The 144,179-nt window shown below is 36.2% G+C and overlaps 1 protein-coding gene and 1 pseudogene across 1 annotated transcript; one reads left to right on the forward strand and one right to left on the reverse strand.

Annotated features, from left to right (window-relative positions):
* Positions 1–28,248: 28,248 nt before the first annotated feature.
* On the forward strand, positions 28,249–95,834 carry LOC123839261 (SWI/SNF-related matrix-associated actin-dependent regulator of chromatin subfamily E member 1-like; annotated as a pseudogene).
* Positions 95,835–97,518: 1,684 nt separating this feature from the next.
* SLITRK5 (SLIT and NTRK like family member 5) lies at positions 97,519–103,819 on the reverse strand. Its single transcript, XM_045867747.2, has 2 exons — positions 103,753–103,819; positions 97,519–100,646 (listed from the first exon to the last, which is right to left on the reverse strand). Exon 2 carries the CDS (start codon positions 100,636–100,638, stop codon positions 97,750–97,752), a length of 2,889 nt encoding a protein of 962 aa, XP_045723703.2. The 5' UTR covers positions 100,639–100,646; positions 103,753–103,819; the 3' UTR covers positions 97,519–97,749.
* Positions 103,820–144,179: the final 40,360 nt, after the last annotated feature.

Genomic DNA, 144,179 nt, shown 5'->3' on the forward strand with positions numbered 1-144,179 from the left:
GAGAAAAAAGCCAGGTGATCTATAAAATCATAACTCAAAGGCTGACAAGTCCTTCTAGGAGAGATGGGACACACAGACATATTTTCCCTTTGGAAGACCGTGGGTGGCAGCTATAAAAGTGGGGAAGAAGAAAACTAAAACAAAACAAAATCCAAAAGATTAAAGGTCAAATATGGGCTAGTGGAAAGGTTTAGAATGCCCTTTAGCTACAGACTCACTAATGTCTTTGACCACCTGTCACCTCTTTTCCACTGGCTTCTGCCAGATGCACTTGAGAAAGTTTGAGTTCAGGGCAGAAGACCTGAGAGAGCTTTCTTCAGGGGTGCAGGTATATAAAAAGTGAATGACTTTGGCAGCACAGTTGCAAATTACTGGACTCTTCTGTATAAATAAAAGCCATCTGCCCCCAGGGGAATGGAAGAATTTTTTTTTTTTTTTTTTTTTTTTATCATCAAACCCCTCAACCTTCAGTCCCTAGAAAACCTCAGTGACCACTGTACCATTTGGGGGGCTCATTTAAAAATAAATGACTGAATAAATGCATACATATGGGAAAAGAGCTAAATTTCCCATGCTTAAGACATCTGTATTGGGGCGCCTGGGTGGCTCAGTTGGTTAAGCGACTGCCTTCGGCTCAGGTCATGATCCTGGAGTCCCGGGATCGAGTCCCGCATCGGGCTCCCTGCTCGGCAGGGAGTCTGCTTCTCCCTCTGACCCTCCTCCCTCTCATGCTCTCTGTATCTCATTCTCTCTGTCTCAAATAAATAAATAAAATCTTAAAAAAAAAAAAGACATCTGTATTAATTTTCTAGGGCTGCTGTAACAAAACACCATGAAGTAGGTGGCTTAAACAACACAAATGTATTCTCTCACAAAATTAAGTTGTTGGCAGTAGCATGGTCTCTCTCAAGACCCCAAGGGGAGGAGTTGTCCTTGTCTCTTCCTGCTTTCTGGTGCTTGCAGCGATCCTTGCTGTTCATTACCTATAAATGCATCCCTCCAATCTCTGACTTTGTCATCAGTTGTCCTTCTTCCCTCTGTGTTTCTCTGTCTCTGTGTCTCTTCTCTTCTTATAAAGACCTTAGTAATACTGGATTAAAGGCCAACTCTAATATGACCTCGTCTTAACTAATTATATTTGCAGTTGCCTTATTTCCAATAAGGCCACATTCTGATGTTCTGAGAAAGACATGTATTTGGAGGGTACACTATTAAACCCAGAACAAGTGCCAAATAACTTATGTAAATATTATGTAAATCCCTCCGGGAGGTGAAGGATAAATTTCCACTCCTTATATGTGGGCTGTACATAGTGACTCCCTTCCAAACAGGACAGTATGATGTGGGGGTGGGGTGGGGATTAACTTTACAATTGAGGAACTTGACAAATACCAGCTCAGCTAGGTAGTCTAGGTCAACATCAACAGTGGTAAGTTAAGTTGATAACATGCACTCTTGCATGTGATGAAATGTCAGTTAACCTCAGTGAATTTCCCCCCCCAAACTCATAACTCCAGCCTAATTGTGAAGAAAATCATCAGACAAATCTTAATTGAGGAAATCCTGTAAAATACCTAAGCACTACTTTTCAAAACTGTCAAGGTCATCAAAAACAAGGCAAATCTAAGAAACTATCACAGCCAAGAGCTAAGAAGACATGATGACTAAATATAATGTGATATCCTAGGAGGATCCCACCCTGGATAAAAAGGTCCTTACTTAAAAACTTAGGAAATGGAAATGAAGTATGAACTTTAGTTAACAACATGTATCAGTATTTGTTCATTTATTGTGATAAATGTACCATACTAACATAATATAATAGGGGAAGCTGAGCCTTTTAATATTTCTTCAAATGTAAAATGATTATAAAATAAAACATTTATTTTAAAAACTCAATGAAGGGGCGCCTGGGTGGCTCAGTTGGTTAAACGACTGCCTTCGGCTCAGGTCATGATCCTGGAGTCCCTGGATCGAGTCCCGCATCAGGCTCCCTGCTCGGCGGGGAGTCTGCTTCTCGCTCTGACCCTCCTCCCTCTCATGCTCTCTCTATCTCATTCTCTCTCTCAAATAAATAAATAAAATCTTAAAAAAAAAAGAAAATAAATAAATAAAAACTCAATGAAATATAAATAAAACAATAGAAGAAATTAATTGGATCAAAATTTATTATAATGAGGGATAACAAATTGACAAAGCTTGAGCCAGATTGATGAGGAACAAAATTGAGGACACAACCATTATCAGGAATGAAAGAGGGGGCATCACTATAGATTCCACACACTTAAAAAAGGTAATAGATGACTATTATAAACATCTTTATATCAATATATTCAACAATTTAGATAAAAATATAAAATGATAATCAAGAAGAACTAGAAAACCGGGTAAGCTCTGTATCTATTAGATAAGTTGAATTTTTGGTTAAAATTCTACAGAGAAAATACACTCAGATGATTTTAATGTTTCATGGTACTAAATTTTCAAGAATGAAATAATACCAATTGTGCACAAACTTTACCAAAAATAGAAAAGGGAACATGTCACAATCCATTCTATGAGGCCAGCATTACCCTGATTTCAAAACTAAAGACATTAGAAGAAGAAGGAAACTGCACAATAATATCCCTCATAAACAGAGATTCAATAATCTTTAACGGGGGCCCCTGGGTGGCTCAGTCTGCTAAGTGTCTGACTCTTGGTTTCCACTCAGGTCATGATCTCGGGTTGTGGGATGGAGCCCTGCATCCAGCTCTGTGCTCAGCGGGGAGTCTGCTTGTCCCTCTCCCTCTGCTCCTCCCCTTGTTCTCTCTCACTTTCTATCTCTAAAATAAATAAATAGGGGGCGCCTGGGTGGCTCAGTTGGTTAAGCGACTGCCTTCGGCTCAGGTCATGATCCTGGAGTCCCTGGATCGAGTCCCGCATCGGGCTCCCTGCTCAGCAGGGAGTCTGCTTCTCCCTCTGACCCTTCCCCCTCTCATGCTCTCTGTCTCATTCTCTCTCTCAAATAAATAAATAAAATCTTTAAAAAAAATAATAAAAAATAAAAATAAAATAAATAAATAAAATCTTAAAAAAAATAAAAGGATAATTGATTATAAACAAGTTGATCCCAAACATGCAAGGTTGGTTTAATATTTTAAAAAATAATCAATGTAATTAACCATATAAACCGACTAAAAGCAATAAATGAATAAATAAAAGATACTCTTAATAGATATAGAAAAATCATTTAACAAAAAGATATTCTTGCCTATTCACTGGAGTGGCTGAAATAAAAATGGCTAACAATACCATGTTCTGGCAAGTGTGTAGCACAAATTGATTTATCATACATTGCTGATGGTCAGGCAAAATGACACAGCCAGTTTGGAAAGCAGTTTGGCACTTTTTTGTAACATTAAACATACCATATGACAACTGTAGGACCCAGCAATTTCAAAAGAAGTGAAAACACAAGTCTACGCAAAGACCTATTTGCTAATATTCATAGCATCTGCAGATATAATTGTGAAAAGAACTCAAATATGCACATGCTTGTGAATAAATTAAGAAATTGTGGTCGTAGGGCGTCTGGGTGGCTCAGCTGGTTGAGCGTCTGACTCTTGGTTTCCACTCAGTTCATGATCTCAGGGCTGTGAGATCCATCCCCGAGGTGGGCTCTGCACTCAGCAGGGAGTTTGTTTGGGATTCTTTCCCTGTTCCTCTACCTCTATCCCTCCCCTAGCTCTCTCTCTCAAATAAAATAAATAAATACAATTAAAAAAAAAAGAAATTGTGGTCTACCCATAAAATGAAATATTACTCTGTAAACAAAAGGAATAAATAAATTACTGATACATTCAACAACATGGATAACTCTTAAGAGCATAATTTTGGTGAAAGATGGTTAGTATGCATATTCTGTGATTCTCTTTATATACTGTAATGGTAAAGACATAACTGTGGAGATAGAAGACAAATGATTGCTTGTCAGGTGTGTGGGGCTGGAAGAGGGATTGAGTGCAAAATGGTGGGCCTAGGAAACTATATATTGTTGATGTTGGTGGTTACAAATTCTTCCAACTGTACTCTTAAAGATAGTGGCTTTTATTTATTTATATAACAGCTCAGAAATCTGACTTTTAATAAAAAGTTGTCTATAAACCTACAAACTGCATCCGAAACACCCGGGATCTCGGGTTGTCAGTAATTTAGTCTTCTGGGCCCCAAACAAGTCTGCTGAATAAGAATCTGAGTATGGTTCCTGAGAAGCCACCCTTCTTAAAATTGCCCCTCCAAGCCCTTGCTCTCACACAAGTATCCCTTTCACTGTTTAAGGCTTGGTGTTGCCAGCTGAGCTTGTTAAAAATTATCAATTTACCATGTCTCCCTGGGACTAGACAATAGTTACCCTTTTACTAATAAGTACAGAACATTATTATATAATATGGCTATTGCATCGGCTTTTGGGGACAGATCCATTGATTTTGATGTAGCAAGGAATAACCACAGAATCTTCTGTGTCTCATTGGCATTAACAGTGGACTGGATTTGGACCTAACTACTTTTAGGGATGTAGAAAACTTTACTCTGTCTAAAGCTTCATAAACATCCACTTAGAGGCTCCATGGAGAAGTAAATATAGCAGTTTATTCTGTTTAGGGGTCTCAGATGAATTGAGCACATAACACCTGTGCTCAACATTCTGCGGGTGACTTATCTGTTTGCAGGTGCAAAGCAAAGTGATAGCTTTGATGTTAAGTTTATTTATGCTACATACAGACTATGTCTAAGCTTTATTCTCTATCTGGATAATTCCGTTTCCACAGTCTTTACATCTTTTTTTATACTAACAGTTCAGAACTGTGTTTCAGATTATAGTGGATAAGGAGTCAAGTTATTTTTGTGAATTTTAGTTTCGGCATTATAGTTAATGAGGCCAAGGCACTACAAATTAAAATATTTTGTCTAAAGACATTGACTAGCGTGGAACAAGGGAAAGAAAGATGAAAGGAGGCCCTGCTTTCATATGAGTTCACGTTCTAGTGGTAGAATGGAAAGTACAATTTATGGGCAACCATCGTTCCATTGTGTAACCTCAAAACCTTTTGTACAATACCAGATGCCAAAGTTATAAGGGGACCTTCTTTTCTCAATGACCATGATTTCATTAGAAAAATGGAATTGGCAGTCGTTTTCCTTCGATACAGATAAACATCACGACTTCCATAAGAACAACAACATTAAGTGCTTAGGATTTTGAATTACAGCGTGATCTCATTTATATGTGGAATCTAAAGAAATTGAATTCAATGAAGCAGAGGTAGAATGGTGGTTGCTAGAAGCTGAGGCATGAGGCAAGCAAGGGGAAGGTTGGTGAAAGGGTACAAAGTTTCAGTTGTGCAGAATAAATAAGTTCTGGGGACCTAGTGTACAGCAGGAAGACAATGGTTAACACTGTAGCACATGCTTGAAATTTACCAAGAAAGTGTTAGTGTTCTTTTTTTTTTTTTAAAGATTTTATTTATTTATTTGACAGAGAGAGACACAGCGAGAGAGGGAACACAAGCAGGGGGGATGGGAGAGGGAGAAGCAGTCTCCCAAGGAGCAGGGAGCCCGATGCGGGACTCGATCCCAGGACCCTGAGATCATGACCGGAGCCGAAGGCAGATGCTTAACGACTGAGCCACCCAGGCGCCCCAAAAGTGTTAGTGTTCTTAAATGTTCTCACTACAAAACCCAAAAATGACAACTACGTAAAACGATGATTGTGTTAAACAGCTAATTCCCTGTGATCATTTCAGATGCACACATACAACAAAACCTTACCTTGTGCACATTAATTATATACATTTTTTATTTGTCAGTTATATCTGAAAGCTGGAAAAAATAAAAATATAGTTATAAATGTTTACATACCATAGAATATCGTCTAATATAAATCGTAACTATCTTTTGAAATAGAATACAGCCAAACATGACTACAAAATTTTAGTAGTCATAATAATACCTGAACAGATTGAGGCATCTTTATACATGTTTTATTGTAACTTTAACCTGATTTATTTTTATATCCATAATTTATTTTGCAAGTCTTGTAAAAGGTAAATGGACAAAGAGCTGCAAGGCAACAAATATGTCAAGTGAATCTCAGGTAATTCTCCAGTGTAGAGCAATTGTGTTTTGACCAAAACAGATGGGCATCCTGTTACATTCTAGCAAATGTCAGCCTTACTTGACAAGGGCGACATTCCGCTTGATAAGAAGCCCACATTTCTTCTTGTTCCTAGTCTTCACTGTCTTTCACTTTTGTGCCTTGGGCTTCACAGAAGGTGTAGAATTTAAGCCCATGTGCCTAAGCTCCCTGTGCCACAACTCATGATGCTGACAGTTGTGTGAACACCTGACTTAAAATAGCATCTTCTTAATCACTTGCGGATAGATAAATAGCAGAGGCACAGACATGAATCTTCCAATACAATGTCATGCTTGAAGAAGTAGCATTTAGAGTTGCCCTTAGCAACCAAGCTAGTTTATTTTCCTCCTTTCAGGTACAAGCTATTTATCTGCTAAAGGAGAAGTTTCCTATTTTTCAGGTGGCCTCCCTCTTTTAGTTCACATACTTTTTCTTACACACCCTGTGGATCACTCACTCCTCCCTGAAGGTTTACCTAACTTCAGGCTCTGTCAAGAGAAAGACTATAATACATTACGATAAGCTTACTAATATTTCTCACTTTTTATTATTTTTGCCATTGTCATATTCTAACCAGAAATACTCTATGATATTTGTTGAGTGAATATATAAAAAGTGTTTACAAGGTTGGAGGGCTACTTAACAAATCTAATAATCAACAAAGAGAAACAAATCCTGAGACTTGCAAATAAACATAAAAATAAAGTTGTGTTTCTTTCAAAAGTAAATGAACTCTGTTAATTCCAGGTTAAGCATTTATTTGCTTTATTACACCAATCACTACATTAACTTTTGCCTTGCTATCTATCTTATAAAATATTTGTAACAGGGACCCCTAGGTGGCTCAGTTGGTTAAGCGTCTGCCTTCAGCTCAGGTCATGATGCTGGGGTCCTGGGATCCAGTCCCACATCAGGCTCCTTGCTCAGCGGGGAGCCTGCTTCTGCCTCTGCCTGCCACTTCCCCTGCTTGTGCTCTCCTTCTCTCTCTCTCTGACAAATAAATAAATAACATCTTTAAAAAAATAAAATATTTGTAATAATAATACATTATGCAAATAGATATGTACAGAGTAGCTTTACTATTGAAACTATGATAACCTATCATCAAACTGCATTTTGGTAAGGCACAAGACTTCTAAGAAGTGTTATGAGAGATAAACACCACCAAGAACAATGTGGTTAAGTAGTCATTTGCTTCTACATCTAACATAAGGACAGACTTTTTTTTTTTTTTTTTTTTTAGATTTTATTTATTTATTTGACAGAGAGAGACGCAGGGAGAGAGGGAACACAAGCAGGGGGAGTGGGAGAGGGAGAAGCAGGCTTCCTGCAGAGCAGGGAGTTCGATGCGGGACTCAGTCCCAGAACCCTAGGATCATGACCTGAGCTGAAGGCAGTCGCTTAACCAACTGAGCCACCCAGGCGCCCAAGGACAGACTTCTTATGTCACCTTCCTTGTATTTACATTTACAATGTCCCAACTTCATTACTGAAAGATACTGCACCTATTTTCCTCTTGGGGAAAGATAACTAAAAATAATTATATTTTATTGAAGTATTAAAAGTGCTAGTAATAAAAATGTCAATTATCTGTACTTTAATGTAGTCACACTAAATATTCTGTTAATTTGAATACTATTATGTTCATTGAACTTTCAGCTGGTGATCATTCATTCTTCTTACGTTTCCTTTTTTTTTTCGAGTTCCACAAATGAGTGCTAATAGCAAGGAAGAGAGTGGGCATTAAATAATAAATAGTAACTAGGATCCACATTGTCTCTGAATGTGTTACTTTTTTTTCTCTTTTTTTTATTCTTATGTTAATCCCCATATATTACATCATTAGTTTTAGATGAAGTGTTCCATGATTCATTGTTTGTGCATAACACCCAGTGCTCCATGCAGAATGCGCCCTCCTCAAAACCCACCATCCTCCCACCCCCCTCCCCTCTAGAACCCTCAGTTTGTTTTTCAGAGTCCATCGTCTCTCATGGTTTGTCTTGAATGTGTTACTTATTAACTAAACATTTAGACATCTAATCCGTATCACAGATATACTTAAAATAATGCTAACAAGGACACCTCTCTCAAATGTCTTTTTTCAAGGTCTATAATGTGAGATTGCCTTGTGAGTGAAATTATCCTGAAAGAGATTTCATTGCTTCTACTATCTCATGTAAAATATACCCACTCTCAAAGATTTAAATCATGTTGGAGGGTAAAATGATCTCCTGGGTCAAACTTTTCTCAATAGCTTATGCATATGCTGCTTGCTGCAAAAATTGTAACAATGTTGTGCATTTATAGGAAGGTGTGAAATATCCTAGGTCTTAATCACTGCACTCAATAGGTACAGTGCTGCGCTGGCCTACACAATAACTCAAGTAGAATGATTTAGTCAGTGGCAAGAGTGCACATCTTCTACCAATAAAGCCTCACATTTTCACCTAGAAGGTGGAAGCCTTATATATTCACAGTTGTTTTACATTCACTTGGGAACTGAGTATATACGACAATCCTGTAAGATTTCTTTTGAGGAGGAGGAAGGGGAGAGTTAGTAATTTTGTGGGATCAGGATTGAAAATAGGATATATAGTCAATGAAAATGAAAATTCAGTATACAAGTACAATCTTCATTTATATGTAACATACAATACATTAAGTACTTTCGAAGCTATGATTTTATTGTGAAAACATAATACAAACTTCTTCTGAGATTCTCGACTTATAAATAACAATATCATGTATCTGACAGATTAAATAATTTTTCCTGATTTACAGAACTAGAAAGTGGAATGACCAAGTTAGACCCCAGTTATTCTAATTTCAAAACCAAAGGATTATTTTTTATTTTATTTTTTTTTTAAAGTGATTTTGGTAATATGATTCTCTGAGTGGGAGAATTCTACGCAATTTTATTGAAATAAAGTTTACATTAAAAACCTCCCCAACCAGGGGCGCCTGGGTGGCTCAGTTGGTTAAGCAACTGCCTTCGGCTCAGGTCATGATCCTGGAGTCCCTGGATCAAGTCCCGCATCAGGCTCCCTACTCGGCAGGGAGTCTGCTTCTCCCGCTGACCCTCCCCCCTCTCATGTGCTCTCTCTCATTCTCTCTCAAATAAATAAATAAATAAATAAATAAATAAATAAATAAATAAATCAATCTTTAAAAATAAATAAATGAATAAATAAATAAAACCTCCCCAAAGAGTTGTTCTGCATTCATTCATTTGCACATTGAGCTTTCATGTACAATTTCATCTCAACAGAGGATTCAGCAGCTTAAAAAATTTGAAAAGCACATTATATGTATATAAAATATAACAATCTTGGGCGCCTGGGTGGCTCAGTTGGTTGGGCGACTGCCTTCGGCTCAGGTCATGATCCTGGAGTCCCTGGATCGAGTCCCGCAACAGGCTCCCTGCTCGGCGGGGAGCCTGCTTCTCCCTCTGATCCTCCCAACCCTACCCCCTCTCATGTGCTCTCTCTCTCAGTCTCTCTCTCTCAAATAAATAAATAAAATCTTTAGGGGCGCCTGGGTGGCTCAGTTGGTTAAGCGACTGCCTTCGGCTCAGGTCATGATCCTGGAGTCCCGGGATCGAGTCCCACATTGGGCTCCCTGCTCATCAGGGGGTCTGCTTCTCCCTCTGCCCTCTTCCCTCTCGTGCTCTCTGTCTCTCATTCTCTCTCTCTCAAATAAATAAATAAATAAATAAATAAATAAATAAAATCTTTAAAAAAGGTAACAATCTTTAGGTATAATGTATAAAAATATATTTTTATCTTCAGAAATTGTAAACAGATACTGGCAAAGGCTATCCTTTAAAATTTACTTTTTAGGGGCGCCTGGGTGGCTCAGTCGTTAGGCGTCTGCCTTTGGCTCAGGTCATGATCCCAGGGTCCTGGGATGGAGCCCCACAATGGGCTCCCTGCTCAGCAGGGGGCCTGCTTCTCCCTCCCCTTGCTTGTGTTCCCTCTCTCGCTGTCTCTCTCTCTGTCAAATAAATAAATAAAATATTTTTTTAAAAGAATAAAATAAAATTTACTTTTTAATATTCCTTTAGTAATATGAGCAAAGTTGGGCTTCACCTAGGGAATATCTACAATTAGCATAGTAATATAGTACTGTTCACTGATTACATTTCTCAGAGTAAAAACAATTCAAATCTATAGCCTTAGCCTTGCAGTTGTCAGTACACATTTGATTGCCCTTGTTGTCTTTAATTATTGTCTTTCTTACTACTTTGTCAAGAATGACAACAACGTCATGCCAACTAAAATAACTTACCTTGTGGTTGGTCCTAAAAACATGAAGAAATGTTTTGCAACCTTCTATTTGAAATGGAAATACCAGTATACATTTGTGATTAATTTCCCTTTTAAAACATTTTTTCTGTATCTTTCTAGGAAAAAAAATTAACCAGTACATGCATCCTCCTCATTCCCCATTACCCAAAATATGGTTTCTAAATCTCATTTCCAAAAAAGAAACTAGAGCTCTTGGTATAAGTGGTTAAATCCAGTTGGCTAAATCTGGGGCAGGAGATATATGAGATGATCCTGGGACACCTTTTTGTGCCACCAGACAAAAAAATTGTAAGACCTCAAGATTTGTGTCCATAAGTACACAGAAACCAAATGGAAGAAGCTCCCATTTTTCTAAAATGGTATAATTTAAACAAAAAAGAAAAATAATTACTAAACACTTCAAATATGTAAAAATGCAAGAGTACATAAAGATGGGCTTGAAAACAACTAACCCATTCATTAATATTCGAGATTGCTTGCAGTACAAACTAGTTACTCTAAAATTTTTTAAATACCAAAAAAAAGGGCTTTTGGCTGGGAGGAGGCGAAGATGCCACCATCTACAGTGGTCTGTAATCTGGGTTAATCGACACCAACCACCTCCACCGTGCTGCCTAAATTCGACTCCAACCAGATCAAAATCATATACCCGAGGTGCATCAGTGGGAAGTAGGTGCCACTTCTGCCCTGGCCAGGAAGATCAGCCCCCTTGGTCTGTCTTCAAAAAAGGTTGATGAGGACATTGCCAAGGTAACTGGTGATTGGAAGGGTCTGAGGATTAACCATTCAGAACAGACAGGCCCAGCCCAGGTCCTGCTCTGATTAGCAAAGCCCTCAGGGAACCGCCAAGAGACAGAAAGAAGCAGAAAAACATTAAGCACAGTGGAAATACCACTTTTGATGAGATTGTCAACATTGCTCAAAAAATGCAGCACCGATCTTTAGCCATAGAACTCTCTGGAACCATTAAAGAGATCCTGGGGACTGCCCAATCTGTGGGTTGATGGCTGCCATCCTCATGACATCGTAGATGACATCAATTGTGGTGAAGTGGAATGCCCAGATCATTAAGAGCCATGCAGGAAAATAACTCCAATAAAGGATCATTTGACAACCCCCCCCAAATAAATAAATACCATTTTTTTTTAATTAAAGGAAAAGATCAGATATTTATTGTGACATTCTTAAAATAACTATATTTGAAATAACCACATAAGTGATGATAATTCATGTAGAAATTCTGAATTAGAAATTAACCATTTTGCAATTCTTAATGAAATCATTGATTCATGTAAAAATAATCTATATCCTAAAATCATTAGTCAAAAGTCTGATGTAAACTTTTTTTTTTTTTAAAGATTTTATTTATTTATTTATTTGAGAGAGAGAGAATGAGAGAGAGAGCACATAAGAGTGGGGAGGGTCAGAAGGAGAAGCAGACTCCCTGCCGAGCAGGGAGCCCGATGCGGGACTCGATCCCGGGACTCCAGGATCATGACCTGAGCCGAAGGCAGTCGCTTAACCGACTGAGCCACCCAGGCGCCCTGATGTAAACTTTTTTAATAGAATGTTCAAAGTAACACCTGGACCCAGAAAACTCTACTAGAATTCTCAATGATTTAAAAAGAAACTTTAAGAACTAATGCTTTCTACTAAAATTTCATTGTGAAAATAGATTTTCTAAAGTTTACACATACAAATTGCAAGATTTAGGGGGAGTGGTGAATTCTACAAACTGAAAGCCATGGATTACAGACTTACCCCATCTAATGACTATTTAGTAAAATATATAATTTCTCCATCACCCTCATAAGAAGTTGTATCACTTTCGAAAAACTACTTTTTATACGGTATAATGACTTTTTCTACCCCCAAGTATGCCAAATACAAACTCTAAAACCAGTGCCTTTTGACACTATGGTTTCAAGCAGTTATATACCCAATTTACTCAACAAACAATATGACAAGAAAAATGACTAAGGAACATACATATTATAATGCAAAAGATAAAACCATTTCTTTTTGCACAACATATAATTATCTTTTTTAATTAAAAAGTCAGAAAATAGTTGTATTATATGTAATTTAAAAATATAAACGTCTAGAAATTACAAAGGTAGCTTGAAAAATAATGAAAAAGACAAGTAATCCAAAGCAAGAGTGAGTACAATATATAAACAACCACTTCTCCAAAGAAGAAATATAATTTGATGGTAAATACTCTTAAAATATTTAATTTAATTCATAAACTAGGGAATAGAATTTAAAACAAAATGGAGATATTAGAGATATAAGTGTTCATCCAATAGATCTTTAACAGTAAAAATGTGATCATATCTTATTTAATATTGTTGAGGGAGTTTAAAATGAGCATTTTTATGCACTTGAGTAGAATATAAATTAAGGAAATATATTTGAAAAGGCATTTTTACTATCTATTAAAATTTTGAAATGGTCAGATTTTTTGTCCTTGCGATTCTACCTATTGAAATATTATGTATATTTTTGCTCATGTTCATCATAATGTAGGTACAAAAATAATCAATATAGTACGTTTTGGCAGCAAAAAATGAGGAAACACCCTCATTGTGTAAAAGGGGCCATGTGAGCATGGAATAATCTAATCTAGGTTAGATTTGCATGTAAGATTGTTTAGGATCAAAGAATGCTTCTTTCCCAAAGAAATATTAAGTGTGTTTTTTTTTTTATTTTAAAGATAGATAAAAGGTAAATAGAAATGTAATGCCAATCTCTTTCCATCGAAGATATGATATGCAATAACTGATTCTAGCCACTCTCATACCTTGAGATTTCCCTCTACAGAGGCAAGGGTTTTTAATGGGAGTGTGTCAAGAACATCTGACTTTGGGTAGAATGTATGCTAAAAATAACTACTACTGATGAAGTGTTAAATTATATTTAATATTTGTAAAGGGTTGATACTGTGTTCTTAAAAATCTCTTGAGCCATAACCTTAATTTTATTTTTTCAATTATGACAGCTATTAAGTTTATAAAGTTTACAACTCAAATCCATTGTTTTTGCTGCATTGTTTGCCATAGTTTCCTTTTTCTTTTTCCAAAGATCATCTTGAGTAAGTGCTAAGGTATTCCCTGTTCAGCAGTTAAATTGACTTGTTAGATAAAAGTCGGAAAAATATATGATAAAACCAATCACATCTTCATAGCTACTTTCATTATTATTTTGGATATAACATATTTTCACTGCTTTTAAGCCTCTAATATGCTCAGTGGTATAGAAAATGTTTGTTCAAGCTTCTCATAGAAGTCTGCCACCTGTCTATTTGTTACAGACCTGATGCTCAGTATGTGGAGGCAAGCTAGTTTCACATTTTTGTACTCTGGAGAGACTACATTTTCTTTCATGAACATGGTGAAATGTTTTCCTTGGCTGCTAAGGCATTGCTCATGCTCTGGTCTTTGTTTCCATAAGGTTAACTTGAGGGCACGTGAGAACACAATTTTCCTTCATTTTCTTCTTTTGTGGAGTAAATGTGAGAGTTGGAAGGGCAAACTGAAACTCTTAGATTTGAGAGTCAGAAAATGAGTTAAAATTCAAGATGTGCTTGTTATAAATGTGTGCTCCTGGTCAACGTAGCCATTTTGTCTGAACCTCGGTTTTCCCATTTATAAATAGGGATAACATTCCCCGATTTATGTAGCAGGGCTGTTGCCAGTCTAAACTAAAACAATCTATTTAAGCTGTTAAGATTTAAACAATCTATTTAAGATTTAAAGATCACATATTCAAATGTTCCCAATTTGTGCTTCCTAGTGCAGATAGTGAAAAAATAAGTAGCTTAAGGCATTTTCAGATTAGTTTCTTAATCTTTAAAAAGTTGTGGGGCGCCTGGGTGGCTCAGTCATTAAGCGTCTGCCTTCAGCTCAGGTCATGATCCCAGGGTCATGGGATCGAGCCCGGCATTGGGCTCCCTGCTCAGCGGGAAGCCTGCTTCTCCCTCTCCCACTCCCCGTGCTGTGTTCCCTCTCTCGCTGTGTCTCTCTCTGTCAAATAAATAAATAAAATATTAAAAAAAAAATCTTTAAAAAGTTGTAATAGTACATACTGTGTAGGTCCCAAAGGATTAAATAAACTAATAAATGCAAATTAATAGTAATAGTACTTCTCCATAATATATGCTCAGTAATGTTAACACTTTTCTTATCAAACAAATATTTTTAGGATGCCTTATAAATGCAATGCAATGAACTAGGTTCTGTTGGGAATGGGGAGTTACTGACATAAGTTTTCCCTTTATATATTTTTAAAAGAAGTAAAATTATAAATAAGTAACATCAGCCACACTGCATAAAATTTAAATACATGTTCTCGGGCGCCTGGGTGGCTCAGTCGTTAAGCGTCTGCCTTCGGCTCAGGTCATGATCCTGGGGTCCTGGGATCGAGTCCCACATCGGGCTCCCTGCTGGCGGGAGGCCTGCTTTTCCCTCTCCCACTCCCCCTGCTTGTGTTCCTGCTCTCGCTCTCTCTGTCAAATAAATAAAAAATCTTTAAAGAAAATTTAAATACGTGTTCTCAATAATCAAACTGTGCAGGTTTGCATTGTTTAAAAACTCTGTGGATTGGTTTTCCAATCTTTAAAATTAGATTAACAATGATACCTATATGATAGGGTTGTTTTGAGAATTAAATTAGTGTTTGTAAAGGGCTTAAAATAGTGTTTAGCACATTGTAAATGTAAACTGGTTGATAAATTAAAAAATAAAACATATGTGGGAAATAATATATGTAATTTGGTTACAAAGATGTGGCTGGATGACCCAGAGAAGTCATGTAACATTTCGTAGAAGAGGTTGCATCTGACCTGGGCTTTAAGTGTTAGGGAACAGCTGAGCGAATGGAGTATTAAAAAAGAGAGTGCCACACGCAAAAGAAAATGAAAAGGTACAAATCTGGAAATCCAAAAGGAACAATACATCTTTTCTTTAGCTGGAGTGACCAATTTTAAAAGAAAAGAGTGGAAAAGAAAAGATTGTAAAGGTAGGTTAGAAGAGAGAGCCTAGAAGTTGTGGAAAGCCTTTCTTTTCCTGGCAATGGGGAGTAGAAGATAGTAATTTGGTAGCCCAGTGTAAGATCAAGGCATAAAGATTGTAGGAGGAAGATCAGTTTTGAGCATTGCAGCAAACTAGGGGAAAGAAGGATGACAAGGAGAATACAGAAAGTAAATGAAGAAGCAAAAGTAAAATACTGCAAATATGAAACCAAAAGAATTTTGTAGGCGAAAAGGAGAAAATTCAAAGATGATTCTAATGTTTTTAGACTATGAGTGGGAACAGGGTTCTATTACCATAGGAGTAGTAGGTAGATAGCTAATATTCAGATTTGACTGCACAATGGTATTTTTCTATTTTTTTTTCAAAGTTTAGTTCTCTACAAATCTTAGTAAGAGAATATTTGTAATTGCAACACCCCTACTCATTAGGAGAGAATGCACACACCTACAGACACCCCCCCCCCGTAATCATTGGTTTCCTTTTTTTTAAAAAGATTTTATTTATTTATTTGACAGAGAGAGACACAGCCAGAGAGGGAACACAAGCAGGGGGAGGGAGAGGGAGAAGCAGGCTTCCCGCGGAGCGGGGAGCCTGATGCAGGGCTCCATCCCAGGACCCTGGGATCATGACCTGAGCCGAAGGCAGATGCTTAACGACTGAGGCACCCAGGCGCCCCATAATCATTGGTTTCTAAAAGAACATGAAAACACTTTTTAAAAAAGTATTTAACTTTCTAAATCAGTAACAAAATGGCATTTTATTATTTTTTAAATTATTTTTTAAAGAATTTATTTATTTGTCAGAGAGAGAGAAAGGAATAGAGAGCAAGCATAAGCAGGGGGAGTGGCAGGCAGAGGGAGAAGCTGACTCCCCGCTGAGCAGGGAGCTCCAAGTAGGACTCGATCCCAGGATCCCACGATCATGACCTGAGCCAAAGGCAGTCGCTTAACCAACTGAGCCACCCAGGTGTCCCGGCATTTTCAATAATAAAGGTAAAAATATTGTTTATTTTCCTCTTTTCCCCCCCATCTTTCCCTTTACCATTCTAAACAATTCGGTCCTAGAACTATGAAGTGGCATAGTGATGAAGGCACGTGGACTAATGTGAATGAGCTTGGAGAGGCACAGAGGACTAGAGTGGGTTACAGCGCTGGGTGTTGGAACCTGACCAGGATGAGAGATCACAGACAGTGATTAGGCTAAAGGGGCTCTTCTTCTGGCCAAATAAGTAATATTAATTAATTTAACTCATTGAATAAAATGATACTCGTGAGCCCATATTGATATAAATAAACAAATAGAATAAGTCAAAAGTTCGATGAGGAACGTGGCTATTTACATTGTTTCAATGTACCTGTCCACAAAGTATTTGTCAATGGTAAAAGGAGAAAAACAGTAAATCTACAATGGAGAACCTTGTTGGATACCACCTTAATCAACCAGTCAAAGTGATCATCATCAGTATTAGGAAAAAATAAAAATCACATGCCACCTAGTAATACACACAAAGAGAACAAGGTCCGGTTTCTGTGGTTTTCCTGGAGAAGATAATCATGCATAGATAGTCATAAACAAACTCAGATGGAGATACATTCTACAAAATGATTTTCTTATACTTCAAAAGTTTTAAGATCATGAAACTCAAGGGAACATGGAAAACTATTCTAGTTTGAAGGAAACTACAGTCATACTAAGTGAGTGCCACCAATGATTCTGAACCTGATCAATTTGCTACAAAGAACAATGTAAAGATAACTGACACAATCTGAGTGGGATTTAAGGATGAAATGGATACAGTATAACAATATTAATTTTCAGATTGTGACTTTAGTACTGTGGTTATGTGAGAGCCATGTACATAATTACAAGATATATATTAAGGAATTTGGGGTTGATAGGGCATCAGTTTAGCAATATACTCTCAATATTTTTTTTATTTTTTTTAAGATTTTATTTATTTATTTGAGAGAGAGAATGAGATAGAGAGCATGAGAGGGGGGAGGGTCAGAGGGAGAAGCAGACTCCCTGCTGAGCAGGGAGCCCGATGTGGGACTGGATCCCAGGACTCCAGGATCATGACCTGAGCCGAAGGCAGTGGCTTAACCAACTGAGCCACCCAGGCGCCCTATACTCTCAATATTTTAAGAAAAAAAATCTTCATGGTGGCCGAGTGTGGTTGGAGAGGAATGCAGTGATTCCTTTGCTAAAAAAAAAAAAAAAAAAGAGAAAAAAAAAGAAAAAAATCTTCGTGTTGTACTTACTACTTTTCTATAATTTTGAAATTGTTCAAAAACCAACCATTAAAAATAAATAGCATTTCCACACATTACCTTAATAGTAGGTATTGTGCAATTATTCTATCTTTTTAAAATTCCTTACTACCTGTTTAGAATGTCTTTTCATTCATTGTCAAATATATGCATATATATTTTTGTTTTACTGAGGACTATGTATATTTTATGATAACTTATTCTTTTTTTTTTTTAAGATTTATTTATTTATTTGAGAGAGCGAGAATGAGAGGGAGTACATGAGAGGGGGGAGGGTTAGAGGGAGAAGCAGGCTCCTCACCATCAGGGAGCCCGATGCGGGACTCGATCCAGGGACTCCAGGACCATGACCTGAGCCGAAGGCAGTCGCTTAACCAACTGAACCACCCAGGCGCCCTATGATAACTTATTCTTATACATATTTTACTGTACAAATATTTAATGTTTCTATGAATATAACCAGGTAGATATTTTCAAAACTACTGTAAAACTAACAGTGTTATCAAGCCCGACATTTTCTATGATTCACCAGAGAGGGAATATATAATTCTCCTTCAAGGAGGCGAATATATACTTGAAGAGGAAAGTGATAATAGCTTATATATACAAACACATGATACCTTTATCTTGTGTATTTGTGGAATTATGGGACCACCAATTTAAAAGGACCTCAAAGAATCTTTAATACTGTGGCTATTAAGCTTAAATAAACATGTACTACTTTCCTCAGGATAAATCCTTTATGGACCCCTAATACCTAAAGTAGTTAATATCAATCTGCCCTGCTTAAAACATAAATGAAGGTCCCAGAGCATTGTCTGCTTGGCTCTTCCTTCTTTCCCAAAGAGGACCCTTGGCAATCAGAAAAGAATCCCTAGAAATTCATGGACTAAAATTTGAAAACCATTTTCTGTACCATTTCATATTTAATGTATGAATCCACTCTCAGCATATCCAGGACATAATTATATATTTCCCAGCTTTATTTTTTATAGTTCCAGTAAAAACAACTCACTAATTCCTAAGACAGTCTATTCCCATTTAGACAGTACATAATATCTGTCACTTAAAAGATAAAAATAACTAGAGAAGCCACCTTCATGATAAAAATATCCATGTTATTTTCTATTATATATAATAAGAGGAGTAACAAGAGCCAAAAAAAGAGACACGGCACAAAATGAGCCAAGTCTAAGATTAATAATAAATCTTATTTTTAATTCCAAATGCATTTTTTGGAAAGATTTTATTTATTTATTTGAGCGAGAGAGAGAGAGAGAGAGAGAGAGAGAGTGCACAAGCAGGGGGAGGGGCAAAGGAAGAGGGAGAAGCAGACTCCTCACTCAGCAAGGAGCCTGATGTGGGGCTCCATCCCAGGACCCCTGGGATCATGACCTGAGCTGAAGGCAGACGCTTAAGTGACTGAGCCACCCAGACGCCCCCAAATGCATTTTCTGTGTATTGCAATTTATGGCTAAAATTTTAAAATATGTATATATTACAAAATATGTTATGTATTCCTAAATAACTACAGTTTATTAAAGTTTTAATTAATGCTAACAAATAGTTTTATTAACAGTTAACTTGATCATATTGCATATTCTTTAAATTTTTGTTCAATTTTGTAACAGTGGGGATGTTAATTACCAATTGCCATTTATTGCATGTTGACTTAGTGACAGGTCCTAATCTATGTGATTGGGATACACAATCGAGGATAAGGCAAAGAGAGTTCCTGAGAGCATGTAGATTAAACCCTGGAAGTGAGGAACTACCTAAAGCAGATATATTACTAAACACATAATATGAATTATACTAAACACATAATATGAATTATAATTTAGTAACGTTAAAGCTAGATATTGCATACGGATTTAGTTATTTTCAATCTTTTTATTTCTTCATTATAATGATATCACAATATCGGTTTTCATGATAGACATTATATCTTTAATACTAAATGGTGTTGTATATGGTATCTCTGAGCAGATACCAATATAAACATCTATATTTGCTTCTTCATGGTTATCATTAATGTTTATTCTTAATAATTTAGCAGAAGATTAATACTCTCCTTCAGCATGTCAGTTAAACATGTTATGGTAAATTCCAAAACAATTCATTCCGTTTTTGGACCTACATATCCTAATAACCCATGCATACCACTGAAAAACAAGAGAAAATAAATAGCATATAATATATATTCCAAATCATCTCTTATTTTGGAATTCAGTAATATGCCAGATATTATGTCTAGAAACATGTGAGCTCTTTGTTACAGATCATTTATTCATATAATTTAGCTGATTCAAAGTGCAATATGTTAAGTTTCCCTTGATACTAAAAAATTTAATGATCAAATATGGGAGAATGGGAGAAGATAGGTATTTTATTCTTAAAATAACTATTATATTAAAGTCTCCCAAAAGACCTTTAAAAGAAAAAGCAATTAACAAATGACTTGACCTAATTTTATAAGCCATCTAAACTACATCTCTTTTCCTTTGTTAATCTACCAAGTCTTATTTCTACCTTCATACTCTTAACATGAGCTGGTTCCCCATTTTTTTGTTCTGAAATGTCCTTGATTCTCATAGTTTTTATAATATATATATATATATATGTAATTATATATATAAATCTGATATATATGTATCATAAATAGACTGTATTTGATTCCAGTTTCTAATACTTCTTTTTGAAACCTGGAAAACTTCATTCTTGCTCAATAAAAAATATTACACAAGTTAATAAAATAACTGTAAATACATAATTATTTTTCACAAATGTTTATTAGATATTTCTACATTTAATTCCTGCATCAATCACAGTTTATCTTTAAGGATCACTGAGTATATCTATACCTTAGAAATGCTATTTTAGAACTGTTGATAGATTTTACAAACTAACACTTAAAATATATATGAAGAAGAAAGATATATTTAATAGCACTTCTACTCAGTAAACAAATTTGATTTGCTAGTTTTTAGGAAAGAAGTTATGTTCCCCAAAGTCTCAGCCTATAATAAAAATGTCTTCATGTACTATTGAGTATTAAAACACAACAGCATCTATATTTAAAATGATAATAAGCCTCATGTTTATATATGTTAGACTAATGTATACATCAGTGACTTAAGTTTCCAAGCCTGATATGTAAAGCTGGACAAGGCTTAAATGTGTGTCCCATTTGTTTGGTAACCATTTATACCTTTAAAAAAATAATATGAGAGATGAAGTGTAATTTTGGAGAAATTAACCTTGAAATGTTAATGATTATATAGATAAGCACACATGGCTTGAATTGTAATGCTAACTTGGGTCAAATCTGGTAGAATAACACCTAATGAAATCACAGTGATTGGTGGAGAGCTTTCACTGACCTATTAATTTATGCTTGCTACCTAGGTAGGCACATACATTTTTCTCAATATTTCTAGGTAAGTCTGGCTGCATCTGTCCCTCAAACTCCATTTTGGTAACATGTTATTTTGACAATATTGGTACAAAAGTGGCCATCAGTGCATAATATATATATACCATGCTTTATAATTTACTTTCAAAACCAGTCATAATAATCCTGTTAGACATGAAAATTATCCCCATTTTATAGATGTATAAACTGAGGCTCAGAGAGAAAAATATTCACAAGTATTGAAAAATATGCATGACGTTTTTAGGGAAGCAAACTAAGATCAGGCTTTTGGTATGAAAATGAAATTTAACAAAATAATGAGGAACCTTCTACCTTCCAGGTGGGGAGGTATAGATTACTTGGGCAACATGGCATTTTAAACTCTCTAGATTTAACATTTTTTTTTAAAGATTTTATTTATTTATTTGACAGAGAGAGACACAGTGAGAGAGGGAATACAAGCAGGAGGAGTGGGAGAGGGAGAAGCAGGCTTCCCCGCTGAGCAGGGAGCCCGATGAGGGGCTCGATCCCAGGACCCTGGGATCATGACCTGAGCCGAAGGCAGACGCTCAACAACTGAGCCACCCAGGTGCCCCTAGATTTAACATTTTTAAATTAATTGTGCTTTTAGTTCCTCTGCCCTACTGATATTATGAAGAACTTATATTTTTAGTTAATAGATTTTTAAAATACCTTTCTAATTAAAAAAAGAAATACAGGTGCTTTGAAGTTATGAATATATTTTAAAATCACATGTCAAAGCCATCCATTTCTATATAAAATGTAAGAAGTTATAAATATTTCCTGTCTTTGGTCATCTCCAGAATTACCACAAATGTAATTATGCAACTGCTAATAATTATAATCTCAGTTAGTTAGCTGAGAGCCATATAAATTTTATAAGGCAATAAATCTTACTAAGTGTTCAAAAAAAAAAAAGAACATGCGTTCAAATCAGTCTATGTTACCTTACCCACATTCAGCTCTGAAATTACATACAGTCCAGGCATAAAGCTTGTGCTTAATTTTAAATATGCTCAATTTACGTCAGCATGAAGCCTATATGCCACACTGAAGAGCCTGGGAAAATGTTTTAATTTTGTACTTTGTCTTAATTTTAGTTTAATTAAGTTGTTATAAAGACTGCTTTCTTAAACATTTTATATATAAAAGAACACAGTTATAGAAAAAAGGGATCATAGAGGCACCTGGGTGGCTCAGTCGGTTAAGCATCTACCTTCGGCTGAGGTCATGATCCCAGGGTTCTGGGATTGAGTTCCGTGTCAGGCTCCCTGCTCAGTGGGGAGCCTGCTTCTCCCTCTCCCTCTGCTCTGTCTCTCTCAAATAAATAAATAAAATAGTAAAATAAAATAAAAAAGGGATCATAGAGACATTGAATTGAGAAATAAATAAAAGAAGAAGATTTAAAAATAATATTGAATGCAATTATAAACATAACGTTAAGAGTCATAAACTGGAGGGAAGAAGAGATGATGGACACAACATCAGTCACACTGAAGAAAGCTGCCTTTCTCAGCAAGTCAAGCCAAGGGGAGAAAGAACTCCAGCCCTAGTTCATACTCCAGGGCCCTTGTCGCCTCTGATTTCTTCCACTTGGCCCTTTTATATCTTCGACTTCCATCCTGAAAGATACATTGCCAAAGATAAAAGTTTCTACAACTTGGATGATAAAGTCAATATGGTAGAAACACCAAAAATAATTAGAACTGCCTGAAGAGAGCTTTTATACCTAAAATTATTACTTGTTTCATATTTATGTAGTCTGCAATTTCTGAGTTTGGGGGGTGGGTGGGGTGAGAAAAAGCAAAATATTCCATATAGAACACTTTGAAGGTAATAATCTGGGAATAATCTTGGAAATCATCTGCCAGAGCCAAAACTAACTGAAAAGTAATTTGTTGGGCACCTGGGTGGCTCAGTTGACTGAGTGTCCGATTCTTGATCTCAGCTTAGGTCTGGATCTCAGGGTCCTGAGTTCAAGCCCCATATAGGGATCCCTGCTGGGTGTGGAGCCTACTTAAAAAAAAATAATAATTTGTTCAGTCAGCAAACACAGTATAACCCTCTCTATCTCTATCTCCCTTCCCCCTACATCCAGACACAAAGCATAACAAAATAAGAGCTATTTGGTATTATACTGCATATTAAATCATCATGTCTAGACTATCAATGTCCACGTGGATACACGGGAGACTATAGAAAAAAAAATGCCTCTGGTCTTTTACAGACGGTCAAAAGTAGACTTTGTCTGTAAAAATGCTCATTTGTTGTCTATAGGTTAATGCGGCACCAAAGATCCAGAGATCAGGACATTATTTTTAATTTGTTCCTATATTTTTAAAAATAAAGACTGAATTACAAAACTTGATGGTGTTATGGGTTATGTAGAGCGCCCCCCTCCAAAAAAAAAATATATATATGTGTTGAAGTTTTATCTCTCAATACCTCAGAAAATGATCTTATTTGGAAATAAGATGTTGGGGATGTAGTTAGTGAATGAGAGATCTGTAGGGTAGGCCCCAATCGTATATGATTGGTATCCCTATAAGAGGTGGAAATTTCTGCACAGGCACACATACAGGAGAACACATTGTGTACATGAAAATAGCCATCGACAAGCCAAGGAGAAAGGCCTAGAACACATCCTTCCCTTACACCCCTCAGAAGGAACCAATCCTATCAACACTTTCGAACTGTGAGATAATAAATTTCTGTTTAAGCCACCCAGTTTGTGGTACTTTGTGAAGGCAAACTACTACATATGGCATTACGTCAAAAATAATTTGAGAATCAGGGGTGCCTGGGTGGCTCAGATGGTTAGGTGTCTGCCTTCGGCTCGGGTCATGGGATCGAGCCTCATGTCCTACTCAGTGGGGACCCTGCTACTCCCTTTCCCTCTGTCCCTCTCCCTACTCATGCTCTTTCTTTCTCTTTCTCTCTCTCTCTCTCAAATAAATAAATAAAATCTTGTTTAAAATAAAAAAAAAATTTTGAAAATAAAAAAACTCTAGTATTGGCCTAATACTAGGCCAATGGGAAGCACACAGAATTGATCATTAGGAGATCGATCCTAGTTAGAATTAGTCTTCACTAATTTGCTATAAACATGCTTTTGGAGTGCTTTGAAATAACTAAACATTACTTAAAATATCAAATTATTTGATTAGTTCACTTTAAAATGTTTCAGAAAGAATGTCATCATAGATATATAGTGCGGTATAAATGTCGGTAATGGAATTTATTAAACGTCATCAAAATTTATCCATTAGAATAATCATTGAAATGGAAAAATATGGCACAGGTATTTTTATTAAAAAAGATTATTTTAAGCTGCTTCCTTGGATTTGCCAGACCAAATTGCCTGCTTCCAATTTGGAAGGTGATGAAATTTAGCTCTTAGATTCTAGAATCCAAAATACAGCAATTTAAATGGTAGTTTTGGGGGCGCCTGGGTGGCTCAGTTGGTTAAGCGACTGCCTTCGGCACAGGTCATGATCCCGGAGTCCTGGGATCGAGTCCCGCATCGGGCTCCCTGTTCAGCAGAGAGTCTGCTTCTCCCTCTGACCCTCCCCCCTCTCATGCTCTCTCTATCTCATTCTCTCTCTCAAATAAATAAATAAAATCTTTAAAAAAGAAAATAAATAAATAAAATAAATGGTAGTTTTGAATTAAAATCACACCCTTTTATTTCTTTTTTGTTAGTGCTCAATCGTCAGACAATGCTGATTTAGAATAACACCACCTTATCTGAAATGCTAGGAGGTACAATTGAAACTCCACTATGCAATATTTTCTTTATGTAAAACCCCTTACCCTCTTCTGCAATGTAATGGCTTATATGTTTTCCTTCTCAACTAAACCTGAACCCCTCAAGAGATAAGTACCTATGACAGTGTTGACAACATACTCAGGATCCAGTCCTAATAAAGGAGAAAGGGGACGGCCTGAAGGATTGGAGACGAAAAGGAAAAAAACTGTAAAGGAAAAGCTGTGTAATTCCCATGATTCTGTGATTCAAGTCCAATTAATTTTCCCCTATCTCAGTCTGAATTATTATTTTCAGTTATCAGTAACCTTCGTGGTGACATACTCTAATCCAAACACAGCACAATACATTTCTTCCTGGAAATGCAGGAAGATGTAACGGCAGCTGGTTGACTTCTGCAAGGGTACATCCACTGTGTGGGACCACACACCTTACGTATGAGAGGGAGAGGAAAGGAGAAGGAAAGCTGGGGTAAGGTGTTGGGGAGGGGGTTGGTGTAGAGCATCTTTAGACCTTAAACAAAGAATATTTTATTATTTTGGTTCAATTCAGGGCAGACTTACATGCTACCATCTGATTTTTATTTGTGTAATTCCTCCACTTTTATGTGTATGGCTTAGGAAAGAGAGGCCTTGGAAAGAGTTAAATGATGTTGTACTCCTTCAAGAAAAACTCAATAAACGCTGTTTATTCACTACTGGCTAAGATTAATTTTCAAATTACACAGTTTATAACCATAGTGTCTCTTCCAAAATTATTGATGCAAAATCCAAAATAGGTTATTGAAGTTACTAAATATATTTTCAAAACCACAGTTCTGAAGCAATGTTGCAATTTTAGTAATAATTTCTAACTCATCTTTATTCTGTGTCTAAAATATAATTTACCTATGAGAAAAAACAAGGCTTTTATGCTTAAAAGATTGCTAGTGAAGGAAATTTTACTTTACACAGAATCTACTTAAAATAGTTTCAGCCTAGTCCTTTCGACAAGGCACAGAATTATGTTTAGGATTAAGAGGACAGTTTCTGTAATTGAACTACTTGTATTTTAAGTCTGCCTCAATACTGATTTTATCAATATCTAATTATGTGATGCTGGCCATGTAGTTTAATGCCCAAGTCTCACGTTTTAACAAATAGCAGGTACCTATCATGCAGAGTTGTGTATTAAATGAGGTAATATCTGTAACATTCCTAGCATCGTGCTACACGTCCCATAAGATAGCTATTGCAGTCATTTAGAGATAGAGCCACATGAGTCTACCACCCAAAGTAAAAATACATATGCTACGCTTCTTCCTGTCTTTCTTATTAAACACAGTTAAGATCCTCTCTAAGCAGACGTTTATAATACAGGAGTGGCAAAAATAAATCAACAGGGGCTTCACACGCTGGAGTAGGAATTAGCAAAAGAAAGTCCTTTTGCCCTGTTTAACTATTACCTAACAAATGGCAATGCTTTTTATTTTCCCAAATTAACCCCTCCTTTAGCTCTTAAGATGTCCTGCCACAGGCTTGTCCAAGAAACTTGCTTCAGTTAGTGGACAGGGAGTGGGAGTGTGGCTTTCAGGGCCAGGGTAAGAGAATCAGCGGTTTGTCAGGGTTTCTTACTGCCAAAAGTACACGTTTTCTAGACTGGGTCCTGCCCAGTAAGGAAGATGAAACCTGTTCACTGCTGCTCACTCTAAGTGAGGACTAGTTAGGATATTTTTCATTGCCTTCCCCCCATGTTCAGCTCTTACCTGCCAAATATAATCAGTGAGCCTCAGAAGTGTTCTAGCTTTAGGTACAGACTAAGATCCCCACAAGAATCAGCAACCCCCCCAACACTAGCTCAGAGTACACTACCTACCCTGTGAACCTCCTCTGGTGTACTTGGGAGGGGGTGCTCTCCTTTACCAAAGTACATAAGACATGGCACCCTTTCTCCACACAAAACGTTACTGTAACGTTGGATCTCAGATTACAGCAATTCAAGGCAAATTCAAGACTTCGATTTTGTCAAAGCCCTAGGACTTCATACACCATCTATCCAATGCCTTTGTAAATCTAAGACACTGAAATAAGTAATGTTTGATAATCTACAAGATCTGCTCCAGGTTATTTTCTGCAAGACTGCTTTTAGCAGCTGGTAGCCTTTCTCATTAAAAAAAAAAAAAAAGTGTTAACAGTGATCTTGTTCCATAATTAACAAGATGATTATAATGCAAAGCTGTGTGTTGTGATTGAAGTAGGTATGGGGTGCTAGGGAGCGCTGATGAGGGTAACAAATTTGAATTACTGTAGTAGGTTCCAGAGGGGAAAGGGTGAAAAAAAGAAGAGCTTTCTTTTAAAGCAGGGTTGAGAGATGGATCTTGGAATAACTGTCATCAGCAGGCGAGCAGCTTTCAACTAGGAGAACTTGAAAATCATTCATCTTGGCAAGAGAAAAGGTGAATGGCTTTAAATTTAGACAGATTTGGGTTCAAATTTGGTCTTTCCCATTTACTACAAATAAAACTGAGGTCATTTCTCATCTCCTTTAAACTTTTGTTTATCTAAAATATCAGAATAATCATATGTATTTCATTTCAAAGATTCGATTTGTCTTTACTGAAAGCCAGTGGAGGTCATGAGGCAGTTGGGCTTCCCTCAGAGTTCTCAAAAATTAGCTAGAAAACTGTAAGGCCAGACAGAGAGAAGATATAAGGTAATGGCTGACCACTTGATGCTGGAGTTGGTCTTTCCAGGTTTGATTCCTGGTTCCCTTCCCTACAAAACTGGCTTTTGATAATTTACGTAATCTCTCATCTATAAAATAGGGTCAGCAGTGCTTCTACTTTGTATGGCTATGGATTGAGTGAGTTAATCTATATGAACATTTAGAAAGGACTTTGTAGTGTTTTAAACATTCACTTTTAGGATATATACCTGCCTCTCTTTCGTACTTCTTCCGAGGAACAAAGAAATTCTGCATTCAGCTGCTCCTGCCTCCTTTTGGCCAGATCAATCACTTTTCTGTATATTACGTCCCACTATTTATCTTTTCCACTGGTGCTGTAACAGGCTGGATTCTCTCTAACCTTAAAAAAAAAAAAAAGGCCTTTCTCCAAGGCCAATTTACGACCCACCCACCACCCTGTATTCTTACCTTCAGGCCCAACTAAGAAATTTCTTCATCATCATGTAAAGGAAAGGAGGGCGGAGCTCTGGGCACTTTTTATGCCCGCTCTGTCTCAGATTCATTCTTAGGGAACTGAGGGCTTAATCTTCCAAAATGTCAAAAAGACCATCTTATGCCCCACCTCTCACTCCAGCACCTGCAACACAAATACCCAGCACACCTGGGTTTGGGGGTTACAATCCATACAGTCATTTCTCCTACAACAACTACAGGCTGGGAGGGAACCCTGTCACCAGCAGCCGGCTCGCATCCTCTGGTATTACCATTCCAATATACCCACGGCCATCTGATAAGCCACTGATGCCCCACATGAGGTACAGCCGAAAGTTCTGGGACCAAATAAAAGCTTCCAACCCTGACCTTAAAGTTGTGGGAGATTGCCAAGATTATTGGTGGCATGTGGTGAGATCTCACTAATGAAAAAAACAAGAACATGTAAATGAATACAAAGCAGAAAAGATAGAGTACAATGAATCTACGAAGGCCTATCATAATTCCCCTGCATACTCTGCTAACATAAATGCAAAAAGTTGTACATAAGCTGCTCTGGAGGAAGAAAGTGGACAGAGACAGCCTTGCATGGAGAAAGGAGAACATTAAGTGCGCATGTGAGCATTTAGCGGAAGATCCAGATGATTATGATGATGGCTTTCAGTGAAGCACAAGGCCACCGTCAGTTTCCAGAGAAACCAGCACCTCATCAGCGAAATCCTCAGTGAGAGCGCGGTGCCAGACATTCGATCAGCGGTCACGACAGCCAGAATGCAGGTCCAGTCCTTAATGGCTCATCAGCAAAAACTAGAAGCTCGACTGTTTCAAATAGAGGAGCAACACCAGGAAAAGAAGAGGAAATTCCTGGAAAGCACAGATTCTTTTAACAATGAACATAAAAGTTTGTGCAACTTGAAAGTAGACTTGGATATGGAAAAAAATTGCCCCTGAAATTGCGGAGGCAGAGGAACCGGCTCACAAAAGGCAGGAGAAAAGGGAGAAGGAGATGGCAGGGCAAGCTGCAGGCAGTCAGAGCAGCTTGGTTCCTGAGGAAGAGCAAGCTCCTAGTAAGACCGAGGAACAGAAGGACCATGAGAGCATCCCAGTGGAGATAGAGGAGACACACCTTGAAGAAGTGACAGAAAGCCAATAGAACGATGAGGAAGACACATCTACTCCTGAAGACAAGGAGAGCCCGCGGGAGGGGGCGGACGGGATGGCTGAGGAGGAGCCCAGTGATAGTAACACCGTCTCAGAGAGCAACATGGAGAAGCCACCAACGGACCCCATCCGGAAGACAAGAAGAAAGAATAATGTTGGGGCGCCTGGGTGGCTCAGTCAATTAAGTGGCTGCCTTCGGCTCAGGTCATGATCCTGGGGTCCTGGGATTGAGCCCACGTCCAGCTCCCTGCTCAGCAGCGAGCCTGCTTCTCCCTCTCCCTCTGCCTGCCACTCTGCCTACTTGTGCTCTCTTTCTCTTTGTCAAATAAATAAATAAAATCTTAAAAAGAAAAGAATAAATGTTGCCTTGTTTTATGTGTTCTAAATACTTTTTTAAATGAAAAAAAAATTTATTCATCATGCTCTCATTCGTCACTCCATTCCATCCTATCTACTCACCCCTTTACTTAGAGAGCTCTTCCTTTCCACATCACTGTTCTTCGCATCACTAAGTCCAGGGAATATTTTCCAATTCGAACCTCGCCTGTTATTTCAGAAGCACTTTGTACTACCTCTAAGTTAACGTTAAGCCACTGCCTCTAAATAAAAAATAACATTCGTAATAACAATAGTAGTAAAAACAACAGCATATTGCTTTGGTTTATTCCATACCACCCTCTTCTGGCATTCCTCTTACGCTCTAATTCTCCGTTCTCAACCACATCGATGGTCCATTTTTTTTTTTTCTATCCAATCCTTCACTGTTGAATTTCTTTGAGGTCTGTCATAGGTCATATGATCCTTTCTCACTCCATGTCTTTCAGTTAAGTGTTCACACCATATGCATGGCTTCTGTTGTTAGGAATATGTAAGTAGGTGTCTGCATCTCAGCCCTTTTGAAATCTAGTCCCATATATCCGTATAACTATTTGTATGTTTCCATGTTCAATAGTGAACTTGCCGTGTCTACCTCTAATGGCTCCTATCTGAATGAATGATAACAGCATCCATCCAAATATACAAGTTGGAAACCTGAGAATCCTTCAAGACATTCTCCTATCTCTCATCCTCCTGTATCATGGAGCTCTGATGCTCTATTGATTTTGCCTCCTAAATAGCTCTCAGACACTGCATCCCTCAGCATCTTTTCTGCCAGGATCCTAATCCAAGCGATCATCTGCTGTTCCCTGAATTAATGCAACACCCTTCTAAATGGTCTCACTTTCTGTTTTGCAAATCTTTTCTCTATAGTACAGGAAAATCGATTATTTAATAATGCAAATCTGACTGCATCTTTCTTTTTTATAATTTTTCAGTGGCTTCCCCACTTTTAATGTGTGCAAGGCCCACCATTATCTGGTCTGCACTTCACTCTTTAGCTTTATCTCTAACATTTTTCTGTTCTTTCTTTCACTCTGACCTTCATTTCCTCTAGTGAGCAATAGTACTTCCTGCCCTAGATCATCACTCACACTGTCCCCTCTGGTCTAACCATCCTGACTTCTCTCTCTCTCTCCTTTTTTTTTTTTTTTTTTTTTGTCAGCTAACCCTCATCCTTTATATTTCAATGAAAAGATCAGAGTTTTTATTTTCAAGCAAGTGCTGAGGACATTTATCTACACTAAGTTAGATCTTTCGTTTACTGTGCACTGCATTTGTCCTTTATAACACTTACCATCTTGTTTTTAATAACTAGACTGCACTTTTTAATGACAGCAAAATGGTGTCTGCTTTACTCACAATTAAGTTCTTGAATTTTTAAAGGGCTATAGATCCCAAATTCCAGCAACATTTATTAAAGTCAATGTTTTTTTTTTCCTCCCAGGTTCTCCTAGAAAAATTTGTCTTTGCCATCTGGGTTTGAGACAAACAAATAACTTCCCTAAAACTTGTATTCTAATTTACATTCCTTCGTCCAGGAACGTCAGGGGCTCCTGGGATGGAGCCCCGCATCGGGTTCCCTGCTTTGCGGAAAGCCTGCTTCTCCCTCTCCCACTCCCCCTGCTTGTGCTCTCTCTCTCTCTCTGTGCCAAATAAATAAAATCTTAAAAAAAGAATATGTGTAAGAATACATATTGTCGTATGTTGAGAAAATAATCATCAACTCAGTGAATTCAATAGCTCTTCGAGGGATGCTAAAGTTACTGAAGGGGATTAAAGGACATCAGGGCTACAAAGATGGACTTCTTTCAGGGCTTGAACCTGGTCGGTGTGGGTACTCTTCTTGGATAGCTTTGGTAGCCACCTTAGAAACTTTCCTTGATAAGACTCTCTGTGCCCTGTGAATATATGAAGAACAATGAGGGAGAGATTTCCAAACAGCTCCTAAAGTGAATAGCATGGTTTTTTTTCTAGGTTTCATAAAAAACAGAATGGTATAGCAAAATACAGTTGGCCCTTGAATACTGTGGACGTTAAGAGCCCGACCCCTCTCGCAGTCGAAAATTTCTGCATAGATTTTAACTCCCCCAAAACTTAAAACTCCTAATAGCCTACTGTTGACCTGAAGCCTGCCTGATAACATACACAGTCCACTAACACTTATTTTGTATGTTTTATGTATTATATACTGGATTCTTACAGTAAAATAAGGTAAAGAAAAGAAAATGTTATTCAGAAAATCATACAGAAGAGAAAATGTATTTATAATACTGTACTATATTTAAAAAAATCCACATATAAATGCACCCTCACAGTTCAAACCCCTGTTGTTCAAAGGTCAACTCTTTGTCAGATGATTTTACTTTCCAGTTTTGCAACTGCTTTCAGTTCACTGCAATATATAATTATGTTATATATATATCATCCCTTTAAGTTTTCTACTCTAAAGGTGTACCCATTGTTTAGGTAAATAACTGTAGAGAAAAGTCCTCTGTATGAAAGTCCAGAGGCTAGAATCTCTGCAGTGACCTTAATAGATTAATCTTTGGGGACGAAAGCCTGTGTCCATTCTGGAGAAACTACTGCTATTATAAAAATAAAAAGCTGGTCCAATTTATCAGTATGAAGATAGTTTAAATGTGTTATCAGGGTCTTGACATATTCAGCCTCAGCTCCTCTTATTTTTCCTGAAAATCAGTAAGTTGCAAAGGATAGATAGTTTCTCATTTTAGATTGTCTGATCCCCCGCCCCAGCCTCACAGCTGTTAATACACATATTTGATGATTTCATTCCCTACATGTATCCCTGAATATGAAGATATTTGGGATCCAAAAATGTATCTGTAGACCACAAGCCTTTTCCCTTGTGAGGAACTGAAGGTTAATTATTGACTGGATGAAAGCACGTTTGTGGGTTCTCCTTTTTTTGAAGCAAGGCCAGAGTTAACTCCCGTTAGTGATAGAGGACTGTCCTAAAAGAGCCTGGGAACATTAGGCCTCCTTCTAATGCAATGAAAAACCTGCTCTGTCAATGTTCCCTTATCCACACACTTGTGTTAGCATGCCTCATGACTGTTGTTCCTTGTATTTTGTTGTGATTTTGAAGTTATATCCTATATTTACTCCCTATGCTCAACCCATCTTGGGTTGCAAACTGATTATTGATTCACCAAATAAAAAGAGCATTTTGCCCCTAGACTCACAGAAACTTTTATAGTCATCGGGGCACCTTTCCTTTACTACCATATTATAGGATACCTAACTCAGCCTCCTGACACAAGCCTACCGAATTCCTGGAATCTATGATTTCCTTCCTGGGTATTTTAATGACATTAACTTCTGAAATCCTTATGTCTTCATGAAATTTTAAACTCCCATCAGCGTATTTTACTATCTATCTATCATGTATCAAAACTACTGAGGTTTTCCAACTCGTAGATGAAATGCACTTATGATGGCGCACCAATCTTTTCTTGTGATCACAGTGTCCCTGGCCAGACCACACCCTGTCCAATAGTTTCACATAGAAATCTCCACCAGACAAGTTATGACAGATTGGTCCTTCTAAAATTTACCCAGATTAAGCCATTGACGGAGTTAGTAAGATTAGTTCTGAAGTTCGCTGCCACTCTCAACACCACTATCAACCACGTTCTGGGTTTAGGGTACTCTCCTGCAACAGTGAGGCTTGGACCATCTACGCTTCGTTCTCCCATAGCGAAGCCCTCAGCAGACACATGCTACAGGTGTCTTCTATCTCATGCACTTCATTACAATGACCGTAATATTGGCAGTTATTGTTGCATGAAGGTTAATAGTTACATTAGATGTTAAAGGGGCCAAGCAAAAGTGCACTATAGTCTTTCACTAATTTCCATATTAGCTGATGCTTTTCTCTCTATAACTGATTGTTACTGAAAAGTCGCTGAACTTAGTACTTTACGTCCGAAGTCCAGCTTCTTTTCCCGTTGAGAAAGATGTGCTCCTCCAAGTTAGACTAGCCGTTACTTTTCCTAAATGCCTCCAAGATACGTATTGTTGTTTTCTAATCTTCCTGTGGTGTCTGGTTGGCATGTATTATCAAGAGATTGTCGGGGCGCCTGGGTGGCTCAGTCGTTAAGCGTCTGCCTTCGGCTCAGGTCATGATCCCAGGGTCCTGGGATCGAGCCCCGCATCGGGCTCCCTGCTCAGCGGGAGGCCTGCTTCTCCCTCTCCCACTCCCCCTGCTTGTGTTCCCTCTCTCGCTGTGTGTCTCTCTCTGTCAAATAAATAAATAAAATCTTTAAAAAAAAAAAAAAAAGAGATTGTCAAAATTCTCATTAACAGAAGATAGCTCTGTTCTTGAAAGTGTTCATATAACTAGATAAGGTTTCTGATGGAACTCTTCATGTCCTCTGCCTACCTTCAATGCACAGAACTTTGCACTGATGACTTCTCTTAAATGATATGGAGTAGAACCAATTTTTAATTTTTAATACAAGAGAATAAAGAACATTGGCTAGGAATCCACACTTGTGGATATTTACAGGTTATGACATTAAGGGCTAACAGACTTAGTAGCTTTGTAGGCTCACTATACTTATTCATAAGTCTTGATGCATTATTTGATTTTTATTTTACAACACCACATCAATACAGAATTTTTTTTAAAATTTTTTTTTTACTTATTTGACAGAGAGATACATAGCGAGAGGGAACACAAGCAGGGGGAGTGGGAGAGGGAGAAGCAGGCCTCCCGCAGGGCAGGGAGCCCGACGCGGGGCTCGATCCCAGGACTCTGGAATCAGGATACGAGCCGAAGGCAGACGCTTAACAACTGAGCCACCCAGGCGCCCCTCAATACAGAATTTAAAAAGAAAATATATTTACCCTTTTTCCTTTGAATTGCAATTAACTTACTCATATCTACCACCCCTTTGAAGTTTACTTATATTAGTTTTGTTCTGGTGAAAAAAAGAAAGAAAGAAAGAAAGAAAGAAAGAAAGAAAAGAAAGAAAGAAAGAAAGAAGAAAGAAAGAAAGAAAGAAAGAAAGAAAGAAAGAAAGAAAGAAAGAAAGAAAGAAAGAAAGAAAGAAAGAAAGAAAGAAAGAAGAAAGAAAGAAAGAAAGAAAGAAAGAAGAAGAAAGAAAGAAAGAAAGAAAGAAAGAAAGAAAGAAAGAAAGAAAGAAAGAAAGAAAGAAAGAAAGAAAGAAAGAAAGAAAGAAAGAAAGAAAGAAAGAAGAGAAAGAAAAAGATCCCAAGTCTTCACTGGCTTACCTTGCACCTTACATTGAGCCTTACAAATACACATCATGATATCTAACTCACATTCCAGTGTCTAGCACCTGTAACTTGGCTCTTGTCAATCTGCTTCATTTCTAGCTCTGCACTGAAGGAGCAGCTTCCTCTTGGAGCATGTTTATTCTCATGGCAAAGGAAATGTCTATTTAAACTTTCATTTGTAAGTGACATCATTCATGTACGCTCATACTCCATTGGCCAAATCCAATCAAATGGCCAAAAACAATGTCAATTTGTTGAGGAAGCGTATTCTTCCTACAGGGAATAGGGACGTGGCAAGTCACATGGCAACAGAAGAGAATATAAAATTTTTTTTGCAGGGAGGTGAGAGGTTAATAATTGGCAATAATAATAGATCTCTAGCAATTATCTATGTTGTTTTCTACTGGCCTGGGGCTTTCAGATATTCTGTCTGTTGGATGGCTGACGACCCAAATAAATATTTCAGTTGTTACTCATACCTTTCCTGTTATCGTAAATACATGCATAAGTCATTGGTGCTACTAGAAATTTCTTAACTGCTGAACATCTTAGCCTATTGACAACATCTTTAATGACATTTATTTTAATTAGTTCTTCAATAATAACATAGTTAATTCAATTAATGGCAGTCTTGTCCATCTGCTAAGCAAAGTGGTTCTTATAAATTGGGTGTTCTCATTCCCTCTAACACATAAGTTCCAAGAAGACTGAAACTAATGAAAACCCAAGTACTAACAATGAAATTCCAAGGACTCTTATAGTTGACCATCACCTGGAGTATAAGCTGATCATGGTAAGAATCAGAAAAGCATAGACAAGCTATTTTAATGAAACTGTCTACTTTTCAGGTGTGTGGAAATGATGTAATCTTTTATCTGTTTTGTTTTTATTTCCTTCAAATATGTCACTTTTATTTCAGTGATTGGCCTTTTGAAATTGGATACATCTTCAATTGATGTCTGTGCTCACTGTAGCAGTGTTTCCATTTTTTTTTTCTTATAAGCTATAATGAAACTGAAGTTGCATCTAAAAGTTTAGAATGTCTATATCCAGAGAGCATGGCTGATTCATCCTCCATAAATCCTCTTATGCTCAGAATATTATAGACCATTTCCATAGTAAGAAGATCACCTGGCAATTTTCTTGGCTTCACATTACTAACAGTCTTAGTCACTTAAGTCTCCCCTGTGTGTTCACACCCCATCTTGCTCTGTCTAATGGCTTTTGGGTTTCCAAGGTCTATCTCCCACCATCAACATTATTTCACATTTACTTTTAAGATGGTGTGTTCTCTTTATCTCAAATCTCCCTAGTAGGACCTATCCTTAGTACAAAAACTGGACACACAGCACAGTTCCTTTCTCTGTGCTTCTCATTTCGTAAATGCATCTTCCTCACATCCTTCTCCTTTCAGCATAATGGAGATAATAAGAACTATAATGTCAATTAGTTATTTGACTGCCAAAAATATGTATCCTTTGTATGAATCATACACACTGATACGCCATTGAGAAGGATAATTTAATTATCCTTAAATTATATAATAATTTATATAATTCCATAACAATTTAATTATAAGATGCTGCCTCTGTCACTACAGGGACCACACATTCAATTTATTTGCCCAGGTCAATCCTGGTTTATATTTATTGTGTTTACATGACTATCTTTCACTCCCCCAAGAGTACATGTTTGGAAAATAAATTATATAGTTTCCCTATTTATTGTAGATATAGTATCTAATACAAAGCTGAACTAAACCTTGACTTTCTTTTTGTACATTTCTTCTTAGTACTTCCCTTAAAACATAAAAACATACATTTTATAGTCAAGCTTTGTCATTAAATGTGCTATCCTTACTCTCCCTCACCTTCACACACGAATCGTGTCACTCTGCAACACACTGAATAGAACCTGACAAATGCTGCTTATTGTTTGCTTAAATTTTCCTCACCGGTGCAAACATATTAGGTAGTTGCTTCATCCATTTGGAAGAAGTTCCCCAGTTGATTCCATTATTGGTTTATTTTTTTCAACTTTCAGAGGTTGCTGTAATCATCTGAGTCAGTTCACTCTCTGGAATCTTCCCTGAGCATGCTCTTAATACCAAGCTCACAATTTACGACTAAATATCTGACTCCTTCCAGCCCCATATTTAAAGGACTAGACCATCTTCCATTGTTCTTATTTTTCCTTTAGTATAGCTCTCATTTTCCTTTCACATAGGTATTTCCTATTCTCTAAAACCTTGAATCTTTTCATAAATAAGTCCCTTTTTTACTTTAGTGATAATTTCTACCATTTTCAAGGCTGAAGTACCTACACATACATTCTCTTATAGAATAGTTTTCTCTACCTTTAAATTTTGTATTCATTGTGCCACAAAGGAAAAAAAAATAGATGAAGAAAAAACACCTTTCTCAATAGTTTTGCAATATATACATATATCAAATCATTCCTTGTACACCATAAACTTATACTGTGTTCTTTGTCAATTATATTTCAATGAAGTAGGAAAAGAAAAAGAAAATTTCCTCCTCGTTCAACTTGCCAAATACTGTGTAACAATAGTTGATGCAAGTCCTGACTTATATGTAAAGCCCATCGCCTCCACGTAGAAGAGCATGTCATATCCACCCATTTCTCATGTAAATCAGAGAATGAGCCAAAATAAAATTCAGACATAAAAGAAGGACTAACAGATGGACCTAGAGTGGAGAGAAGGGAAGCAGAGGGAGTCGTAGTGGCTTGGCCTGGGATACCAGAGTGGAGTATTTATGGTGGGGAAAGTTTGGAAAACGAAAGGTTTTTTTTTGTTTTCTTTTGTTTTTTTAAGATTTATTTATTTACTGCGGGGGAGAGATAGAGATAGAGATGATAGAGATAGAGATATATAGAGAGAGAAAAAATTCTCCAGCAGACTACCTGCTGAGTGCAGAGCCTCATGCAGGGCTAGATCCCACGACCTTGAGATCATGACCTGAGCTGAAATCGAGAGTCAGATGCTTAGCCAACTGAGCCACCCAGGGGCCCTGGAAAATGAGAGACCTAGGAGAATGTAAAGTAAACCAGATGTAAACTGTTTCGGGATGTTATTTATTAAATCCATTTTCTATCCTACAAGAGAGTAAGAAGTATAGATTTCTTGGGATGCCTAGGTGGCTCAGTGTGTTAAGCCTCTGCCTCTGGCTCAGTTCATGATCCCAGGGTCGTGGGATCGAGTCTTACCTTTGGCTCTTTGTTCAGCGTGGAGCCTGCTTCTCCCTCTGCCGCTCCCCCCACCCATGCTCTATTTATCTCTCTCTCTCTCTCTCTGACAAAGCAATGAATAAAACTTTTTTTTTTAAAGTATATATGTCTTTCACTTACTTAAATATTCATTTATTAGTTAGTTCCCCTGGTTGTATGGTATTCTTTAAATGGGTCTCAGTCCCTGATTTGGCTCACATGGATGACTACATTAATATTGTTACAAGCACATTGGTTCCTATTTTGATTTCCAAACACCAAATAATTCCAAGTGCAGGCTTCTTAGCAAATTGGAGGGCTTTATCTGAAGAATATGGGAAGTTCCTGTGTAATCAGGATGACCGTTAAAAATCTTTTAATTAGTGATCTCCACAGCAACACCCATAATCTGGATCTCTAATATCTACTGTTACAACTGGCACTGATTTAAAACAAGCCTCAGCCAAGTTGGGCTCCCAGAGCGAAGGAGAAAGGACACCTCAGACAGATTTCTGGAAAGCCAGATGAATTCCTAGAGGCTATTTATTCTAACCACAGTTTTCTTTTTGAGATAGGATTTCATTCAACAACAAGTAAAAAAGTAGCAAAATTTAAACAGTCAATATAAAGCCACCTTCCTGGACCCAGAACCCAAACCCAGAAATCTAGTATCCTCCAGAGCTCTGTGCAAGAGCCTAAATAAACTTCCCAGACTTTACAGGTATATTTAGAGCTCCGGGAGATTGGACTGCCATCACACACCAAATCTGATATCAAATTGAATCTTCGAGATTTTCAACTCAGGTATAGACTGAAAATGAGAGACAGAAAATGACTTCCTGTCTTTGGTGGGGCCAGCAAAAATCTGTCAAGGGCTGTATGAAGCAGCAGACAGAGATACCCCAAAGGCAAACCAAAGACTTCTTCTTAACAGATGTTGGAGAAATGAGCAAATCTTAATTTTTTTTCTTTTTTTAGTATTTATCTTTGTTGCATAGGTTAAAAATATTTGAGGCAGTTGACTTATTGAGAATGATTCGGTTGCTTTTATAAATGTGCCAGTTGGTATGGAATAAAAAAAGTTTTTTTTTTTCCATCAAATCCACTTTTAAATGTATTTATACTGAAGAAATGAGGCAAAGGAAGCTCTCTCTGCTTTTAGTGGGGGGAAAAAAAAGATGAAAACAACTACTGTAACTCCAGTTCCACTTGAATGAATGACCAACCATATTCTCCCCCCCCCTCCACCACTGCCCGCCATGTCCCTGGCCCTGTTCTATAGCTCCATGACCTTATTAATACAGTTGAAGGTCAAAGTGTCCAGTGAATTGGTTAACTTGCACAAATATGCTAAACTTAATAGTTAACTATCCTTGACATATTATTCAAAAATTAACCATTACCGTGAGCAGGCTCACAGTCTTGACGCATGCCAAGATATTCTCCAGTGTAACGTGCTACCAGACTAATGAGCTGTTAGTTATTGTGTTCACGGAATCTGTAGAAATTTTGCCTTAATTTTAAATATTTTAATCTCTTTTACATTAATATTAAAAGTTCAATGATACATAACTATGGAAATACGAGAGCCTGATACAATTTTATATATCAGTCCCATTTATTTAAGGAATATGTTATAAAAAGCACAGAAAATTAGAATTAAATAGCAAGGTCATAAATGTGGACTCCAAACTGCAGGTTTTTTAATAAAGTAAAACAAGGGAAGGTGAGAGTACTATTCTATTTTACCTAAATGAAAAGGATTAAAAAGAAACATTGTCAATTTTAGGGTAGCAGTTGGATTGTAGGAATGTCCTTCTTCACTCTCTTGGCTAATTTCTATTTTTCTTTCAGGTCTCATTGGAAAGTTACCTATTCAGAGAATCCCTCTTCACATTAGGTTATGCCACAAGGGACCTGGTCTTTATTCCTGCTGTTAGTTGTGCCTTTTTTGGAGTTATTTACCCCTTTCTTCCTGTAGGTGCTTCATACATTCTTCTCTTCCAGACTGATTGAAATCATCCTCAATCTACTTAAGAAACTTCTCCAGAGGAATATTATACCTATGCTCCTTTGTTAGTTTTTCTTCTCACAGTCTTAGTGAAAAAGAATTAATTTGGCAGATTTACTTTTACTGTATTTTTAATGGAGATTTTTAAACAATGCATACTTACCCTTTATTTGATGGAACTTCAATGAACAAATTTTGGCTGTAAATAATTAATGGAGGCATAAATTAATCCAATTGAAAAGCACCCACTGAACTTGCAAATTAAGTATTTGAACAGCATCATTTTAATGCCAGTTTGCATCATTTTTTAAAAAGATTTTATTTCAAAGAGAGAGAGCAAACACGTGGGTGCGGGGTGGGGGGTGGGGGGAAGGGCAGAGGGTGAGGGAGAAGCAGGTAAGCAGGCTCCCCACTGATCAGGGAGCAAGAATGGGGCTTGAACCCAGGATTCTGGGAACATGACCTGAACCAAAGCAGCCACTTAACCTACTGACCCACCCAGGTGCCCTTGCAGTCATCTTTAATCTTTTATTCTTACTGAATAAAATTCCTCCAGGGACGCCTAGGTGGCTCAGTGTGTTAAGCCTCTGCCTCTGGCTCAGTTCATGATCCCAGGGTCGTGGGATCGAGTCTCACCTCGGGCTCTTTGTTCAGCGTGGAGCCTGCTTCTCCCTCTGCCGCTCCCCCCACCCATGCTCTATTTCTCTCTCTCTCTCTCTCTCTCTGAATAAAATTCCTCCAAATTCTTATGTTGAAGTTCCACCCCCCAGGGCTTTAGAATATGAATGCATTTGGAGACAGGAACTTTAAAGGGGTATTTTAGGTTAAACAAGGTTATAAAATGGGGGCCCTAATCCAATATGATCAGCGTCCTTATAAGAAAAGGAAGACACCAGACATGCACATGCACAGAAAGGAGGAAGGCCGCGTGAGGGCAGTGAGAGGGTGGTCATCAGTGAACGAAGCGGAGAGGCCTCAGGAGAAACCAGACCCACGAGCCCCTCGATCTCGGACTTCTAGCCTTCAGAACTGTGAATAAATACATTTCTGTTGTTCAAGCCACCCGGTGGGTGATACTTTGTTACGGTAGCCGTAGCAAACGAATACAAATACTGATGGCTACCTAATATAGTTAAACACTGACATTTTATAAGATTTCAGTAAACCCTTACACTAGCTGTCTCTGAATATATCAATAGATAAAGTTTCATCCAGTACACATCTGAACCATTAACCACTCAAAGCACAAATTCCATTTACAACTGAATTAATCACTACAGTCCTATATGTCAAGATGTAAAGAATTACAAAAAAAAAAAAAAGATTTAATATTTAACGAATATATATATTATGTTTATATTTTGTCTGCTCAAATGTTGCTTTTGGATTTCCATACCCTGGGAGATTTAATATAGTTTGACTCAAATTCCCAAGTTCACCAGCGGAGAAAGTTCAGTGCTCTCCCTCAAATTTTATAGCTTCTGTTTTGTTTTTGTTTTTGTTTTTCCAATTCCCATAGAGCTACCTCACTGTTCTGCATCTACCTAGGGGATCTGATTACTTCCTCCACCCCACCAACACACACACATGGCAGTTCAGAGCAGAATCCTAACTGTCGCCAAATTCAATCACACTAGATATATCATTGTTTTTGTAGTTTACTGAAGATTTTTTCAGATCATGGGGAAATGAATGTTCAAGAGACCTCACACCAAAATGGAGGCTTTGACCCTAAGAACACTAGTCATTCTTCCAGAAACTCAACCTCTCAACAGCTTTCTAGTGTTCAAACTCCAGGAAGATGAAAGTCTCTGATTTGCATAACCCCTGTCTTCCTCTTCAATTCTCCATTGTCTTAAGCTATTTACCTCTTTTGGAGGGATTTTCCCAATAAACCAATTTGTCATTCTCACTCTTACTTCTTAATTTATCACAAATTTTAATGTGCATATGCGTGCAATATTTTAAAAACATAATCTTGATCACATGTTTTATTAATTTTAGCTTCTCTTTGCTCACTAGAATTATTAAGCATGTCTTAGGATCGTTAATTACATTCTAAAATATTTACAATAGCTAAAATATTATATTATTTGAATGCTCTATGACTTATTAACTATTCTCCTGCATTTGAACATGTTAGCCAGATCCCATTTTTTGCAATTAAAAATTACACTGATAGGAGAACCTTGGAACATAAATCTTTCCGTGACTTTTGGCTGTTTTCTTTTAACTGATATCTAATAAAGGAATTCTGGATCAAAACTATAAAATATGTTATTACCTTTCTAGTAATTATAAAAGTAATCAATCATTCCTACTAGAAATCAATAGATACTGCAACGTGTTATTTTAACAGTTTATAAAATGAGTATTATGCAATTCATAATGACTTGCAGCTTATTTGGATAAACTCTACCTTGGAAAAATTGCCTAAATAGATAAATAAATATCTTCAAATATATTGTATATACATATATTTATATATAATACATAGTTGTATATATATACTTATATGTTTCAATATATATGAATAATACATATTCATATATATTATGCATTTCATATATATGCATTTCAACTTATGAAAATAAAAATTAATCAACTTTGTATTGGTGATTTAATGTGTTTCATTATTTTTTCTCACAATTCTTGCCACAACTAATACATTTTACCTATTACCCTCTGCATATAGATCTTTATAGCAATTCCGAGACAGAATTTGCTGGTTCAAAGCATATTCACATTTTAAAATTTAATGAATTTGACATCTTCTTTATCCATTCATCTGTCGATGGATGAATGGATAAAGAAGATGTGGTATATATATAGATATAGATATAGATATATAGATATAGATATAGATATAGATATAGATATATACACAATGGAATATTATGCGGCCATCAAAAGGAATGAGATCTTGCCATTTGCAACGATGTGGATGGAACTGGACGGTATTATGCTGAGCGAAATAAGTCAATCAGAGAAAGATGTGTATCATATGTCCTCACTGATATGAGGAATTCTTAATCTCAGAAAACAAACTGAGAGTTGCTGGAGTGGTGGGGGGTGGGAGGGATGGGGTGGCTGGGTGATAAACATTGGGGAGGGCATGTGCTATGATTAGCGCTGTGATTTGTGCAAGACTGTTGAATCACAGATCTGTACCTCTGAAACAAATAATACAATATATGTTAAAAAAAAAAAAAAGAAGATAGCAGGAGAGGAAGAATGAAGGGGGGGAAATCGGAGGGGGAAATGAACCATGAGAGACTATGGACTCTGAAAAACAAACTGAGGGTTCTAGAGGGGAAGGGGGTGGGAGGATGGGTTAGCCTGGTGATGGGTATTAAAGAGGGCACATTCTGCATGGAGCACTTGGTGTTATATACAAACAATGAATCATGGAACACTACATCAAAAACTAATGATGCAATGTATGGTGATTAACATAACAATAAAAAAGAAAAAAAAGAAAAAAAGAAAAAAGAATGAATTTGATAAAAAATAAAAATAAATAAATTTTAATGAATTTGAACAAATAACTCTCCAAATTTTATCAATTACTTTCTATTCAGCAGTGCAGATGATACATATTTCACTTTTTTCTAACAGTCATATTGTATATTTTATTAATATAACAACAGATGAATTGATGGATAAGAGTTTGATAGAATATTATCTTTACATTTTTATTCCACTAAAGTAAACAACATTTCTAAAGTTTAAATACCATGTAATTTTTTCTTATATAAAACACATATTAAATATACATATATGCATGTATAACATTAGTCTGATAGGGTAATAACAATATTTTATAATTATTTGGGATCACTCCAATCATTTTCATGCTGTAGATCAACTTATGTAGCCGAGAAGTTGTCTGTCTCTTCAAAATTATAAGAACTTACCCTTAAAAAATAGCATAGCCTCAGAGCCTTTGGGGAAATGTTTATTTTTTTTCCATTTTTTTCCTTGATTATTCTTATTTGCTTGTTTGAGGAACTCAGTATATTAAAGACTTTTATATTATTTAGCTACTTTATATAGACAAAGCTCATGCATTTCTATTTTTATATAGATTTTGTCATTACCAGTTTATCTGGGTAGCTTTTTATTGCTTAAACATGATAGAAATTAGCATCTTTTTCATTAATATGTTTAAGAAGTTTTTACTGTATGAAAAATATTTAATATATGCCAATTCCCTGAAAATGTCTAACTAGACTCCAATACAGGTGGACTTAAGATAACAACACTTGAAAGTATGAGAAATCCTTCATGCTATTCTTCATTGTACTCATTGTTGGATTAAAATTTGGATAGTCAGTACAAGCTACTATCTTAATTTACTGATTATGTTCAGATAGAAAAATGCTGAAGCACATGTTCTTCATATCTGGAGGAAATTCACCCACTGCCAAGTAAAGTGTGTGCTTTGAAAGTATTACCATTTTCTGTACCGATTTCCCTTTCTTTGAATATGTGGTTGGGGATTGTGTGGGCAGAGTTAATCTGGATACTTTACCAATGAAGATGTCTCTAAGTAGTTTAAAATATTATGAAGAAAAAAAAATAAAGTGGATAGCAATAAGAAAAAAAATAATAAAGAAATATTATGAAGAGGAAAGTGTTCACCTTTTAAAAAAATCTACAGTTAAGTTGTACTTACGACTACTGTCACATTATCTGTGGATTATCAAGCAAAATGTAATGGAGAAAAGTACTGATTAGCTTACCTAAGAAATTTATTTTATACCATACATATAAATATGTATTTCCTCACTGGAAAACCACTAATAGGATTATGTTAATTATTTTAATATAGTTCTGTAAAAGTCAGTGATAATGTTCTAACATCATTAGTATTTTGAGATGTACTTTTAATATTTTGATGACTGTCTTCCACTGAATATTTATTTGTTTCATATTTTAAGTTGTAATATTTCTGTACCCAGGGATTAATTTTTTTTTCATTGACACATACAGTGAGAGTCAAAAGGAAAATATGTCATTAAATAAAATTATGTGACACAATAAATATTTCCTGGAATAAATACTTCCTTATCATATCCAGTCTATACTGTAGACATATATATATATATATTAAAATAAGAATTCAGTTCAATTTTTAAGAATCAAAACTTCAATTTTTTTCAAAAACCCATCATTCATTGAATAAAAGAAAAAAGTATTTAAAAATAAATCTTTAAATGAGCTTCTGTTAATACTTGTTTCACTGCAAGAGACAAAACCAAACAATTATAATACAATGAGATAGTGCTAACACGGAGTCGGGGCTATAAGGCTAAAAGAAAATAGGCCTCTTACTGAATATCTAGGAAATCTTCTTGAATCTAAGGGAATTTACCTGACATGTGGCAAAGGTAAAAATTTATTAGAGCAATAAAAAGAGTATGTATCCTCTGGATAAAAGAAACAATATATCTAATGATACTGAGATTTTAAAAAGCATGACCAGGACTTAGGTAGAGTTCCCTAGAAGTAGAGCCTGAGATGGGGATATTAATTCAAGTGTTTTATCTGGGATGTGTTTTCAAGAGAAAGGGAAGCAGGAAAGTAAGACAAGGAAGGGGAAAAAAAAACCAAACCAACCAACCAAGAGTGTAGTCTTTACAAAGACACTACCTAGAGTGTGTCACTCAGGGAAGCTTTGAGGACCATACTGCAACACAGAGTCAGTCCCACCTTGAGACCACCATTCACTGCCTTCAGTCCGTTCCTGTCTAAGCTCTTACCTCAGAGATGGAATGGAGCTTCTCAGATATGGTGGCTCTTGTGTGGTAAGGACAAGTCTTTAAGCAAGGGGGCCATAGTTAGTTGTTATTGGCCAATAATCCCAATAGCTGGGAGCCGGGAGGAGCAATCACGGAAAGGATCTGGGTGGGGTGGTGCGTCTAAAGCAGCTTCACGCCTGCATGCCATTCGCTACTCAACTCCATTTGTTCCTTACCTTGAATTTGTCCATTCTGACAATGCTTTTTTTTTTTTTTTTTTTAATTTCTGTTTATCACAATGTCTAGGAAAACTTACAGGGAGGGGAAGGGTGGGACCAACAGCCTCTGTTTCTGCAATTGCTCTTGAGGTCTTTCTTGCTGCTCATTATTGCCATCCTCTCCCTCCCCCCCCCACCCTTTTGGATTCCCCTTCAAATCTAGATTTCCAGTGGGATTCTAGTACATCTGCTTGGTCAGGTGGCTTATCTCGTGGGTTGACCCTGACCTTAATGAAGGGTCAGTCACTGGAAACCATGCCCTCATCAAGCTGTGATTATAGCACTGACCTATTTACAGTTAGAACTAGAGATGAGAGCACCAAGAGATGCTCTGGGGGTCACCTGAGGGCAAAGCAATTTCTCCTTCCTCCTCTTATGAGGTGTCAGTTTTTTTTCCTTGTGGCTCTCATGGTCAATTACCTGTACCAGGATATTAACTCCTTTTTTTTTTTTTCTTTTTATTAGCACAGGAAGTTCAGTTTGGCTAGATGATGGCTTTAGCAGAAGGTTCAGTGGGACTCCTTTGTGCCCTACCCAGTGGAAGCACTCCTTGTCTGGAGACCAGGAAGGAGAACTACAGATTTCTCAAGCAGTTCACTGGAAATGGTGCTATGAGGTCACTCTTACTCCTACATATTGTTTCCCAAACCCTGGGGGGACATAGCACCACAAAAAGGCCACATAGTCTATCTTGAAAGATAAAACCTATTTTCTCAGAATGTCATAGCCTCTCTGGCTTCTCGGCTGTGTTTTTAAAAGGCCATTATTCCATTGCTCTAGTAGGAAGCAACTTGATTGATTATCCTGTGCTCATTAACACACTTCCTTTGCTGTAAAGTGGATTCGTTGTGTGAGGAGATGTTATGTGGAATCCCATGTTGGTAGGTGAGATTCTCTGGAGGCCCTTGGATAATGTTACAGGCATTGCAGGCAAAACAAGGGGCAAATTCATCCAAGAATATGAGTCAGTCTCAATCAATAAGGAAAATTGCTGAACTGAGTCAATCAGTTTGCTATTAAACAGAATGTTGTTTTCCTTCAAGAAGGTGTCATATTGGGGGCTCAGTTTTGGTCTATATTGCTGGCAAGTTACTTATTCAGCAGCACCAGTAGGCAGCACTTGGTTTGAAGAAATCCATGCTACTGGGCCCATTCATATCAAATAACTCTGGCCCTATAGTATTAACATTCATGTTTCCATTGCATAATGGAACAGGTAACTGGATTGGCATTGGACAGAGATGGACTGAAATCTACTTGCTGAAAATCTGTTGTCTGATTACTAATTTAGTGATGCTTCTGCTGGGGACTCATTTGTGATACAAAGATCTCTGCGTTTTGCCATGAGTGTGCATACTCTTTCTTAGGTTTTTTCTCTCTCCACACAACCTTAACTCATGCCCACTGAGAGAATTTACTTCATTACTCTCTTCCAGGGCCACTTTTGAGAAGAGCTTTATTTAAAATGAAGACAATTTTTAGCTTACACCTTCATACCAGGCTAGCCATGAACCAAATTCAGGTGTGTCATCCTTTATCACCTCCTCACTGGGTGGCCATTAGGCTATAGTTAACAACTAAGAGAGAAAGGCACTGGCCCAATGTTGGGAGGTGACATTGGGTGCTGGGCAGCTTACCTGTGCTCTTTAAATATGCTTGAGCAGACTTCTATTTTATGATGGATTGCTCCTAAGTTCACCCACACTTCTGAGTTTATAGATCTGACAATATCTACCTCATAATGGAAAGTTTGCAACACATGATTGCTTGCTGTCTCATAGTCAGACACTCTTTGTACTAGGGCTCAGGAGTGTGCCAAGAGCTGATTTGAAAATGTTGTATAGTGTTCTGCTGCAGAATTCATCGCCTTCCTCCAGAGCTCCAGTGTCTGTCTGCACTGTGACTGTTTTATTAAGACTTGTCAGAATTACTTAGTAAATCCACATGACATATTTTCCTACCACAGATACCTCACATACCATTGGATCTCTAAGATTATAATGGCCTGAATGGTGGAGCTTCTTATATCACAGTCTAGAACTGTTATGAACCTTTTTCTTATTGTCCCCCTCATTCACGTCTAGCAGGCTTACACACCAATAAATGGGTTATGGCAGTATTCACAGTATGGAATATGCTTATATCAAAACCTAAATGTGCCTTTCAATCTTTGTACGTTTTCTTAGTTGTAGGAGGCACGACGTACAATAACTTGTCTTTTACTTTGGAGTGTAATGTCCTAGCATGCCACAGACCAGTGGACCCTAAGAACTTCATCTATGTGGCAAGCCCTTAAATCTTTATAAGCTTTACCTTGAATGCTCTAGAGTGAAGTTATGTTCCCAAGGCATTCAGAATGCTTGCCACTTCTTACTCATCAGTTACAATTGATATGATGTCATCAATACAGTGTACCAACATGATGTTCTCTGAGGTATCCAGAACATCAGAATTCCTTGGTATTATTTCAGGAAGGTGAGCAGATGAATTACATAGCACTGGGGAAAGAGAAGTAGTGTATAGTATGCAAATGTGAACTTCTTCTAATCCTTCTTCTTGACGAGGATGAAAGAGAAGACATTTACCAGATCAATAGTCACAAATTATCCTACTTTGGTGAGAATACTACAGCTCACACAGGTGTTGCAACTGGGAACATTGAGTGGTTCAATTTGTGCTAATCCACTAGCCCTTGCCATTATCCATGTGATTTTTTCATGTACCAGACTGTAGAATTAAATAGGGATATAATAGCGGTAAACTACATCCTTCAAGTCTAAGACGGTCCCAACAATCTCTGCCGTTTCTCCAGAGATGTAATATTGCTTTTAATTTATTATCTTGATCAGAATGGGAATATCTTGGTAATTTCAGGGGCCTCTACTTTGCCTTAGCTGCTATAAAAGTCCTACTGTACAGGTCAAGGAAGCAATGTGAGGGTTCTGTCATCTGCTAAGTATGTCAATTCCAATTTTACATTTTAAAAGTAGGGAAATCATCACTGGCTATTTCTTTGAAACCTAGACCTGGTCCAGGACACAATTTATTTATTTTTATTTAATTTTCAGTTTGAGAATAGTTGACATGAGATGTTACATTTGTCTCAGGTGTACAATATAGTGATTTGGCAAGTTTACACATTATGCCATGCTCATGGCAAATGTCGCCACCACCCATCCCATTACACCGCTATTATGGTATCACTGACTATATTCCTTATGCTCTGCCTTTTATTCCTGTGACTTATTCACAATTTATGATTTAAGTTCCATGCCCCCCTATTCTAATGGGTTTGATGGTGCCTTTTATTCTCAGATATCAATGTCAGTTTGCACTGAATTCACCAGCTTTTGAAAGGTTTGGAAAGGTCTGGGTATTCTGATTTCCCTAGAGTATGGTTATGTAAGTAAATGACAATAGGCCTCCTAAGAGAAAGACTGAGGGAATCATTACTTTATCCACTTTCTGAGATATTACTGTGTGTCTCCTCATAGGAACCTTCTATTCTGTCTTTCAGTCATGGTTTCTGATTCTGAAAACAGGATCAGGTCTATAAATTAAGCAAGGGATCGTGATTTTTTCATTCGGGTTGCTGACCCCTGCTTATTTTTAAATATAGATATAGATATATAGATATATAGATATATATATATATATATATATATATACACACACACACACACACACACACACATCTATTCTGTAGAGTTATTTGATGGCTCTCTATCTTGCCTTGAACCATCTCCATATTCCTTTAGCAACACCCTGGGTACCTTTCTGGCCTTGCTGTCCAATTAATTATATTCACATATCTTATGGGAGTTAAGGATTACCATCTTTGTTAACAGGAGCCTAGTTCTCTAATTTCTCCTACCACCTGTAGAGATCTATAGAGGAGAGTCATCACTGATCTTTCAACACTGCTTTCCTTATTGCCTTGGTCAATAGAGTGGTCTCTTTGCCCTTTCAAGGAATGTGGTTATTGTGTGTGTTTCTTGTCTTCTATAGGGAATCCATTCTAACACACTCAATTCTCTCAGCTTTTTGATCCTTTTCTTCAGAGTTGTGACTGATGCTTGCATCTCTGCTTCATTTAATTGGGGCTGTTGCTTTTTCAAGCTCCCCAGAGCAATCCCCTATGTTTGTTGTCATTGTTGTTGTTATTGTTATTATATGGAGGGTACTAAAGTCATTTTGTGTGTAATTTCTTTCCTCTGTTAGCATGCCCAGCACCTTCTCAGTCTGATAATGCTGCAATTTGACCTTAATTATGGCCAGAGAAAATGGGGACAGAGCTTGAAGAGGAAACATATTGTCTTTTAAAGTACCTGTCTTATGGGTGCCTGGGTGACTCAGTTGGTTAAGCGTCTGCCTTTGGCTCAGGTCATGATCCTGGGGTCCTGGGATCAAGTTCCATGTCAGGGCTCCCTGCTCAGTGGAGAGCCCACTTCTCCCTCTCCCTTTGCCCCTCCCCCTGCTTGTGCTCTCTCTCTCTCTCTCTCAAATGAATAAATAAAATTAAAAAAAAAATAAAGTACCTGTCTTATTTGAAGTCTCTCAATAGTCTTCAAGCAAAGAAAGCTCTGCTTTTCAATAAGGTGCAATGGGCCATTTCTGAAGGACCAGAGGTTAAAAGCAACTATGGAGTCAAGGTTTTTGAGTACATATACACACATCTCCATCCTAAATCTCAAAGTCCTACTCTTTCCCTGCCAGGACCGTACTCCAGCATTGCAAACTTACCTGGGCTGGAATTGTCACTTATCTGGTCTTCTTCCCCTCTTTATAATTATGTCTGGTGTATTTTCTTCAACTCTGCTTGATTTTGGGTTATAGGTGTGTTTCTCCTTGAAATTTCCAAGGAAGCCCTCTGATGCTCATACTTTGCTTTAAGTTATTAACAGACCTGAGCCTATATTGTATCTCTTCCACAAATCAATGGTGCTTCCTAACTGCCACATGATCTCACAAGCACTTATATGTATTAGACCCACCCTCATATGCTGGTAGGGGAGGTAGTTATGTAACTGTGTTCTATATGTTATTAGGGGAGATGCAACTGTATAACTACATATTTAGTACAATGACAATAATGTATGCACATTCCCTGATGGGATAGTGATTAGTTTTTAGGGATGACTCAGGAATCTTTTAATTGAATGGTATTATTTGAGCTAAGTATGAAGTGTTAATGGAAATTCTCTAGTATATATATAAAGAAAAATTAATATAATTTTTCACTGAAGGATTTTCATCTGAGTAAAAAGATAATTCCATTTGTTTTCTAGATATATTATATTGAGAATAGTTAGCTGGTTATTGAAATAGTCTAGCCAAGAATGGATGAGCTTCTTAACTAAAGAAAGCCTAGAGACAATGAAGATTTGATTTATTAAGAGTGACTCATGAGTTTCTTGTTGAATGACTAGATGGATAGAAGGATTGAATTCTGAAATGGGAAATGTAAGAAGAAAAGGTTTGAACTTGTGTTTCATCTTATACACTTTGGGTTTCATATGACAGTGAGAATCAGAGGTGGAGAGGTCAAGCCATTTGTTTTCGATATATGGCAAGTAATAAGATTCTTTTAGAATATGTCTCAACATTGTTAAGTATAGGTATGAAAGAAGGATGAGGTCATAGAAAATGCACAGGTTTGAGAAAAAAGTGGAAAAGCATTTAGTTGTAACCATTGTTACATTTGAAACATCTAAAAAAACAAAAAGAAAGCTTTTTAATTGTTTAATCTCTCATCTTCTTTTAAATTTAGCAGAGTCCTCCCTTGCACTATTAAACACAATCAAAGAACTGAGCTCTTGAATAACATTGCAGTTTGATAAACTTTCATGAAGAAAAAGCATATGAAGGTTGTCTAGAAGACTCATTTATTAGCTAAACTTGCCAAGACAACTATCACCAAAACAAATCTGTCATGCGCTGAAGAGTATTCACAACAATGGCTTTAACCTTTGCAGAATGGGTCATTTTTATTTTATTTTATTTTTGAGAAACAGAAAGAAGTATAACTATTAGATAAAAAGGGAAGTATTTTTTTCTAAATGAGATGTAATTTTCAAAACATCTTTTGAGAAGATAGGAATAGCAACCTTTAATTATGACTGGGATTTGTACAGAAATACTGGTACACCAATTTCATCAAAAGCAGATGTTCCACTTTCAGTGTTTCTCCAAAAGGAGGAAGATGACAATAGCCACTTAGTAACAAAAATAATAGGAAATGTAATATCTTACTAATATTCATTTTACTCAGATGCAGACCTTGCTATGGGAAAATCTTCTTTTGCTTAAACTAAGCCTGACTGTTGTAATAATTTTGCTTTCCTTGAAATCATTCCAGCAACTTAAATTCTTGCAAAATGATGCTATCATTTTCCATCTCTTGTTACTTCCCCAGTCAAAGTAATGATTTTTCACTTTGTTCTAAATATCCTAGATGGATCTCTGACAAATTCATTAGGTATGCATCCCACGCATCAGATTATCATCAATTCTAGATTTTCCTGGGCATCAATCTTCAAGTTTCAAGATTGAAGGTTATATCTTGCTTCTCTTTAATTCTTCCCAGTTTGCATTAGCTCTCTACAGCCAGTTAGAAGTCAGAGGAACTCATTTGAGTTGCTTTTCCAAATTGCTCCATCATTTATTTCTAAAAAGAATTTGATGTGTAGAGCAAAGTCCCCCCGAAAGTAGAAAAAAGATTCTTTTGTTGTAATCAGAACCTGTTTTATTTCTTGTCTTTGCCACCTGTATTTTAATCACCTCATTTGCAACAAATGATGAAAAGATAAATTAATGTAAACAAGTTTAATAAAAACATTTTTATATAACAATTCAATTGAAAGAATGACATGTCTTACCTCTATTCCAGTACTTAAAGACATGAAAAAAAAAATAGATAGCAAGCTTAGTACATTTTCAACCACCATAAAAAAGAACAAACAACACAAACATTTAGTGTTTGCCAAGGTATATAAAAAGTGATGAAAAAATAGGTTATGTTTTAAATGTACAAAGTAATTTGGATAAATAAGTTATTTTGAGTTTTAATTACGTGTCACATCATGCCAATAACTTTACATAGCTTGAGGATACAGTTAAGGAAATTTTGATATTTAATTTTTGAAGAGGAGTTACAGATTTATGAGAGATTTTTATTAACACCAAACTTTCAGAAGTTTAGTTTACAAGAAGAAGTCAGTGTTTTATGATGATGGTAAGAGCTAGGTGAACTATATAATTTATTATCAACCAGCAAAGTTTTGAAAATCTAACAGGTTTTAAAAAGAAAATACTACTATAAAACATATATGTTTTGAATGACTTTATTTTATATTGATTAGTTTATAACACATTTGGTAAACAAAACTACTACCAAAAATGTACTTGTTTTTTCTGCATGTCCACACTCCGTCTAAGCAGTAAGTGAACCAACAAGCCATACGTCAAAGGGAAGTGTTGGCCACATTTCTAAATAAGGGTCATGTAGAGAGAGAATTGTGGCCCTGGGTAATTTTATGGATGTAGCTAAGTTTTAAAGTGGGACTACTAGAAAAGACCATGGAAGAAACTAGTTTTACAAAGGGGAATTCTACCAAACCCAGCATGACTTATTTTAATGCAACATTAATGCTAAGACAATTAAAAAATGAAAAGAAAATGGGTGACTGCTAAATTATACAGTCCAGAATATTTCAACAGGTGTAAAATGGGGATTCTCCTGCCCAAGCTTGGATTTGTACGTAATCAGCAATCTGATAGAGAATGGTGTATTTGTATTAGGGTATATAGCCAGAGAAGAAATTTTTATATTGTCTAAAGTGTAAAGTTTTATTATAAGTGAGTAAATGAAGGAGTAAATAAATATTTTATCTGAAATATTCCTAATCATGACAAGTAAACAAAAGTACTGGACATTAAGACATAATTTTCAAGGTTTTAGTATGCAAGGTGGTGTTTTTCTTAAATGAGCATTTAAGTTATTCTACTTTTGATTCCTTTAAAGGCCAATTACACACAACTTCCTAATCAAAATTTGAGAAATAGTAAATGGCCTAAAAACTTTTGTTAAAACAATGTCTCAATGTTTATCTTGCACTAATGGGGAGAAGTTGAATTTCAATAAAATATTTTTATAAATGGTAAAATATATTGAAATATATTGAAATCACATTATTTCATTTGATTTATTTCAATAAATTTAATAATCTATCTTCTTTTATTATATGTGATTATAATTTATCTTAACAGGCACTTTATTTTTCCCTCTCATTTATACACTCAAAGCCTGCATCACTTTTGATAACTAGATATCAAGGAAATTTATGTGAGGAATTTATGTAAAGAAAATTGTCCTAGCTACAAGATCAATGCTTATGGTAAACTCATCTTCAACATTTTCCAATTGAAAGATGATAGCATGTGTGTTCTTTGCAATTGTTGCATGCATATACTGATTGTAATTAGTGTGCTGAGTTTTTATGTACTATCTTATCTTTAATGATTATCAAATGCCTAAAGTAAAAAATTAAATTCTAAGTGTAATTTTTCTCCACTTTTCATACTCTGAAAACTTAACTCTCTGGCACCATTTGATTTTAAAACAGCAAATCAATTAATTTTTATTTAATACATTTGAAAATATTTATAAGAATAATCTACACTAAATACTTCTGCTGTTGTTTGGAATTAAATACATTTTATTTTAAAAGGAAAACATGTTGTAGACAACCTGTAAAACACAAAATTCAAAATTCAAAATCAGTATAAATTTATGATGTATAAAAACTAAAAATATTCAGTGTAGGTCCTATTTATTGATTAAAAATGTGTCATATTTTCTTGTAATATGTTTCTTACTCAAAATACATGTAATATAACTTAATATACTCCACATAAAGAGAATTAATCTGCCACATCACTTTTAAAATCTCATTATTCTGAAATACATCATTTGTTGAACAAATTTCTCCAAATTTGTTCAAGATACTTGTGTTCTTTGCTACAATAATTAACATTAAGATGAGAAAATCTTTAAAATTAAGCTTTTGTCAGCATTTTATTTCTATTTTCACAATGTTCTTAAAATTGTACGTATAAGAATGTGCAAACTACTTTCTTTGCTGCTGTTGGTATTCCTGTTTCAATGCCTGTAAACAAGCAGAGGCCTTACCTGAACTGCCCCCAGCACTTAAGATCTGGTACTGTAATAGAAAGAAGAAATAATGTCCCTATTGCTTATTTTACTTTTTTTGAAAAATTATGTTTAGAATTGTCTCATATATTCTTTTAGGAATAGCTTATTCATAGCTTATTCATATAATTTATGTGTTTCATTCCTGGTAAGCTCACTTTTCACTGATTTGAAGAAATTCTTTGCATCAAGGAAACAGATGTTTAGTCTTTAATGTAGGTTGCAATTAAATGTGTTTTTTAAAGACTTTATTTATTTTAGAGAGAGAGAGCACGTGTGAGCAGGGGGAGGGGCAGATGGAGAGAATCTCAAGCAGGGCTTGATCCCATAACCCTGAGATCATGACCCGAAAGGAAACCAAGACAGATAACTCAGCAAACTGAGCCACCCAAGTGCCCCTGCAATCGAGCATTTTATTAGCTGCCTTTAAATTTACTTTACCACTTCTCAGATACATAGAAATATCTTTTATTTATAAATAGTTTATCTTATTCACGCTATTTGCTTTTGGAGTCATGCTTAGAAAAAGTAGAGCAATACTTACTTATTTGCCTTTCTGTTATTTTAATGATTTTATATTTAAAACTTAGGTCATACACCAATTTGAAATTTACATTGGTATATCTGCTGCATCTGTTTTACTCAGATTTAGAGCCACTCCTGGAATTCTTGAGTCCATAAACTGCTAATTTCTGTAATGTAATTGCATACAATTTTCTCTATATCTTTCCACTTTAGAAAGCTCTCTATACATTGTATAAGTAAATTCTTCAAAAATGTTCAAGACAGGGCGCCTGGGTGGCTCAGTCGTTAAGCATCTGCCTTCGGCTCAGGTCATGATCCCAGGGTCCTGGGATCGAGTCCCACATTGGGCTCCCTGCTCAGTGGGAAGCCTACTTCTCCCTCTCCCACTCCCCCTGCTTGTGTTCCTGCTCTTGCTATGTCTCTGTCAAATAAATAAATAAAAAATCTTAAAAAAAAAAAAAAAGGATGACTCAAAGGATGCCCTGGCAGCCCTGCTGGGTCTTTTCTCCTAGAACCCACATCCTTCCAGCAGCCACCAGAAGCTCCCCTGTTTTCTTGTAGTCATCCCATGTGTGAAGCTATAGGAACCAGGAGATATATATATATTTTTTTTTAATGCTTTATTTTTTAAGGTTTTTTATTTATTTATTTGACAGAGAGAGAGAGAGAGCACAAGTAGGCAAGCAGAAGGAAAGAGGGAAGCAGGCTCCCCGTTGAGCAGAGAGCCCAATGTGGGCTTGACCCCAGGAGCCTGCTGGGATCATGACCTGAGTCAAAGGCAGATGCCCAACCCACTGAGCCACCCAGGTGCCTGGGAACCAGGATATATTTTTATAAATATAAAAATATATATATATATATATATATATATATATATGTGTGTGTGTGTGTGTGTATACACACATTTTTACAAACATTATATATATAATAAGCATTTACAATGATTCGTGTTCTGTGGGATTCTTAAGTCTGGATGAAGGATCCTCCAACTACCACTCAACTATATGATGACCAAGAGCCTGAGCATAAGAGATAAACAATTGAACTCCTATTTAACGAATCTCCTGTCGACTTCACAAAGTTACTATAAAAAGGAGAAGAAAAACAATTCTATACTACTTTTCTTACATTCAGTGGCACTTATTTGAAATCTATTTTTATTAGTATAGAAACCTCTTCACCCTCCCATCAATCCTTAAATTATGACTTATGTCATATAGTGTGCCCTGGCTCTTTTTTTCCTCGCTTAAGATAAACTGAAAGTAATGAGTTACCCAATCTTAATATTACCTTCCCAATCCACTTTCTCTTCCCTTGGTTTGTTTCCCTTCCCTCCTTCTTCTCTCATCTTGTTTTTTTCAAAAAAGGGAGGCAATGTGTAGGATTACTGAGGGTCCTCGATTTTTCAGAGTATTAAGAGGCCCATGTGTCCAGGAACATAAAAATATGCAAGTTAATTGATACCTTTAGCTTTCTATTTAGTTGCCTTCTTTAATCTGTAGGGATTGAATCTGGACCCATACTTCTAAAGTGTTTTTTGGAGAAGCTTCGGGCTCAGGCTGTCAACCATGCCCTTTATAGCGCTGGCAATCACCCCCCCCCCCCGCCATGTGATTCTCACAATCAGTGAGGTGGGTATCACAATGTAAACTGAGGGGTCAGGCTACTGGTTAAAAACCTTTTTTGATTTTTCAGGCCCAGCTACAGGTACTTATAAAGAGGAAAAGCTGCCCTCCGCACACCAGACAGAGCAGGATGCCCTGCAGTGGCTGAGGGGGCTGTGGCCAAGGACTCAGGCCCCCTGCCACTCAGGCTCAGGGTGGCCTTGCCTTCCCAGGCCCTGGGCCTTCATTTCTAGGTTTCTTCATCTAAGGCCTTGGGTGGAGGTCCTCTTCAGGAACCTTTGGTGTGGCCTAGTTATGGAGGAAAGAGGGGGGAAGTCATTTTAAGATTTTATTTTTCTATTTGACGGGGGGGGGGAGCACAAGCAGGGGGAGCAGCAGAAGAAGAAGGGGCTCGATCCCAGGACATCGGATCATGACCTGAGACAAAGACAGACGTTTAACTGACTGGGCCACCCAGGCGCCCCAAGAGGGAGAAAATCTTGAAGACATCTCCTTGCCCCCCTGCCTCAGCACCCAGTACTCTTCTACTCCTAGCTTCTCCCTTGCCCTCCTCAGTTCCCCACTCCAGAATCCATAAAACTTTTGTTCAGGACAACCTCAACAGTGGGATGACCCCTCCTTCCACGCTGACCCACAGGACCCTCAACCTACATGGCAATCTGTGGAGAAAAATGAAACGGGGAGAGTCAGCACATCCTCCGGTTGTAGCTTGCTGTTTATACTGTGGCAGTAATTAAAGGTTGAACTGTTTCATTTTTGACTTGTTGCATTAATTTGGCTTCTCTAACACCTAGTATTTCTGTTCTCTCTTTCCCACATCAGTTGAGCTCCTAACATAAACATCCATCATCTTGAGGGTGAAATAGCAACACATTAAACGTAAGGATCAACAGAAGCAATTGACCCTGATGCCAAACATCTTTAGCTCAAGAGTACTGGGCATTATGTATTGCTGATTCCCGTAGATTTCTAATACGCATTTTAGCCATCTGTTACTATACCTGAAGCCGTATCAGTTGTGATTGTTCTCATTCAACAGAAACCTATCAGCATTCCATCTTCTTTCCCTTCTTATTTGTATTCTATTTCTTCTTTCCTTGAAAGGAAAAAATATAATCATTGCAAATTCCCTTGGCAATTGACCTTATGCCAAAAAACATTTAGTTCATATATAATCTGGTGATGTATGTCATGGAAGCTGAGGGAAGAGAATCAGTGCTATGAAAGAATTAAGATAAAAGTATTTCTCCAGTTGATTTTGAGCATTCAAAGTGAAAGTCATGTTTGTTTAACTGCAGACCATGACTAGTAATGATAGTTTAGATAAATGCTTTAGGAAAGCTCTTGGTATACATATGGATATGATATATATTTTAATTTTTTTTTTTTTTGAGAGAGAGAGAGTGCTCATGCAAGCTGGGAGTTGGATGTGGGGGAAGGCAGAGAGAAGTCATGACCTGAGCATAAATACAGAATTGGAGGTTTAACTGACTGAGCTACCCAGGTGCCCTATATATGACATAAAATTTAAAGCACATATATTTTTAAATCTTGTCAAATATCGATTTCTCTCATACAGTAGTTCAATAAACTTTATCAAATTTAAATATGGTATAATTATCTCTATAATGGTATAATTATATCTATAATATACTTATGGAAAAATACTCATAAGATTCTAAATTTTGTTACATAAATTATTTTCATAATCTCATATTACATGTAAAATTAATAAAATATTTAAATGTAGATTTATATTGTTTTGATCACGTAATCCAATACAAATGATAAAATCATTAAAAAGTAGGTTTCTAGTTTGGAAATGATTTTGTTATACAACAAATATATATATATATTTCTAAGTGCATATATATTTCTAAGTGTGTATATATTTCTAAGTGCATATTAGAAATTTATATATTTGTATTTGATCATGAAATTTATTTGGAGGGCGCCTGGGTGGCTCAGTTGGTTAAGCGACTGCCTTCGGCTCAGGTCATGATCCTGGAGTCCCAGGATCGAGTCACGCATCGGGCTCCCTGCTCAGCAGGAAGTCTGTTTCTCCCTCTGACCCTCCTCCCTCTCATATGCTCTCTCTCTCTCATTCTCACTCTCTCAAATAAATAAATAAAATCTTAAAAAAAAAGAAATTTATTTGGAGAATATTGTTAAACTTTTTTACTGTGATTTATAAGTTATTACTTGCAATGATGGTGGCAAAATTAAATATGAAATCGTGCCAGAGACAAATGATAAATTCTAAATTCTGTTTGGTTTGCTCCTGTGATTTTGTTTGAAAACTTTTGTTTAACTACTTTGTTAATGATTTGGAAAAGTAGTTTTTAAATTAAACTCAGTTTATGATAAAATAAAATACACCAGAAAAGACAGAAAATATTACATTGTAGAATGAAAAGCAATCATTAGAGGAGATGAGTGGGAAAATATATCTGAAGAACAAAAGAGTACGAGTATATATAATTTTCCTTCTAATTAGAGAAGATAGTGTATTGCTTATGTTTTGATGTTTTAACTTGTATTATTTTTTAAAAGCTGTATGTAACATATATACATATAACAAGGATCAACAATACATGGATATATATAGATAGAGATATGAGATCCTTGTTCTTTTGTTCTTATATCAAGTCATAGAAAAAACTTCTTTGCCCTGCATTCTCTCTTTCTCTTTCATTCTTTCATGTGAATTAGAGATAGAATATTGTTTTTCAAGAGAATCTTACTTTTTTTCTGTTTTTCAATGCTTCAATTTTAGAAGAAAAGAAGAAGGGTTTTAAATTATTAAAGCCGGAGCCATTTCCAGAGAGTTACTAAGGTCTTTATAGAAAGAATAGACTCCATAGAGAGAGCCAGAAAATGAAAATGGGTGGTAGAAGAGAAAATTGGGGTGAGCAGCTGAGTGCACGGTACAGCTACAGCCCAGTAGGTTATTCTAGGAGAATTTCACGGTGTTCTAGAAGGTAAAGAAGAAGACAAAGTCATCTGTTCCCCTAATCAGACAAGTGACAGGTGTGGGAAGAGACAGACAAGTCATGACAGAATATATAAATACTTCATGTAGATTCCCATAGCTTAAAAAACTGGCTAAGAGGAAAGAAACATGATGTAGAAAATGATATTAAAAATAAAAAAAAACATGTATTGAAGTTTTAAAGAAAGAAAACCACAAATATTCCCTAACAGCAGGTAGTAAATTATGAAACTTGTTTCCTTTCAGAGGGTGGTTCAAATCAAACATTCAAGAGAAAATGCAAAGGTTTGGAAACCTTCAATATGATGGCTCTCTAACAGATTCAGGAGAACTTAAATGTTTTCTTTGACAATTCATTGCCGTTTTAGAGGCACAAATACCTTCTAGCAAGATTGGGAGTTATTTGGATATACAAGACCAAGATGTATTCACGTTCTTGTTTTTATGACTGTCTTATGTGATGCAGAAACGTACTAAGCAATGTACGGATTACTGAAATCCCTATGGAGTAAAAAGCAATTAAGCTGAACATTTAATTTAAATCATGAATATTTAAATCACTAAAAATATCTGACTTTTCTTTACATTTCAGCCAACCTTATAGTCTTGAGTAAAATATGCTTATTTGAACAAGTTCAGACTTTAAGAGCTTTGAAATGTATGAAACTTTCTTTCATAAAACTGTCTGATAAAGAAAATACGCAAATTCTCAAAATTTTTCTTTCTGGCGTTTCAAAAATATTATCAAGGAGTCTAGTGGTAGTATACAGAAGATGATGACACATGGATGATGATGCTCTGTGTGTACCCCATGCACTTTGTCCTTGGTTTAACAAGTAATCAGATAATTCTTGAGTATCTTAAAATGCATGCATTTTATGATTAATTCAAGTAGAATCAGATTAGGCTATCTTGGAAACAACTCTTTATCTCTTCATTTATAGTGAATGTTTGTATTTAAAAAAGTCCCTATAGACTAGAGTACAGTGTTAATATAATTAGTCTTGAGTTTCATCTCCATTGTAGTTAAATTTCCACTGTTCAATAGCCATAGAATTACAACTTCAATAGAACGTGGGGCAGACTACTTCTACCTTATGCCCTTGATCACAAAGAGAACACTGATGACACAGGAAAGAGCAGTATGAATTTATACACTCTTGGGAAGAAAATATTTTTTGGCATTATCTTCATTGGCAGTTCATCAATTCTATTGATTTCATCTATATAAATTGGAATTTTATGTTTCAGAAAGGTAGCAATTTAAAGTAAACAATCATGTAGGCAGGATGAAAGAACATAAGATAAAATTTGACATCAATATAATGAAGTACTTAAAAGTAGAACACTTGGGGCAGGCAGATACGGGTTTCAGTATTGTCTTTGTCAATTAATTTCTTTGTGAACTTGAGAGAATGATTTACTGTCTCCAAGTTGTTGAATGGTAGATGAGGATAATAATAGCTCTTTTTGTTATTGGGTTGTATTCTTATTTAATAGTTACAACCGTACAGTGAATTTAAATGCTTAGAATGGTGTTTGGCACTTGGCAAACACTTAATAATTATTAACAAAATTAGTACTTATGTTCAAAAGTGATTTAAATGTTTTCAAACTTATTTGTATGCACTTTCATAAAAACACAATACCACTTAATAAAGACAAGAAATACAGATATTGGTACAATAATTATTATTATAAGTTGTGTTGATACATTAATAGACACGAAGATCTGCACTAGATAGAGATTTTAGGATTAGAACATATGTTTAGTTGTTTGTTGATTTCTAAACCAGGCAGAGTAATTAAAAATATATTTTATCATAAAATGTTATAAATATACTTTAAAAATTAAAGAAGGCATTATTGCTAACTGTGATTTTATGGTGTACTATAATAGAAGGTTGTTCAACTCCTAAGTTGTTGCCTTCATATCCCCGAATAATACTAACCAATTTCTGACAATTGTCTGAAGGTGTTGAATGGATGACAACCTTAATAACAAAACTTTTACTTGATACAAATCACCCTTCTTGATTTTGGAGATCTTATTTTTAATATGATCCCACAGAGAATTTGAAGATGATTGAGTGGCTTGTCAAGACACTCCTCTGGCACAACCTTTTCTAATTTTCTTCCTTCTTTTTTTAACCCTTGCTGTCTGAGTTAATGCCTAATTTTTAAAGAGAATTAATGAGGTATTTAGTCATGTCATCTTTTCAAGAAGCAGCTCTCAGTATATAATGATTTGAATTTGACATGTAAAGGACATATATATCTAAAAATCACTAACCAAGCAATGTAGAAATGTAACGACAAACCACAGTAAATTAAATAAGGAGTTAATGGGGTATAGATTGTAAATGGGAATACATATATTCTTCCTAATAAACACGGGCCTTTTTTTTCTGACTTATTTTGTGTTTTCTGACTTATTTTGTGTATGTATATGTGATAATAATGCACTATTTGCAGATTTGATTATTTTGATTCTGTTTAATTTTGGACATTTAACTGGTCTTTATTCTTCTTTAAATTTTTAAATTTTTTTCCACTTATAAATGGCTTTTATATATCTGAGATATATAGTTGTTTTCCCTATATCTTCCAATGTTTCTCAAATCCCCATTTAATTAATAATTCAGTTATAGTAAAGACTTTATTTAAATTTATATTGCTCCTAACACTTTAGGTATTGCCTGGTAGAATTTTACTCTGCCTTTGCCTATGTTTTTCCTTCATTTTGACTTATTGACTTGGTGTTTCACTACGGAATATTTGTCTTCAAATTTAAAAATTCCAATGTATACCTCTAATAGATGCTCTAGCTGTCTTTCAAGTAGTGTCCTCACCAACTCCACGAAAAGCAGACTACTCCATATCTTCCAACAACCCCTATTTCCTTCCTTACTGTAAGATTTTTATTTTGAAAACAAAACGAATTAAAAGAAAATTTGTTTTCTCACTTATAAAGTGACTCTTTACTAGTGACCATGATATAGTAGAATCACGAGAGGTTTACAGCCAAATAGCTTTAGTTTGACCTTGTTTTTCTGGTTGTTTAAATTCTTGAACTCTCAATTCTCTTTTACAAAACAGAGATAGCAGGTAAATGTCCAGGTGTTTTTGTAAGAATAAAATGAAATTATTTTGCAAAGCATCTAGCTTGTTCTGTGCTATATGAGAAAAGTTCGGTATCTGTTAGACCACTTACCTGTATGATATGAATAGTTCTATAATAATTTTGCTTAATTTTTAAATAAAATTGCATTCTTAAAATTGTTATGATACTCTTCTACCAATCTGTCAGCATGTACAAGTCAAACGAAATTAAAATATCTTGGCATGTAAGGTATGTTATTTTTGCATAACATCATTTAATGTTCTGTGTGATACATGGATTATATGCTATAAACATATAATATAAAAATAAACAACTTCGAATTGTTTACATTTTAAATTTCAGAATATCATATGGGAAACATCAAAATGGAATTTATGTTGAATAATTAACTATGGAAATTGGTAGGTGGGCACAGATATATGGATGTGACTTTAATTAGAGTTAGCCTAGACCTTTCAGAACCATGTAGAGGTCAGACAGCTCATAACAGATTCTATTCTTTCACTGTACTTGATTGTGACATCCATTTCTGTAATGATATTTTAAACCATGCAGTACAAGAAAAACTTAAAAAAAAGCCATTTAAGGAAATTTTAAAGAAAGAAATTAAAATAATTCAATAGATGGAGTACTCAGTGATAAGACACTAAAATGACTATATGCCTTTTTGGCATGGAAATAAAGGGGCTAAAAGTCTAAAATTAAAAAAAAAGAGAGAGAGAGAGAGAACGATAGAAACAGAGACAGAGAGAAAGAAAGATAGATTACAGTCATAAATGTGTACAAAGTTATTAGAAAAGTCCAAAATTACTAAGATTTGCTATTTGTTCAAGACGCATGTAGCTCAGAAGACAACTATTCCACAAAGTTCCCTTTTCCTTCTTCTCTCCCCCTTTTTTTTAATACCAAGTATATTAGGTTCCCATGTTATTATTAACAACAACAACAACAAAAGTTTTTTGCTTATGTCTAGTCTAGTATTATTATGCAAACTTCTAGGGCCTGAAATTACTATTGCTTTATTTTTCCTAATTCCTAATATACTATCTGACACATTGCAAGACCAAATAATGTTCATGGAAAAAACAGATATAGTCATAAATGCATGAGCAATCCTTCAGACAACAAGAACTAAAAGACATCCAAATTGGCAAGGAAGAAGTCAAACTTTCACTATTTGTAGACAACATGACACTTTATGTAGCAAACCTGAAAGACTCCACCAAGAAAATGCTAGAACTGATACATGAATTCAGTAAAGTCACAGGATACAATATCAACCCACAAAAATCTGTTGCATTTCTGTACACCAATAATGAAGCAGCAGAAAGAGAAATCAAGGAATCCATCCCATTTACAATTGCACCAAAAACTATAAGATACTTAGGAATAAACCAAACCAAAGAGGTAAAAGATCTGTACGCTGAAAACTGTAAAACACTTATGAAAGAAACTGAAGATGACAGAAAGAAATGGAAAAACATCCCATGCTCATGGACTGGAAGAACACATATTGTTAAAATGTCTATACCATCCAAAGCAATCTACACATTTAATGCAGTCCTTATCAAAATACCACCAGCATTTTTCACAGAGCTAGAACAAAACCCTTAAATTTGTATGGAACCATAAAAGACCCCAAATGGCCAAAGCAAACTTGGAAAAACAAAACAAAACAAAACAAAACAAAACAAAAAAAAGTCAGACACATCACAATTCCAGACTTCAAGTTATATTACAAAGCTGTAGTGATTCAAGACAGTGTGGTAGTGGCACAAAAACAGACATATGGATCAGTGGAACAGAATAGAGAGCCCAGAAATGGGGGTGTCTCAGTGGCTCAGTTGGTGCCTCACTCTTGATCTCAGCTCAGGTCTTGAATTCAGGGTTGTGAGTTAAAGACCCAAATTGGGCTCCACAATGGGCATGGAGTCTACTTTTAAAAAAAAGAAAAGAAAAGAAAAGAAAGAAAGAAGGAAAGGAAAGGAAAGAAAAGAAAAGAAAAGAAGGAAAAGAAAAGAAAACACAGAAATGGACACACACTATATGACCAACTAATCTTTGACAAAGAAGGAAAGAATATCCAATGGAAAAAAGTCTGTTCAACAAATGGTGTTGGGAAAATTGGACAGCAACATGCAAAAGAATGAAATTGGACCACTCTCTTACAACATACACAAAAATAAATTCGAAATGGATGAAAGACCTAAATGTGAGATAGGAAGCCATTAAAATCCTAGAGGAGAACACAGGCGATGACTTCTTTGATATTGGCCATAGCAATTTCTTACTAGATGCATCTCCTAAGGCAAGGGAAACAAAAGTACTTGACTTCGTCAAGGTAAAAAGCTTCTGCACAGTGAAGGAAACAATCAACAAAACTAACAGGCAACCTCAAAATGGGAGAAGATATTTGCAAATGACATACCTGATAAAGGGTAGTATCTAAAATATGTAAAGAACTCATGAAACTCAACACCCAAAAAATGAATAATCCAATTAAAATTGGACAGAAGATATGAATAGACACTTTCCAAAGAAGACATACAGTTGACTAACAGACACATAAAAAGATGCTCAACATCACTTATCATCAATGAAATATAAATCAAAACTACAATGAGATATCACCTCACATTTGTCAGACTGGTTGAAATTAACAACACAAGAAACAAGTGTTTGTGAGGATGCAGAGAAAGGGGAACCCTCTTACATTGTTGGTGGGAATGCAAACTGGTGCAGCCATTCCGGAAAACACTATGGAGGTTCCTCAAAAAGTTAAAAATAGAGCTACCCTATGACCCAGCAATTGCACTACCAGGTATTTACCCAAAGGATACAAAAATACTGATTTGAAGGGGCATATGCATTCCAATGTTGATAACAGCATTATCAACTATAGCCAAATTATGGAAAGAGCCCAAATGTCCATCAAGTGATGAATGGATAAAGAAGAGGTATATATCTACTGGAATATTTACCAGTAGATTGGAATGGAATCTTACTGGGCCATCAAAAAGAATGAAATCTTGACATTTGCAATTATGTGGATGGAGATAGAGAGTATGATGCTAAGCAAAGTAAGTCAGTCAGAGAAAGATAAATACCATTTAATTTCATTCATATGTGGAATGTAAGAAACAAAACAGATTAACACGGTGGGAGTGGGGGTGGGGGAGAGAGGCAAACCATAAAACAGACTCTTAAATATTGAGAAAATAATGAGAGTTGCTGGAGGGGAGGTGGACGGGGGGATGGGTTAAATGGGTGATGGGTATACAGGAAGGAACTTGTGATGAACACTAGGTGTTGTATGTAAGTGATGAATCACTAAATTCTACACCTGAAACTAGTATTACACTGTGTGTTAAGTAACTGGATTTTTTTTTAATATTTTATTTATTTATTTGACAGAGAGAGACACAGCAAGAGAGGGAACCCAAGCAGAGGGGGTGGGAGAAGCAGGCCTCCACGGAGCAGGGAGCCCAATGTGGGGCTCGATCCCAGGACCCTGGGATCATGACCTGAGCTGAAGGCAGACACTTAACGACTGAGCCACCCAGGCACCCCAACTAACTGGAATTTAAATACAAAGTTGAAGAAAAAAAAAGCTGCAATACTAGAAGTACTCAAAAGTTGCTATAGGGATTGCACAGACAACTAAACAGATATTGCTCTGGAATAGCCCTTAGCTACAATGGACTAATTAGTCTACTAATGGATTACACTCCTCTTCTTCCTCCTCTGAGAGAGAGAGAGAGAGAGAGAGAGAGAGATAGCGTGTGCACATATGTGGGGCGGGGAGGGGCAGAGGGAGAGGGAGAGAGAGACAGACAGACAGAATCTTAAGCAGACTTACGACTCTGAGATCATGACCTGAGTTGAAACCAAGAGTCAGATGCTTAACTGACTCAGTCACCCAGATGCCCTGATTATACTCTTCTAAATAGTTTGTTTTGGACCTGTCTTATAGATTACAGAGTGTTAAAATATTTGAAATAAAATTTGTTTTTCTTAAAAAAAATGACACTGTAGTTTTATAACAACTAAAATAAATACTTCAGATTGAAATTACTAAAATAATTTAAGGGACATGCAGATATACTCATATTACTGTGGGTATTATTGCTAAGTTATTAGAAATATCAGTGCTGTAGTTCTACGCTTTTAGAAGACTACTGTTTCACTAACATAATTTTCGGGAGATATTCCAAGTCACTCGCCAAATACAACAGAGGTAGTCAAATGAAGGATGCCATTTCTTGAAGTTTTTATAGGGTTTGGTAAATGAAGGAAGATTGGATACTTGACAAAATATACTATAAAATTATCATATGTGATTTTATCATTCTAATTAAATTTATGATGAATGCTATCGCATGATTTTTCTATTTTCCAGTACTTTAGTTCATTGTAATGGAAATAGATTATATGTAGTATAATAAACAGTTATAAGTTCAATATAGTCCTTGATCCAACTGTAAAGGAAAAAAAGTATATTTTTACCTCCTATGAAAGATAGAGGACATGATACTCCTGCATGTAACCATATAATTTCAAAGTCAAAACTAAAAGAACAAATCAAAACAAAGGTAGTGATATTGCATTATAAAACATTTGAAATGAAGCAGTTATTTCAAGTATCAGGAAAAGCAATGCAACAGAAAATACCTGCCAGTTTAATAAATCAGAAAAAAATTCTGAATGGTGGTATTATGTTTAAATTAGTTTATCATAAGACTACTCTGTTCTGAGTTTCCAGAATTGGAATATTTTATCTGAAATAAATACAGCCTGAGATTAGTATTGGATGAAATCATCTGAAAACCAAGAATCTCCATCATAGTGTTTCTTTTCCTCTGTTATTTTAATCCTAATGAGTATGTCCTAATAAGAAATGGGTACAACTCAAATGGGTGTGAGTGGCCTAATGGCAGTGTGTCCTTTTTCTAGGCACTTTCAAGGCTGAGTCAGGATTTATTTTCTCTCTATGGTCATAATTTCATCGTCTTACAGGTAATACATCCACGGTTGCTGCTGCTGACAGCAATGTTTGTTTCCTAATAGGGACGTAGCTATGCCTATTTTTTGAACATTTTTTTTTTTCTGCTTGGCATTTAGCCCAGAAAGAAATACTTTATTTTCCTAGATGTTCTTGCCCTCCAAAGTCAGATGACCCTCCTCAAAATCTCTCTGATCCTACATGTATATCCATTCTCTGGCCTTTCTCCAGATTCCTCACTCATAGGCTCTGAATTACTCTCACATGCTCCCTGCACTCTTAAACTTTGTTCTTCTTAAGAGATTCCTGCCCTGCAATAGTTCCTCTACTTCCCCTTTCCTAACCTCTGTCACCTCAACTTATCTCAAAAGTACAATGCTCCTCAAGTTTCCATTTAATCATAGCCACAAATTTAAGATTCAACCTAACGTTATGCTAAGGCATACGGGATATAAAGGTGAATAAAACATAGTCCTCTCCTGCAAAAGGTCATGTTCTAGCATGGAAAAATGACAGAAAACCATTATTATTAAAAAGGACTGACAAAATCATTGTAAAAGATAGGCATCAGATTTAATGGTGCACATGAAATGGACCCTATTTGAATACGATTCTTAGAAAGTGGTGAATTATAAGGAAGGACTTCCTGCCTAAGGTCTGAAAAAGAAGAGGAAGATGGCATTCAAGGAAAGGAGCACTATCACCAAAGGCAGGGAGGCAATATGTTAATGCTGTTGGAGAGTATGTGGAGAAGTGAGGCAAGAGCCTGACCATGAACATCTTATTTACCATCTTAAAGACCTTAGCCTTTTTCCCATAGGAAAAGGAGATATGTCAGAGAGTTTTTAATCTTGGGAATGACATGATCAGACTTAAAATTTATACAAATTACTCTGCTAAAAGTGTGGAAGAATGAATGGAGGACAATATCATAACAAAATGTCAAAAAATAAAATAATAGTTGATGACGTTGGACCCTTATCTATGCCTTATAACAAAAACAAAAACAAGGAAAAAAACCTCAAAATGGCTTACAGACCAAAAGGTGAGAGCTAAAACTATAGAACTTGTAGAAGAAAACATAGTGGGAAATCTTTAGGGTATTGGATATGGCAAATATTTTTGGATATGATACCAAAAGCCCAGACAACAAAAGAAAATATAAAGTGGAGTGCATCAACATTAAATATTTTAGGGCATCATAGGACACCATCAACAAGGTAAAAAGACAACTCACAAAATGGGAGAAAATACTTGCAGAACATATATCTAATAAGAGATTATTTTCTAGAATATATAAAGAACTTCTGCAATTCAACGATTTTAAAAACCCAATTAAAAATGGGTAAAGCATTTGAATAGACATTTCTATAAAGAAAATATAAATATGACCAATAAACCTGTGAAAATATGTTCAACATCAGTAACATTAGGGGAATGCAAATCAAAATCACAATGATATACCCCTTTATACCCATTAAGATGGTTACCATCCAAAACAAAATAAAAAATAAAAGATAACAAATATCAGTGAGGTTTAGATAAATTGGAAGCTTTGTGTACTGCTGGTTGGGATGGAAAATGGTGTAGCTGTTATAGAAAACAGAAGAGCATTTCTTCAAGAAATTAAAAATAGAACTATGTATGACCCAGCAATCCCACTTCGGGGCCTATGTCTAAAATAATTGAAAGCAGTGACTCAAACAAACATCTGTACATCTATGTCACACCAGCGTTATTCACCAGACCCAAGAGGTGGAAAGAAACCAAGTATCTACTAATAAATGAATGGATAAACAAAATATGTCATAAACACACACACACTGGAGTAGTGTTTAGCTTTAAAAAGGAAGGAAATTCTGACACAAACTATAGCATGGATAAACTATGAAGAGTTTAGTCTAAATGCAATAAACCAGTCACAAAAGGACAAATACTAATGATTCTACTTATATGAAGTACCTAGGGTAGTCAAATTCATAAAGACAGTGAGTAGAATGGTGGTTGTAGGGGGTAAGGGAGAGAAGGAATTATAACAGAGGATTACTGTTTAATGGGTATAGAGTTTAAATTTCGAAGATGAAAAATGTTCTGGAGAGTCACGGTGGTGTGGTTGTAACATTGTTATAACAATGTGACTGTAGTTAATGTCAGTGACGTGTATACTTAAATGTGGTTAAATGGTAAGTTTTATATTATGTATATTTTGCCAAAATTTAAAAAAAAACGAATGTTATTGCCGTAAATTTGAATGATATTATCAAAGATAAAGATAATATCTTTTATCAAAGATAAAAGACAGTGATTTGAGAAATATCCAAAAAATAAAATGGCAGCATATGAAAAAAAAAAAAGAAGAAGAAAAGTAAACAAAAGCATCTAGTATGGGTTGATTCTACTTTACTGGCCTCCTTGTACATAGGGTTCTCTTTCACGTGGCAAGAGCTGCTGACCAGATGGATCAGAATGATGGCAGTGGGATGGGGTTCACCAAAGCATCAAGTTTTAATAAGCTCCCTAAATGACTCAAAACCTTTAGAACAATAAAACTGGGGAGAAAAAGATTAGAAGCATAAATTTAGATATCTGGAGTACACCAATATTAAAAGGAAGAGGGACAAGTGATATTCAATATGGAGATAGAAAAAGTGACCCAACAGATGTATGATAAATCATAAGAGGTAGCTGGAAAGGCACCAGACATATTCATGAAATAAGGGAGCAGTTAACAGTGTTAAATGCAACAGGACTTCCACTAGATGAAAACCATGTATAGTGGGTTTTAAAAAAAAATAGGCTATTACTAGTTACATTATCAGGGGCATTGTCAAAACAGTTGCAGAATCATAAATCCAATTAACCTGGGTTGAGGGAAAAATCAAATCAGTGGACAAGAATTGAGAAGAAAATGGCAGATCATGGTTTAAAAATAAGGATAATTAGAAGGAGATGAGAGAGACAATAGCTAGAGGAGTAATTAGATAAAATAAAGCTTTAAAAATTCACGTAAATATGTGTGAGCATGTTTATAGACTGAGAGTAGAAATTCAGTAGAGAGAGTGAAAAGATACATAGAAGAGAAAGGAGTAGAGAGATTAACATTAGTGTTATGGCCAAAGAACACTGCACTCTTGACCTTGACCTGGAGGTGTCTAGTTAAACAAATCTCTTTCCTGAATGTCCAAATCCTGGACAGTGTATGCACCAAGTCACGAATTTCTTCAGGCAAAAATGAAACCACTTCAGCTCATAATCATTTTCATTTCATGAATCATAATCATTCACAAGAAACTATGACAACACGTACATTGTGCTTCAGATTTTAGCTAGATGTTCCAGAAGTTCAAAATCTAAACTTTGCTAATCATTCCAGAGTTTGCTGTCTTTTCTGCCTCTATTTGAGGCTCAAATACAAGCCTGGGAAAATTTATATTCCATTTTTAATTTTGCTTCCTTGCTCAGGATGAGTGGCTAGGGGCGCATCTACACATACGCAAAGAAAGGAAACGTCCTATATGTGGCTCTGCTCCACATGAGGAGTTAAAATGGGGCCAGCTAGCCAGAGCACAGCGATTATATCCGTATCTCCTACAAGAAATTGTAAGGTCTTTGCAGGGATGCCTTCATTTTCAGGTGCTGAATCCTGGTTCTACTGTCATTTTGTTTGTATGACACAAGGTGCACAAGAGATTAAACAATGCTGCAGGGATAAGAGAAATGTGAAGGACCAGCACCCTGCAAGGGGAATCTTACCTCTAGCTTGAATAACAAATTCTGCCACTGTGTGTCCATCGTCCTCAGGAAGGTGAGCAGTTAAAGTAAGGACCTATCCAACTTATAAAATGTGTTCTTAGAAATTAGTTTTTGAAAATTTGATATAGGAAGTCTTATATTACTAGAAAAACATGGATTATGTTGCATGAACTCTTCTGTGGAATGAAACCATTAAATCTGTTAAGTCCCAAAAGAACACTGAAGGAATCGTGCTAACCCAAGGTTGTATGTTCACATTTTTGACAGCCTTCGAGAAATTTAGAAACAATGTTTCCCATACGAAACATGGGAATCCTGCTCAGGCTAATATGACTGGAGTACTGGTAGTTTCAGGTAATTAAGCTATTTACTATGAAGAGAAAAATGAAATATACATTTTCTATAAGGACATACACACGAAAACAACAGAGTGGTTTATCAAAGTGGCCCCTATATTGAACATGTTTAGTGTATTTTCCATTCACTGGAAAACGCTGATCTTTTAATCTGCTTTTCTCCATTATAAGGAAAGTACATGCAAAAATTAGTTATGTGTCTTCACCAGCAGTTAATGGGCCTCTCTGATGGGTATTTTTACAATCCACTGCCCTGATCTGCAATTCATGATGATGGAATTTTTCAGGTAATAGTTAACTATTTAAAAACTACAAAAATAATACATAAAAATATTCACCATTCTTTATTCTTTATTTTTGGTAGAATTATACAAACCCAGCAAGATTCAAAGGCAGTTTTAAAAACTGATCAGCAAATAGGAGTGTTCAGAAGAATATTACTAACATCAAAATTTGGAATCATAAAAATGTATTTCAAAAACATCTCACCCCCTTGTGTCAAAAATTGCCATCCAAGTTCACTTACATTTTACTAGTCTCTTTCCTTCACCCACTGCATTTATTAATTAAAAAAATATTTCCTGGGGCGCCTAGGTGGTTCAGTGGTTTAAGTGTCTGACCTCGGCTCAGGTCATGATCTCAGGGTCCTGGGATCAAGCCCCACGCATTGGGCTCCCTGCTCAGTGAGGAGTCTGCTTGCCTCTCTCTCTCTCCTTCTCCCTTTCCTTCTCTTCTCCTCCCTACCCCCGCTCATGCTCTCTCGGTCTCTCTCTCAAATGAATAAATAAAATCTTTAAAAAAAATCTTGATTACCTTGTCCTTTGTGCCAGATTCTTATCTGAGGGCTGGGGATACAGGAGAGGCCAGCAAATGCTTTCTGTTCATGGAGTTTAAGTTCTGGTAAATTCATTCTATTGTCCAAACTTTCCCATATACTATCTTTGTGAACTGCCTTCTCATTTCCATTTCCACTGTCTCTTTCTCTCTCTCCCTCTCTCTCTCTCTTTTTTTTTTTTTGTTTCACAGTTGGGTTACAGAAATACCTATCCAAGCAGTGTTCTTTTCTCCAATGCTTCTCCTTTCTTAGCCAGTTTGCCCTCTTCTGCCAGACTTATTTTCCTAAATAAAAATCTGATTTATGTCAGAACCCTGCTCAAAATCTTTTAATTGCTCATCATTGGCTGGAAATCCCCAACATTGCTTCAAGGCTCTTCACTTTTTAAAAACAATTTGATTTTCCAGAATGTTCTGCAAATCACACCACTACACTAATACTAATAGTAATGTTGAATAGCCTACTCTCAGGCATGCCCCTGGGATTGTCCGTGCTTTGGCTGTTACTATACATCAGAATTTCCCACTCTTTCCTGTCAAAATCTTAACTTACTTCTGAAGCATTTGAGGATACCACCTGTTCCAAGATACAATGTAGTGTATCCTCCCCCTTTGTATTCTCACCAACTACTTTTTCCTTTCTGTAAGAGATCTCACGGTTATATTTTTACCTATCTACTTTGTTTTAAACAGTGTGCTTTTTTCTAAAAGATTTTATTTATTTGACAGAGAGAGACACAGCAAGAGAGGGAACACAAGCTGGGGGAGTGCGAAAGGGAGAAGCAGGCTTCCCGCTGAGCAAAGAACCCAATGTAGGGCTCCATCCCAGGACCTTGGGATCATGACCTGAGCCAAAGGCAGATGCTTAACCGACTGAGCCACCCAGGCGCCCTTACCTCTCTACTTGCCTACATATTTTTAAGTTTTAGCATTCATGGAATGAAAAAAAAAAAAAAAGAATTTGGAGGCAGAGGGGATCACCTCTTCATCCTGCCTTAACCACTTGCTGGATGACCTTGAAAAATGTAACTTCTCTCTCACTCATTTTACCACTACAAAGTGAGAATAGATTACTCATAAAATGAGGAGAGATCATGCATGCAAAAATCTATAAGGCATTAGGGTCCACGTGGAGAGTACACTTCGAGAAATAAGGGTTGAAAACACAAGACGACAGAGACAACTCCAGGATTTTTCATAGCTGTATTCACAGTGCCTGGCTTGTATTAGGAATGTAATACATCTTTATAAAATATATCGATATATACCAAAGCTTATTTCCAGTGTACATCGTGACTATTAAATGCTGGGTATTAAAATAAAAACTGAAGATTTCAAGCACAAAACTATATAAAGTTCAGAATCCAGGTGCTTGTGAACAGATTTTTGTTTTGATTAATTTTTTCTCCATTTCTTCCTCTGGTTGCCCTTTCCTGGGAAGGGAAGGATTATATTAATCCATAAAAAAATAAGTAACCTATATCATATTGCATCATATATTGACTAAATCTGTACAGTACATTTTATTGCTGCTGTAGTATAATCATTTTCCTATTGCTGACTTTCTAAAAGTTAGTTGCAATGAAAGCTTTAAGGCTTTATTACTGTAGGTAAATTTCCTATTAAACGATTCTTATTTTTCAGGGACCAACAATCCTGCAATTTAGATGTGAAAATTAACTTTATGACACATTTTCTTTTATCTCATAAAAAAATTATCCAAATCCAAAGGAAATAAGACTTCGAGTATAGACGAATGTTAATAAATATAAAAATGCAACCTACTGCAATACCACATTATGTTACTCTACTGATTTTCACTGCCAACAAGTGCATTAATGTGTAGTATTTTCAGGGGGAAATAAAAGAGGGAACATTTTTTTGGCAAAGGATAGTAAAGTGTTCTAATTATATCCTCAAGAACATCGTAGTCTGCACTTGTTATAAACATATACGACTTTGGATACAAACTATCAAAAAATAGTACAATTCCTGGTAACTCACAATTCTTAAAAAAAAGCATTTAACTTAAAAGAGTTTAGTCAAAATTGTAATATTGAATATTTTATATATGACGTTCATCTCTCTAGAATATCAAACACATATAAAGGACAATTTTAAGATTCTGACAATTATGTTGATATATTTTCAACTGTTCACCTCCTATTATTAAATAAAATTCCCAATATTATTTGAATTTAACCATTATGATTTTTGATATAGATTTGGACCAAATCTATATAAATTAACAGAACTGAAATTTGAAGTTTTTCTCAGGTTTGGAGGGAATGAACTATTTCTTAATATCTTAATATTCATTGAATTGACTAGTATAATCATATATGTTTGAACAACCAAATACTCTCTGGTAACTTTTATTAAAAAAAAAAAAAAATTAGGGTCGCCTGAGTGGCTCAGCTAAGCGTCTGCCTTCAGCTCAGGTCATGATCCCAGGGTCCTGGGATCAAGCCCTGCATGGGGCTCCCTGCCCAGTGGGGAATCTGCTTCTCCCTCTCCCTCTGCCTCTCCCCCCAGCTTGTGCTCTCTCTCTCTCTCTCACTCACTCTCTCTCTCAAATAAATAAAATCTTTATTAAAAAATGTATCTGGTATACTCATGCAGCTCAAACCAGAGAAAGATCTGAAATTACAAATGAAATCTTCCAAAGAACCTAGGATATCTTTAGTCTGAATAGTTTAGCTACAAAAAAACAAAAACAAAAAACAAAACAAAAAAAAACAACAATCATTTTTATTAAGCCTGGTACATCAATTGTTGAAGCCTTATCTGGCTGCAAACTGTTCTTATAACTGGAATCAACTAATTGCAGTCACTTGGTAGGCGAAGTAGAAGGACAAGAAGGAGAAGGAGGAGGGGAAGAAAAAGAGAGAATGAACACTTTCACCCTTGTCTCTGTCAGAACACCTTCACTCTGTCTCTGTCTAGATAATTCTTTGCTTCCCAGATATTACTTACTTAGCATGAGGTCCAGGCTACAATGTCTGTGATCGTTGTCATGTCTGGTAATCACTTTTGAGTACCCAAGGACACCACATTCCAAATAAGCTTAATTATTTATGGTAAAAGAAAGAAAATTAAAATGTGCACAGGAACTGTGATTCTTAAGATAAATAATGGATTCAAATAAATGAAAGCCGTGTTTTCTACAAATCTTAGTGAAGATGAATTTTTACTAAATTTTTAGTAAAGATGAATTCAAACAGAATGAGCAGAAAACTGAGAAATATATACAGTATAGTTTCAGTGGTTATGTACTGATTAACTGAATCTTTAAAATAAAAATTATCCAAAGTGATCAATATTTAAATCAATATTTGATTACTTACTTTAGAGGTAAATCTTTTGTCTAATTCCCAACTCGAAGTGATTATAAGAAATTATAAATTTATATCCTGGTATATTGAAATTATCTATTTTTTTTGCTATGTTTTTGTCTGTCCCGTTAGCTAGTGTGTTGAAAGTAATGAGTGGTTCTTTTTTATTGTGATTTTAATATGCATGCCTGTAGAGTGTTTCCTTGATATTCAATGAATATTAACCTAGTAAGACAAGACCTGCTCATTCATGTGCTTATTCAAAATAAAAGATTATAAAATCTGCTCACTATATTCAAAGGTCAATCAAATTTAACCAATTTCTAAAAAGGACTACTGTCACTTGTCAAGACATGAAATGTCATGTTCCTGGTTACTTTATCCCCCACCCCCACCTCACTTCCCAACAAATTGTGAGGACCTGCTTACTTTGAACAATAAGAGTAATGGGTAAACATTGAACATAACATACCTTCTAGTTGCCTTATTTTGTTGCTTCTTCTGAAAGTGGTCGGAATGACAACCATTGGACTTGTCACATGTATGTTTTACTGCCTTACGTGGTTTGCTGATGTTTGGTGGCTGTCTTCTCATTTTAAGAAGGCATTTCACTATCTGCAATTTTTCTTCTTTGCCCTGTGGTCTTCATATAGTGATTTTTCACAAATGCAACTATTTTTTCTTGTCAGCAAAATCTGCCTGCTTCTGTCATTTCATAGGCATAAATATTCTGCTTCAAATCGGCTGAAAAATGTTCATATAAAATTTCTCGGCCTCATTCACATTATAGAAACAATATAACCTCATGGTATTATTAGATAATTAGTTAGAAATCCATTCACAATCCAGCTCAGTTAGTAAGGTGGTTGCCGTATTTACGACTGGATTAAGTCATTAGATAGTAAGGATGTCCAAATGAATTTACAGTCCCCTAACTAGAAATGTCCAAAGCCATGATAGTTTCTTAAGGATTGAGGAGGTGGAGGCTTGTTTTAATGAATGCCTTCATTTTTAAATCAAATCAATATTTTAAAAAGCTATTTTCAGAGATGTAGTAATCTTTAGATTTATATGTATTAGTCTAAACAGAAAGAAATTCATGAAGATTGTTCTTAGTGTGGTTTTAAAAAGAGAAAGATACCTATTACAAGTGTCCAGATCACTCTATTGGAATCTACATATAGCTGCATAAAATGTTGTAGCCATGTCTTTATACAATGATAGAGTGTCTTTAGGGTTGTGCATTCTTAAATGTATCATTGGCTTTACCTGGCCACCACTGATTACAAAAACAACAAAACAGAGCAAAACCCTCAGCATTTCAATACTAAATGAAAAGCATAAACAATTTAAATTCTACAAACATAAATTCTTATTTTTGTCACTCATACATTGGATTAAATGCAAAGTTGTGAATTAAGAAATACACAAAAATCAATTTACAAATGGGATATTTTAAACATTATGGCCCAGTCTGTTTTTGAAGTTGATATTTTTCTACTGTAAATCTAACTATAAAACATGCCTTTATCCTATTAACAAATATAATCTAATCTATGATGCCCCTTAAGTATTTATTACACTGTGACTTTTACAATGAAGTGTAGGTGACAATGTTCAAAAACAAAATAAAAGATCTAAGTTACCAGGAACACATATCCAGTCAGATCATGGGTTGTTAAGTTCTGCCTTCTCCAAAGGTAAAGGCACGGGGGTCTTCTCCAATCCGAATAAAGCCGTTATGCCCTTCAAGGTCTGCAGAAGGAATTCAAGGTAGGTAGGAGTGGGTGAAATTGGAGAAGTGGACACGAAGATCCCGGAGATGAATGTTCAGCTCAATGACTAGGATCCGATCAGCAGCTCCAGGGAGCAGAAAATAAAATGAGACTCATAAAGACAACATATCCTAGGGCAACTAATATTTGCCCGATTTCTTTCCTTTTACTAATGCTTTCCCCTGCCACTATTCTGTACTTCTACTTAGAGTTTCTTTCCTCCATAACTCACCAAACAGAGAGGATCCTGATGTACTAGAGTTTGACTTATATTTCTTTTTGACTTTATGATCGTGCCAAAGTTGTATCGTATTCAGTGGAAACCATTCTTAGAAATTTTGAGTTTGGCTCTATTTCCAGGCTGAGCGTGGAATTCTCTGGGGATGCTGGGCAACAGCAGTTGTGGGATCACGGAGGTAAACAACCATTACACTGACAAGCATTTCTGCAGCCCACAGTCATTCTGTCTTCCACTCTCAGTACAGTATTTGATACATTACACAAGATATTCAACACTTTATTGTAATGTAAGCTTTGTGTTAGATGATTTTGCCCAACTGTAGGCTAATGGAAGTGTTCTGAGCACATTTAAAGTAGGTTAGCTAAGCAATAATGATCACTAGGTTAGGTGTATTGAATGTATTTTCATCTTACGATATTTTCAATTTATAAAAGCTTATTGAGACATAGCCCCATTGTAAGTCCAGGAAAATCTGCAGTAGCATACAGCCACAACTGCACCGTGTCTCATCTACCTAAAGCAAATCCACGGGGCATGGCATCTATCTATCTATCTATCTATCTATCTATCTATCTATCTATCTATCTATCTACCTATCTATCTATCCATCCATCCATCCATCTATCTATCCATCCACCCATCTATCCATCCATCTGTCCATCCATCCATCCATCTATCTATGATCACTAGTTGTTTTAGGGAAACAGAGAGTTAAAGTTCACCTTTCTTCTTCACCTGCCAGTCTATTTTTGTATAGAGAGAGTAGTAAAAACAAACATTTCCATTCACACACACAAAGTTCCTAATGAATGAACTAAAAACAAACAAATAGAGGGACAAAAACCATCTACATGTCAGAAGCAATATCAAGGAAGGATCACAGAAACTGGGCCTGAAGCTTTGTGCTCACCACAATCAGGGCTCTCTGGCACTAGTAAATGAAGAAAGGAGCAAGCATTGGAAAGCAGGCATGCACAGTCCTTCAGTTGATGAAAACAGTGGTAGAAAGAGCTCCCTTTTGCAATACCTTTCCTTCCCTCCCTTCCCTTCCCCTTCGCTCCCCTCCCCACCCCCCTCTTCCTTTTCTCTTTGTCTCTGTTTCCTGTTAACTACATTTTGCTGCCAGGGGCTCCACCATGCACCAGCCCACAATCTGTGAATGCGTAGCAGGTGAAGGAAGAATCCTGGGCAGGATTCTTGAGAATGGAGTGAGGGCAACAGGCAATTTCAACTGCGGCCTTAGAAAATGCCTGGGTCCAAGTAACACCTAACTCTGGTGACATTTGGCTATTCCAAAGTAAGATCTTTGAGTGGCTCAGATTATTGAAATTGTCAAGATTGAATATAATCTTAGGTAGTTCATAGTTTAGTGTAGTTTTAAAAATCAATCATCCAAATTAATAGTCATCTGTAGCCCCAATTTCACTAATTTTAGGAGGTGAGGGGAATAAAATAACAGAAAAGCACCCAGGGGAAAAATACACAAATGAATTATACTTGCATAATATATAATGCAACTTTCACTGGTACGTGACACCTTTTATATTATCCCCCTAACTATTGTTTCAGGCTTCAAGAGGACTCAAAGAAATAGAATTAAATGAAGAATAAAATTTCCCAATTTTCAAAATCTTAGTTTTATACACACACACACACACACACACACACACACACCCCACAATCAAGGCACAACTAAAAAAAAGTAAAATGTTAAAAAAAATGTATGGTTCCCAAATACTATTTTTTGCATTGTTTAACTAAGGGATTTCAGATCATCATATAAATCTTATAATAAAAATGAACCTACATTACGCAAAATACCAAGGAAAAGGAAAACTAAAATAGTACATAGCAAGTAGGGCACCAAAATGCAAAACAGGAAAAAAGAAAGGAGACCTATATTTTATACACTGAATCGTTATCCACAACACCATAGTTTGTATAGAGTAAAATGAATGATAATGATCTGCAATTATATATTAGGGAGTATTTTTGGATACCTCAATAATTTAAACATTAGGTTTTTTTTTTTAGATAAGTAGTAGAGAAAATGTGAAATACGCAAATAAATAACTATTCAAGAAAGAATGTCAAAAATAATCCTCAGGTGACACACTAGAAATATATTGTATCAAACAAGGCAAGACAACAGGAAAGGGAGACTAACTCACAGGAAGAAGTCAGTATTTCAGTGGCTTTGCTCTTTTGTCTTATCTCCATTATATGACACTTAGTTTTACATTATTTATAAAAAACATAGAAATGGAGAGATTAAAAAACAAAACAAAACAAAACCCTCTAAGGCAGATGTGGCTGTATTTACTCACTCAAAATCATACTAAGTTTTTTCTGGACCAAAACTGTCATTTCAAGTATTGGCGTATTTGACAATGAAAGTTGAAGATGAGTGGCTATTGCTAACATCTTGTTTCCCGCCCCCCAAATCAGATAACAAATACATATGCAGTTAATAAGGCATAGCCTACCACTGCCACATTTGCAAGCCCTACTCCTCCTTGAGGACATGATCAATGAAGATTATAGCTCACAGGGTTTCTAGGCATCATTTGCTGCTGGTGATTGATGGGATAAAAGGATTGCTAAAAGATTATGCTGACCCCTTCTTCAAATCTTCATGTGTGTGGCTTATAATGAAAACGATCACAATGGCTTAGAAAATATAAAAGAAAAAAGAAACAAAAACTGATGAAACCAGCAACTCTTCCTGCACAACTCGCATAACACAAACACACATACATAGATCATAACCTAAAAAACATGCTGAAGGGAAACACTGCTTCTTTCGTTCTCTTATTTTTGTAAATACAAGTTTATTGCACCAGTTGGCCAAAATTGCTGACCATGCAAATTCTTCTTTGGCAGTTATTCACTGGAGTGTTTTAACCTAGGTCAAAGAACCTAAAGATCTTGAAATATTAAAATTAAAAATATGAGGAGTACTTATTTTATCATACTTGTTAGATTATTTTATAGGAAAGATATTTAAGGCCCTGAGCTTGGGTTTTCTTTTGAAAAATCCCAATCGAAGACTAAAAACACTTCTGTGATTTAGATCATACTTAAAAAGGATATGCACAAAATCCGTTTTATTCAGGAAAGAATCGCAGAATTATATTACTATTGATGATTTATGTTTTTACTGAAGAAACTATTTAAATTAGAATTAAAAGGGAAATTTTAAAGGAAAAAACTACTTGTTCATTGGGACGTTTCTCTCATGAATTGCATTATATGTGTGGAGACAGAAATAATATATTTCATTGTACCAGTGAATAACTGAATAGTATAATACCCAAATATATTTCAACTGTTTGTAATTTATTAAGTAAATATACATAATTGTTATATCAGCCAATTAATGAAAAAACAACTATGCATATTTCCTTTTGACAATTTTTAAAACTATAGGCTGTCAGAATAAATTTGATTGCATAAATGGAAATAACTGTTAAAAAAAGTTTTTTTTTTAAGGCATTGAAATAGAATTAATTAGATTTGTTGATTAAAATGTATTTTCTCGGTTTAAGTCCTATCTATATCTTCCCCCAACTTTTTTTTTTTTTTTTTTTTTTTTTTTTACCTAAGATGGAAAATATAAACCACAAAAGACAGGTTAGTTACTCCCTTAGGTGGCTATATTTTCTATGTGATTGGCAGGCTTGGCCCCCAAGTAAGCTGAGCAGGCTCATCTGCGTAGTTTCTGTCTTTGGTGCTAAGTTTGGTTTCCTGTCCATTGCTGTCACCAAACTTGGGTTCCTAGGTAGAGGTATGTGTAACAGCCTTGAAAATCCTTTTGATCTCTGAGTTACATTCATCATAATATCACTCTCATGAAGCACAATGTCAAAAACAAATTAACACTTCAGAAAAAATAAGTTCAAAGTGACATGATTGTAACTTGCTTGGTGAACTTCAGGTTAAAAGGCAAGCCAAAATAGAGAACAAGACTGAAAGAGAGACGTTATTTATCTACTTCACAGTTTTCCTAGGTTAAATCCAACCAGATTGAGTGAATTCTTGAAGTTATGAACAACTAGAACAATGTAAATTTAAAAATTTTTCAAAACTCAGTCATTTAAAAACTGAATAAAGAGGGATCTTAACTTAAACAGGGATCACAGTGTGCAGTGTTTTCACTGAATTGAATATTGTTAACATGTAAAAAGATCAGTAATAACTTTAAAATATTTTTGATTTCCCTATATAGACAGATGCCGTATCTTTACACTATTTGATTAGGTTAGTACTCTATCTGGCTTATTGCATTACAAAAAAATTATCAGACAATGCTATTTTATACACAGAGCATAAAAGGAGGATGGTAATCTTGACAAAGAGGTAAATTTTCAGAAGATCCATGAATTACATTTAATTAAAACAACATAAACCATAATATTGTATCATGAAATGAAGTCTAACAATGATGTACAACCATGAATCTGGTTCATGTGAATAATTCATTATATAGAAACTTTTACACCAAAATTCTATATCCATTGGGGAAATAAAAAAAAAAAAAACTAAAGGGGAAAAATGCGAGACCCCCCAAACCCCAAATCCTAGTTAATACATGGTACCATTCCAGTTAAAAAACAATTTCACTATCCAAATATGAAAAGTTATATATATAGAATATTTACATATGAATACTATAGTATATATAGAATGTATACATATGAATATACATAGATATTCAGAGTTCATGACTGAATAAATATTTGGTTTAGACACTATTTATTTTATGGAAATTTTCTTCACAAAACCTGTAGATCCAGTGCAAAAACAGGTCCAGATGATAAGACCCAGATAGAGTTTCAGTTATAAAATGATTCTAAAGGGAACCCTAGCAACAGTAATAACAACATGATTCATTAGAAGAAAATCAAATCAAATAGAATTTTGTCTAACACTTCCAATATTTCAAATATGAATCTAAGAGCAAAGTTACAACTGTTATGATGTAGTGGGATTAAGAGTTAGTTTAAAATTATGTACCCAAAATTCTTATGTGATTATCAGATTTATGTATTTATTTATTTACTCCCTGATAGATACTAAATTCAGAACTTCTAAAAACTAATTTAAGCTTAATTATTTTGAAAATTGTCTTAGTTTGTCCATAACCACATTTTTATTTTCCTTTCTTTCCTTGTTGTTCCATTTTATCTGCGTGGGAAATTTCCTGTTTTGCAGAAAAAAATATCAAATGAAGAGAGTATCTATAGAAGTAAATACAATAAATTGGGAGCAAAACTAAACCAAACACTGCTCTTTCCATTGCGATATTTACAAATTTGTCATAGCTGTGGTCCAGATTCCACACAAATAATTGCCTAATTTCTTTTTTGTTTGTTTGTTACTTTGAAATAACATTTTTAAAGGAATTATCTTTGGCATGTATATCAATATTGGGATGATTTAAAATAAACAAATACAAAGAGTATGTGAAAAGACATACTACTAATTGAACCACCATGCAAAATACCTAGAAATCAGATGTAGGTTAAAATTTACCACATACTGTATTTTTTCTAATTATTTTAAAATAAAAATTATTTATTTTCTTTAGACTGTCTTCATTCTCTGGCAATGCAAGTAAGGCCTTGTATTATTTGTACCACATACACTAGACTAACTTTTAGTGTAATTTTATTTTAAGAATATTTGCAAATAGAAATTTCACATAAAAATTGAATAAAATATTTACACATTGTTTAACTTTAATACAAATATGCAATTTCTGCCAATACGTATGTGGTTGTATTTTTTTAAGTTACTTTACAAAAATGTGCATATGAGATGATACAGTATTTTTCCCAGTATGATGATCTTAAATTTTCTCAGTTAATTGTTTAGATGTTATGTCATTTTTTTCCAATTCAATGAACAAGATGTAATTTAAACTATTAAGACAGTATTTAAATCATGCATACTAATACTTACATTCCCATTTAAAAAGACAGGTCCATAGAAATCTGCATTATCAGTTTTGTTTAAAGAATCACAGTTCAAATGTTTAAAAAAGAGATTCAGATTATTTAAAAAATGATGTTTTCTTTTAAAAAAAGATTTTATTTATTTATTTGACACAGAGAGAGAAAGCACAAGTAGGCAGAGAGGCAGGCAGAGAGAGAGGGAGAAGCAGGCTCTCCACTGAGCAGGGAGCCGGACACGGGGCTCGATCCCAGGACCAAGGGATCATGACCTGAGCCAAAAGAAGCCGCCCAACCGACTGAGCCACCCAGGCGCCCCTAAAAAAATGATGTTTTATTCCTTTAAAAGTATTTACTATGTTCTAGCATATGATAAAACAATTTTGATATATAACATATAATAGATTTTACATTTCTAATTTATAAAATTCATTCAAAAATAACTGATCTTAATTTTAGTTGAATGCTATATGAACGCACAAAGACAAAGCTATATCAAACCTATTTATTTGAATAAGTTTACCTATTTTTATTTTAAATAACAAATAGTGATTTTATTTTTACATAATAAATAGCAATTCAAATTAAGCAATTTTTAATGAACATTAGTAAAAGGAAACTGATTTGGTATCATGAAATGAGAGATAGTAGCGGGAAGAAAAGAATTTCCCAAATACAAATACAAAAATTTAACTTTCATTTTGATAATGTTAAATATTTTGAAAAGGTGCTTCTTTTGTTTTTTATGACTCATTATTCCACGAGGCTAGTTCTCTTAAGATGAAATTCATTTTTCACATTTATCAGCGAATTTCTATGGAATATTTGTATAATAGTTATGTTTTCTAAAATGGAATAATTTACTATAGTTGGTTATGAAAGTGTATATTTTACCAAAAAAGCAAAATATCAACATATCTTAATGTTTTAATATTATATATTTTTATATCTATTTGGTTCTTATTTGGAAAGAGGATTATTAAGAATTTGTAAAAGAAGGGGCGCCTGGGTGGCTCAGTTGGTTAAGCGACTGCCTTCGGCTCAGGTCATGGTCCCGGAGTCCTGGGATCGAGTCCCACATCGGGCTCCCGGCTCAGCAGGGAGCCTGCTTCTCCCTCTGACCCTCTCCCCTCTCATGCTGTTTCTCTCTCTCTCTCTCAAATAAATAAATAAATAAAATCTGTAAAAAAAAAAATTTAAAGAATTTGTAAAAGAAAAAATACCGAAGTATTTAAAATCCAAAAAGTCTTGTAGCTCTATTCCAATAGGCTTTAATGGACAAAAATAGTGACTGAAAAGAATTTTGAAATATATGAATTTTAAATATAATTTTGAGGAATTAAAACATGGGGCTACAAAGTCAAACCGCTTCACATTCTTAAGTCATAAATTCTCCAAGACATTCGAAGTAACCACAAGAAGTAAATAGTTCATCATACAAGAGTTCATCAAAGCTAAAATGAAGTAAGTATGGATGGTGAGAAAGAATTTATACTTTGGCATGAAAACAGCTTAAAGGCTTCTCAAATTGTGCTGTTTGGGGTTTGTAAGTGAAATTCTAAAGCCACTTCATTTAAGCCTCCTGCTCTCTGTCTCCAAGTTTAAGAAAATATGTAAAGCCCATATTAGTAATTGTCTATTTTATTGTAACCTCAACTATGAAGACAGCTAACATTTTAGCAATAAATAAAATTTCCTAAATTATAATTGAGGTTTAAAAAAGCTCAAAAAAATGTGTCAAAAATACTCTATCCTATAGTCACGGTGCCTTATGACTAAATGCAATGATATTTTAAAGTATTAAAACTTTCCAACTAAAATATACATGGCAACTGCCCTAAGGAATGTATTATTCCTTCTGGATTACTTGTTCCCTGGAGGTAACATTCTCATTAAAAGGATGAACTGATTTTCTCACACCCAGGGGAAAACACAGAGTGCCCAGAAAAGCTTTCTAAATAGATAAACACTTTACCAGCTTAAAACACCAGGAGCATATCTGTGAAATCCCTGAAAATTTAACCAGTCCCTCCATTAAAGCAGGCTCTGAACAGTAATATCCGTGCAGAACAGCAATCATTTCTTCTCTTAATTATTTAAAAAACATAGCCAATTATACCAACAAAACAAAATTAATAATTAAAATTTAAGATTGGGATAAGATTTATGTCTAAGTGCTCAAGATATTTCCGTCTTTCCTTAACTATCAGATCTTTACTAGAAAAGGGGACTAAAAGTGGAGTCATTTGGAAAATATTTCCAATGCTTATTATTATAAATTTATTTAAATTCACTAGCGTTCTCCAATGGTTTTCAAATAAATATTTGCATGCCAAGGTACTAAACAGTCACCTAATATTCTTATTGATAGTTTAGTCATCTGTGAAGTTTATACCAAGGTAAATGGTGTCGTGATAAACAATTTAGGAAGTTTATAGTGTACACTGAATTCACATTAGTCCTTAGACATCTATAAATACACATTCCTTAATTCATGAGGGGACTGCCTACTAAGTGCAACCCATAGTTCTATGATGTGGGGATAGATACAGTTGTTATGACAAGTATCCATTTTTTTCTACTGTATCTTTGTTTAGATGAATTCTGTAAGCAAATTAGAGAAACAAGTTGTGATCAAAATATTTCTGGATTAATTAATCCTCTGTTGCACTGAATAGAAGCATAGTATTTGTAAAGAACAATATAAATGTTGTAAGATGATATTAGTAAGGCCTTTTTATTAGGTAGGAATGTCAGCTTGCTACATTTCCAATATCTTTCAAGACATTATTTTAATGTACTTGAGTTTCTGTTCTTTTCTTAATAGAAAAGGTAATGATTTAATTATTAATGTTTATCGTGGATTTGTTTATAGTAGATTTGTCATTACCACCATTTTAAATTCTAAACATTAGAGCTCTCTGTTTATAACGTGTAAAAACTCCTTGAAGAATTTGAGGAAGAACTCAGATTGCCACTGAGACTAGTAAATAGCACTTGTAAGAGTATATCAAAATATTGAGAATGTAAACAATTTCATTACTGGATTGAAAACCAAATTTATACCACAATAGATAAAAGAAAATTAGTACCATCTATGTTATTAATCATTATGTAGAAGAGCAGTTGCTAAATTTAGAATATTAAAATGATGGATGCCATATCACATATTTATTCTACCTTTTATAATTAACTGCAAAAAAAAAAAAACAGCCAAAGATCCTTAAATATTACGTATGGGTCATATTATTGATACATCTTTCTATGATATTTATTATGCAATGTTATCTAATAAAAAATAAGTATGCCCAAGATTGTTTCAATTAAAAACAAAATAATGGAAATTATGTCACACATAATTTCAAAATGTGTTAAATGCAAACAAAATAAGCCTATGTAAGAAAAAATTACCACCTAATTTAGAAACAGCACTCAATAAATACTGATTATATCTTTTTGAAATATACCGAAAGTTCAATGTTATCATTCCAAAGAGTAAGAATATGTCATGAAGTCAATAAAACTATACCAAATTCTTTCCTTTTCAAAGAAGTTGTGCCTTTAAATTTACTGTAACGTATCTACAAATGACCATTTAATTTTATAAAAACAAAAACCATAAGCACAGTTAATGAGAAATTAAAAAATACATTTCAAACTAATATATTAGAAAGAGAAAAAGATGACTTTATCTGAAAGATAAAATCATATCACTCATAGATATGTAGTATAAATAGCAGTGATAATTACCATGTTATTAGTTTTAGAATCACAGTTGACATACACCCAGTAAAGACAACGGAAATCTGAATTTTTTAAGCTCTTCATAAACTATGCACATTATATTAATTTTTACAAATTGAAAATAAGGCAGAGATACAAAGAAAGTTGCCAAAGGACAAACCACCTGTAATGTAAAAAGGAACATATTTCAGAATTTTAGAACCATCTTTCTGCCTTGTTGCTACTGGCTACCATTTGGTATAAAATAAATAATGTGCAACTATCATTTTGTTATTTCAGGTACAGCTTATTAAACTTTCAGGGGTGCCTGGGTGGCTCAGTCATTAAGCGTCTGCCTTCGGCTCAGGTCAGGATCCCAGGGTCCTGGAATTGAGCCCCCCATTGGGCTCCCTGCTCGGCGGGAAGCCTGCTTCTCACTCTCTCACTCCCCCTGCTTGTATTCCCTCTCTGGCTGTGTGTCTCTCTGTCAAATAAATAAATAAAATCTTTAAAAAAAACTTTCAAAAAAGGAAAAAGTTAAGGTTACATGATTATTAAACCAAATCAACAGTAAAAATAAAAATCCAAAGGACAGTATATTAATATATCAAAGCTAGTTCATATTGTGTTAGAAAAACAACAAAGAAGATGAAATCCAAAATCTCTTTACAAAGTATGCGTTTAGTCTTAAAAAAAAAAAAAAGTCTTAAAGAAAAACAGATTTGGAAAGTTTGGGAATCTCATTAATTCTCTCTTACATCCTCTAAATATACATCAGTTTGCTTCCTCTAGATGTACATCAAATTACAAACAAGTTATCACTAGCAATACTGAAGAATATCTTTCCTCTAATCATTATTTTGTTCTCTCACTATGAAAAAGTAGTCTTGGCAATTCTGTCTCCCTCTTTTAAAAATTTTTCCTCCTAAATCTATTGGATCGGATTTTCCAAGTTGTATCTTCCATCCTTGAAGCGATTCTCATGATATTTGATGTTTGACATATTTTCATTGAATTGACCTTTTGCATTGTTTTCAAGTACATCAGCAGTTAGGCATTTGGGGAAAACTTTCTGTTGTGAGCTCTGATTAAAATTTTCCCTCTGTAATAAAATACTTCTGAAGTTACTACTGCAGCCCCTTTTAGAATGTCCAGGGTCCTGTCAGAGTCAGGGCACTTTGCAAAATTGGCTCTGGAGACTCCAAGTCACTGTAAATTTTATATTTACATTTCTAATAGAACACTCATATATAGTAAACCAGTTTCCTCTGATTGTGAAATTATTCATTCTGGCTTTTCCCCTATACTTAATTTTTTATAGTATAAACCTACATAGAATCTGCTACTTCATAAAGCATTCATAAACTGAGCTACTAGAGACCATTTCCTGAAAATCCATGATCGTGATACATTGATTGTAATTTTGGAGGAATAAATTTTATTTACACATTGTTAAAAGCTCAAGTGCCCTCATGGTCCAGAAGAAAATTTGATATTATATGAAGCTGCTAAGTTAAGACAATATGGAGGGTGCTTACCCAGCCTAAAAGCCTTCAAATTCAAAATTATTTTTAAATGGAAATAAAATTGTCTGATCAAATAAAAGACAGATTTTTCAGGATTTAGCCTGTGGATTACCACTTGGCGAGCATTGCTTTAGTATTTATAAGCACACAAAAGTGGCATTTTGTAAACTATATGTGCTACCCAGTTAATCAATGTGTGTAATTTTAAGTACGTTAACATTCAAAGAAAAATTTCGTATTTAGATGTTTTGTATCAAAGATGATTACTCATGGGTGACAAGTCCATAGTGACTATTTAATATCCACACCCTCCCACTCACATTGTCATGCTTACATAGTGCTTGATTGTTACATTAGGAAAAGTGTGAGGTAATCATATTTTTAATTTAACATTGAAGGGATGTCATTAATTTGAAGATACCTTTAAAATGCATGTAAGCAAATTGAAGAAATATAACAACTTTTTCTGCTTTCAAAATATTTTGAGAGGTAAATGTTTTGAGTTGCAAGAATTAAACATAATAATAGAGACCATTTTCAATATGTTTAAAATTGAACTTTTAAAAGGAAAGGATAGATCAAAGCCATAATGTGACAAGATGACTCAAGTATATCCAATGCAAAAGATATTTTCTCTTAGGTAAAAATTCTTAAATGAAGACAGAGTTCATTATTAACTTATAGGTCAAAAGATAAACCATATGGAATTAGCAATTCTATACAAAGACCTTTTCTAAATGGTTTTCTGTATATACAATTTTGTTAGCTTTGGAGAAGATATGTTAAGATTAGAATCCAAATACTCAACATTTATCTTTTACTTTTTTTCTTGTTAAAATTTCTAAGGAGATACTTAATTTTCATCTAAGACTTGAGGGTCTTTAATCATAACAAAGTAACAAAAATATCATTGCACTGACTGAATTTAGATGGCAGTATGGTGAATGATTTCAGATATTCTCTGACAGATATGAGTAGTTAAATGTTCATATTTGTAAGTACCTATGTTAATGTACTATTCACTAGCTTTAAAAATTTGAAGATAATTATAAAATTGAAGGATACTATTTGAGTGAAATGAAATTTAATTTACAATTTAACAGTGCTAGTTCATAACTGTTTGTTTTAATATTTGCTACCTAGACGTGCAACAAAAGAAAAACACAAAGGAAAAGTACTGTGGGTATTTGTATACTTCAAGGGAACTTTATCAAGAGCAGAGTGCAGTAATATAAAGAAAAAACATGTACTATGAACTTTATACTGTCAATGGAGATTTAAAGTTGATATTAAAACTCAGGGTTTAAATAAATTAGAAAGATATACATTCCCCATTATTAGTAGTATTTTCAGAAGTGAAACACCCTTTGACTTTGGACTTAAATATAGTAAAAATATTCTTTTGTTGCAACGTTAACAAGCATGACCTTTGTACAGATAATTTAAATAGATATATCATTATAAGTAGAATGTTTTATTAATCAACTATTCATTTTTACATATAATTTTTATATTTAATATTTAAATTTTAGTCTACTTGAACCAGATGAACCTCTCTCATGGACAAACCATGTTGGTCAAAAAATTTATTGGAGTATCTGACAAAGACTTTTGCTAATCAACTAACACGGGTTTACTGCCACCCTTCATGTTTTATTTAAATAGGCACATTGCTAATTACAAATTGAAAATATATAGCAAATTTGGATTCAATATTCAATATTAAGTCGTTTATAGGAAGCATAAAATAAAATTCTTAAAACATGTGTTAGTTGGCACCACTAGAAATTATTATTGGTAGTAGAAATAAATTTGTAAGAAAATCTAAAATGTGTATTCCAGAACACTGAGAAGTCGCCAAATTTTCCTACTTGCATATATATATGATTCGATATTGAGCAATCAAAATTAAATTTGAATTGAATTTATATCAAGATATGTTAAAAATATTTCTTAAAACCTAATGATCTGTAAATAAGTGTCAAAGTAGACCATGACATTAATGAGCCTTCAATTCCATAAAGCCACAATTCCATTTCTTCATAAGTTAAATTTAAAAAAGAAAGCAATTTATCCTTGACAACACTGTTTCATAATTTCCACTTTTGGAAACACATGTAATTTTTAAACATGTATGTGTTCATTTTGTAGTAGAAATATACAATATTCTTTCATGTTCTGAAGAAGGTGCCTAATTAAAAAAAAAAAAATAAAACCTCTTTGGAAGACTTCCATTCAACATGTCTCTATGAACATTATTCTTTTTCTATAAAAGGAATTTCCTAATATCTAATAAAAGTGTATCTGATATACTTAGCATTATGCAATACATCGTTACATTTTAATTTTGACAGTAAATAGAAAGTGAGAAAGTAAAATTATTTCATATTTGCATTACATCAATTCTTTATGAAATATTTATGTTTTGATCTTCAGAATTTTTTATAAGAAGAAACCTAATTCACTTTCTTTTTAAAAGATTTTATTTATTTATTTGACAGAATAGCAAGAGCAGGAACACAAGCAGGGGGAGTGGGAGAGGGAGAAGCAGGCTTCCTGCCTAGCAGGGAGCCCGATGTGGGACTCCATCCCAGGACCCTGGGATCATGACCTGAGCCTAAGGCAGATGCTTAATGACTGAGACACCCAGGCGCCCAAAATCTAATTCACTCTTAAGTAAGGTTACATGTTGTTCTTTTTAAAAATGAGTATAGGGGCGCCTGGGTGGCTCAGTCATTAAGCGTCTGCCTTCGGCTCAGGTCATGATCCCAGGGTCCTGGGTTTGAGCCCCACATCGGGCTCCCTGCTTGGCAGGAAGCCTGCTTCTCCCTCTCCCACTTCACCTGCTTGTGTTCCCTCTCTCACCGTGTCTCTGTCAAATAAATAAAAATAAAATCTTTAAAAAAAATGAGTATATAAGTTATTCATTTTATAATATTGGTACAATTACTATGAGAAATATTTGACCTGTGTCTTGTAAGCCAAATAGTCTGCTATAAACAGAGGAAGAAAAGAATATTATACTATTGTCACACTCAAACATTATACTGCATAAAATTATTTTCTTTCTCTCAGTCTACCATGTCATAGACCATGGAAGTAGAATTTGAAATAACTTAAAAAAACTTGAAATATAAAGAACTCTAGATGAAAATTGAGTATGCAGTGTTTTCTTTGATGATACGTATTTTTGTATGCCATATACATGCTACATGAACTGATGGAAATATATATGGATAATTATAGAAAGGCACTATGTTGAATTGAAATAAAATTAATGATAAAATGAGCAGCTGTCAAATGCAGTATTAATTTACGTAAGGTTCCTTTGCATCTAGATGTTAGATAATTATTTTTATGCACATGACTAATGTCCATCCCCCTTTAATTTTGTATATTTGTAGTAGCAAAAAGGTAGAGAACATCGAGGGGTTTGAGAAACATTATCCATAAATAAAACAGTTAATTTGGTAAGTTTAATTACCTCTTAACATTTTATTTCCTTTGAAAATCAATTAGTTAAATCGGTTTTTTGTTTTTGTTTTTAGGTTCTTTCTCAGTCTAAAATTTAGTCTAAAAACTGGTTAACTAAATATTTTGTCACCCCTGCAAATATCTTAATTCGGAGCCACCTGAAAAGTGCAACAAGAGCATATTCCTGAATGAATTAGAACCATATTTGTGGTCTGCTTTATTTACATTAATTTGGAGTTGCGTGACTGGGGACAATCCATTGAGCTCTTGAAATTAAGTAGCTCGTTTTTGGCATTTCAAACAGGGACTGAACTCTTCTCCCTCTCTCTCTTGCCCTACTGAAAAATAATGAAGAGAAAAGATGAGACAAGAGAAGGAGGGAGATGTAAGGAAAAAGGAATAGAGTCAGGAGAAATAGAATAGGGAAAGAAACTATACATATTTAATTTGAATAATTTGCTAACAACATAACTTACTAACAAGAATGGAATTAATGACATAGGGCAAGACACTGGTATCTTAAATTAGGTTCTTAAGTCCTAACCTTTTCCACATTACCTGTGGATGTTTTCATTGCACACAGTTTGATTTTCTTATTGCGGTTGAGGGAACAGTGGTGAGGGACTGGATATCCAGGACATTTACCCAAATCTCACACTTCACAAGTGTAAAGGTGGTAAACTTGCCTAAATGAGAGATGTGTTCCAAGTATATTTATGCTAAAGTTGATTAACACAACCTTAATCAATAGTTTAGCTGTAAATAATTTTGAATATTAGCATACCAATTATCACACTTACATAGAATATATTTACTTTTGCTCAGATAATTTAAGTATTTACACTATATTCATATATAGACAAAAATAAGATTTCATAATGCCTACCTGGAAATATATTTGTATGAGATTATGCAACACAGCAAATGGATCAAGCACAAAGAGTAAGCTTAGTTTGCATCCAAATTTTAATTGATGCCTGAAACATTACATATTGTTCTCCAAAATTCTACGGAGAGAATTTGCAGGGTTCCTTAATCCAATCATATACCACTGATATACCCAATTTAATTGTTTCCTCAGCGAACAACCTGAAAAACCAAAAATCAAATACTCAAAACCACACAACTTAATGTTCTATTGTATATGTTCATGTATTGGCTGGGCGCCATGTATAAGGAGAAAGATAATTCATTTTTTAATTCTACACAGTTTCATAATTCTACATGTTAAAAATTTTCAAGTTAATTAGAGCAGGAATGAGTTTACTTTTATCCTCTTAATACACTTGGGAAAAATATAAAAATTAGAAGTAACCTCTTTTCATAAATCATGTAATTGTTATTTTTGATATTAAAATAAAGGTTGGACACCTTAGAAGAGTAGAAGTACAAATGAGCTATCTAAAGAAAGAGTATGTGACAAGATTATGCGCAACAGTGCTGGCTTGTAATAATAATATTATTTTGTAAATCTTTGAAAAATGCATCAACAAACTTTCTTTGGATGCTACTTATATTGTTCAGAACTACATCTTTAATTTCATGTAATTCTTATCTCTTACTTTTTATGCATCAATTAAGAAATAAAACTTAGTTACATGGAAGATTCCACTTTGTATTATTATTTTATAATTTATACAATACCGTTGTATCTACATATAACATTGAGGAAGTGATTTTGACATTGAAAAATAACTCCCATTGTGAAGAATAATTAATAACAACCCCAATTGTGAAGTCAAATGCTATTATTTATTTTTTCTTTTCTAATCCTGTATCTAATATGGAAGAGGTAGATGAAGAGTAAGAGATACTTTTTTTTTCTTTTCATGATAATATCATGGCATTATTAAGCTTGTTACTTTCCCCTTTGAAGAAAATTTTGGAAGGGAAAATGTTGCACAGAATGGGGATAGTTTATTTCACTTGACTGATGTAGGATTACTAATTTTTTTCTTTTTTAATTCCTCAGGGAAACTGTTACCACCTGTTCAATCTGAATTCAAGCGGTTACTGTCAATTTTCTCACAGGCGAATGCTGCCTCTTTGTGGCAGAATGCCATGGAAAGTGCTCTTTAAACATCAAGTTCATGAACAGCCCTTGATGTTGTACACATTTCTGGTGAGATTAGGGGAAGATCCACCAATACCAATGAAGCACATGGCTCTTTAAGTTTCAGATTAATTCAAACATTTCCTACCCTTAAGTACTAACCTAAATTCACTGGCAAGCCTTACTCAGAGTTGAACAGCTTATACCCACGAACTTTTGAACATTTAGGATATAGATCAACTTGAGATAAAGTATCCATCATAATTGTTGAAGGTAGTTTTACATGAGTTAAAATTAGGAAAACTACGGGAATATGGGAAAATTAGGAAACTACAGGAATTGTAGACTGAATAAATAATACTGACATTACAAAATACATAAAATTGGGAGAAAAATGAATAGGCAGTCTATTACTTACCACGGTCCATGTATTAGATGAATACTTCCGTAAGGAAAGAAAGTATACAATTGAAATTCCATTAATAAACACATTAAATGTCACATTTAGAAAAACATAATTCCCTGAATTTTCAAAGGTGAATTTACATATATATACATATATTCAAACTTGATAATTAGGGAAAATTTTTTAATATTAAGAATAAAAGTTAGCTACTATGTCCTAATTGTTAATAACAGAGATTCAGGCGATCACACATAGCTATTTCTTTTGCACTTTAAGTAATCATTACTTCAGTCCCTCATATTTGACATAGTTATCAAGAGTTTATTCAGAAACTATTTAAAAAATTACATGTGCTGGGATACATATGAGACTGTAACAACAGTAGCCCCATCTTACAGAGATCCTGTTTGTGGTTATCATCATTGCTTGCTGCCCAGAGGGATTAAAGACATTGTATAGAGATTTGTACAGTCCATCATTTGGTACATGTGGATCTGTACAAATGCAACTGGGTTTGATTAAACAATCAAAAATCGGCTACAATAGTAGTCAAATCAATACATCATTTTGGTTGACTAATAAAAATACTTTTAAATCTTCTCTAATAAAACCAGAAACTTGCACATGATTCTTACTCAAATGGCCCAATTAATTGCCCTATTTTTTTCTCTTATACAATGGGATACAGTTTGTTTTTAAATTACAGATCCAATTGGGTGGGTTGCACTGGTTTTACGATTTTCCCATTAAGTTCTCCATATTTTTAATGATTGAAAATGCCTTCCTGATATCACTTCAGTTTTGGAAATGCAGCTCCTAATATAGTGCGACACCTCTGTGAAAATCATAGGCTAAATAGTGAAGGAAAGAGAAATGCTAAATGTGTATATAAAAATAGGTGCTACAATAAAATATTTGTATATTTCATCAATAAGTTATTTTGACTAATCAATTATGGATCATATAGCTCTGTAATTTTACTGATTTGTCCACATCTATGGTGATCCTTCTCCAGATCACAATACTTCTGTTTTTAACTCAAATGTCCAGAATGCATATAAACACATCCTTTAAAAAGAAAGGAAAAGTAATGAGGGAGGAGGGTGGGAAGCAGAGAAAGAGAGAGGAAGGGGGGAGGAAAAGAGAGAGAGAACAAACTTTCTATTAATGTTGGGGTGTGCTAATCTCTCCGCAAAAGCCATTTAGACCCACCCATGGCTTAAAGTGGGAGGAAGGAGGAGAGCAGGGAAAGGGAACAAAAGAGGAAGAGTAGAATCTATGCGCTGCCATCTTCCACCATTCTTAGCACTTCCAACCACTACAAAAATAACTGCGACCTTTAACAAGTCACCTGCGCAGCAAACTGCCCTCCATAAACCCTTCTCCTCTCCTCCCCCACACGCAAGAAGAGAAAGTGATGTGCCCAGTTTACACAAATGTTTCCCCCATGTGTAAAAATTAAAAGGAAATTGCACACCCTTTCAGTATCTTCCGCCGAAGCTGAGAATCTCGTGCCAAGGCACTTCACCCTAAACGTTGAACCAGCACAATTAATCACATGGGTTCACCGCGTGTGTCTGCTTGCTCGTTTGTTTTAAATGCAAAAGCTCCAAGGGAGTTTCTCTGCGCTCAGAACTGGCTAAACGTGGTCTGTTTTTCCAGCACTTCGAGGTAGTCCGGCTCAACGTTTAGTTTTGCTTTTAACTCCAGATATTCGTTCCGGTTGGGTTCTACAAAGACAGCACTGGGGGGGCTGTAGAACACCGGTTCCCGCAGCCTGCTGTCCCCTGCCCCCGGGTGCAAATACTGATGGGGGCGCCTCAGGTCATAGTTGGGGGAGAAAGTGTAAGCAGCTGGGCTGCACGGGAATTTGGGATATTCCGGGAGGCTACTGCCGGCGGGGGGGGTGGAGCAGTGTTTGTCTGGTTCTAAAATGCCCCTGTAAAAGCGGTCGGCGTCCTGCACCGGCGACAGGAGGTCCTCCCGGGGCTCGATGGTGCTGACGCTATAGGCGGGACTCCGCAAGTGGTGGCTTTCCCGCCTCTCCTCCTCCCCGGGCTGCAGCTGCAACTGCGGCGGGGGCTGCTGCTGAGGCTGCGGCGGCGGCGGCGGCGGCGGCGGCGGCGGCGGCGGCTGTTGCTGCAGGTGGTGGTTGCTGCTGTAGGTGACCTTGAGCTCGTGCAGGTCTTTGTAATCCTCCACGGAGTTGCCCTCTCGGGAGCGGTAGATGGGGTTTTTGCACATGTGGCCCAGTGGATGGGGGATGTACTCGTACACGTGGCCCGCGGGCGTTTTCACCTTGGGCAGCGCGGGTCCGCGGTGGTGCACGTGCGCGTGCGGGTGGCCTCCCGCGCCGCCGCCGCCGCCGTACACGCTGTACTGCATGTTGAAGGAGCTCACGTCGGAATTGTTGGTGCTGGTGTGGTCGCTCTGGTTCTTCTTCCTGCGCTTCATAACCAGCACGAAGAGCCCGGCGGCCACGAAGACGGACATGATAAAAACCAGCAGCAGGCTGAGAATCAACACGGACAAGGGCACCGAGGACGCCCCCCCGCCCGCGCCCAAGCCCGCGGGGGCCCAGGTGCTGTTCGACCGGACCGCGGGGGACACCGCGCTGGTCCTCGCCAGGACCTGGATGGAGGAGGGCGTGGGCGTGGAAACCACCACGTCAGAGTAGTCTGGGCACAGCAGCTCCGACTTAATGGAGCGCATATCCGTCTCCGCAAACTTCTTGGGCGCCTTGCAGATGACCTCGTCCACCAAGACACCCACTTTGAGCTGCTCGACCCACAGCTTCATGCCCACCACGTCGCAGGTACAATCCCAAGGGTTGTCATGCAGGTCGATTTGGATGAGTGACTTCAGCTGGTCCAGAACTCCACTCACCGGCAAGGAGGTGAAATGGTTACTCCTTAGGTTCAGCCTGAGAAGGGTCAGGCCTGAGAAGACGCCTGAGGGCATGGTCTGCAGGAGGTTGTTATTCAGGAATAGCAGCTGGAGGTTTGGGACCGGATCGAAAGTCCCCGACTGAATCTCACGTATGAGATTGTACTGGAGGAAGAGATACTGCAGGCTTTGCAGGCCATAGAACAACTCCGGGCTCAGCCTCTCAATCCTGTTGCCATTTAGGTAGAGGCGCCTCAGGTTGGCGAGGTCCCCGAAGGCGCGGTCCTGGATCACTGAGATGCGGTTGTTGCCCAGGTGTAGGAGGTCCAGCCCCGTGGCCTCCAGGAAGTCGCTCCTGCGCACAACCGCAATGTAATTCTCCGTCAGATACATTTTCTTGGGGTTGTAGGGCTTGGGCTGCAGCTCTGCGATGCTCTCGATTTTGCGCTCCTGGCAGTTGACGTTGAGGCCCAGATCGGAGATTTGTAGGTTGCAAGTGCACGCGGTGGGACACTCCAAAGGCACCGGAGATTTGGTCTGGTAGGCGATGCTGGGGCCATAGTTGCTGTAGCCCAAGTCCTTGGAGGGCTGCCGAGAGGTGGGGCGCACTCTGGGTTTGTTGGGTTGGCGCGTCCCCTTAGGGGGTTTTAAGGGGGGTTTGTAAACAGCAGAGGAAGAAGTGGCCACGGAATTCACCGAGGCTGGGGTAGTGTGTAAATACCCCGTGGTGCTCAAAGGCGTCTGTGGCCTCATCTCATAATCTGAAATAAGTTTCCTTGGGCAAAGTTCCTGCTTGGACACCTCGTCCAGATCTCGGCCGTGTAAGCGGAAGGGGGTCTCACAAACCACATCCCCCACCAGGGCCGAGTAGGAGATGCTGTCCAACCAATCCTTGAGAGAGATCAGCTCACAGGAGCAATTCCAGGGGTTTTCTTCCAGCTGTAACTCCACAACTTTATCCATGTGCTGCAACAACCCCACATAGGGCAGAAGTTTCAGCCGGTTCCCCCGCAGGTCCAAGTGCGTTAAGGGCACAAAACGGAAAAGGTTGTTGGGTAAACTGGACAAGAGATTGTCATTGAGGATAAGCACCTGCAATAAATGCAGTTTCCCAAAAGCATTGGGTTCAATGACACTGATGTAATTGTAATCGACCTGTAGGTACTCCAGGCTCTCTAGGCCAAGGAAGGTATCATCACGCAAAAGTTCCAGTTTATTATTGTTCAGATGCAATCTCCTTAAACCCCGCAGCCCGTGGAAAGCCCCAGTTTCAATGTCCTGGATCACGTTGCTACCCAGATGCAAAATTGAAGCCCCAGTGTAATTGACAAACTCATTGGGATAAAGACGGTTCAAAAGGTTTCCAGACAATAAGAGGTGGTAGATTGGGAAACGGGGAGGGCTAATTTCAGAGAGGCTGATGATGCCCCGGTTTTCACAGCTCACAGTTAAAATGCCGTCCTTTTCCTCACAAGGACATGCATTGTCACAGATTTCCCCATAATAATCGATGGTTTCTGCACACGAAAGGACGAGAGATGTTAGAGCAAATGCTAGAGTCTGCAGCATCCAGCTATGCATTTTTCTGTGAAGGTCCTGTTCCAAAGTTACTGGGGGGCAGCAAGTGTGCATTTTACCTCCTGCAAGGGAAAGAGGAAAAAAGGAAACAACAGAATATGACAAAAATTTAAGGGATCCGTAAGAAAGTCTCTCTCATCCCTAATACTATTTCTCTGAAATCCAGAACGAGAGGATATGAATGACATCCCCCCCTCAGTGGAACACTGACATTCTTCAGACTTTATTAATATCTGATATTCATTTTGATTTAAAGGTTGATTTCATTTCCTAATGAGTACAACAGGAACATGCTGCCCTCTACAAGATAAGGGCAGGTTAAAGTCCCATTTTAGTGTTTTTCCTTGCTCCCCCCTTTTCAAAATCAATCCATAAATATACATAAAATGGCTGTCAGTTCAGTTTTATGGTTCTAATTTAAGAGAAAAGAAGCACCATTTTACAAGGTTCCCCACCTCACCTATACCAAACCCGTCGTCTGCCTTTCTTTCAGAACCTACTCAGTTAACAGTTCACTGTGAAGGTCTCCCATTTTCACAAAAAAGCAAGGAGTCACAATACTTGGGCTATTTTAAACCATCGCTGGAAATGCCAGGGTGGGAACCTAAAGAATACTTTTCAGGGGCAAAAAAGATGTAAGATAATGCATCAAAAGGACCCAGAAGAAGCTCTTAAATCACCAATTGTCTTTGGGAGCTTTGAGTATGGAGAAAAGGAGAGTGCCTTTGCTTTGATGGTGGACTTCACTACCACGCTTTTAAGCATATCAGCGTCCTAATTGCATGCACGGTGCCACTTAGCAGCGCTTCTCTGAGTGCGCCCTGCTTCCACTTCTCCTCATTGATCATGTCAGCGACGCTACCAAACCGCATCTTTAAGCCACAGAAATAGTTCTGCAGGATGGATTACAAAGAAATCAGCGAAGGCATCCGCAATCCCGGAACACCTCTGGATACCTGGAGTTTAAACAGGACGTTCCTAACGCTTACCGAGAATCAGCTAAAAGTAAACCAAGGACCAGCGCCAAAGCTTCCCTTACCTCCCGCTCAGCGTCTGTTCACCACGGTATGCAAAGCCAACCCTACTGAATTAGCAAGCTTTGGACTGAACTACCACCTCGCCAGCATCCCCATCATCTTTGGAGTTGTTTATTGCATTTACTTGTCAATGTTTTACTCCCCCTCCCCCTCTCCTCCCCCCTTAAGTGAAAGGGAACCCGGGCTGATTAACAGGCAAAATAGAAAGAATGAAGCGAGGGAGAACAGCAAGTGACATAGGTCTGTGCTTTAATATCCGAATTTCATCTCCTCAAGGAATCAATCGGACCCCCTCTTCCTTTTCTTTGTCGATTTCTTTTTTGTCCTCTTAAAGGCTTCCTTCGACTTCCTACTTCGGGTCGACAGCGGTACTCAAAAAGGAAAGGACATAAATGGAGAGAGTGTGTGAGTGCGTGTTGTGTTGGTTGCGGCGGGGGGGGGGGGGGCGACGGGAATTTGATAGAGATGCTGGGCTCTGAGAACCCACGCCTTTTCTCCAGTCAGCCTTGCCTTTGCCTCACCACTACCGAAGTCTGATGTCGAATCGCAACCCAAACTAAAACCAAGACGTGTCTGAGTCACGGGTTCAAGCCCGGAGACCTCGATCTTGCTCCCCTAGCCGAATCCAGCCCGCGTTATTAAGAGCCCCTGCATTCGCACGCACATGTGCAAGTGTGCTGAGAATCATTCACGTGTGGCCACCCAGACGTGTCGAGACGAGTCGGAATCACAGTGTATAAACCTCACAAGTATCTCCGACCTCCCAACGCAACCGCGAACGACTCCTGGCTTAAAAGAGGCAAAACCCCCACTGTGGAAAGCAAAGCATTTACCTTGAAATTTCTGTTCTCCACTGGATCAAATCTGCCCATCCATTCAGCGGGGGTCGGGTCCCCTCCCCCTCCTTCCCTCTGCTTCCCCGCCCCCATTCACCTCCCACCCTTTCTGACAGCCCATTGCAAATTGTGTCCAGCCGGTATTAAACTGGAGCGTTTACAACTTTAATTCAGTTCTGGTTAGCCGGGGTCGAAGAGCTTCCTCTCACCCCGCTCTCTTTCTCCTCCTCCTTGCCATCAAAGGAGCCCGAGAATTTGAGAAAATAAAGTTGAATGAGCCGGGGAAGGCTGACATTCTGACTGGGAAACGCACCTCCTCTGTAAATTAGCGGGTGCGTTGCAAATTCTTCGGAGTATCTCATCTCAGATTATTTTTTTGGAGGGCGGGGGCGGAGGAACTGTATTTGTTTGCCCCAAAGGATTTAGACCCTAGACCATCGCCCTGCACATCCCGCATTGAACAGTGTGGGACTGCGCGGGCTGGAGCCCAGCACCCAGGCCGGACCCGTTGCTCTGGGCACAGCTGCTCCCACAGCGGCCCAGGCAGAAGCACCCGGAGTTCCAGGACGTGAGGCTCCCTTCCCCCACTCCGCCCCAAAGCGAAGGAAGAGAAAGGGAAGGAAGGAGGAGAGGGAAAGAAAGCCACCCCGCTGCCACACACACACACGAGCCTCTTCTGCGAAGTATACGGTCGACTTACCCCGTCTCACATCTCCATGGCCCACTCATCGTAGCCGCCCCTATAAAAAACACCTCTTTGGGGTGTGCACTGGGCTTCCCGAGCCCAGGCAGGGCAAGAAGGCGGCGAGCAGTGCGGTCCGAGCCGCTGGAGGAAAGAGGCGCCCGGACGCCGCCAGCCCGGGGCCGCCGCCGCGGTGGCGACCGCGGGTTCCCGGGCTCCCCAAACGGCTCTCCCCGGCACTCTCCGCGGTAGTCGGAGCGGACAGCGGGGTGTGGGGGGAGGGTAGAAGGGGGCGATCGCGAGCGGCCGGTAGGGATGGGAGGAGGAGGAGGGGGCGGCGGAGGACAGGCGGTAGAGGCTCCTCGCGGTCGGGGCCGGGAGCCGGAGCCGGGCGGGGCGGGAAGGGAGCTGTTGGAGGGGGGAGGCGCGGAGCCCGAGGAGGGGACGTGAGGGCTGCCTGGCACCGCCGGCCCCTCCAACGTGACGGGCAGCCCCGCCGAGCGATCGCACCCGCTCACACTCAAGCTCACTCGCATACTCGTTCCCACCCGCGCCACCGCGCGATCGCAGGGTCCCAGGCACCCTTCGCCGCACTCCCCAGGCGGGTACTTACAGTTGCCATCTGCATAAGGGGCAACTTTCTCCAAGCCAGCAGCAGCCGCCGCCCCCTCCAGCAGCCTCCGGCTCCACGCACCCTTCGGCCTGGGGTCGCGCTGGCCGCCCCTCCCCTCCCCCCTCGGCGTTCCTGCTCGCCGTCTTCACCACATTCCCCCCTGGTCAGTGGCGCACGCCCGGGGACTAGCCAGAGGGAGCCGGGCGCGGGGGTGTGCATGCATCGCCCGCCTTCTTCTTGCAGCGCACGCTGTACATGGTAGTGAGGGGGCGAGCAAAGGTGGCAACGGCCCCTCGGCTACTCCCGCGGCGGCTGCGGCTCCTGCGCCGTCCTCCACCCCCAGCGCAGCGGAGACCACCGCGGCGGGATCCCGCCGCCGCTGTCCCCTCGCCGAGTCGCCGCCGCCGCCGCGGCCCCTAATTAGTATTTTTACGGTTCCCGCATCCTCTTGGCGGTTTCATCGCTCCCAGTGTTTGCAGGGGTTTTTCTCATCCCTTCCCCAGATGCGGCGCACGATCGTCATTATTTGGAACTCTCTATCTCCGACATCCTTTAGGGGGCCTGGGGGGACAGGAGCAGCGTTGTTCTACGCCTGTGGCGTGTCCCGGCAGCCTGGCGGCTCTAAAATACTCAGAGAAAATCGCGTCTTCCCTCCCCGGCGCTGAAGATGTGGCAACACGGCAAGCATCACAGGGGTCTCTGAGACATCTGCTCCAGCTCGGGCACAGGGCCCCGTCCAGTGCACTTGTTTATTGTCGCGCCGCTGGTGCGAGCCAAGCTGCAGCAGACATGATGGGCCCGGAGCGAAGCGGGCGCTCAGTGGCCGATAGATGGCAGCCGAGGGCGAAGGCGTCTCTGGATTCGGGCGGTGCAATCGGAGCACCCCTTGGATGTCACATTCGTGGGAGACGGAGGAGTCTTGGACCATGTGCGTAACACAAGCGTGGGACTGTGCAATCCTTGGATTGAAAAAGGGAGGAGTGGAAATAACCCCGACAGTGCCAGGCTTGTTGGTGGTCAGGGACAGACGATTCCAGCCCTGTGCTGATCGCCTGCCTTCCTCCTGCCTTGTAGAAGAATAGAGCCCCTGCTTCTGTCTCATGTACTTACTCTAAAGGACCCTGGAAGAGGGAGTGGTTCATCCTAGCTGCAAACAAGGGCGCTAATATATATATATATATATATATATATATATATATATATATATATATATATATATATATTTATTTATTTATTTATTTATTTATTTATAATAAATACTAAAAGAAATGCGTGTTATAGGTATGTCTGAGCGATGCAAGGGAATGTGAACGACTTTCAGAGAGAATGTTTGTGAATACATTTGGTGTGTACTAAAAAGCTGGAAACCCCTAAATAAATGCAGTATCGATAGAAAGCGAGTTTCTTGAAGAGTCACCTGCTAAACTCCACTAGCATCATCTCTACAGTAAGTATTCCTGTCTCTTTCCATGAAACCAGACACCTCCCTCCCCAGAGGGGTTCTTTACATTCATAGGCATATTTCTAGTGTTTGTAATATTAGAACTGCATTCCTTCCCAGGTATAGAAAAAAAGTTGATCGCTGTAAGTGGCCCAGTGGAGGCTGAGTGCACATGTACCTATTCTATGATAACTGGGTAGTTTTACCACTTAAATATTTTTATCTGTTTTATTTTATGATTAATTATGAATTAATTACTTTTTGGAATCATCTTAAACAGAATAGATATTGTCTCCTTGGTAATATTTGGGATACTATTGTGGGTATAATATCTTAATTAAATATAGGATTATAAAGATTCTGACATATATACAAACATATCTTCCCACATCCTCTCTCTGTGTTGAAATTAGAAGGAGTTCTCTAGAGGTGGTTTATATTGCAGTCTCTTGAGGTTTTGCAACATTTCTTGAAATTTCTTCTCACTCTGTTTTGCAAATATTTTTCAGTTAATCCATACATGCTTTGTTTGAAAACAATTTATTTTGTTTAAATTCAGGGCATGTACAAGAGGGGGAGAAAAGAAGTAACCTGTAATATTTGATAATGACAATAAAACCTTATAAAAGAACTTCCTGTGAATTTAGAAACATTTGGCACTGGGAATGATAGCCACTTGCTGCAGTTACCTTATATAAACAGACAACTTAAACTTCACCCACAAAAGTCTTTTACTGTATATTTTATTTAGTCATCGTTTTCTAACATGATATGAATATTTTAGAAAACTTATTTTTAAAGTATAATATTGCTTTTATATTTTTAAATGAATGTGTTAAAGTGTCATAACTTAAAAAATACTGTAAAAATTATTTACATTTGGAAACTTTTGGCATTCTATCACAGACGTAATTTTCGATGTGGACAAATTCCATAGAAGTTCTGAAAGGGTAGAAAATGGTTTAATCAATTACTGGACTTTTCAGAATAGCTTTATAATAGCTATTTTAGTTCATTCTTTCATTGCTTTTTTAAATCTTCATAATTGTATTTAGTATCAAAATTTGGTTTAATTTTTGATTTTGTATTATTTTCATTTTAAATATTTATTATCCCAATTAAAAATAAATTTTGTCGAGGTAAAATGTATGAAACATGCTTGCAATTATTATAGATGCTGGTTTTGTTAGAAACACTGACATAAAAATATTCCAGTTTATTTCTTGTGGTCCAGATGAGTAAGTGATGACAACTCTCTACTGTTAACTCATTAAGGATAGCCTGAGAAGCCACCGTTACGGTTTACCACTAGGTGTCCCTATAAGCTGCTCTGCAGGAGAGTGAATTTTGAGAAAATACTGTGACATGCAGAGACTAAACAGAAGAACTCGGGAGGAAAAACATCATAGAAATAAGGAAAATCCTTATTTGTTAGCCTTTGGACTCCTATTTGCTTTGAATATTGGACTATGGCCTAGAAAAGAAATAAATGAATCATGTAACAGTGATCAAATCTGAGCCAAGACTTTTAGCTACAAGAACAAACATATCTATGTTTCAGGCCATACTAAAAAATATAGTCGTATGATATATATACTTGCTTTCACACAGTACTCAAATGAAGGCACAGGATTACATAAACACTTTGGAAACTAGAAAATGAAATGACTGATCAAATAGATCTGTTCAGAATTAAGGGCATTATGCTAAATTAAACATTATTTGATTCAGTTGGTTGGATGTGAAAAGTTGAAAATCTTTGTCTAAATGTTTGTGAATATAGTTATGCATATTTTAATTAGCTCATGATCTATCATCATAGATAGATTTCATATATGTTAATATATTTGGTGATAATTAGTGGGAATTATGGACATAATCTGATACCTCCTTATTAAAATTTAAATTCAAACCACAATGAGCATACTTCTCACTTGAAATTGACCATACATTTGTGTGAGTTCATATTTATTATTACCTGGAATTGTCATTTTAGTGTTTTATGGACTCTTCGGAAGAATTCTTATATTAAGTGCATTTCTTAAAATATCTTATCATATTACATTTGTGTATTGTATGGTTTCTTTAGAATACTAAAATGCCTAGTCAAGTGTTATATTCCCTTATGAAAAAACCTAAAAGAGATTATTCTTTGGTAATGATAATGACATTTCGTAAATACTGATTAACATTATTGAAATCTAAAGCAAGAAGACCTTGAATTTCTTTTTGTTAGCCTAACTGGTGAATTAAGATTATAAAATGTAATGCTAGATTCCAGACTCCTCCAAAATTAGCTCTAATAGATTATTTTCATGTTAGTAGTAGCTAAAGAAGTCTATACAACCGTATTTGCTAAACAACACACTTTTCAGATATAAATTATATTTTCAATGTCTTTGAAATTTAAATTATACATACCACATATCCCTAAAAGCAGAAAAGTTTCTCCTGGTGGGAAAAACATGAGTCATCATTTATGATCATTTCTCTATGTAATTGATAAGCTAAATAACTGTAATATAGCATATTTTTTATCAGATTGGTACATTCGGAATTACAGCAATCAAAATTATCATACAATGATATTTATCAAACCCAAAATGGTTAGCTAAACTGGTTAATCTCACCAAGATTATTTATTCTCTTATAGACTTAATTTGTTATTTACAATCTTAGAAATTTACTGTCAGTGGCAGAAGAGAAAGATGTGCATAAAATAGACAATTTTCTTCCTTGCCTCATACAGTTCCTTATAAATATACTCTGATAATCTTTTGACTGATTATGTATTAAAACACTCTCTTTGAAGGACCAATTGGAAATATCTTCCAAAATTTAAGATACATTTTTTAACAATTATCTTTTAGAAAGTAGCCTACAGGTGTACCAAAATAAAATGTACAAAACAATAGGTGAGAAAACGTTCATTGTAACACATGCTTGCATTTGTAAATGACTATAAGAACAGCCCACGTGTCTAAGTGAAAAGTGGTACATCTCCGTCTATACCTTGGAATACTCTTCTGCCTTTAATAACAGTGTATTTAAGTATATGGTTCTGTCATTATTGATAGTGTGTATAACATCATCTATATACACTGTTGGGTGGGGAGGAGAGAATCTTTCTGGAAGGATACACAAATTCAGTAATGGCGTTTGCCTTTTGGAAGAAGACTGGGGAGTCTTGAGTAGAATGAAGGTTTTTCACCCTATATTCTATTTTTTATTATTTGAAAATTTCAATTTCTATGCACATTTCCATTAAAAATTTTTAAAAATATATGTACTTGAAAAATAGGATATTACAGATGATCCCTGACACACAATGGTTTGTCTTAGGATTTCAACTATACAATGGTGTGAAGGCAATACACATTTCGTAGAAACTACTTGGAATTTTGAATTTTGATCCTTTCCTGGGCTAGTAAAATGTGGTATGATTCCCTTTTGTGATGCTGAGCAGTGGGGTAGCAAGCCTCAGCTCCCAGCCAGCCATCCCCAGTCATAAACAACCCATACACTTAACAATCATTCTGGGATGCCTGGGTGGCTCAAGTGGTTAAGCGTCTGCCTTTGGCTCAGGTTATGATCCCAGGGTCCTGGCATCAAGTCCCGCATTAGGCTCCCTGCTCAGCGGGGAGCCTGCCTCTCTCTCTCTCTCTCTCTCTCTCTCTCTCTCTCTCTCTCTGTCTCTGTCTCTTATGAATAAATAAATGAAATCTTAAAAAAAAACAATCATTCTGTACCCATATAGCCACCGTTTTTCACTTTCAGTATAGTCTTCAGTAAATTATATGTGGTATTTCAACATTTTTTATAAAATGTGCTTTGTGTTAGACGATTTTGCCCAACTGTAGGCTATTTAAGCTATTTGTGAGCATGTTTAAGGTAAGCTAGGCTAAGTTATGACTTTTGGTAGGATAGGTGTATTAAATGCACTTTCACCTTACAATGGGCTTACTGGGACATAACCTTGTCATAAGTCAAGGGAAATCTGTATTGGGAAGAATGATATGAGAGGCGATGAAGAGTGGAAGATGACTTTATCACGTTAATCTCTGTCCCATAGTTCTCAGAACTGTTTTTTCTAGGACACATTGCTATCCATGAAGACACCATGTTTCTAAATATATGACTGTAAATTAATTAGTTGAAATGGCTTCTCTCCGTAGCTCTAACATGTGACATTCAATTCCAGCTGCCAGTATTAACTATTAGAATAGTAATTAATAGAAGCTAGTTTCCATTTCCTTCACTATGCAGAACCATGCTGTGTACTGGTAACATTACTTTTATTTGATGCTGTTGTGGGTGAAGGGAAAGATCAAAATGGTTCTCTAGAGAAGATAACTGATTATACTTGAAATTGTCAGCAGCAGATCTTACTGCTATTGGCAGGAAGATGAGTAAGTGTAATTTTGGCATATTTTAAGTATACAAACTATCATCAGGCCCTATTAGAACAAAGGTTGCTGCCATCTGGCTTATACTCACATTGAAATATACATATTCCATGGGAAAAGAGGCAGTTTTATTATATAGCTAGATAGGCTTTTCTATATATCTTTCTATTAGAGCTGGGATTTGTCTCTTAAGTTTTACTGGTTCTTGGTTCTTGCATCTCTCTAGTCATTTTTAGGAAACAAGTCAAAACAGGCATTTTGTATGTCTATATTTTCTGTAGCCTTTCTGGGTTTTCGAAGAAAAACAATTAACCACCCTAAAACACAGTTTCATCACAAAAGTGTCTGAAGGCCCATTGCTTATATGAGAATGTCTAAACTGACGATACTTTATTCAGCTTTTATCATCTGAGATCTTTCATTCAAGAGGACACTCCCATCATCTCTCTATCCCCTCAAAATAAATCAGCTTCTCTCAACTCCAAAACTTGGTTTGTACTGACCATTCATCTAATTGGCTTTTCTCTTTTCTTTCAGCTATTGTTCTAGAGAATTCATCGTAAATCTTTTCTTAAAAAAAAAAAATTCTGTCCACTCCAACAACATTGAAGACTTGCTTATATGAATATTCTCTTCCATTATTTAGCACTTGACTAGCACAAAGTTGCTGTTTTCTTCTGGACTAGATTATCATTCCTTGTTGAGCAAAGAATTGGAGTTTGCTACTCCTCAAAGAGTGAAAAAATGAGCTCCCAAAAATCCTTTGTATACATAAGAAATGCATGTCCATTTTTAATTTTTTTCACTCAACAAATATTTATTTGGGAAATATTTTGTTTTAAATCATATTATGTTTGAGATAAAACAATTCACTGATTCATATCAGGGTAGTTAGAGGAGTTCAAGGACATTTTTACTTTTTCACAAATCACCTGCATTCTCCAGTCAAAATAAATGGAATATAACATATAGAAAAATTATTGCATAAATTGTGTACTTGAATAGTATTTCCTGTAGCATATATTTGCCAAGCTTCCATAAGAATGCTCTCCAATAGAACTTTCTGTGTTGATGGAAGTAATCCCTATCTGCGTTGTCCGGTATGATAGCCAGTGCCACATATGACGAGCAACTGAAACGTGACTGGTGTAACACAGGATATACCATTTTAATTTTTTAAATTTTAACTTATTAAATGTAAATAGCCACATGTGGCTAGAGGCTACCCTACTGGGCAATGCAGATCTAGAGTGTAAATTCCTAGAGAGCCAAAACTGTATGTCTTATGCAATTTCTGGGATACCTTGAAGGTCAATCAGTGTGAACAGCTGTACTCATAAGTAATGACGGTGATTATGACACCCTCAATAAATAAGGACAATTATGATTCACATTTGGCAAGGGGCCTGATTTGCATTCTGTTGAGGGTCTCTATTCAATTCTTTTAAATTGCGTTCAGTTGAAGACCTCTGCCATTCTTTTAAAGATTTCAAAGCATTTTACAAGCATTTCAAAATTCCTTATTACATCCTTACTACACCACTATAAAGAAGGCAATTTTATATCAATAGAATTTTATTAGAAGATAAGTGCCTTTTTATGTATGATGAAGTACTCTCTAAGGTGCCTTTCTTCAGATCACACAGCAGGATGTTAGTAGAACTGACAAGAAAGTCCTACATGGGTGTTTCGCTTCAAGGAACTATCTAGAATAGGCCTTTTGTGCAGAGAAGTCTGTCAGTCTGTAACAAAACTGCACTTGAACTCTTATAGCCCACCGTTTGAATACAGAAGCTCTATTTTGAAGTTTGGTGGTGTTTTGTACATGTAGAGTGGGCAGAGTTTGGACAAGAAACTGTAATTAATGAATTTATAGAATGCAAATATAGCCTCTAATTTCCATGAAGATCTGTATAAATCTCAGTTTAAATAAAGTCGTATTTATATATTTGAAACCGATGTAATAGCTTGGTAACCAGAGGTACAAATTACTGCAATTTTTGAGATGAAATTTTTTTGTTTTCAATCAATTTACCTGAAATACGAATAATAAAATTGACCTATATTTCCATTATTATACGTCTTCTGTGGCCAAAATCAATATAGCTTCAAAATAAGCATGAACTGCTTAAAAGCTTAAGTCCAAAATTAAGAGGAAGCCTCCTGATCCAGAGCACTAGGTGGCTCTCAGGGATCTGAACTCCATTCCTGATTGGCTTTGCAGAACTTACGAAGACAACTCTCTGGGCAGATCACATATTTTATATATAAAAAAGTTACTGTACTTCTCTCCAATGGACCTTATGATAACCACACTGGTTAATCAAATGGTAAGTGTTAAAATGTCCGTGGAAGAAAAATACAATTATTACTCAAATTGTAGACTTTAAATTATTCACTTTATCTTAGAATGTAAAGTTATTTTCATTTAAATAATGACTAAGAATAGCATGCTAACTTGTGAATGGTGTACCTTTTGTGATAAATAGATCTATGGCGGCTAATTTTTGTTTAATATTACATGATGCATTTTTATTCTGTGATCCAAAAGATTCTGTCAATCTAATGATGCTTTTATAGTGACACTGGATTCATAGTTATTGTTATATGACATTACAATGTATGCTGTAATTTTAATTGATTGTTACATATCCCAATGAACAAATAACCAATTTGGATTTGAATCACCAGTATAAGAGGCACGATTCATTGTACAATCAATCTGTGTCCTTAATCGCAATATTATATGGGTAGTGACGGCTATGAAGGTAGACTTTGATCAATCACTATACTGCCTCTTGCTCGTATGTAAATACTGAAATTTATTTGTAAGTATTTTTATATTTAAAAGTTTTTCATTATAGTATTCTTATAGTAACATTTAGAAGTAATCCATTAATTAGAGAAAGGGAGGCTTAAATTGACTTGTCCCAAAGAATAGGAATCTATTTGACAAGGTTTTTCAATTTGTAATTTTATTTACCAGCCACGGTTAACACAAGAATCAACAAACAATCCGTACATCATTTATAATTCAGAATCAATCATCTCAAATGTATACATGCCTACAACATACATATAGTCATTTGCTATTTGCTAGCTATCTTATGAGATCGTCCCATTCTTTCATATAATTATTACAACTGCATGTTGTTTCTTGGTAGTTGGTGATATTCCATTATTTCATACAGATAGTACATAGCAGAAACATACTATGATATGAATTATAGGGACTCTCAGTATGCCTTTTTTTTTAAACTTAACTTTGCTAATTTAGATGTACACATTTGGACTTTAATTTAAAGGAAAAGTGAAAATAATGTGTATCAATACCTGGTAATTAGGTTTAACAAAGATACTTCCTAAGTGATTCATCATTTCTGTAATGTCAAACGTTGTCTGAGAAAGTCAACAGTAGAAATACATTTCAAATCATCAATATATAATACTACTCTTATAAAATTATGATAAAATATATATTAAACTGATCACTAAATAGATTTATAAATAAACTGTAGCTATATTGATGTACCTTAAAAATATCAAAGACTTTATTAGCTACCAGGAATTATTGTCACAGTAACTTGAATACATAAGTTTCATAAAACAATATTTTTGAATATATATAGTATACTTCATTCTAAAATAGAAAATGTCCCTAATAGCTTTTCTATTTCTGAATTTTTGAATATTTATTATTTTATATTTAGTAAACCAGGAGCCAAAGCAAGCATTATATACCTCCTAAAAAAATCAATAGTAGGGGTACCTGAGTGGCTCAGTCAGTTGAGCATACCATTCTTGATTTAGGCTCAGGTCATGATCTTGGGGTCCCGAGATCAAGCCTTTGTCAGCCTCTGTGCTCAGTGGGGAATCTGCTTGAGATTCTCTCTCTCTGCTACTCTCCCCACTCTCTAAAATAAATAAATAAATCTTTAAAAAAATCAATAGTAAAAAATACTAAAATGGTTGCCTTGAGGAGGAATCATTTCAACCCTTCCATGCATAAGTTTAAGGATAAAACTCCATAGCGATTTGCCATATGAATTTGTTATATAGATCATTTGTTATAACACAATTTTCTAAATTTTTCCGAAGCATACATACAATGAAATAATATCACTACTAAATTGAATTTCTGAATGATTGATAAACCCCTTAAGTTCATGAGAATACTAATCAATCACAAATGATTAACATTCGCTACATTTTATTTCATTATTTTTCAACATCTGACCTTAATCTTATTGGTCATCGATGTCTATTGCTATGAATGCCACATGGATATCTCCATAAAACTCAAAGAAAATGTTTGAGATTTGGGGTATGTCAGTATTTCCTCAGCGTAAGTAAAATTGGACATGGAACAATTTGACATAATTACGAATCTTCAAATATTGAAAGTTTATAAATATTAGATTCATTATTGACAATTACTTCATCCATTTATAACTGTGCTGAAATAAATATATTTAGAAGAACTATAAGTATCTGTCCATGTTAGTGATTCATGACATTTCTGACCACCTTCTCCTAATATGCGCCGAGGAGCCTGAGCAGCACTTGAAAATGCATCTTGGAGTTCTTCCAGAAACTCTGAGTCAAAGAGCAATGTCTGCATTCACAAAGAAGCATTCACAGCTGTCAGAAGTTAAATGTCCATGAGACTCATAGTACAGCTGCAGTCCTTCCAATACACTGACAATATCTGTGGAAACTAGAATTTGATAACTAGATCTTCCATGGGAAAAATAACACAGAAGAATGATTAATCTTTGCCTGACTGATAATGAATAATTATGCATTCACAGTACATGAAGCATCATTGTCCTGCATTCCTTAGCCTGCAGTGGTTTTGCAGCTATTTTTCACTACCAGAGAAAGTACTCTTGCTGCAATAAACTGTCAATGAACTTCTTGTAGGCAAACACCTGCAGACACCTGCTAGCGGCGGGTGTGTAAGATTCAGGATCACAGAAATTGCAGCACAAACCAAAGTCTGCAAGGCAGCACTGACTGTGAGTGAGTGTGTGAGAGCATGCATAACTAAAGCAATGCATACATGAACAGGTATATTGTGTTTCCATTTATGCTTAACAAAATGAAGAAGTTGAATTTTTTTTCCAGAAATGTGTACTAGAATTGAGCAGAGTACTAGAAAAGGGAGCTACATCTGCAAATAAGGTTTTCAATTTGGGATGATCTATCCCAATTATCAGGTATTTCAGACAAATGGTTACTATGCTGAAAATGTTTAGCCCTATACTCTCTATGCCCATATGGTGATAACAAGTCATTCAGAATTGAATTACTTTTTTTAAAGCTTAATATATTTTTTTAAGATTTTATTTATTTATTTGAAAGAGAGAGACACAGCGAGAGAGGGAGCACAAGCAGGAGGAGTGGGAGAGGGAGAAGTAGGCTCCTCGCGGAGCAGGAAGCCCCATGTGGGGCTTGATCCCAGGACCTTGGGATCATGACCTGAGCCAAAGGCAGACGCTTAACTACTGAGCCACCCAGGCGCCCCAATACAATACTTTTTGAAAATATCTGAAAAATTCTAAAAAAGTCATAAATATGTTCCTGTAAGGGTTTATATGAGGTCCAAATGGAGGCAAGCAGACTAGCTCATCTTTGGCTAGCTCTTCAACTTTACAATTGAATGGAGAAACCCCTTTGAAAGTCTATCAGTCTTATAAGTATTGAGTCACTTAGAAGATCAATAGTCCCTAAAAATATAAAGATCTGATTCCTAAAATCTAGTGAATTATTGAAGATTTACCTCAAGGAACATTTTTAAAATCACATCTAAAAGCAGAAACAGGGGCGCCTGGGTGGCTCAGTCAGTTAAGTGTCTGCCTTCAGCTTAAGTCATGATTTCAGGGTCCTAGGGTCAAACCCCAAGGCAGAGCTCCCTGCTCAGCAAGGAGACTTCTCCCTCTCCCTTCCCCTCCCCCTGCTTGTTCTCTCTCTCTCTCTCTCTCTAAGAAATAAATAAAATCTTTAAAAAATAAAAGCAAAACCAATAAGAAGCTGTTTTTGTGTCAGTTTTTGAGTATGTTTTTAGAGTTGTGGGAATGAGAAATAAAGAAGAAAAATGGAAAGCTATTCACATCAAATTTTAAAAGTGGCAGGAAAACAGGGTACTACCTCCTTATTTAAAGGACCCAGGCAGAGTAAATGTTTTAACCAAAGTGCACCTCTGTTTATTGGAGAATTAGACAGGTCTCCCAATTTTCTGACTCCTTAGCGTACATCAGAAGGAACAGAAGCATGAGTTAATTTGATAATTACCTTATTCTGGAAAGCACAAAGTAAACATAAAACACTAACAACCACAGATTCCATACTGGGGCAGCATTTCAAGCCATTTGCATAAGACCTTCATCTACATCTACTGAATGGGCTATCATAAAGAAAGCTTGAAGAACTTCAATATGCAATGTGAGCAATAAGTAAGCTATTATGTTGTATTCTTACCAAGTGTGTTCACTGGCAGAAAAAATGAAGCCAAAAATGGGTTAACTTTACGGGGATAAAGCCGGCCTGTAATGAAGATGTCCCATAATTCTGGTTACAAGCACGTTAATTTATGTACATCAGAGTGTGCTCTGGGTACTTTTACTCCTATCAGGGAACTCATACTGTGCATTTCTAATACCAACTAGTGTACTATCAGGACATTATATTTTGGAGGTTTTTGTGAATTTGATAACATTCTAATGGAAGACATAATTAAAATGCAGAATATTTTCCCAAATGTCATTCAGAGAGGTACTTTATACAAGGAAACTAAACAAGAATCTGAAGTGGATTTTCTTTGATTCCTTTTAAATCATTGTTTAGGAAAAAATAGTTTGAATTCTTTTAAAAAATATATTCATTTAATATTTTAAAACATAGAGGGATGGGTCCTTTTTGATTGCATTGATGCCTTTTACTGTGTGATGGTCTTTTTCACAGATAATGGAGGGACTAGAAACAGGATTGGGTACACATTCCCTAGGATTCTGGTTCCACCTCTGCCTTTTAGTGACTGCTTAAAATATTGGTTAATTTATTTATCTCAGCTAATACCTACATTTGTTGTGAGGATTAAATGAGCTAATTCACACAAAATGTTTAGCGTATTTCTCAGCACCTTGTAAGCACTGAATAAGTGTTAGCTATTGTTTTGTGCCATATTATTAGTTGTTAAAGGCACCAACATAGTTTGAGTCTACTTGATAAAGCAAAGAGTTGGAGAAGGCCATATGGGATTGCAGTAGAGGTGTTTTTTGTTTTTTGTTTTTTGTTTTTTCCCCCAGAATAGATGTTGTTCAAGACAAGTTGCATTCATTATCAGCTGATCCTGATTAGTTACGGATTTATAGCACCAGGAGTCTGCTATAGATGAAGCAGTTGCAGGTTTGCAGATTTCACCAGCTCTTTTTGGCTACTGGAATAAGAAAATGGGAATCCTTGCCAGGCTGAACTTCCTAGTGATGAATTTTGTAGAACTCATGTTTGTACATTGTTCCAAAAGATCTGGAGGACAGAATAGTGGAGAAACTACAGTTTTTTTAATCTAGAATTTACAACATAAATAATGAGAAATTCTAGTAAAATTGTAAGGAAAATTAAGTCAGGTTTGAATATGAAACGTATTTACTACCCTAAAGAAATTATAAAGCAATTGTTATAACTGTCTTTGTGATGAATAAATAATTTGGATATATTTAAAATAAGTCTGTAGTACTATAGTTAACAGACATGAAAGTAAAAGTTGCTTTTATAAACAAATATGGGACTGTCAATTTAAGTTATTAGGAATATTAAACTCTGGTATAAATTAGTTTATCATGCGTATAGAACATTATACATGCATACCATTAATTCGTATTATTGCTCTGCTGTATTATCTATTAATTTTTGTCAGTATGTATGCAAATAAATATCAGTAATATTATGGTTTAATTGCTACTTTAAATATATATATGCATATACATACTTTTTGCTTGCATATTTTGAATGACTTCTATCATCCCTGAATTTATATTTTAAGCAAACCTTACTAACTTTGAATTCTGTTATTTAATATATATTTTTTTCTAAATGCCCCTATTAAAGAAGTACTTTTGTTAAGGTGCGATTTTGTAGCCCAAGATTATGATCTTGAAAGTCACATATAAGGAAATAACTTGTTCCTTCTTGAAAAAAATATTTTGACCATAGGTATTTTGTTTGATTCCACAAAGATTGATTTTGGTGCATTTCACTGATAAATACTAGTTTTGATATGACAGCAAACTGTATAATAACTCCTCTCATAGTTGTGGAGATGCATGGCTTAGTTTATACACACACACACACACATACACACATGCATACTAGCAGAGAGTGAGTGAAAATGATAAATGTACATACTATATGTGGTGTATTCAATTTTCCAAATATCAGAGTATCATAAAATGCACTCACCATGAATGTCATCCTGAAAGCAGTAAATTTTAAAAAATTGCTGCCAATTTTAAAAGACATTTGCCACATGTACACAAATATACTGTTCATGTGTTCTCAATAATTGGTAACTACTTTGATGGAAATTTAATTTAATATTTAATAATAATAATTAATTTAATAATAATTTAAATTTAATGGGTAGCAGCTTTATTGTGCTAATATTAATATCTCCCAGTAGCTAGGCTACTTGTTGACTTTCACATGAAGATTGTGATCTGCTTGCTACATCTGCCCATCATTTCGTGGTGTTTTTTTTTTTTTAATATTTTATTTTTATATTTGACAGAGAGAGACATAGTGAGAGAGGGAACGCAAGCAGGGGGAGTGGGAGAGGGAGGAGCAGGCTGCCCACCAAGCAGGGAGCCCGATATGGGGCTCGATCCCAGGACCCTGGGATCACGACCTGAGCCGAAGGCAGACGCTTAATGACTGAGCCACCCAGGTGCCCCTGCCCATCATTTCAAAGAATAATTATTAATATATCCAAATGTTAGTTAATAGATGCTTTTTGCTGGGAGAAAATCCAGAGACTCAGATTGTACTGAATTTTGGAAGTTTAGATGTTTATAGATATTTATGTCGCCTAATATACCAAGATCATATGTTAGGGCAATATTCAGAAGGCATATTTAGACACAGTCCCCAAGCCTGTTTTGTCTATCTCTTGCTATTTCCTCAAACATGAGTGGAAGGATTTGTGTGTTTGTTTTTATTTTGCTGTTTAAAATTCTATTCCCTATACCCCCATCGTATTCTTGCAGAATGTGGAATAACCTATGGCTCAGAGCTTGAGCACACTTGAAAAGAGGAGCCTGGGGCCACAGTAGCTGTAACTCTTGGGGCCCAAGGACTCCTCCCATCATGCAGGGGGCCAAGGCCACAAGAAACCCTTCAGAAATAGAGAGCTATGTAAATCTTGGTTGGTTGACCAGGCAGGTTGTAGGGGCCACTAAAGCCATTCTGTGCTAGCTTTGAAAGACTGCAGAATCCTTCAGGCTGCTGTTAGAGCAGGTATTTCTAGAAGACTTTTCTGGTCTGCAAAGGTGATTCTAAAGTGCTCTATGCTCTGACGTTCCTGAATTTGCAGTGTGAAGTGTTAGGAGAGTCTGATGAATGTTCTCACAAAATAAAACTCTGAAATGGGTTTTGGTTTGTTTATTTGTGTTTGTTTGTTTCTTTGTTTTAAAACCTTTCTGATAGTGAGAAACAAAATAAGAGCTCAGGGTCTGCCAACACCTGCGGACTTTATAAAGAAATTTGCACTTTAAGAGGACGCGTAGTTGGTAGGCAAATATATTATTATTATAAAACAATCTATTGCAGGCATATCAGCAAAAGATAATGAAATTTAAGAGCGAAATGATTATTAAAGAAGGAAAGTTGGGTAAATTCACTTGTCAAATTCAAGAAATGCTAAAAAATTAGTTGCTTTCTGGTTGATAAATATTTAATCTTTCTAACCTAATATTCTTAAAGTGCTGGATGCATACTACCTAACTTAGAACAGGATATCTGTGGAGATTTTACTTTTTGCCTCATCTGATTTTACTATGAAACTCTTAAGCTTATCCTCAAACCCCGACAGTTCACTGTGTGAACTTATGTGTGTTTATATTTTCAAAAATTAAATTTTCAAAAATATTTGAACATTTAACAGTCATTTACTAATCCCTTAACATGTGTAAGTTTCTTTGTCAATTTTCAGAAACAAATAGCATCAAGAAGGAAAAGATCTCACTTTGAGGTGAAACATACAAAAAGAAATATTAAAATGTACTGACTTTGTACTTAAAGTTCAACTAATGTGAAAAAAGACAATAATTTTTGGAAGACTGAGTTAAGAGCAAATGTGGATCAGACCCCTAGTCACTAAAAACCAACTTCCAATAATTTATGAACCAATGGAAGAACCAAGATATTCTGTATTCAGCTTTATGCTGCTATAAATTTAATGTAGAATAAATTCTGGACTTGGTATTTTAGGAAAGCAGAGCCCTTGCTTTTGACAGGATTAGAACCACCTAGGATTTGATGCATAGTGAGCAGCGGGGAATGTGTCAATTGTTGATTATACATATACTTATAAATCAGCATTCTAGAAGGGACAGAATTTTAGCTTGCATTTTAAATTAATTTGTGATTTATTTTGCAGTTTCAATTTGTGATTTATACTTTGTTGAGGGTACACCAAATTCTTCCCCATAGGTAATTCAAGCTGAAAATCCTATTCAAGTCCATCAGGAAGTGTTAGAAGCTATATGTGGATGGTAGCTGAAAAGTAAACCAGTGCAAATAAGAATGAACAAAAGAAAAACAGGAGAGAATTCATAGATAATTCATAGTGAGAGAGCAGATCCCTCTTCTCTCTCTTCCTCAGTACCCCCTGTCTCTCTCTCCTTCTCCCTCCCACTCTCCCTGTCCATCCCCTCCATCTCCATCTCCATCATGTCCTCTATCTGTGTCTCACCAAATCTAAGATACATTGATCCTGGCTCTTGTTTGACCTCAATAGAAGGCATCATTGGAAGTTTTTATACAACTTTCTGACAATAGTCATCTGACAGTGATTATAAGACATCAACACCTATAAAATGCACCCTCATTTCCATGATGTAAAAATGTGAAAGAAATGTATCTTAGAATGGATAAAATTATTACTGTCTAAGTTGAATCTAGTCTACGAATCAATACTCAGACTGTGGAGGAAGGCTTTCATGTCTTTTAACATGCTTTCTGCTTTGTCTGTGCTTTCTCTCTCCATCTTTGTCTAGCAATTCCTCCCTCCAGATGTCCTGCAAAACTTAAAAATATCAACTCCCTTGAGGAGATTTTTCTCCGACCATTCCACAACATTTATTTCTGCCTCTCCTTTGCTTTAGAGAAACTTTGCACACCTTTGTGGTTGTACTTATGACACTAGGACATAAGGATTTGTTTGCCTTAGTGGCTATTCTAACATAAATTCATTGAACTTTATAATTTAATGACAGTTGTGTCTCCAAAATCAAGTATCACATATAAGCAGCTTACAATCAAGGATCAATAAATGTTACCTGGATAAAAATCCAATGAGTAAGTGGACAAGCTATGAATGTTAGGTATTTATATCACTATGTCATAAAAAAGAAAAAATGAAGACTTAGGGAGGTTGAATGACTTGTCCTCCATATTCTAGCCCAAAAGCTCTCTCTATTGTTCAAACCTAATATTGTGCCTCCTCTTTGCTAATTATATGACACCAAGTGAGCACAGACCAATTAATGGCCTAGAAACAAGTCGTGGCAGAGAAGAAGCCATATTGAGAATCAATGTTCTTGCAAATTAAGTCATGCATGAATGCCGGACAATTATGTCCATAATAGCCATGGTAATAAATCTGGATTTTTTTTTAAGATTTTATTTATTTATTTGACAGAGAGAGACACAGCGAGAGAGGGAACACAAGGAGGGGAAGTGGGGGAGGGAGAAGCAGGCTTCCCACAGAGCAGGGAGTCTGATGCAAGGCTCTATCCCAGGACCATGACCTGAGCCGAAGGCAGACACTTAATGACTGAGCTACCCAGGTGCCCCATAAATCTAGATATTATACAAAGAGTTTTAAATGGATAGATCTTTAGAAGTTACTCTTAGTGGATTCCATCATGTAAGGCTTATTTTAGAATAACTCTTGGGCCAAAAGTCAGCTATTAGAATACATGGATAGGAAGATTTGGGACTTCTTTTAAATAATTAAACAATAATTTTAAAACAATGCTAAATGTTTGATGTTACTTGATACATTTCCCATAATTTAACTTAGGCCTAATTTAAGATCTCCTTGGGTCAAAGATTTATGTAAAATTGCACAAATTTATAAACATTTGTCTTCCCAATTTCTATGTTTTCAGTTAAAATTCTTAGCTCATAGTGTATGTCAGTAACATAAAAATCTTATGATTAATATTGTATTCCTGAGCAAGCAGTAATATCTCTTTGTAAACTCTTGAGGTTTCCAACTGCATAAAAAACACATGTAAATTGCTTTCATGATGATTTTCAAATAAACTATAAACATCTTCCAGCATAATTATTCCTTAAGACAAGCAGGTGTAACCCATGGAACCATTGTAACATTGGCCTGGCTTGTCTTTTAGGAATTAATATACATGGGTCCATAATACATTTTCCAACATGAATATCATCATCTTACCATTAATACAAGCAACAATATTAGTATAAAATTATACGATGGCATTACAAAATGTCTAAAAATTATAGATTGACTAGAACTTATAATTTTGGAGGCTTGGTATCTAATATATATAATTTTAAATATTTTAATAGAGCAACTTTTCAAAAAACTTTTCAAAAAATTGAACAAAGCAACTTTTCTCCAAAATTTGAAAACATTGCCACAAAAATGTGTAATCACCCGAAGAGGTAATTGGTATTAATGGGATGCTTCTGTTTATGAATATTATATGTTGACTCACATTTTTTAAATAATTTGTTACATCTAAGATATATATCAAGATATATAAATAAAGGTGTCAATAAGTTAAATTAGAAAAAATTAAGTGCCCTTTTGTACAAAAATGAAGACTTAATATTATTTGTAAGTAGAAAGATTTCACTTTCCCCTGAAAAATATTTCTGAAAACTATACCAGAAGTTAAGTAACAAAAATGAAACCCAGTTTGCATTTCTATATTAGCAAATATGCAGGCCCCCTAGGGATCCATTGATTTTTATTGAATGAATGCGAGTGAAAGAATGTAGCTTTTCTTGTTTTGGTTAAGTTCAAATCTATGATTACAATTTATATCTTGAAGCTGTGATAGTAAAGTTTCTCTGGTTATATCCTAAAGACAGTAAAGGATTCTTTGGGCTTTTCAGAGGAGGTGTAATTTGAGATTAAACTGGTTAATAAAGAGAAAAATAAACAATATATGTAAAAAGTCATGTTCAATACATGGTCAATGAAATTGGAAGTGTTCAAAATGCTGACTACTTATACAAATCTTTAATTTGTGCCAAAGGACCTTCTCTTTTAAGCTGTCAGTTTTAGGATATAAAGATCAAATTCATCATTTATTAAATTAGACTGAAATTATCTTTAGGGTAAAAATTCCATGTACTATCTTTATCAACAATATTTACTTTTAATGATATAGATACATTTTAACATTTATTATTGAAAATTTGAACATTTGAATTTGAACATATCCATAACTCATGGACTTTCCTAATTTTCATAACTTTTATAATATATATTTTTTCTATACTCTTACCCATTCAATCCCCAGATATATATTGTGGTAAATACCACAATTTCATTTCAGCCACAATATTTCAGAGTGCACGTGTAAGCTAAAGATTCATTTTTTAAACAATAAAATCATTTCATGGTTTAAAATTAACGATAGTTCCTTAGTGCTGTCAAGAAACCCAAGTTCAAATTTTCTTGTTTTTTTCACAAACTTTATTGTTGTTTTTCAAATTAAGATCCAAATAGCGTTCGTGTATAACACTTTGTTAATATGCTTTTTTTTTCTTTTTTTTTTTAAAGATTTTATTTATTTATTTGAGAGAGAGAGAATGAGAGACAGAGAGCATGAGAGGGAGGAGGGTCAGAGGCAGAAGCAGACCCCCCACTGAGCAGGGAGCCCGATGCAGGACTCGATCCAGGGACTCCAGCATCATGACCTGAGCCGAAGGCAGTCGCTTAACCGACTGAGCCACCCAGGCACCCTGTTAATATGCTTTTTAAGCCTCTTTGAATCTATATGTTCCTATCACAGATGTTCATACATGCTGCCTCCCCCCTCACCTGCCCCCCACCCCAATCTCTCTCTCTCTCTCCTGGTGTTATTCTTGCAAAATATCTGATGAAGAATTTGGATAATTCTCCTAATCCGGATTGTACAGATTGCCTTCTGTGGTGCCATTTAAAATGCTCCCTGTTTCCAGGGCACCTGGGTGGCTCAGTAGATTAAGCATCGGACTTTTGATTTCAGCTCAGGTCATGATCTCAGGGTTGTGAGATTGAGCTCCACATCAGGCTATGTGCTGGGCATGGAGTCTGTTTAAGATTCTCTCTCTCCCTCTCCCCCTCTCCCCAACCCCCACCCCCCCACGCGCTCTCTTTCTCTCTAAAATAAAAAAACAAGCAAACAAACAAAAACACAACAACTTAAAAAAATGCTCCCTGTTTCCCTGTATTTTTTGTAGATCAGTAGTTACATTGAGAGGCTGATGTGGGTATTTTGAAAATCCACCAATACAATGAAGAAAAGGAAGGAAAAGTAAGATTGTAGATTTAAATATTTTTCAGATGCAAATGAGATGTATAGTTTAACCGACATTTTTATAGATGATGATACTGATATCTAAAGATATTTTAAAAGTCTTAAAGCTGGGGTGTCTGGGTGGCTCAGTCGTTAAGCCTCTGCCTTCAGCTCAGGTCATGATCCCAGGGTCCTGGGATCGAGCCCCCCATTGGGCTCTCTGCTCAGCCAGGGGCCTGCTTCTCCCTCTCCCACTCCCCCTGCTCGTGTTCCCTCTCTCTCTGTGTCTCTCTCGGTCAAATAAATAAATAAAATCTTAAAAAAAAAAGTCTTAAACCTTGTAGATAGCATAGTTTCTAATAGCATCCAGGTGTCCTGAATAGAGAGGACAGAAACGGAAATTTCAAGACACGGAAAGTGCACTGCACCTAATAAAAAGCAATAGGAGGTATTAGCAATCAAGTAGCAGTTTGAATTAGATTTTTGTCTTCCTTACTATATACTGACTATGTAAAATTAGGCAAGTTGTTGATTTCCTAAACCCATAGCAGATATCAGAATAGTATGACTTTTTTTTTTTTCATAGCAAAAGCACAGAGATACAAATATTTAGCCAAACAACATTTAATTGGGTGTTAAAGGATGCAGTGAATTTATTTGGTATAGGGGCTGGATGGAATTTAACCCCTGTCATTTAGAGGTGCAGCTTCAGGAGCATCTACACTGGCAGAAGCCAGAGGACAGACACCCTCCAGTGGATTTTCCTTAGAGGCCAGAAAGACATGATTGTTAGGTTTTAAGATATGCTGTGGGGGGAGCTGCCTGCCATAGCTCTGAGTGCAGGTCTTACTTCAGGGGTGTCATTTTCCCCTATTTTGTAACAGGAAATCACTTGTGCTAAATATTATGTCATCCAGTGATTAAGAATTGTCACTGGGGGCGCCTGGGTGGCTCAGTTGGTTAAGCGACTGCCTTCGGCTCAGGTCATGATCCTGGAGTCCCTGGATGGAGTCCTGCATCGGGCTCCCTGCTCGGCGGGGAGTCTGCTTCTCCCTCTGACCCTCCTCCCTCTCGTGCTCTCTCTCATTCTCTCTCTTGCAAATAAAAAATAATAATAATAAATAAATAAATAAATAAAGCTATAAAAAAAGTATAAATATTCACTTAATGCTCAGTGTCAAATGTTTGTATCACAATAACATTATAGGGAATTTCAGGTTGGTAAGATATTACACATTTGACCCCTGGGGACCCAGGAAGTAAAAAAGTGACTGAAAAATGAGATAATCTTATCACCTGAGGTCTCCCTGTTGACATAAGTGACGTTCAGGTAACTGAATGGCACAGGGTGTGAGTATAAGGTGGACTAGATGGAGCTGTCAAATGGCTGGCAAAAGTTTATAAAGACAAGGTAGATGGGTAATTTGCATCAAATTTGCTTCCTTCATATAACATTTTTATCTAAATCCAGGCTTTACCTTTCTAGGATCCCTTTAGTTAATCAGAGCTGACTTCATCGACAGCTTTCTCTGGTTAATTACTGAAGTGTTTTAACTGAATACCCTAAGGTATCGATGTACTCAACCACCACTTCAAGGCTCAGAACATGAGGAATCGTGGCAGAATGCTGGAGACAGTTTATCAATATCTAAGGTATTTATTATTTTAAAAACCTACACAAAGTCTATAGATACATGGGTAATGATACTACAGTGTTTAAACAGTATGGTTTAACTGAAAAAACTGAAAATCATTCTCTTGCTAATACTCCGGCCACGTACTTTGAACAACTATTCACATATGCCTTTTACAAGATAAAGTTCAAGTGAGTATTTCATACTGCAGTTCTTAGAATTTTATTTTTAAAAGGTTTATTATTTATTTGAGAGAGACAGAGACAGAGAGAGAGAGAGAGAGAGAGAGAGCACTAGTGGGGGAGGGGCAGAGGGAGAGAATCTCAAACAGACTCCCCGCTGAGTGCAGTGCCCAGAGTGGGGCTGGATCCCATGACCCAGAAGGTCATGAGGCGCATGCTTAGCTGACTGAGCCATCCAGGCACCCCAACAATTCTTAGAATTTTAATATAATACATAATACTTTATTTTTAACAGTTACTTGGAACACTTAATTGGGAATCATGATTCTCACAGTATACAAGATACAGCCTTGGTCTGGGATTCAGGAAATCTTGACTTGTAATTTCAACCACCTGTGACCTGTGTGGCTTTGGGGAGATATCTGGATCCCTGTGAGAGGGAGAGGTTTTTATTCCCTAGCTGAGAAAGCGGTTTGTTCCCCTGCTTGTCTACGCAGGTTCATCTCTTCACTTGCCACCTGCCATCTGCCAAACTCCGGGCCGTGGTACTCCAGTCTCATAACATGACTTGCATTGTCTGATCTGGCAACGGTCTCTCTTGCTTTTAAGCCTTTGTACCTGCTAATCAAAATATATCACTTAATATTCAAATATTTTAATAAGTATGTTGTTCTTTAATTATTTAAAGACCTATATAATTATATGTAATAGATTCTACATATATGCATATATTATACATAATAAATACACATGTATATTATTATTAGGGTATATATATGTATCTCCTAATTCTTTAGAAGGCACTGAAATGGAAATCAATTTACAACTTATGCAAGCACATTATAGTATTTTGCAGAGCTTTTATGTAATATTTTGTGAAAGAATTGGAATTGACAGCAACCACAAAGAAAAGAAATCTCCATGTAATAGGCATTCACAATATTTAAGCACTGAATCCAAGAGAATTTGAAAAAATGCGTTGTCCTTACTTAACTTGATCCTTTCTCTACCCACCTCCACTGTCGAGACAGAAGTCTGAATGGTGATTAATTTGCTCCTCTTCCATTTTAAAATATGGTCTTCATGGAATAAATGAAAAATGCTATCCGGTTTTAAACTGACAAAAGAAGGATCCAGTATGACATTTCATTCAGGCAAAATAATTGCATATTAATAATAATAATTCTAGGATTTATATTGAATTTATCAATGTAAACTTTTTATAATTATGATATGAAAACATTCCATGATTATATTTAGTTTATGTTTAGCCTTATAAAATATTTACAAATATTTGAAATGATTCTTGGGGTAGCAAAACCAGATTGCATGTTTTATTTATCAATATATTTAAAACAGATACACTGTTTTAACATCTCCACATTTGCACTAAATAAAAATTAAATTATACTGAAATTAGGTCACTATTACCATTTATGCTGAATAATATAAATATATATTTTCGTCTAACATCTTATTGGGTGCAGATAGGTCACCATTTCAGGGCAAGCCAGCAGGATTTGAGGAAGTGTGCCACTTTCTTTTTTATTCATGTATCTACAAGACATAGATTAATGTGTGCTTAGATTAAAAGGCATATTTGTTCATTGTCTGCATTTCAGTTACATGTTTAACTTAAATTCACCCTTCATGAAAATCACATAGCAAAAGACTTATGGAGCATGGTATGCTTTCTTCCTTCAAAAATTTGTCACATGTTCCCTTAGCTGTTCTGGGTACCACTGCTCCTTCTAACTTTCTCTGAGTCTACATTTATTGTGTTCTTCTAAACTTTCTTACATATGGATGGATTAAATGTATGTTTAAAAAACAAATTTCTCCGTGGAACTCCGTACTCACGAGAGCATTTCTGGGCTATCCATCATGACAGCTGCCTACAGAGAGCTGTCTTCCCTCTTTCTACCAACCCGTATATGTCTCTCTCTATGTTCTTATTAACAAAAATGCTCCTCTTTCTTCTTTTAGGCAGCTATACTTTTTCTTAGCCCTTGATTTATCACCACTACCTGTTCAAAAACCATCCCCAGGTTCTATTCATCTTTCCATTTGGATCTTACTGTGCACCTGAAAAAAAAACAAACAAAACAAAACAAAACAAAAAAACCGTGGCATGCGCACTGTAAAGAATATAGCCTTTAAAACTTGGGAAGTTAAAATCTGATTTCAATATTTGTGATTTCTTTAAACTTGAACCGTTACCTTTAGTGTGTAAACACGTTTTTTCCTTATCTTTAGAATGGATTTAAGAACTCATGACGGTTAAATAAATGAATGCATTTAAAACATCTACCACAGTTCTAGCACAGAGGAGTCATTTAGTAAGGATAGTTTACTCTAAAATTAAAAAAAAAAAAAGTCTATAAGTCTATATTCTCCACTTATCACCATGATCTACAATTATTCATTAAGCTCCATAACTTCCAGACACCAAAGTAGATACTGCAGCCAGAAAGCAAGGCACATTACATCCTTGACCTTGACCTTGACCTTAGGGACTCATATTTTACTACATAAGCTTGTCTAAAACCTGAAATCGGATTTCTGTCTGTCCTCTTTTATTGAAAGTTATTCTTGGGCGCCTGGGTGGCTCAGTTGGTTAAGTGACTGCCTTCGGCTCAGGTCATGATCCTGGAGTCCCTGTATCCAGTCCCGCATCGGGCTCCCTGCTCGGCAGGGAGCCTGCTTCTGCCTCTGACCCCCCCCCCCATGTGCTCTCTCTCTCTCATTCTCTCTGTCTCAAATAAATAAATAAAATCTTAAAAAAAAAAAAGAAAGTTATTCTCAAAAGTCACTAAGAGATCTCATTTATTCAACATATTTATCAATATCTGTTGAACATATGTATGGCAAGTGTCCTCACCATTTCCCTTGACTTTGCAGCATTTGACGTTGATCCATATCTCTTTTAAATTCTTTTTTTTTAATTTCTCTTCTTGGGACCTTATGGTGCTTTAAACCACATTCCTTTCTTCATGCTTCTCTGACCAATTTTTATGCTCTGCCTTGCCATACTTTATTCCTTGCATCACCTCTAACATATGTTTGGGCCCTGAATTCAGTTCATACATTTAACCCTTTCATCAATTGTTTCTTTCTCTAATTTCTCATTGAGCTCCAGTCCTGCATTTCTGTCTGCCTGCTGGATATTTCTGTATCTCATTATCTCAAACTCCATACATCTTTAAAAGAATTCCACATTTCCCTTAACATTAATTCCTTGCAATTATGATTGTCTTTTTATTATTAACACTAATCTCAGATAATTAGCCTAAGTCCCTGTCTGTGATGTTCCAGAATTTATGTCTATGAGGGCATTACAGAGAGTGACTTAGTGACATTGAAGGAAAGAGGAGCATAGGTAAAATTTTTCTTAGTTTTCCATAGCAACCATTTTATATATTATTATTAAAAAAATGAAAGTTAATACAAATTTAAAAAGATTTTTTTCTTTCATATTTTATATAAAACTATGAAAATGTAAATTAATGCTACATTATTTTTAGGAGTATTATCAATATTAGTACTTCAGATGACCTGTGAAAGTTGATGGATATTATGCAGTGTCCTGCCCTCCCCACCTGAACACACCCCAGAAGACCATCAGGGATACATATGACTTTTCTTTCTACTTTGATTTTCAATTGTTCACAAAGCTCACTAAGTTTATTTTACACAATGCCTCAAATCTGTCCCTTCCTTTCTATTACCACTACCACAAACATATCTCAGGGGTCCCATGAACTTTCATCCAGAGAATTACAGTAAACTTGTATCTGATTTATTTGCCTTCAAACTTTTCTCACTCAATATATCCATTATATGATTTTCAGATGAATTCTCTCAAAGCAGGATCTTGATCATATGAATTTTGGGGTCAAAAACTTTTATATCTAGTTTGACCAATTGATAAATTCCAAGTGTTTTCTGAAATTGGGAACCTACATAATCTGGCATTAATATCTGTAATTAGTTTCAACTACTCACATATATGAACACATAAACTAGTATACTGAACACTGTAAATGCACTTTTTGTTTTCCTGCCTTTTTACTTCTGCCCATAAATATTTGTTCCTCTTTGTCTCTTATCGAACTTCACTAACCCTTTCAAACTTAGGGAATCTATTTTTCCTGACCAGTTACTTAGAACTTTGTGGTCTCATAGGACAGCAACAGGAGATCTTATTCTCTTCAGGATTTTATACATTTGACATCATTTTTTTTTTAAGATTTTATTTATTTATTTGACAGAGAGAGACACAGCGAGAGAGGGAACACAAGCAGGGGGAGTGGGAGAGGGAGAAGCAGGCTCCCCGCAGAGCAGGGAGCCCAATGCGGGACTCGATCCCAGGACCCTGGGATCATGACCTAAGCCGAAGGCAGACGCTTAACGACTGAGCCACCCAGGCGCCCCACATTTGACATCATTTTTAAAATATTGTAGAACATAAACACTAAGTTTAGGAATTTGGAAGTTCCTTAATTTTTCATTTAGAGACAGTGAAGAAACATGTACTTCTTCAAAATGGACATGTGTGTACATGCATGTAAGTCATCTGTATAAATTACATACACACACATGGGAGTATATATATTAAAAATTGCCACATGATCAGATCATTCAATTAGTGGTACAGAGATTTAAGAAAGTGTTGATGTTATTTATGGAGGCTACAATTTTATAATGCTTTTAAGCATATCACAGACACTGATCTTCACAGTATTTTTAAATAATAATCTCTCCTTTGCTTCTTCTTCATCTTTACAAAGAATGTGGATTTGAAAGTAGAACTAAGGTAGAATAAAATGAAGTTAATCATTACCTTCGCAACAATTGTGTAAAGTTAAGTGTACAGGAAAGCATTACTAATGGCCCTCTCAAATATGAAAAACTGATGTTCAGTATATCCTGATTCTAGTAGAGATTAAACATTGAAGAAGTATTTTTTTTTAAGATTTGATTTGTGCATTTGACAGAGAGAGGCACGGCGAGAGAGGAAACACAAGCAGGGGGAGTGCTTAGCAGAGAGCCTGATGCAGGGCTCGATCCCAATACCCTGGGATCATGACCTAAGCCTAAGGCAGAAGCTTAACGCCTGAGCCACCCAGGTGCTCCATTGAAGAGGTATTTTTAAAAAGATTCCTTGATGACACTTAAAAATATTTAAATTAGGCAGAAGGATATATTCTCAGGCAACCAATTTTAATTACACTCTACTTAATACTGTTAATAGATTTTAGTTCTTTTTGCATATCATTTTACATACTCCTATTCAGAGAGTTATTCACATAACCTAATATTCAATATTTTATATAAAATAATGTCATTACTTTATTAATTTATTCATTTTAATATGTACAAGAAATTAAATTTAATTTATGAAGCATTTGTTAGTCTCAATATGTCACTAAAATTGACATTATATCATTTTCTTGTCTTTCTTGAATTTGTACAATCCTTTTTATTATACTAAGCTTATGTACCATACAATTAAAGTTTGCTAAGTGTATGAAACATTTCAATGTTCACTGGTTTTCAGTAATTTTCATGTTTGTGATAATGATCAAAGTAGATAAATTATTTTTTTCTTTTCATGATCAAATGATTATTTATCATGTAAAAGTTTCCATTAACATAATGAAATACCTGGATAAAATACTATTTCATTAAAGAACAGAAGGAAGAAAGGAAGGAAGAAGCAAAGAAAGAAACCAAGAAAAAAAAAAAAAAACAACAAGCAAACAAAACAAACTGAAGCAAGAAATCATTGTCTCTTTTCAGATTTATGTTAATAAAAAGTAGGCAATATAATGTTTATTTTACAATTGGGATAACAAAGTTTTTCTTCCAATTCTTCAAAATAAATGAATCTAGTTGGGTTTTCCTTGCATTAACAAAATATTCAGCTTATTTTGAAGAACGCTCAATGCCTTTACTGACTGATTTTCATACCTATTGTATTTCTTTTATTTTCTTATTTTTTATAAGCAGAGCTCTCTTCCCCAACTTATTTTGATAATGATGATTATCATAATAATGTTTAATATTATTACTGATTTTAAAATTTAAATAATAGTAAGATTTTCAATTTGGGGGTAACTTCAGCACCTGAGATAGTCTCAACTAGTTTACAAATATATTTAGTTAAGGAAATCAATCCTTATGCCACCCAACATTTCAAGATAATCACTTCAAATTTATATGAGCCCTCCATTTTAAGTTTTATTTTTCTCTGACACTGCCAAAAGAATTCAAATGTGGTGAAAAGCCAGATTTCTGCTTTCAACTTGTACACTATTTACAAAAAACAAGTTGTACTCATTAACTCTCTTCATCTAAAAAATTGTTTTAGTAAACATTAAAAAAATAATTTGTTAGTATCAGACCCTGGGCTAGGAGGCTATAAAGATCTAGTTTGCCTTCAAACATTTCACAGTCTAGTAGAGAGATAAAGTGAGTAAAAATTAGTTACCAATTCAATGCAACTGTGGAGAATCATTGAAACATTTTATCTAGCTTCACACCATGATCAGATTAGACTACTGGGTAGATTACTGTTGTAGCATATTCTGAGTAGATTGGACACCAGGGGAAATAAATAAAACTAGTTCAGAGTATATTATAGTAATTTCTATGAATAAGGACATGGGTTTGAATTAAGAGAGATCTGGGGATGCTCTGGAGTGAATTGGTTAGGGAACTACTAAGAAGATAAAATCAATAGAATTTGGTAGAAGATTTGACTATGAGGCTCAGAAAAGAAGAACTTCCAGAATTCTAGCTATGGCAATGGGTATTCACCTCATATGAAATACAAGAAAGGCGCAGATTTATCCATTTTGAAGGATAGGCAATGAAGTGAAGTTTGGACATTAATTTTTTTTTTGGCTGTGGTGTTTGCAAGCGGAGATATCTTGAATAAACTTAAATGGAATAATGTCAGATTAATACATAATTTAGATCTATAAAAACAAAATTTAGAAATTGATTCAGTCGCTTTTAAATGTTTTTTTTTTTGTTCGAGATCTATGTTCTGAATGAAAGATTCACGGCAGCTATACTTTTGGATTTGAAGGGGAAAAAACACTTTACTGATATTATAAAAGTCTAATAGAAACAGAAGAAAAGGGAAATCTGCACATAGGTGAGGGCAATAGTAAGCAGTAAAGGAGAATAAGACAGAGTTAGATCAAATCGGGTACAACCAGGGCGCCTGGGTGGCTCAGTCGGTTAGGCGTCTGCCTTCTGCTCAGGTCATGATCCCAGGGTCCTGGGATCAAGTCCTGCATAGGACTCTCTGCTCAGCAGGGAGTCTGCTTCTCCCTTTCCCTCTGCCTCTCCTCCTGCTTGTGCTCTCACTCTCTCACTTGCTCTCTCACTCTCTGTCAAATAAATAAATAAAATCTTAAAAAAAAAAAATATCTGGTACAACCTCCAACCTCATTAGCTGGAGCAGCCCCGTGGAGACAGCCAGGCTGGAGTCCTGATGGAGAGGCCTGGGCGAGGATCCTCCCCTCGGGTGAGACTTCCAACTGACCATCCCCAGAAGGGCCTTATTTATAGGGCCAATGACAGGGTCTGAAGTTAAACAGTTGCTTGCCTATGTGCAGTATGGAGCAAGCTCCATTCCTTTATTATTGTGTCCCAGGGGATTCCATTCCTGGGGGCCAGCCCAGCCTGGAGCTGGAGGGAATGTAAGCTGGAGGGAATGTACAGCTCTTGGCATCCAGACCAGAAGGGCCAATTCTGACCTGAAGGCCGGCTAATGTCCATAATCAGGCTCCCCAGGTCACTTACGCAGCAAAAGTCACACAAACAACATTCTTTATCCTGCCTGCATGCATGCAGGTCGGGGTGGTGGGTTACACAGGACAGATCACAGAAACCTCCATTCATACCATATAATATAGTACTTAAACCCACCATGCTGCGGTCTGGTCATGTATATTCCAGCAGCCTCATGGAGAAAGAATATTAATTTTATTAATACAGTTAAGGTGTTTCAAATAGTTCTTGCAATGTATGTGCTCAATGAATGTGAACTAAAACAACAATAAAAGTGAGGTATCTATTTACATATGGTCTGGGGTGAAATTTTGTTCTAATTAAGTTGTTCTGGAACCAGATGGTCTTAAAGGAATGTGCAGCAGCTTGTAAGGAGGAAATAGAAAAATTATCATATGTTTAGGTGTCTTGCGAGAAGGCAAAGTCCTGGACTCAACTGATGGGAGACAGGGATGCAGTAATAGGATATGAATGCCTACAATTTGTTCAAAATTATTTAGCAAATAAAGAGAAGATCAAATTAGTTCATCTGATTCAAAACTATATTTAGAAAAATTTAGCTCTATATGAATCCAACTTTCTAAAAGTCATAAACAGATAGGTTTATGCTACCTAAATATTTTTGGTCTCTGTTGTTCCATTGATCTCTATCTTATGCCTCTTCCAAGCTCCTGATTATTGTAGGTTTAGAGGTACCTAGAAAAAAAACAAAAGAAATATTCCGTATGCACTCTACCCAACTTAAGTTGTATCTAAATATTATATACATGGCAGAACCTAACTCATTGTTCCCTTAATTAATACAGTTTTGGGGCCTTTGTCAATGTATGGAGCCATGTAGCCACAATGGAAAATTCTAGAATATCCTTATTTTACTGTTAAGTCTAAGTAAGCTATTGATGTCATCAGGTGACAGGAAAAGGTGACAAATAAGTGAGAAACAAAGTTTATATTATGTTTTCTGTTCAACCAGTATCCTTTTCACATATAGTTTCATACTTAAGATGTGTCACATGTAGCCCTAGAGAAGCTGCAGGGAATAGGAAGACAATGTCTCTAGTTCATGGAGGTTAAAATCTAGTAGTAGAGACAGATAATAAATGCATACACTAATGTAGTTCATTTCAATAGTAATAAGTGCTATAAAGAAATAAAATTGGGCACTGTAAAAAGGAGTAATTGCAAGGGGAACAAATTTGACGAGAATGATTGGGTAAGTCTTTTCTGAAGAGGCGGCATTCAGGCTAAAAGATGAGAAGGAACCACATAAATCAGGGAAAGTGTATCCCTGAAAAAAAGATAAGAACAAGGGCCCTGAGCTGGAAGGGTATTGGATTGACTGAAGACCATAGAGAAACCTCTTGGACCTGCAAAATACGGAGAGGTGGGAAAAGTGGAATTGAATGAGCTTGCAAATGTGACTAGAGTTCCAGTCAAGAAGGGCTTGTTAGTCTCTGGTAAGAAATCTGAGGTTGTGGCTTGTTTTTCAAATTCATCTGGAAATTTTTGGAGGGTTGTAAGCAAGGACATTAGGTATCATTAGTTGCTCTCTACCGTACCACCTCAAGCTTATTGGCATAAAACAGCAACAGCGTGTTCTTTGGTTTACCAATTTGCAATCTGGTGCAAGGAGAACTGGGTCAGCTCAGTTGGGAGCTGGGGGATCTCTTATATGGCTGCAAGTTAATGCTGGCATTTGGCTAGAAACTCAGCTAGAGGTGACAGCCAGGGGCTTCTGTCTTTCTCCATGTGAATTTCTCCAGACAGGTCTCCCAACTGCGCTGCTTGGGCTTCTTCACACCGTGGTAGCTGGTTATAAGGTCAAGGTCTCAGGAGACATTTCTGCAAATTGGCAAAACTTCCCTTCTACCATATACTATTGGTTTGTGTATAGAGCCCAGATTTCAGGGAAAGGCTTATACTATTTCTCAATGACAGGAGAAACAAAGAATTTGGGGGCTATATTCTCGCTTTTGGCCACTGATTATTTACATTCCTCCCCCATGCAGTATATATTCATCCTGTTTATAAAGTCCCAGAGATTTCATCTCATTACAGCATCAGGAACAAGATCAAGGAATAAGATCTCTTCATCTAAATCATGTCTAGCTGTGGATAAGGCTCCTTAGTGCCGTTCCTTGGTTACTTCTCCTCAAATACAGCAATCCTTGACATGAGGCTGTAGGAAATAAAGGGGCACATTATCTGCCTCCCATGTGCCCAACATTCAGTGGTCAGACAGGACGGGATAACAGCAATAGTTACTGAGGGAGGTGAGGTGGAGAGGAGGCATAGCACAGTCGTTTGTCCATGATAAACTTTAAATCTAGCTGGAAGATGTTGCTAGTTTACTGATTGAGTCATATTCCTGCTTTCTGGGAATGATTCCTTATGGCTTGTGGCTTCTCTCCTTGGGATGATGGTTCTGCCCTCTGAAACATCCTTCTCTTTCCATAAAATGTAGTTGATATTTGTAGCTGAGTAGCCTGCTTCCTGCCCATAGAAGTTCAGGAGTTCAAACACCTGTTTTTATTTTGTACGGTCTGTGTTCCTTTCAGTTCAGCCTGGTGGTGCTCCTATCAGAACAACGTTGTAGGCTTTCTATAGATTTTATTGGTCTTTACTCCATTAGGTAGAAACCACAAGCACAAATCTCCCTGAGATAAACTTTATTCTAACTTGAGATCCTTGTGAGGCTATATGAGGTAATAATGGCTACTTAAACTTGGGGTTTCTCATACACCTGCAGTCAAAGGTGATGAGCTAGACAGTGGGCTCCTGAGGGCTGGCCTTGTCTGTCTTCTTATAGGGACAGTGCCTCCTCGATGTGATCTCTCCATGTGGACTTGTTTAGGTTTTGTCACAGCATGGTTGCTGGTTTACAAAATGTGGAAATTTATGACCTAGCTTTAGAAGTCACATATCATTGTTTCTGTCATAGACATAAAGTCTCCGGGATTCAAGAGAAAGGGGCATAGATCTCACCTCTTCATAAGAGGGTTGTCGAAGTCACATGGTAAGAAGAGTATGCAGAGCACACAATGTTGCAGTCATTTTTGGAAAAATAAAACCTGGCACAGTTAGAACTCAGACTAAACTACTTTAACAAAGAAATCAAACGAGTAATGGTTTTAAAATTACAAGGTTTTGTTGTGGTTGTTAAATGCCTATCCTACTTAGAATGTAACTTTAGTGTCTTGTACAAAATTGGAACTCTTCAAAAATTTGATTCGCAATCATCAAATGTATTTCTTGGAGTTCTTGCTCTGTGAACTTCTCTCTCAGAACATAATCCTGGCTATATAATACAACAAGGAAGGGACCCTGTCAAAGAAGATTGAAAACATGTGACTCAGTTTGAGGTTCTTGGCCTTAGGGATGCATTACCTGTGTGGTGCAGTTGGTTAAGCGTTGGACTCTTGGTTTCAACTCAGGTTGTGATCTTGCAGCTATGATTTCATGGTCCTGGGATTGACTCCAGAGGCCAGGCTGTGCACTCAGTGGAGTCTGCTTCAGAATCTCTTTCCCTCTCCCTCCTCCCCTCTCTCCCCCTCTCTCCCTCCCCCTCTGCCCCTCAGCAGTGCTCTCTCACTCTAAATAAATAAATAAATAAATAAATAAATAAATAAACTCTTTGTTTTTTATATATTTTTTTAAGATTTTATTTATTTATTTGGCAGAGAGAGAGAGAGAGCGAATGAGCAAGCAGGGGGAGTAGCAGAGGGAGAGGGAGAAGCAGGTTCCCCTCTGAGCAGGGAGCCCGATGCAGGATTTGGTCCCAGGACCCTGGGATCATGGCGTGAGCCGAAGGCAGCCACTTCACCTACTGAGACACTCAGGCACCCAATAAATAAACTCTTTAAAAGCAGAAAACAACCAAGAAACACATTAGTACTGCTTTTAGTGTTGCCCTTAAGCTTGCCGGTGGTCTAAGCAAAAGTAGTTCTGAAAACTTTACACAGACTAGCCCAACTCATGAAGCCACTGAGCCAGTAATATAATCTGGCCATTACCTGTTTATATCTAATGGCTATCTTCTTTTTTTTAAATTTTATGGCTCTAGAAAATAGATGGTTGAAGATTCAGAAATTTTACATAGAAACCAAATATGGTTTCAGGGGTGGAATAACATGTAGATGTAAAGGTTCAGTAAACCTAAAGACTAAGGATTGTAATTCACAACATCTAGTTATCTAACAGAGTCTAATACAAATTTAATGATATATGTGATGTCAGACTAGTAAGTAGAATCTGTTGGGATACAAAAATATGTTGTCTCCATGTTATATTAATTTGCTTTTGTGGCAACAAATGATAGTGTCCATAAAAGAGCGCCTTCTTTTTTACTCCAAATTGTTCATAGTTTTACTTGATTTGGGAGAAAGAAGCATGTCCTGAGGAATCAGAGCTGAGGGAGATACGGATTTGTGACAGATAGGACTTAGGTATGAATGGGAGAGAAAGATGGATTTTCAAGGTGTTGGAGGTGTAAAAAGCAAGTGAAGCCTTAAAGAACAGAGAGAGTAACTCGTCCTCTACCTGTCACTATAGCTGAGTAGTAGGGTGGGTTGAAGCTCCGTCGTAAGTACAATAAACACATGCGTGAAATTCCTCTGTCTTTCATGTTTTACTGATGTTGATGCACAAGGTATGAATTTTAATGATTAATAAACAACATGAACTCAACTTGTTTCATAGACTGACTTGACATAAGACTGGCAGGATTGTTGTAGCCCTATTTTTTCCCCTCTGGGAAATAATTGCTTACAGTAAATGTTGTTTAGAAATTTTCTTTTAAGATACTCCTAAATACATTTCTCACAAATTAAAAAAGATACATATGCAGACTATAGTAAAATAAGACTGGATTCTGGTAGACCTAGATTTTTTTTAGCTATTTCTTTCATTTTCAGACTTTAGCAAGATTTATGTGTTTTTCTGTCCTGAAATGAACTCTATGTCTCTCTTCACAAATCAAGGATGTGAAGCATGGCATTCACTGCAACTTGCTTAAAGTGTAATAAAATTGACCAAAAGAAAGCCAAAAGTTCACTTTTGCAAAATATGAATAGTGTTACAGAGGAGAATAACACGCTTCCAGGCTCTCTTTCTTACGAATGTCCCTCACAGAATTTATTATTAAAGTGGATGACTAGTCTAGTGGAATGCAGTTTTCTAGGCTAGGATGTAAAATATCCTAACAACATTTATAACTGCTTGACTGCACCTGAACCTCTTTCAAAGGATAGGTCTGCAAATCAGAGGTATCATGTAGGAAAAAATAAAAATAGTTTCTATGAAATTTGGAGGATAATATAAAATAAGATTAACCTATTTGAATTATCATTTATATTTTATCTGATCTACTTAATATCCTCTGAGAATTTATGAGTAGTCTAACCAATAGCGGCATTAAACTGAGAATGATATTCATTTGGTTATGCCGTTTTAGTTCTTTCTTAGAAATGCTATTTAATGACTGCTATTTCTAGAAAGCTCTTTGACAATACTACAAATCTTTTCAGATAGGGTTCCATAATAAATATGGCTTAGATGACTCTTCATTCGCTGTTGATACCTCTAAAACAAAAGAGCAAATCAGCATTATTCAAACCTTTAAAATATTTACTCTAAAAGTAGGAGCAGTTCCTAACTTAGCTCAGTCGTGACTTCCACTTTTCATTTCGTCTATATATTTGTAGACTTTGCATGGATTATGCGAATATGTATAAAGTTAATATTTGATATATTTTGAAAACCAGTGAGGGCACATTTTTCAAAATATAGATGTATTTAAATAAGTTACATAGATACTCATGTTGCACCTATACAACTAATTTAAAAAAAAAATTATAGGGGCACCTGGGTGGCTCAGTTGGTTAAGCAACTGCCTTCAGCTCAGGTCATGCATGATCTTGGAGTCCCTGGATCGAGTCCCGCGTCGGGCTCCCTCCTCGGCAGGGAGTCTGCTTCTCCCTCTGAACCTCCCCCCTCTCATGTGCTTGCTCTCTCTCATTCTCTCTCTCTCAAATAAATAAATAAAATCTTTAAAAAATAAAAATAAAAATAAAAATAAATTTAAAAAAATAAAAAAATTATAGTTGCACTCAATTACAAATGGTTGAAATGTTAAAAAAAAGATGTATCTATTTTGTGCATTATAATTTAATGGTTACTCGAGTGCACTTTGATTTTAAAAAATATACATTTGTACTACTTCAAAGCCAAAAGATTAGAGAGCAAATTCAATTCACCCCCTTAATTAAAATATGCAAAAACAGAGCCAAGTTTGACCTGTACACCATGAATAGCTAGCTGCACTTTAAAAACTCAAAGAAGAATAGGCTGTTTTGCAACCAAGTTTTCCAGAATAGTTGCATTGTCCCAAAATATTAGCAATTTGCTCATCTGTACCTTTCCATTTTTGTTACTAAGAGATACAACCATGAAGCAAATAAGATTAAGAGATTAAGAAATTTGAACATATTTTGTGAATTTGCTTTAAAATAAGTATTGAGATTTAGGCAAATATAAGCAATGGACAGTATAAAATTATTATTTGGACTGAAACCCCAGTAATTTAACTTGAATTTTATTTTTATCTATAAAGTGAGTCTCTTTCTACATTTTCTTTTCACAGGAATTATTCAGAGGTAATTTTTTTTTATGTTTTGCTATTTAATTTAGATTTAGGTGAACAGCTCTATTTTTTTAAAAGATCATATGGTTTCAGTTATTTGTGGAACATAAAGAATAGGATGGAGGACATTAGGAGAAGGAAGGGAAAAATGAAGGGGGGGGTATCAGAGAGGGAGATGAACCATGAGAGACTATGGACTCTAAGAAACAAACTGAGGATTTTAGAGGGGAGGAGAGTGGGGGGATGGTGAGCCTGGTGATGGGTATTAAGGAGGGCACGTACTGCATGGAGCACTGGGTGTTATACGAAAACAATGAATCATGGAACACTACATCGAAAACTAATGATGTAATGTATGGTGATTATCATGACATAATAATTAAAAAAAACTAATGATGTGCTGTATGGTGACATAACATAATAAAATAAAATAAAATTAAAAAAATAAAATAAAAGATACTTTTCTATTCACACTAGGGACAAGTATTTTTAACCATAGAGGTTAATACTGTTAATCTACATATAACTTATAAATTATAAGAACTGGGTGATACTCCAATAGAGAATGTGTTTAAGAAGGGAAAAGACAATTATGAAAGAAGAAATATAAATGACCAATAAAATGGTCAACCTTTTAAACAATGAGATATCGTTTTTTACCTATCAGATTAACCTTTAAAAAAATATAAGATCCATTGTTGGAAAGGTGCATACGAACACTGTAAGCAATGTTGGTAGGGATCTATATGTTCTGGTGGAAAGAACACAAATGAATTTGTATAATGTCCTTTCTTTATACACTTGTAAATAACCTAATGCATTTTAGCCTCAGTTTTTCAGTCTGTTAAATTGGGGTAATAATATTTATTTAATGGAACTATTGCATGGAGTAAGAAAATCAGGCACATAATATTCTTTGTGTAATGCCTATATGTAGGAAATTATATAAATGGTTATCATGATAATGGTGATAGTTTATGCTCATGTCTATGTTTTCTAGAAAGGACTTTGGTAATCTGCATTTGGAAACTGCAAAATGTTGAGATCTTTGGCCCAATAATTCTATTTGTAAGAATTTACCCTCCAAAAAATAATCAAAGTTTCTCCCTCTCTCACACACAGACTTATAACACCAATTTTATGATAAAGATACATTGAGTTTAAAAATATCTATCAATAAAAGAATAGTAAATATTTCCAGTTTTTTATCAAAGCTAATTTTTGTATATTGCTATTAGGCTAAACTAATTTGGTATAAGTTTCAGGGAAAAGTAGGATGCTAACCCATGGGAACTTGCTGATCTTTGTTCTTGGCTAGCACCACCCACTTTCCCTTTGGTTGAGGAGGTATCTACAGAGCTCCCCTTCTCAAATTTTATTGTAGAGATAGCATTTCTTTCTCCTTTATTCTCAGGAGCTTCACATTTATTAAGGAAACTTTAAAGAAGTTTTTTTTTTTTTTTAATTTCTGAAATAGCTACTTTATTTTTCTCCTCTTTATCTGAATATTTTCTCTTCCATCTCTTCTTCACATATCCTATAAACATGAATATTTTTACCTGTTTAGAAAATACAATGAGCAAACAAATATCCAAAATCTGATTTCAAAAAGTGTTGCTATTTCCTATGTTTGCTTCACTAGCTATATATATATTTACATTGTAAATAAAATAAAAAAAAACTTCATTCCTAAATACCTCAAGCATGCATCTCCCTTGCAAAAAATTCTCCTATTTTACCATAATACTGTATCACAGTTAATAAAATTGAGATAGATTACCTAATATTATTTAACATTAATTATATGTTTGAGAATATTTAGATATTCCAAAAGTGTCTTTTATAGCTGATATGTTCACTCCTGGAGTCAATCAAAGACAATACATTATTGCATTTGGTTGTTTTGGCTTTTAAATCTCTTTTAATCTAGAACAGACACAGCTTCAGTCTCTCTCTCTCTCTCTCATTTTTCCTTTTATGAAATAGTAAGTGTAACACTGGGAGTGGTACATGTTCAAAATTTTAACTTAGAATTGCTGTCCTTTTCTTTTCTGAAGCATATTACATTACCATTTTATGTACCAGCTTCCTTAATTTATTCAATAAATATATATTGAATGCTGAATATATCTCAGCTGTTGGACACATTGTAGTTACGACAGTGAAAAAGACAGAAAAATCCTTTATTCTTCTCCCCCTAAGTATGTTTCTTCTTCCTTTTAGAATGCCACTTACTCACTCAAAATAGCTGTTTGGATATAAAACTTTTAAGGACTATAACTTACTAAATCATATTGGTGGACCCTCTCCATCTTAAGAATTGTTCATCAATAAATGCTGAATGAAGAAACATACTAGATACATTTTTAAAAAGCTGAATTCCATTCCAAACACTTCCAGCTCTGTTTCCAAAAAACAGTTTTGAATGAGGTTAAGACATAGGAGTCTAAGGCCATCAACCAAGGATGGATGTCTGCTGACAAGCTATTTACTTCTGGGACAAAGAATAAGAATTTAGAGGGTCTGTGTTTGGCCTACTCATGGGTAAATGGGAGTGGGTGGCACCTATGAATCTTATCTAAGTCACATGAGGAAGACTGGTTTTTGCGGAGAGCCATTTCCTGAAACACACAATCTGGGGGGAGTTTTAAATCTTCACTGTTTTTTAGGAGTACAGGATTCAAGTAAAATTCAACATTGTCAAAAAAAGTCATGGTGATAGGAATAACTTGTATATATGATCACCCTTAATGCAAGTGATGGTTGTGCCTAGAATAAGCAAGCAGTGACTTTTATGACTTCTCCATAAAATTATAATTTTGCCTTGAAAATATGGTACATGCCAGGAGAAGCAATAACAGAGTCCAGCAGATGTAGTCTGCTCAGAAGCTGCCGTGTAGAGAAAGCACATAGGTGTTGGAATGCTAGCTTCTTGAATATATTTGTGAGCACAAAGAAAATATCTCCTGAGTTAAACAAAACAAAACAAATAAGCAAAGCAGGAGATTTGCAAAGGTATAGACTTCCTGTAGAGCTCCTGGGAGCAAACCCAGTAAAACATGGATTATCACTATAAATGTAACTTTATTTTTATAAAGTTTGGAAAATGACCTATGGAATTCTATAACCTGTGGAAATTTAGGTGACAGTCACATAGAAAAAACTTACTCCTTAGCTGAAACACATTGAAATTGTGATCAAGAAGAAAAACCCCAAATATTTAGTTATTTCATCTTGGAATGACTTGAAGTATAATGGTACGATTGAGATAATGCAATTCATAAATGGTAAAATTCCATTAACTTAAAGCTCTGTTTATATTATCTGCTGTTTTTACAGCAAACATGTTTAGTTTTTGATATTAGGGAAAAAATACCCATTATGTAAACAGAAATATTTGAGATTTCTAAACGAGTAAATTCTCCCTAGTGACTTGAGGAAATGACGAAGTGAAAAATGGCACAGGTTATTTCTCTTCTTTTGTTAAAATAGGAACTCAATAATAGATAATAAGCTTCAGGCTACTGCTAAGGAGATATTACTCTTAAGG

Source organism: Mirounga angustirostris, unplaced genomic scaffold (assembly GCF_029215605.1).
Source record: "Mirounga angustirostris isolate CCGP_5_RB_7025 unplaced genomic scaffold, mMirAng1.0.hap1 SCAF_3, whole genome shotgun sequence".
In the NCBI taxonomy this organism is placed as follows: Eukaryota; Metazoa; Chordata; class Mammalia; order Carnivora; family Phocidae; genus Mirounga; species Mirounga angustirostris.

What these genes read in the sequence shown, in the direction of transcription:
- SLITRK5 (XM_045867747.2), bottom strand. Translation starts at nt 100,638, where the DNA reads ATGCACACTTGCTGCCCCCCAGTAACTTTGGAACAGGACCTTCACAGA.